Below are 125,848 nucleotides of genomic sequence, written 5' to 3' on the forward strand. Positions count from 1 at the left end.
AGCTAGTTTCAGCATCCTATCGTCAAACAGACATTATACCACTTAAACTATAGACTGAAACATTCTATCTCTGAAAAAATGGACATTTCTTTATCCTATTGATGCATCAAGTATTATAAAGGAGAATAAATAACATAACAATGTATTCACTCAGATGCATCCACACTATGGCTTTTTGACTGTGTGTGTGTCTATCAGCAAGCCAGTCACTTCTTCACCTGCCACTAACAGGGGAAACACATGAAGAACAAACTTGACAGAAAAAGAACCGGAAGTATTTTTCTCTCCTTTAAGCCCTAATAAGCATCTCTGAAGCTGCAGTTTTCCACTCTGCAGCACTCTGGAGGTGTCCTCACACTGGTTTTACACTGGGCAGGGTTTCAACTGCAGCTACAAAACACAACTGCTGTCTAAGCTATTCCACAAACCAGTATTCCACATTTAACAAGTCACTGTAAGTGCACCAGCAGCAATCCTAACCTGAATAATGCAAAACTCTAAAACAACCACCTGGGCCAATCCAAAAGCAAGGTTAGTTGAGTCATGCTCTGACTTCCCTTTAGACAAAAACATCAATAACTGAGGAGCTAGCCATTCATTTCTCCCCCTGATTTCAGTGAAAGACCTTGGTAAGAAAGCACTTTCAAAGGGTGCACTTAGTTCATAAAAGCAAGTTGCAGACAGAAGTACCTATCTACAGGACATGTCCCCTCTCCTCCTCCCCCAGACCTAACGCTATAGAATTCTCTTCATATCAGAACCACTGTGCAATTTTTATTTTATGACCATCAGAAATGTGACTGAGACCAGTGCTACATGCCAAAGCCAAAGAAATCCTCTTTAAGAGCCCTGGGAAGGCCCCGGGACTGTGACCAATAGCAGCAGCACATTACCATCGTCCTGGAGATAACGAACTCAACATTGTCCATACCTTATTGCATGCAACCGCTACGCTACAGGAGTAAGGCGGCCACCAGTTCTGCCAGCAGGATCTGCTGCTTAGCCCAGTCTCAGAGCACCTAATAGCACACTCAACAACCAGCTACTCGGATCACACCACCACCACTCCACCGTATTAATGTAATTATGCGGATGTAAAGCGTGCGCTTTTAGCGACACCTAAGTTTTACCCACTTCTACACCAAGCCACCTCAAACGAGGTTCATTACATCAGGAAAAAGGGGTTGTCTGTCAAATTTAAGGCAATGAATACGTAAGTTAGACAAGCACTGAGCCTCGAACAATATGAAAGGGCACCACGTGTTTGGGCACGGGATCACCTCCCTCAAAAGCAGACACCAGCAAAGCTGCTCAGGTGCCTGGTAAAACCTCACACAGCGGCACGTTTCACCTCCGAAGAAGCGAACCGGCCCACCTCCTGTTTGCCGCTCAGAAAGCAGCGGCGGCAGAAGCCTACCGCGAACCGACCACCAGTGCGAACGCACGCAGCTGCCCTGCACACACACGTCCGGCAGCACCTGCTCTCCCCTGTGCACAAGCTCCGACCCACGCCTCGCAGGCCCATCAGAAACCCGTTCCGCGGGGGGGAGGGGGGGGACCGGAGCCACACAGCCCCAGCCCCTGGAACGCACCCGGCCCGTTCCCGACCGGGACGCCCCCACCGCGACCACGCAGCCTCTCCCCCCGGGGCTCCCACGAAGGCGGCGGGGGGAGAGGAGAAGCAGCGCCGCAGTAGCAGCAGAAGCGCCCCGGGGCCCTTCCCTTACCCGGGAGCCCTAGGGCCGCCCTCATCGGCGACAACACCAGGGCGGGCGAGGCACGATGCCGGCAGCCACCCCTCACCAGCCCCCTCAGCGTGCCAGCCGCCGCCATGCTTACTGCGACTCCACTACCCCGGCCGCCGCACAGCGCACGCGCAGCCCGCAGGAGCGCGGAGGACACGCGCATGCGCCGAGCGGCTCTACGTGAGGGGAAGGGTCAGGGTGAGGAGTGCGCATGTGTCGCGGTGTGGTGGAGGGAAGCTGGTCCCTGCCCTCAGCATCGTTAAGGAGTATAAAATAAACGTTTTGCAAATAAAAGCACTCAATGATCATCTCCATAGTGTGTATTCTGGGGAGGGGACCCTTGTAAAGGCTGCCTTCTACCAGACAAGGCTGGTAAGACCCGGCCTGGAGACCCTCATAGTTCCAGTTGCCTGTCCACATGTGGGTATAAACTGCTATAAAGCATACACCTCGCTTTGTGCAGGAGGAGGGCTCGCGTCAGGGACTGCGGCAATAGGACAAGGGGCAATGAGCTCAAACCTAAACAGGGGAGATGCAGGGTGGGTATAGGGAAGTTTATGAGGGCGCTGAGGCCCTGGCACAGGGTGCCCAGAGGAGCTGTGGCTGCCCCATTGCTGGCAGTGTTCAAGGCCAGGTTGGAGTAACCTGTGCTAGTGGAAGGTGTCCTTGCCTGTGGCAGGGGTGCACTTTAATGTCCCTTCCAACCCCAATCCATTCTGTGATTCTAAGATAATTCGATGCCCATAATTACATAGTACTCCAGCCATCCAGAAGGGACGTTTCAAACCCTTGTGTACCTGCCCTGATCACCTATCCAGCAACATCAGGGCTTGGCCATGCCTCGGTCTGCAGGGCCTCTGAACCAGCTCACGCCTCCCCACCCATCTCTGCTCAGTCTAACTTGTATGGCCATGGTAGCCAAAACAAGGCCTTTATGCACAGTACCTTTTACAGGAACCATCTGGATCAGAAGACGAGCAGCATCTAACTTCAGAAGGAGTAGGAAAGCAGAAGTACTTTTGACAAAACCTAGCAAAACGGAAGATAACTGTGTTCCTAAAGGAACTTGTTTCATTATACTACTAAAAATCATACGCCCTGAGATAAGGGACCCTTATAGAACATCTGCTGTGAAATATACAGTCTTTAAACAGATGACAGAAGAGCCAATAATCGTAGATACAGGCACAGACTGTTACATAAACAGCAGGCACTGATTTTCACTGTTTGAAATGTATATAAGTGGATAGCTGTCAGACTGAGGGCATGCTAGCTTTGTGGAGTTACCACCTATCACCCATCTCTTGCAAACATGAAATAATCAGGTTATCTTGACCATGACTGAGGGAAGACCGCTGATTTGGGACAAGGCCAGCCCCTGTCAGCAGCTTTAGGTCAAGGGGTGCAGAAGCTAAGGTTTTAAGGCACAAGCCTGTGTGGTTTGCAATTGCCCAAGATACTTTAGGGTAAGTGGGTACTTGGCTCCCAGAGGGGTAAGCTCAGAGGGCTTGCATAAGGCCATAAAAGACGGTGCATAATGCCATGCTTTGCTTGCTCTCTCTTGATGGCCATTATTACAAACCCCACCATACTTTGTGATAGTATCATAGAATAGAACCATAGAATAGTTAGGGTTGGAAAGGACCTTAAGATCATCCAGTTCCAACCCCCCTGCCATGGGCAGGGACACCTCACACTAAACCATGGCACTCAAGGCTCTGTCCAACCTGGCCTTGAACACCGCCAGGGATGGAGCATTCACAACCTCCCTGGGCAACCCATTCCAGTGCCTCACCACCCTTACAGTAAAGAACTTCTTCCTTATATCAGTCTAAACTTCCCCTGTCTAAGTTTGAACTCACAGCTCCTTGTCCTATCACTACAGTCCCTAGCGAAGAGTTCCTCTCCAGCATCCTTGCCGGCCCCAAAGCTGATGATAGCAAACTTAGTGCAGATAAGAAGATACCATAAAACTGCATGGGCTTCTACAGTGAGCAGTTCCTGCAATTCAAGTCATGGCTGTGTCAAATACGGGGGAAAAACCTTGAACTTCAGCAATTTCTGTTTTGCTGTGGAACAAAACATATGCCTATATCCAAGGCTGGTGATCCATTTTTTATGACCCTCTTTGAAACATTTCAAGGTATTATATTATGTATGCAGTAAACAGACTACGCTCCTAATTTCACTGCCACTTGAAGGACTATTTTCCAGAGCTCTTTTGTGGAGAAACACACGGAATGGTTAGATTAAACACTACTAAGAAATACAAGATTACTGCACAACTGTGTGCAACTTTAGAACAGGCGGAAATGCCTCAAGACGAAGAATCAAGTGAATATCTAAACCAAGTGTATTTTTAAAAATGTTTATTGAAATGCCTTCATTGCATCATGCAGGATACAAAAATCATTATTAGAAAACCTTTATAACCATACTTAGGAGTAAAATCAAGATACATCAGGAAAAATAATAATTATATAAACCAAAGCAATTTCTGATAAGTGTTTTAAATCATTAGATTACAAGGCGTGATCCGCACAGATGATAACAATTATCTTGTAGTAACAGTCCCTTCATGATTCAAGGCGAAACTGATGTTCGTCATGCTACAGCAACCATTATCACCTGTGTATGCCACAAAGAAATTCAACCCGTTCATTACAGATACAAGGTTTAAAAAGTATAACAAAATATTCTGCCAGCGTACTTCTATTCTGCTTTCAGTCTTTTATTTGTTCCATCAAAAGCCATTAGGTTTTCATCAAGGAAAAAAGAAAAGGCTAATGTGCTTTCTTCTGTTACACAAACCACATAGCACATAAGTTTTGATTACTGAAACAGAACCTTTAAAGTCTTATTATAAGAGATTTGCTTGAAGTTTAGTTCAAATAATTTATGGTTTTGCACTATTACTCGAGGACTTGGAAGGGGGTTTAAAATGGGAGACCACAGCACCCTTGGTATTCTCATTGTTTTATGCATCTCAATCTCCATCACTTAAACTTTTCAGGGTTTTTAATTCATACACTGCTTAACGTCAACTCTTAAAACTTGCCTCTATCCTATTTGACAGCATTATTCTGTGCAGATATGCATTAAAAAAACAAAAATAAAACCAAAAAAACAAACACTGTCTGCAGCTGAAAATTTGGCTCCAAAGAATTTAGGTGGAGATTTTGAGGCTGGCTTCAAGGGAACCAGTGTTTGAGAGGTTTCAGTAGAGCTTTCACCTAAGACAGAGTAGGTCAGAACCACACTGTGACCTTATCAGATAAAACAAAATTGCTGTAGGGGCTAGAATGACCTCATTCTATTCAGCAGGGAAAATTAAAGAAACCCAAACAATTCCTTATGAGGAAGTTAATACATGTGTTTCCATTTCATACCCATGTGGAAAAATGCATCTTTATAAAGCTACCCTTCTCTTTTATTCTTCAGCTCCGTAGATGCACACTTCAAACATACAGTTGGTGTTACTGAGTGTCTGAACACCCAGAATATCATAACAATTTAATGATATTAAAAGTCATGAAGAGTTTTGGCACTGTCCCCTTACAGAGAGTTAGGTACAACTAACATTATGAAAACATTATGATAAGGGAATCATGTAACTCTTTGGCTCTGTTGTAATATTTAACTACTAAGGCAAGAACTGTGTGTACCTTAGGGTTGCTTTTTTATCTTTTTATAAAATACTTGACTAAAAGTTTTTAAGCCACCTCATCACCTATAAATGTCAAATGGTGCATATTAAAATATATGCTTATTACAACTTTTTGTTCCATTTCTAGAATTGCATCCTGATGAGAGCATTTGTAAACGGTTTAGTATGAATTTATGAAGATGTTCTCCTTGTAAAAGAATTTGTAGGAAATTATCATTCAATCAAGATGCTGTAATTAAAATTGCCTCGTTATCCATTTTGGAGCACTATGATTCTCTCAACAGTTTAGCTCTTTCATTCCTATAAAGATCAACTAAAAGAAGTAAACCTCCCCCCCCCCATTTCAATGCATTTGTAAACCCCTCTCATTCTGAGGTTTCAGGTGCACATCATAAGGAGGATGTTTCAGAGTATTCACTGGCTTTTCGGATTTCACTACATATGGCTAACTTCATATGTTACGTTATTGCAGTATGCCCTATTGCCCCCATTTATTATAACATGAAGTGGGTGTAGCCTTCTGCGCCTGTAACAATAACATCCATCCATATCCTCATGGCTTCTGGCGAAGGAGCGACCATATAGTATATCCGGTCATGCGTCTTAACACTGAAAGTGAGCAACGGGTTGGGACTCTAAAGTAAAACAGAAAGAAGCATATCAAAAGAAGAAAGGAATCAAATCCATTTAATGGTACCAGAAATGTAATTACTTGCAAAAAAATCTACGATAGTGTTAAGAAGAAAGTTGAAATGCAGAATGCTGCGCCACTGCATCCTGCATTGCAGCACTGGAAACAGAGACGTGTTTCAAGTGTCTGTATCCATCATAAACACTCTTTACAATGTATTTCCACTAGGCTATTAGGGAATAGTACAGGAGGCTCCAAACTGTAGTTTCACGCCCAAATAACCACCCCACTCTATACAATGGTCAAAACCACCTTGGGTTTCACAAAGCCAAATGCCAAGGATATATTAATCTTGTTCACAGCTCATTTAAATCACAGGTGAGAGGCAGGGGGTGCCATGAGCTGCCAGTTAACCACTAGTACCAGTTAACTCCCTCCCTGTGACAGACACATTCAGACATCCCTTGATTTGCCAACACCACTGATTTCAGTGGTCGCACCACTGGGCTAAGAAATTCCTTTCGACAAATCCCTTTTGGCAGGTAGACACTTGTATCTCTGCTTTCATTAGTACGTATATAAAGAAATCACAACCCTACCAATAAAAAAACAACAACAGCATTAATCAGTGATCTACCTTCATCTTCCTTTTCCTCCACTCTTCGTTTGGGGTTTTTATTTGTGTTGTTACCTATCTTTTTTCCTACTAATGTCAGCTCCCCCCTTTGACTTTACAGCAGCTACTGTACTTTGGGTTCTGCTCTATGATACTCTGTTTACCTTGTATGCATTCTTTAGATGATCGTAATAGACTTCTTCAATAGCTTGAAAATATATTACGCCTTTTAATTTAGTTTCATGTTTGTCTGAAAAAGGAAAAGAGAGAATGACTTGAGAACTGAACACTACTTTGAGAAGGAAAATCCTAACAGAATATAGAATAGTTAGGGTTGGAAAAGACCTTAAGATCATCCAGTTCCAACCCCCCTGCCATGGGCAGGGACACCTCACACTAAACCGTGGCACCCAAGGGTCTGTCCAACCTGGCCTTGAGCACTGCCAGGGATGGAGCATTCACAACCTCCCTGGGCAACCCATGCCAGTGCCTCACCACCCTAACAGGAAAGAATTTCCTCCTTATATCCAATCTAAACTTCCCCTGTTTAAGTTTGAACCCGTTACCCCTTGTCTATCACTACAGTCCCTAATGAAGAGTCCCTCCCCAGCATCCCTATAGGCCCCCTTCAGATACTGGAAGGCTGCTATGAGGTCTCCACGCAGCCTTCTCTTCTCCAGGCTGAACAGCCCCAACTTTCTCAGCCTGTCTTCATACGGGAGGTGCTCCAGTCCCCTGATCATCCTTATGGCCCTCCTCTGGACTTGTTCCAACAGTTCCATGTCCTTCTTATGCTGAGGACACCAGAACCGTACACAGTACTCCCAAGTGAGGTCTCAGACACTATATATATGTAAAATCTAGAGAGATCCACACTTGCACAAGCAGCTGCATTTTTGTGTAGCTGCCACAGAAGTCTCATGAAACTATGTTTGTTGGCTGGAGTCCCTGAGGCACTATGAGATGTTTTCTTTGGTAACTGAAATTGCATTATGACAACTATACTGCACTTAAAACTGAAACTGTTAACTACTAACATAACCACTACAAATACATTAATAAAACCAGTACCAGATGGGAACACTACTGGATCCTACAGGCCTTGCTAACCAATAAACCAGATGTTAAGAACAAGTTTGTCACATTCTTCATATTATTACTGCAGCCTTGTAAAGAAATATCCAGTGGGTATATAATGAATGAATGTAATGAATTCAAACGTGTTTTAAAAAAGATGGACTGAGCAATGGATACCCCTACCATTAAAATCAGTCCAAAATTCATTAGACCCTCAAAATATGACAAATTCAAAAGGTCTACTCCTGTGTATTTAATTTCCTGAAAGACTTTTCAGCACATCGAGCCATTTAATTTTCATGGCAAGTATAATAAATTATGTTCTTGTATGAAGGGTACGAGAAATCATTCTGTCACTGGCGAAAGTATATAATATTTAAGAATAAATCATATGGAGCCATTATTCTGTCTACTGGGGACCTGATGATCTGTAACTCTTGCCTATCCACATCTCTCCCTTTGTCTGTTCTGCTCGTTTCTGCCTTACTTGGCATTACAATTGAACCCTATAGGGATTGCACAAGTTCTAAGCATACACGTGAAACACCCAATGAAATGGAAATGTTAGTCTTATCAGCTGAGGGGCAGATGGACCCCACTAGTGATCCTGCAACCTACCTGCATAATAAGTAAAAGTTCTCTTGTTTCTGTCAAAAACAAACCATCGTTTTTTCCAGGTTTTGATTTTTCCTCCCATCTTAATCAGAAAGCCTCGGCAGGTCTTCTCTGTGAGGGAGATATGGTAACAGGTCTCTATGTTGTGACCGGCTGTTTCGATGTGACTTCGTAGGTCAAAGTCTTCTTTCCTGACGGGCAAATAGCGAGTCAAGGGACGGGCCTACAGTAAAGGGAAGAAAATGCTATTACTTTTAACAGAAGTCTTTACTCTTTCTGCTGCACAGACACAACCACAAGCTGCCCACAGATTCTAAGAATAAATGTAAGAAAAATAAAGAGCTTTTGCTGCAGCCCTGATTTTGTTCAAAAGACAAATCCTTAAAACTTGTAACTTTACAAAGTGTTGAATAGCTTCATAAAAGCATTAGAGCATAAGAGTTTCTTGAAATCATCACTTGATCAGCTGGTAAAACAGGGCCCACAGCATAGAAAGTTTGCTTTAGAATTAAAACATTAATTAATTGTAAAGGTGTGTTGCTGCATTAGATGAAGCGCAAGAACTACATCTGCATGATGTTAAGCCAACCCTTTATTTCTCTGGGCTAGATGCTCACTACACGTATCTATCTCATTAATATTTTACTGCTAGATGTATTTTCATGCGAAGTATAATACAAATCTAAGACAAGAAGATGCTATTAGAAGAACAGTTAATAACGAGTGAGTTGCAATTGCTGGTTAGTTTCACAGAGATTTCTGTGAACGAAGTGGAATTGTTTTCTTCTGAATGAATTAAACGGGGTATCTAGCACAGAGTCAGCAATTCAGCACACAGAGCTGAAGGGCACCCCTCTGCGAGAGACAGCGAAGCAGCACAGGAAGCGGTGCCTCATTCTTGACTGCAGTTCAAGGCTCTGCATCAAGCCTGGATAGCGTCTGCTGGGAGCGCCAGCAGGAGGAGGTAGTGATTTGGGAACTCGGCCAGCTCAGGGAATATGCTCGTTTTCCGTCTATACAGACTTCCCCTTCATTTTAAATATGGAAGACAAGTCTCCTGCATCACAGGGTGATTTCTCAGAAGAGAAGCAGAATTTAGGTGCTTTGAATGACCCATGTAAGGAGCATCTCCCTCTCTCTCTTCCCCCTGACTCCAGAGAAAGTCACTGACGTGGAGAATCTAATCTGCCCCTGCTCCATGCCTAAAGTTAGCCTGCTAAATCCCACTGTGAGTCACAGATCAAAGGGACTTTCCCTCACTGCATTCTCAAGAGCCTCTTGGCGCAATGGGAGCTGTGTTGCCTGCAAGAACTCTTAGCACCCTTCTAAAATCCATACCTCTGTATGATAAAAGCTGGCACCAGCTTTGGCAAGTACAAAGCTGGTGCTCTTCCCCTAGTTTACATTTCTAAGTGTCAGAAAGTGCTGGAGAAGGTAATAAAAGGGGGGCTCACTGTACAAAGGAAAGAAAAAAGTTAACAAAATACCCCAGTCATTTCTGACAGATGCGTTTTGTCTTCCTGCCGATTCAGTCTTCATCCTCTCTGCCAAGACTGCCAATTAGCAGTAAGTGATAGGGCATTCAATTACAACACATGCACGCTCCGATTTGGGATAAAGATACAAGCATTGCATCATTGGTTACACCATACTTGAGTTGTCATTAAAATTTCTTAGAAAAAAGTAAAGTACACGTGAACATTTTATATTTGGCAATTCCATTTCATAGAAAAACAAAAGAATGGATATATTTAGCCAGAAACAGCTTAAAGTTCCTTTGGGGGTTGTCCTATTGTTCTGATTTAGTGTTATCTATTTACTGTGATCTAGAAAAGCAAGTTAAGTAGGAATTTGCCTTAAAAAATATAATAACAACTCATGAAACAAAAGGTAGTAAAGGCAGAACAGATAAAAACAAAGATATTAAAATATGATATGGAATCTTCCACACGCAGATACGTGTATTAAGATGGAGACATTGTCTTGCTATACTATACCAATGATAAAATGACTACCTAGTCTATTTGCTAGATCTAGATCTTCTTAGTTGTGGTGCAATAAACAAATAGGTAAGACCTGTAAGCCTAAAGAAAGCTCAAGATACCTTTAAATTCTAACCAGAAGCAAGGAGATGTAGGACACTGTTCTAAATAAATAGTGTTTCTCATGTGGTGTAGTCCAAGTAACAGAAGAAAACCTACGTCCTTTCTACAGTAGACGTGGAACTGGAAAAGCTTCTTTATCAGTGTTTTTTTCAGTCAAATATTTGGAGGCGACAATTCAAGATATTTTATTTATTAAAAGAAAACAACCACCAATCGCTTATAAAAAATAACACACAAATTTCTCTTGTTGAGGCTAAAAAATTCTCCTCTGCCCATACTCAGTAACAAACCTCATAGGGACTACTACTTATACTTCAGATGTAAGATGCTAAATAGATATCTATTATATTCATAGAATCATAGAATAGCTAGGTTTGAAAAGGACCTTAAGATCATCCAGTTCCAACCCCCCCTGCCATGGGCAGGGACACCTCACACTAAACCATGTCAGCCAAGGCCTCATCCAACCTGGTCTTGAACACTGCCAGGGATGGAGCATTCACAACTTCCCTGGGCAACCCATTCCAGTGCCTCAGCACCCTAACAGGAAGGAATTTCCTCCTTATAACCAATCTAAACTTCCCCTGGTTAAGTTTTAACCCGTTACCCCTTGTCCTATCACTACAGTCCCTAATGATCTATCTAAGCCCAAACATACTTTAAGCAGCACAGTTACACGTCAGAAATAATAAATCCATGTATTCAACTGAAAGCAGTTCTGTTTACCATTGGCAGAAATACACTTAGTCCCTTCTGTATATCAAGGGGAACTCTTGCACGTCAACATTTCATGTCAGCGCATCTCACCTGTGCTCTTTGTTTCTCACGTATTTTGACTTCCTTTTCAATTAATTTTTGCCTCTGGCTAGTTTCTTCTTCCAGTCTTTTCTCCAGTTGCTCTCTGCGGCGCTTCTCTTCCTCCAGAGCTCGTTTTTTAGCTTCCATCTCCCGTTCCTAAATGCCACAGCACACAGAGAACTTCAATTATATGTCAAACTATAGCTGGTAATGTATTTTCTAACCTAGGACTAAATACCTTTTTGCCTCTTAAGTAGTCAGAAATATACATCCAGCCAAGTGGACCGAGAATTAGAATCAGAATTGCAAATATCACCCCTCCAGAAATGAAGGTTCTTCTTAAGCAGCAATCCTACAGGTGTGGCAGCAGTGCTGACCTAGCTGCTGATGGGATTTTGCTATCAACTCACCTATTATGGATAGCAGCTATTGCATATGGGCTCAGAGATGTACTATGAGGGTGAAACCAGACCAAACTAAGGGGAGAGAAGTAATTTTTTAGGTGTCTATTAGGTGTAAACTGTTTAGGGTCCAGTGTTGCATTTAGGAGGATATTCTCTAACAGGCCCACTCTTGGTTTTACTCACAAATTATACTTACCCTGCTCTCAAGCAGCCTAGTCTTCTCAGCGTGCGCTTGTTTCAGAAGTCGCTCCATCTCTTCTATTCTCGCAACATTTGAAGTGCTGGCGCTGCATAAAACCCCCCAAAAGCTGAGTTATTTAAAAGAATACTTGGTATTTAAAGACATATGATCCAACACAAGACAGTTTAAGAAGGGAGTTGATCCTGTTTTCATTCAGTTCAGTGCAGTAGGCACTGTAAAGTCTGATATGGCTAGAAAAGGTTCTTGAACACCATCGAGACTAATCGGAATTAATGTTGCTTAAGGGAACTTTTGTCAAGGAAAACTAACTGCTTATCTTCTATGTTTTATCAACAAAATCAGCACAGACTCTTTTCTTCCCTCACCAAAGTTTGAATCGTAAGAAACTGAACTGTTGTAATGGGTCCTTTTCTGGGTATTTTTGATTGCTTTAGGGTTTATTTTTCTTTCCAGCCATCGCTGGCTGGAAGCTGTAGAAGAGCAGAGGCAGGCAGAAGAGCAAACGACACCACTGAAATTCATCATCTGTCAGGGCTCCCCTCTCCTGGGCTGGAGATCCCACTTACAGGATGGCCCCGAGGTGGCTCAGACACATGCTATATTCCTCCAGAATGGTCAGAGAGGCAAGTCAAAGAGAGACAGATTTCAACCACCGCCATGTCAAATCGCTGCCCAGAGTTAATTCCCAGACTGTCTCCACTATCAGAAGCTTGCCCACTGTGTATCTAAAGCAAAAATCCTCCAACCCTGAGTCCTAATGCAATCCACATTGCAGTGACAAAGACTACAAGAGGAAATCAGTGGGCTGATACCCTGTTACAGGAAACAGATGCTGAATGAAACACAACATGCTAGCCAGAAAAGCCATCCTTGTGTTTCACAGGGGTTCTTAATGCCATGACAATGTTGTACTTGATTATCAGCCTCCACTTATGCTTCTGAAATGGCTGGGGGAGGACCGTGAGCAGAAATGAAAGTACTAGCATTAAAATCAGGCTGCCAGAAGAAAACTGTTTGCAAACAATTCTGAGACTCAGCTGGACTTCTTTTTTAACACAGATCATTGATGCTTCTCCTATCTGAGGCACAGTGTTGGAGCCGTCAGCCTCTGAGGATGAGAAAAGCAGCTGAGGGCCATAAGCCTTTCATTGTCATATCGTCATTATTAGTGATCCAGGAAAAAGAAAGGGCAAAAAAGACCATCGGAGGAGCCCTATGTGTTTCAGCATACGGCTCTAGTAGGTTAACATGCTGGACTTGCAGGACAAGTGCTCTTCATCACCGGCAGATGTCTTTGAGAAATTGCCTATCACAGGGAATTCCTTTCCTTTAGTGACCAGGGAAGGAAGCTCAGGTATCACCCACTTGGGAAAGAGCATTGACAGCTTCATCATTTCTGTTCAGGACTGACACTGATTTCTCTGTGGCCTTCAACATTATGTGATATTTTCATTTTCCATCTTTAAATAACCACGTGAGAGGATAGTTAAACCTGATTATGAAGGGCTCTCCAACTACTAAACATGGTGCTTGTCTAATGACCGTATATTTTCTTAACCAGGCAGCAGCATTCACATTATCATAGCATCAACTTGTACATACTCTCTTTTTTCCATTGTAACCCTATGGCCATTGGATCAGAAAGAAAGATGATTTACCTGGAAATGTTATCTGGTGAGCACGCCGATATGCTTGTTTCCATGCTGTCAGAACTGTCTAAGCTTAATGTATCAAAGGTGTGGTCCTTGTAACTGCGGTCTGGGTAATGGAAACTGTTCAAGTACACGTTTGATTCGGATGCTGTCCTGCTGTAGAATTCGGGAGACTTCTGCCTTTGGTTTTCACAGACGCGATGATGATTGTACCCTGCACAATGCAGAGGAAGTACTTTGTGTGAACGTTTTACCCAGAAATGTTGTGACACAAACGTAACACGTTAGCAGCGCAAGCATCCTGAGCATCGCCTCAGTCTTTTCAGCATTGTAACCAAGGGACTACAATATTACTGTTAATCATAACCCAAATAAAACCTTTAAGTAACTGTTTTATCTATGACGGGCACAGATACAGGCAGATTAGTATGGCTGACTTTTCAATATATATACACTCCTACGCACAGTATGGAAATCTAATTTGCATGAATATAATTGTAATTTGAAATTGAAAATTAGCCCAAATCTGGAAAGCAATGCAGCTTAATTCAGGGGTCTAGAAGAACGGACACTGATTAAAGAGAGAAAAAGTCCTGATATTCAATGTCCTTGAGCACTTGTTTGGTTGATTTTACTGAATGTGGATTATTTTTTGTCTCTTTGGGGAACTTTGCCTTCTGGTAGCTGCAAATTGGGCTTTTAGTTTCAGCTGAAATGATACAGGCTACTTGTCACATCATCATAGTGATGTGACTATTATATGTGACGTAGTGATGTTACTAGTGTAGAGGTATGTCACTGGAGCTTTACAACTGCAATTCACTGCACGTGATTGAAGCAGATCCCTATAGCTCAACGTGTGTAAAGAAAAAGCAGCTTTATGCAGCATTTAAGCTCTTTGTGCTGTTATTTGCCTACAGAGTCACCCCTTCTGAAAAGCCATCCTCCTTGAACACAGGGAGCTTTGGCTATGTCTCCCTTCAAAAACTATTCAGATTTATTTCTATCTCATGTCCCCATTGCTCTTCCTAAATAATGCAGCAGTATTTATATTGACTTGCAGAGAGGTTGTTGAGCTTGCCAGATGCAGAGGAAAGTATAATGAACAGCTGAAGTCAGTTTACAGTGCCCTTTTGAGGCCTGTTCGATCTGATTACAGATGCGACTGCGCTGCTCACCTTTTCCTTCAGTGGATGCAAGCAGTGAGACTTTCTCACAGTTCTGATACTCAGTCAGGGTTAAAATACTCTGCATATTCCTGATGCAGAATCTGAGCTGGTGGCACAATTGGAGATTAGGAAGGACTGTTAAGAGAGCGTGAAAACCTCCCATTCACACAGGACAGCCAGTGACATTTCCCATATTTAAGATACAGAAAAAATGCAGACAAATGGACAAATGCAGCAGAAACCAGATAAAAACTTTTACTAGGCACCGTTAAGACACAAACGTTAAGAAAACATGCTTAAAGCAGGAATATTTTCCTGCCTTATTCCCACTCTCTATCTGCACATACAAGGTTACTGTTCAGTATATTTTGCCATGCTGGAGTGGGGAGTATCCCAGTTCAGGGAGCCGACAATTGCAGTTATACCTTGGAAAGGCTATAATATTCTCCAAAAGGTACCTGAAAAGCATGACTGAAGCTGAATAATTAAGGCATATTCTGATGGAAATCAGGCCCTGCAAGCTTTTCCAAGGCAGATAGTTTCCTCTTTGCTCCTCGCTTTCCTCCCTACCATACAAAGATTTCTCACACACCTTAAAGCTGGTTTCTAAGGAACTAATAGGACTTTACTTGCCATTTGGAAGAACATTAAATTTCAGTCAAAGTTCAATTGCACCAATTAGTCAAAGAGACAAAAGGGACACAAATACAGCTCAGCAGTTGCAGATAATAGCCTCACACAACACAGGTGTTACTGATTCACATGTGCAGTTTGGGTTTTGCCCCCCATTATTATGGCAAATGCTGCTGTTATTGCAGAAAAGCAATTACCTTTCATACTGGAACCTTTGGAATGACTAATTGCTCCTGTGAAATGGTTATCAATTATTCATTATGGAAAGAGAAAGGGAAAACAATAAATGACTGAAAGAACTTCATTCAAATTCATGTTTTGCTGTTGAGCCCTTCGCAAAACCTCTCCTATTCGAATCTGAATCGCATACCTTATATTTCACTGAAAAATAAACCCATCTAAAAGGCACAGAGAAACATAACAGTTTTACAAACACTCTCCTAAAGGAAAGTCAACCTTACATAAAGGACCCATTTTTAAGTAAAACATCAGTTAAATCGATGTAATCACGCAAGCATAACCAACCACTGCCAGAAAAATACAGTCGTCAGGCTGCAAAACGAGATGCATTCACAAAACCAAAGCATAATTTGATGTTCTCATCTTCCCATCATGTTGTAAGCAACAAGCAGGTTAAAGCTCAGGATCAGCTACGTACTGGCACCGACAAGCCTTGCAACTGACCTGCTTCTCTTACAATCCCACCTACACATTGCACAGGCACAATGTGTTGCATAGGAAGTTTTTAACTGCTCAGGTGCCCGTTCACAGAACACACACCTAACAATATTAGGCTTCTCATCCATCACTTCACTAAAAGCATCCCACAAGCCAAGACTTGTATCAGCCAAGTCTAAGCTGATACAAGAGCGAAAACGTTTCTTGCATTCTCTGTAGTAAAGCAGTAAATGTAACACTGCAAACAGCCATACTGTTGAGCAAAATATTGAAAATATCCATAAAGCCATATCATGAATATATATGTATATATATTCCAAGAGAGTTATTGCAAAATCATAGAAAACAGATACACTACCACAAAAGTATGGTGGGCTCAGACCTATATAGTTGACCTATATAGGTCTATAGGAACCTATAGCTGAATGCTGCTATTGGAAGTGGCACTGTCAAGTATGTTATAAAACCCCCCAAATCAGTATTTCATTAAAAAAATCACAGTACATTTTCTTTTATTTCCATTCTTTCTCAAGAGATTGACATTAATATGTCAAGATACATCCTTTGTATGGAAACATGTCCAAGTAGGAAGCCCATGTCTGTCTACCCTGTCATCGTCACCCACAGATCTGCAAAGACTTCTGCGTTTTCTGCTCTACTTGGATGGCTATGAGCAAAGAAGCGAAAAATTAGGCCTGCACAAAGCTGTAGCTCTGCAGATATTAGCATTAATCACAAGTGGTGTTGTGACAGGTTATTTGACAGCAGGAAAAAAAAGGCTTTTTGACACATTATCGTTATTTAAGTTATTAAAGTTTTCCTTGATTTTGGGAACTACTTGACAGTGCTGATGCAATCATGGCAGCGACAGATACAGCCAGATGAAGGGATGTTCTCATACCTTTTCTGGCTTTTCCTGAGTTCGAGAAGAGAAAGAGGGGAAAAAAAGGGGGAAAAAATAAACAAAAAAGCAAACTGCTTCAAAAAACCCTTATAATTTGTTTGTATGTATGTACCTTGCCCTCGGTATACTGTTTTTCTATAGAACTTAGAAAGAATACAAATAACCATCATGCTGGTACCTGACTTCTCTGTCCCAGCAGTTGTGTTCCCAATGTTGTGCCTGGCCTTATTATCTTAACTCCCACCTAACCATTCCCGCTTCCCTTCTGGATCCCATCCTCAATCAATGGGACTGAACTGGATAACACTCCCTCCTTGCTCCCGCCTGTCGCTGCACAAGCTTCTGGCACCCAGCACCTGTATGATCTTCCTAGGGCCAAGTTTAAATCTGTGCAGAGGTGCCTAGATTGTACCAAACAGCCCATGGTTTGCTTACAAAGGCATGTACACAGAAGGTGATTTGATAAACACAGTCCTTCAGAAATACCTCAGGAATGACTGCTAAGACATAGCTTTTCCCACTAATGATTTATATCAAGGATGTGCCCTCTTCAACATGCCCTAAGTTGCTCTTAACTCAGGCTATGATTACTGACAGTGACTGTTTCTTTCAAGGGCAAGTCTTGAACTCACATGACTGACTACACACAGTTTTGGTAATCCTGGAATAAAGACCATTTAGTACTTACACACCTATGAAAAGACTTCCTACTGAAACCAGCCTAAGGTTTATTCCCAGACACTGCTTACTCCTGCACAAAGAAAATGAGGTCGAAATCCATGTTCAGATTCAAGTGGCTGTTACTAAATCCCTGACTTTAACTTGGAATTTTTCACCCCAGACTTTTATGTTTACCTTCTTGGACTGAAAGAGTTAAAACTGTAGAGAGCATCTTAGAGAAATCTCCTTTTAGACCATTACTAGTTCAGTGATAATCCTCAGGCAGCATCTTTAAACTGGCTGAGCTGCCACTTCCTCCAGGCACCACTGAATATACTTGTTTTCACATCTATACGCACACACCTGAACATCTGGCCTAAAAGCTTGCTCAATGCTTTTAAACCCTATAGGAACACAGTAAGCTACTAATACTGCTTCAGGAGCACATCATCCTCTTTGCACAGCGGTCTGTGGGATGCCGCGCAGTAGCCAGTGCTCCAGACTGGGTTGATGAAATAGCATTTATCTCATGATACCTTGGCTCTCCTCTGTGCCTGAGTACACCCAGCTCCAGTGCACCTGCTGCAGCTGTATGCTCAAGGTGTCAGTAACCCAACCCCCCCCCCCGTCATCAGAGGGGTCAAATATATCATGATGTATTTGCAATCATCATGTATTTGCAATACAATCATCATCCAGTATCTGAAGGGGGGCTATAGGGATGCTGGGGATGGACTATTTATTAGAGACTGTAGTGACAGGACAAGGGGTAATGGGTTAAAACTTAAACAGGGGAAGTTTAGATTGGATATAAGGAAGAAGGTCTTTACTGTGAGGGTGGTGAGGCACTGGAAGGGGTTGCCCAGGGAGGTTGTGAATGCTCCATCCCTGGCAGTGTTCAAGGCCAGGTTGGACAAAGCCTTGTGTGCCATGGTTTAGTGTGAGCCCCCTGCCATGGGCAGGGACACCTGGAACTGGATGATCCTAAGGTCCTTTCCAACCCTATGATTCTATGTATTTGCAATACATCACCTTGAACACAGAAAACTGAGGGAGTGAAAGACCTGTCAAATGGGAAAAGAAACACAAGGAGAGCAAGCAGTGTCTTAGTACACGTGACAAGTTGAGAACGCTTTTTCTCTCTTCATCACCCTTTTTAGGTGAATAACTAATTTCTGGAGAATGAAGAGAGATAAGCATTATTTATCAGCATAAGCAGTATCCATACATTTGCAGAATTCCACTGATCTGGCAGAAAATCTTACTCCTCCGAAATACTCAGCCCAAAAAGGCAAACCAGATGTACCCCAAAGATGCTCTTGTAAGAATTACAGTGTATTTATTATATCATAACCATTTATCACAGAGTGATAGAATAAAGGAGCATCACCAAGAATGTCCACTGACATGATGTTTGGCTTTGTTTTCAATGATATATTTAAGGATGCCTGCTGAAATCAATCTTAGTTACACAGACTCAAGTTGAGCTGAGTTTAGTGGAAGCCACATAAAATTCCAGACAGTCAATTCAATGTGTAGTATGATTAAATACACCAGGTTCAAAACATTTCCCAGATCTCACTGTCCCACAGAAATGCACTTCCTTTGCTCATGACTTTGAAGCTTGTTTTTCCTCCATGTAATAGGCGTAGGTATGAGGTGCCAGGAGAAACCAGAAATCACACCTAGTTGAACTCGGTCCCTTCTGTCCTTGTATCACAACATTCATTAAGGCTGTGCCTATAAGAATGAAAGGTGCCTGAAGCAGTTTCTCTAGCCCTTCTGTATAGCTGGACTGTATAACCATCCAACTTGGACACCTCTGTCCTTGCCAAGTTCTGCTCTGCACTGCAGATACAGCTCTGTAAAAACTTCTGTGGTGTGTTACTAACACCGAGGAGCTTTCCCCAGCGTAGAAACATGGTACTTCAGAGCAAGAGAAAGCAGTTACACTCTTCTAGCTCTTCCAACTGCAATACATTCAGAGAGGTCCATGTTGAACACAAAGGGAGTAAATCCTTCGCTGACTACTAGGAGAGGTAGTCAAGACACAAACAATCCTTGCATTCCTGTATCCTTTGTATTTTGACCCTGTCTCTTACTTTGCAAGTCCTGTGACAGTTCAAGTAAAGCCAGCAGCATTATTTCCCTTTGGCAAAGCTGATGAAGGGCATCTAGAACTGTCCTCTCACAGTACAAATCAGTCCCTTGAGGCTCTCTTCTTAATTCAGTATTTCCATTTAAATTATTGAATCTCTCAAAAAATAATGGTCACCGGTATGGCAGGCAGTATAGCAGATGTGGTTCCTCACGGCGTATGAGTAGTACCATGCCAAGTGCCTTAATGAATAAATCTCTTTCATTCTCCCCTGCTGCTCTTCTTTGTCAGACCATTACTTGGTTTTGGTTTGTGATACTGCACTTCTCTCTTTCTCACTCTCGGGACAAAAAAATCTGACTCTACTCTGCCAATTGACTTAACTGCATGGTGTTAAAAGATTAAGCATTAAAACGGGTTGATTTATGCTGAAAACTCTTGCCTTTGCGCTAGGTTTGGTAACACTTTATAATTAGAAGTCACACACTAACACTCTCCTGCAACCCCTTTAGAAGAGTATTTCCAATTTGAAGCACTTGATCTCTTGCCATCAAAGTTTAGCCAAAACATCCTCACTGATTTTCAAACTGAAACAAAGTGCTTTCTACACAACAGCATAACGATGAGTCTGAACGAAGCTATTCCACCCTTGCGCACACAAAACATCAAAGCAGCTTTTCAAGCTGACTATGAAGCTCCTTTTGTATCGCATCTGAAATACTTCAAGATAAGTGAGCCACGACACGGTAGGCTCGTGGAAGGCCTGCTGCGTAACTAAAGCTAAAACCAACAATCACAACTGGAACAGCTCTATAAAGTGAATGCAGTAAGTCATGATCCGTTCTCAACAAGCTTGTTCTATCCTTGCATTGAGTCATCTTGTTGCATAAGGCTGACCTCAGCCCTTCTCTTTGACCTTTAACAGCTGCTAGCTCTGGCAAGTCCCGTAACAACAGGACGGATGCTATCTCAGCTCAGGCTTAGTCAGTGCAATTCTATACAAGGACCTCTTGGTCTTGCACTTACATTGGTAACAATGACACAGATGCCAGAAACAAAACAAACTGACAGATGGCACTGAGGAGCAACTCCATTTGAAGATGGGACACTTATGACTAATACATCTCATTAAAGCAGTAATTAGACGTATCGACTCAAGTTGACAAATGACAGACACAGAATCCCCTAGCCTCCAAGATCATGTTTCAAAGATGCAACTTTCTTTTGGATTCATCATCGCTATGTCCCTCTGACAAAAGTAAAGCCATTTAGCCATGACAGAACACCTCTCTCCTTTCCTATTTTGTAGCCCAGATATTCAAGATCACTTATAACACTGCAGTTAAGAGATTCTCAGAGGTATTTCTGGGGAATTTGTCCTGGCAAAAAAACATACCTATGAAAAACAATTTGTATGATCACAACATGAAAAGGATAAAAAAACCAACCCAAACCACCCAAAAGCCAAAACCAACCCCACAAGAAAGCCACATGTAATATATTGCCTCAAAAATCACTCACAGGAATTACCTACTTAACCAATGTGTGGTTTTTTTAATATACTCTTCTTGCTTACTAGATATTTGGTGACCATAGGCTTCAAAACCAGATGTGCATCTACCTCGTAATCTTAACATCTTATTTTGGCAATATCTGAAAATCATATTTAGAACTTGCTTTTTTCCAGTAAGAAGTAAACTTCTAATTTACAGCCCTGTCGCTTATAGCAACACCAGTTTCAGGCTTATCTCCTGAAGAACTGAACACTGGCTTTAAACAGAATTAATCAAATGCAAAGGTCTTACCTTTGTGCATCCGTCTCGACTCTGACTCTTTGGTCATGGTTGCCAGGCAGTGAGGGAGGACACTCCCACAGCTGTTGCTCTGTCCTAATGGCAAATGGCCCTGCAGGAAATTGTGCAAATGCGTGCTTAAAACTACATTTCAAGATCTTTTTTTTATTCCTTTAAACTTGCTTTGTCACGGGTATCAACGTCGTGCCACATTCATCAGCCATGGGTATTTTAGTTGTGCACAGTCTCTGTTAGGCAAAGTTTTTCCCAAGTATCTTCACCTTCCTGCTGCTTGTTGATGTAGCATGCCACAAATAAAGAGTGTTTTCACTTTATACATAACCTTATCTTTACTATTTCGAGGCTTTCGGTAAGAAGGACTACAACCTGTTGTGTCTCTAGAATCAACTGAAACTAGCCTGAAAATACAATCTTTGGGACAGTGACCATGCATTTATGATGAATGTACTACAGCACTGCATTTCCAGAGGTCAGAATAAAGGCTGGAAGTATGGAAGGCTTTATGTCTATTTCCATGCATTAATAAACCTGAAGTTCTTTCAAAGGCAATTTCAGATGTGAATCGGGTTGGGAACCGCTATAAGCATTACCTCTGACATAATAAAGGGATTTTTACATAGACACTGGAAGGCTATTAGTATTATGCAGCTACGTACTTTAGATGCAATGTTTCGTCCAAGCGTAGAGCTATTGAAGTGCGGTGATACGGTTGGGGTCGTTTTCTTGCGAGGTAAAGTATCACTCATGTACATGCCTTCCCTGTGCTGCTTCTTGCGCTCTTCCAGGTTTCTGAAATGCTTCAAATGTAATTTGTTACAGTTTTGACATTACGAACTGACCTACTTGCTCAGTGATGCACTATATAGAATATACTGTTTGGTGACAGGCTGGGAGCTTCACTGGAGAGAATAAACTCTAAAATACAGAGTACCTCCTGTTTCACGATGCTTTGCAAGATTTCTACTAATGTCGCATTAAAACCATGCTGATTAAGAAAATACATGAAATCCACAGGCACATTTTGTGAATTTTAAAGTAAACTAAGAAAGAACCCCCCAAAACCCCTCAAGTCTAGTGTACAAGTGTTATCCAATTACAAAGAGAAACATTTATTCACCTCTAATAGTTTGGTGGCTTAAAAACAATATAGCTTTTGAGAGGCATTGTTCAAATGCCTATGAAAACTTAATTTAGGCCTTTCAAACACAGTCACTTGTACTTTATTGCTGCAAGTCTTCCGACAGTTACAGTGGCTCCTAAAGGTTAATATTTGCCTCTGGGTTGTTTAGATAAGGAGAAGCTTAGTTCAGTGAGATTCTATAATGCATTGTGTTGATTTTTAAGTGAGCAGTGCCTTTAAGTGCAACACTCTGCAAGCACTATCAACTTATAATCTATCATTATCACTAAAAACTTCCCATGTAAATAAACCTCACGGCCACCATAACAAACACACACAACAATCCCAAGTTATCAGCTTTGAATCTGTTACCTGTTGTTGCCTGCGGTGTTTCTTAGCTGGCAGAGGTGGAGGTGTGTCAGATAAAGGAATAGGATCTACATGAGTAGCCATGACCTCAGGCCAATGGACTGATGGAAGTTGAGCAATAGAGCGAGGAGAAAGAGAGTGAGGAAACACAAATCCAGAACAGAGAGGTGATCTTAGCTTTATAGAAAAAAGAGAAATTACACACAGAGTTTTCTTTTTGGAATTGCTCAAAAGATACGGCACATACAAGCTGCAGTTTTAGCACTGTGTTGGAGCGTTTAGCAGGGAAGGAGGTATTGTTGTATTGCAACTCTCAAGGCATATTGAGCTACCAGAAGCAGCGCAGAAATGCCAAATTCTAAACCAGTAGCTGCCTTATTGCAACACAAAGGTGGGTTTACATTCATAAGGTTATTCCACTCCTTTCAAAGGGGATTCATTTAAAGTTTGCTGTAGTCATTACATAGGCAAAAACATCACAAAGGATGGGGAAGAGAGAGAATAAGCTAGAAGACACAGACTGGACAGACTCCGTGGAATAGCTAAGTTGGAAGCTACCCATTTCCCACAGATATTCAAGATATTCTTCTACCACCTCACAGGAAAAAAAGAAAAAGGAAAATAAAGCTACAGAACATACAAAATGAACACCCATGGACTCCAGAGACCATTTACTACAGGTGCATTATATTATAGTGTTTGACAGGTAAAGATTGTCCCTTATTGCTGCTTGGGTCATAACCATTCAGGATTTCGGCCTTCAGAGTCCCGTCTACATCACCAAGGACACTTCCCAACTGGAGCAGCCCTTCACCTTTACTCTTATACTGTTATCTGACCTGGTAACTGGCAGGAGGCACTTTGCCTTAGGGTCAGTTTATTACATGTCAAATTACCAAAAAAAAAAAGAATATAAAGAAAAGAAAAAGGCAGCCATGAAAGAACAATGCAAACAAAGGGAAATGTCTCTCAAACAAACCTCTTTATTTTGTGGCTGGCTCGTCAGCACAGCCGTGGAAGGCTCAGTGGCAACTGCGTCAGCATCTGTGGGGGGCTGAGTGGAAGGGGGTATATTCGTGGAATTGCCATACAGCTCACTAATTTCACTTACACTGATATAACCCTAAAAGGAGGAATTGAGAAGTTAAAAGGAGCAAAAGCCAAAAGACGTGCAAGAGTATTAATGTATCCAGTACGATGAAAGTTAGTTTAGAGTGATACAGCCAAAATATTTGTTAACATTGAAATACTTCATCATCATAAAATTATCATCAAGCTCTTCAAATGTCGAATACTTGGGTATGGAAAACTGTTCTCCATTTAATTCCAAAAAACATGTGGAGTAAGTAACCAAAAAGCAAATGTACATGAAGTGACCAAAATGTAAATCCCTTTAGAAATGATGTATGCTGCTCTTTCTTGGGAAAGCAGACTGGGGGAAAAAGAACTAATTTCATTCACCTATCTTATTTCTTCACCTTTTTTTTGTCCATGTTTAAGTAAAATAAAACGTGTTTCTCACCTAGCTATTAAGCTAGTTTGAGTAAACCAAATAACTAACAGAACTGGGAAGAACTTGCCTAAGGACCAGCCGTTGCTATTCTATAAATTATACTGACACAGCACCTTCCATTTGTATTGTCTGGAAGTCACTTTGACCTTCTAGGTCTTACCAGGAGACAGGTAAGATGCTGTTAGAGTTAGCCCCACAGCCACTGCAAATGGACTGAGGAGCAGCACGCACAGCAATCAGAGTGTGCTTCTGCCTGCAGAGAGTATTATGCATGCAGATTTGAGACATAATGACAGAGTACAATTATTGCATTGCTTTGATGTTAACTGAACAAATGTTATCTAAAAAATAAAACATGGATTCTAATCCATGCAGTACAGGATGCCAGACTAAAATGCCCAATATCCTAACTTTTTATCCATAGAAAACAAGGCTATGCAAAAGGAAGAATAAATCACTGTTGAAGCAATGTCATTAAAATTAGAGAGAAATAAGCTCATTTTTTAAATCAAGATGGTTAAGTTGCTTTTAAATTCAGAAGGTTTCAAAGGGGCTGTGTTTCTGTTATTATACCACCACACTGACTTCCAGTAAGTATGCTTCAGTAATTCAATAAGAGAAGCCATGGACTGCTATAGTATTGCTTCTTTTAAAAAATGGATAACTTAATAATGATCACAGAAGGAAAGGTGGGAAAAAGTACTAACCCTGCTATCTATTAGCACAATTTTCAGTGTACTTTATCAGTTATTTCAAGCTTTATCAGCTGTTTCAAGCAGATAACCAATTCTGGAAAATGAGGTATCAAACTGTGAGCACAGCACTCTAAAAATAGGAGACACATCTTAACTCTGATATTATTTGATGAACTATTAAATGAGAAGGGTAAGGACACTAAAGTTGACCTCTCAAAACATGTGGCAATATTATGGCAAAATGAAGTATAAAGCTTGCTTAAGCATCTGGTATACGCATCAGTAACCAAAACTTAGCAAGTCTATGAATGCAATACTGTATTCATTTTTTACGGAGGATAAAAGCACTTTCACCATTTGATGAAAAACATTCAGTTCAGACTCACAGCCCCAGTGGGCATTCACCATGGAGTTAAAACGAAAAGGCTAACAATAAATGACAATGTTGTGCATTATCACGTGCCCCTGCCCCTGCTACATTAGATGAATAAACAGTTTCAAATCAGATTAGGCATCCAAGTAATTTTGTCAATGCTGAACTTTGAAACAGCACTGATTTTCCTCACTTTATGTAAGTACTGGGGTAACTATCCTGCCTAAAAAGGATAGTTACTCTCTATTAGAGAGTTACTCTATTAGAGGCCATTACTCTCTATTACTGCATATGCAGGCAGTAAGCTTCATGATGGGTGGAACAGAGTTAGAAATGCGTGCTCTGGTGAAGAGGGGCTTGGGATGTGTGAGCAACCCCATGGTGAAATTAACTTCTGCGTGCAGGCAGTCTGTTTAAGCTGTGTACCGTTTGGTGCCTGACTTCTAAAGGTGCCAGAACAGTTGGATTAGAATTAAACTGGACTGAAACAAATATAACACCTGGCTATTCCTTCTCCTGTTTGCCTTGGACTAAGTCCTAACTGACCTCACTGCAGTGAACAGAATGACACCGCTGAATAATCCATTTCATCCAGGCTTACTTAATGTAGGTGCATATTGAAATACCTGTGATTAAACAAACCATTACGTGGATATGAAGATAAAAATCAGAGATAGAACCCACTATCTAGTGAGAAAATAAACAGATCCATCTCAAAATGAGAAAAAAAACCACCAAAACCCAAACAAAACCACCCGAATGCTCAGACTTTCCAGATGCACTGGTCCAAGTTGAAACACAACCAAGGATACTGAAAGTCTAAGCATCTGCAATGCGGGTTGCAGTGAGGAAGGGTGCTCAGCCCCGCTGGCATGCGGAACTGCACACCAGGAACCTGAAGGCCAAACAAGCAAGATCACACTTTCCAGGTGCTGAAAGGACGTGGTCGCTTTAGACTTCAAGAGCCCGACTTCCCACAGTGACACCTACATCATTACATGTGGCAGGGCTTTCCTACAAGCAGATCTGGCAAGTCCAGTCAAACCTCTTAAGCAGAAGTTAAAGAAGCAGCCATAGAAACCTGTCAGTGTACTTTAAATGCTACATTTGCCACTATGCAACTATTCAAAACAGTTGAATAAACAGCTAAATAGGTATCTTATAACCACAATAGCTTGAAGTCTTTAATTCAATGCTTTTGATAAAGATCAAAACATACACTTGTCATGCTTTACTGCAGAGCCTTAGAATAAAGGGAAGGGAAGTAATGATAAAATCTACAGTGCAAAAATAAGACTGCACTGTATTCATATTTGAACAGAGTTATTTTTGGACCTCATTCTTCTTCACTCCAATGAGATTAAATTGTCTATTTTGAGAAAATTAGACACACATACAAAAGCGATCATTTTTCCAGAGCAAGAGATGAAGGCAATGCCAGTCACATCTGGGAAAACTTCAAGGGAAGCTATTTTTGCTCCTCCATGCATTTGGACTTCCATGAATAGCTTTACAAAGTAATTTCATCACATCTCAGAAAACTGTATTAATAGGACTCCACTAAGTACTCAAGTGCTTTCATATGAAACGCTGTTGAAAGTTAGTTATGGTAAAGTCAAAAGCAGTGAATCTCTTTACCTCTTTTAGACTATTGGGACTGACAGGAAATCCCTTTCCTCCGGAAAGTGTGCAATATTTCTTTTCCAGATTACAGAGATTCTCTTTTTCCTGTTAAGAAAAAGAGGCATTTCATGCTAAAACCAAACAGCCACGTACTGAAAATAAACATTAGCCACTTTTGTAACCATGTAAAGAAACACGCTGAAAGAGAAGGGTAGAAACGGCACCACAGAGCTTCAACTTCCTCCATTTGCTGGGTAACTGAACAACAAAGTAGAGGTACAGAAGGTCTGTTTTCAAAAGCTAGTTAAGGAATTTATGTAATAACCACAGCCAAACCAAATAGGCTCATTGTGCTTAATGAACCAAACATGGTTTCTCTTAGAATCATAGAATAGTCAGGGTTGGAAAGGACCTTAAGATCACCCAGTTCCAACCCCCCTCTGCCATGGGCAGGGACACCTCACACTAAACCATGGCACCCAAGGCCTCATCCAACCTGGCCTTGAACACTGCCAGGGATGGAGCATTCACAACCTCCCTGGGCAACCCATTCCAGTGCCTCACCACCCTCACAGGAAAGAATTTCCTCCTTATATCCAATCTAAACTTCCCCCGTTTAAGTTTTAACCTGTTACCCCTTGTCCTATCACTACAATCTCTATCACTACAAATCTCTTCCGATTTAAAGCAAAATGTAAAATGGACACAAAAGGTTAGTGCCAGCTTCTTACTAACCAGCTGTTACAAGATGTTAAGTATCTCATCTTGTCCCCTGGGATGGACTATTACATGCCAAAACTCTGAACACACTGTGCATGCTTTGAGCAGCCATACCCGGAGCACAGGCTTCTAGCTTCGGCACCTGGGTGGGTGCCTCTGGGGGACTCCATTGGAAGGAGGGCACCTCTAAAACCCTCTTGATTATCAAATGCCACTAACTTTTATCACTGTAAGTCTGCTGATAAATCACAAAAGATTTCTTTTTTTAAAGGTTAATGAATACAAACATCTATCACATTATTAGTTACTTGCTAGCTTCTGCATAAAGAAGGTTGGACAGAGCCTTGGGTGCCATGCTTTAGTGGGAGGTCTCCCTGCCCATGGCGGGGGGGGTGGAACTGGATGATCTTAAGGTCCTTTCCAACCCTGACTATTCTATGATTCTATAACTGATGCTTTTATTGTGCTTCACATTCTTTTATTCCATTGAAAGCACTTTTATTACACGCCAAAATATTTGACAGGCAACAAATACTTACTCTTTGCAGCATCATTATTAAGTTGTTTTTCTCTTTTACAAAATGATCTTGTTCTCTTTGTGCTTGTTGGACAATATGATTTGCTTGTTTCTTGAGAGCAGATATCTTTTCCTAATATAAAACGAAAACCAGCACAACTTAGGTTTCATTTTCAAAGCACAAGACAACCTGCAGCAAGGATTCTATTCATGAGTTCACTCATTCATATGAGTGAAGGAGTAGGAAAATAAGGTTTTACAAGGCAGCTCGCCGCTCCAAAGGAGATAATTAAATAAGATTTAGTAAAGAGACAATTTATTCAAGAGACAGAACAAAGGCACAGTTGCATGTATCTTTTGATAATATGGTAAATAGCATCCATATACTGAAGAGAACCGGTTTAAAAATGCAACTTCTGATCTCCGAAACACTGGTATTTAATTGGTTGAGATGGGACTTTTACAACTGATGTTAAAAATCAAGGTGTCTTCTTAATTTGCTGCTCTATTGTTAACAAAATCATTTAACATAAACACCAATCATGAGCATAAAATAACTGTGGTTTTGTCCAGACTGTATAGATCTCTTCTCATAAAGCAGAAAACCCAATGCTGTGGTACCTTCCGTAGCAAATAAAAGGGTTTAGTTTTTACATGCAAATATAAAAGCAGAGCATGGATTTCATTTACTTCCTTTCGGAGAAGTGCATGGTTTGGTCTGTGTGGCATTACCAGTCCATCACCTTAGCTCTGCTTCGAAAGCTTTTCCAAAGAAGAAACTTTTGCATCATTTCTTACAGATGGGCAGGTTAAAGATCCACTCCATCTCCTTTACGCTACACAACAAACAACGTATGAGCTGAGTGTCAGTGCTTTTACCTTTCTGCTGACAATGCTGCGCTGATACTCGGCCACTTCATGCAGGAGCTGTTGTGTCAGATTTTCTTTCTCTTCATCTAACCTGCTCTCATGTTCAAGCTGCTGAAATTCCAGATCTTCAAAGTGTTTGCTTTCTATGTCCAAAAGATCAGCATCCTGACACAAAAAGATAAAATAAAACCATGCTTTCACTGAAACCGGAGTAGAGATGCTTACAAACACAAAACCCCAGTCTGAAACAGTATTTACATACCTCAAGCAACATGCTCAAACAGGAACTGAATGCTTTTAATGATCTACTGTCACCATAAGAGAGCAAATAGGGCTAGTCGAGCTCACAAAGTGCTATATATTCTGCGTAAGATGTGCTAGGGAACAAGAATTGAGCTCCATTCTATACAGCTCTGTCCACCAGGGAAACAATAAATAAATTAAATCATAGAATCACAGAATGGTTTGGGTTGAAGGCACCTTAAAGCTCATCCAGTTCCAACCCCTCTGCCATGGGCAGGGACACCTTCCACCTTGCTGTAACCTTCACAAGTATCCTACTCAGCAGCATAAGATTTGTTGGAGAACTGTTCTTGCTGTAGGCAACGGCTTCCTGAACCAAGTAGCAAGTGTACTGCCTCCCTTTTGCTAAAACAACTGACCTCAAAATATAGTAAATAATAATCTATATACAAACAACAAACACAATGGCTCCATATGGTATTTCCAAACCATAAATTTCTCCTGCATCTCTCATACTTCAGTAAGGACACTGAAGAAAATTCGATGGGAGAGAACCTGGCCATTACTTCAAGATGTGGTGGTTGCCCCATGGGCCCACACTGCCTCTAAAAACCAGAACTTCTTCTGAAGTGCAAGATATTTCCTAGCAATGGACACTGTCTTTTCAGATCTCTGCAGGAATCCAGGCATCTATTCTCCTTCCCCATTTATATATATATCCTTATAAACCTAGGTACACGAGAACAAACAAGCTTTGGTGCCTTCATACTAAGAGTAAAGGATGAAGCATGCTAATAAGCCATCCCATTGCCTGCTGTGCACCGGCATCCCCAACCCAGACTTCAGACCCAGCACGCAGCCAATGCTACAATGAAATTGGCTGCCTGTGACCCTGAGCACAAATGACAACGTTTCTGAGGTCCCAGAGATGAAGCAAGAAGGGGATTCATCACCTTCAGATCCTTCCATGTTGGCATTAAAGTAGAAGCCATAACCTGCGGCAGGGTCAAGTATTTAACCCTGTACCAGGCTTATTTGGGGGGATGAAAGTATTTTCTGTATTTTGGATATGATACTTATGGTAATTTCATAACAGCTCCCACAGTTGGTACCCATTAGAGAGCTACTGTGCACTAATTCAGTGATAACATCTTCGATCACAGCCGCCACAGCTGATATTCACTACAGTTGGCCTGGAATAATATGCAATAGGACTAACTGGAGCTGTAACTGCACCCCACATCTCAAGTTTTGTCTCACTTTCAAATCCCAAATAGTTATTAAGCCAATTTCAAGGCAACAAAATAATTAACAACATTTAATCAAACAGACTACTAGAAGCCCCTCTCATGTTCTGCCCATGAGGAGGGGCACAAGAAGCAGGGAGGCATGAAAACATGAGAGACTGAAAAGTCCTTGGTCAGGGTAGGTGCTACTTAGCAATGACTAAAACAATGCTGTGTTATCAGCACTGTTCTCAGACTAAAGCCAAAGCACTGCACCAGCTACTAGAAAGGAGAAAAATAACTGTTAGAGCTGAAATCAGGCCAGCAGTCAATAGTGAAAAAGGATTTATTACCATCCCACAGTAACAGGACCACAACTTCTCATTCATCAATACCTTCAAGGATGTGACTACACAAGAAAGGCTTCATTTCCTTCTAATATGAATGAGATATTATAGAATACTGCCTTTGTTTCTGTAAAGGTAACTTACAGAAAAATCCCAAGTGTCTCAAACCCATCAAACTTCCCAAATACTGCAGAATTTAACACTGCTATTCCCCAAGATGGACTTTTGAAAGATCAAGTTTGTCTTTCAGATGGTACTGATGCTTGGAAAATTATTCCCTCTGCCCCCCAAAGGTAACTGTATGTGCTGTAGACCCCACTTAACCTTAATGAATACTACAATCTTTCTACAGATAGTAACTGCACCTTCACAGATTATATTGTAGCTTTTCCAGTTATAGATAAGGTAAAAATCAAGTTGCATTTGTACTTCATGCAAAGGTTCTTACACCAAGATGCAACTGTTGCAAACACAGGAAGAAATAAACCTATTTTAGTAAGTGGTATCATCTTAAAAATGAGTTTCCCAAAGCGCAGGTGAGGCTAAGCTGTAAGTTATACACTGTTCAGGCTATAAGTTATATGCTGAGAAAGAGAAATTATCCACGGCTTCACCGAGACAGCCTTTTACAGCATTGCAAAGGAGAGGTACACAACAAGATCAAACACAAAGCAGGAAAGCTTGCTAAAATGGCTGATCCCTCTCACACAACTTCAATTCCCATCCCACAGGTAAAGAGGGATGCTCCGAACCATCTAAACATCACAACAGCTTTCACACCACCCACAAGGCCTAAGGTGCTAACTACAGGCACGTAGCCCAAAGCTTTGGAAGCATTCAACACAAAAGGATTCCTAACCCACCCATTTGCACTCTGCTCATTTGCCATTGTGCACACACCATCTATCACAAGCATCCCACAAGGAAACATAACCCTCATGACTAGTAACAGGTATAAGATGCAGATACTTGAAACAGAACAAGTAACACTTTACTCTAAAAAAGAAAAGAAAAGAAACCAACAAAAAGTTAGTGCAATCTTGAAACTTGCTACTGACCCTCTTCAGCTGCTGCTGTAATTGTTCCCTCATGGACTCAGGGCAATTATCAAGCTGCGTCTTCTGCTCGGAGTAAAGCTCCTGAAGCCTCTCTAGTTTTTCCCTCTCAGCATCAAGTTTTAATTTCTCCTGAAGCATGAACCAGAAAATAAAACACAATTACCTTCAAACCCAAGATGTTGTTAGGGATGACGACGGTGCGGGGCAAAACCTGAATGAACAGTTGGAAGCATGGAGGTCAAAGACAGAAACCTCTTGTTAGTTGAAATGCAACGGTGGGATGCAAAATGATCAAAACAAAACATTAAGCAGTTTAGCGCGGTGCTTAATTCTCTCCCTCATCACTGTATGATGCTGTTAAAGCCCACTGCCCAAACGCTTGTCTCACCTAATATACACAAAACCAAACACAATAAAGGAAATGGTAGCCATGTTAGTGAGGTAATGATGAAGGAGAGAGGAAAGAGTAGATTTAGAAAGCAAAATGGTTGGGAAACGACCAGACTGGCAGTGAGGGGAAAATGGATCACTCTGGGAGAATGAATTACATGCCTATGCGCTTCTGTACAGATAAGTACATTTAGCAAGCAGTGAGAAAACACAATGAGACAGAATGTTCTAAAGCAATAAACCTGGGCCAGGAAATCCTGTTGCAGCAGAAACACCAAGTGATTTTACACGTTTGCTTCAGGGTACAGGAACGTGAACCTGTGCTAAAAGGGGACTGCTCGACCTCCCTGCCCTCACTCATCTTTCCTCTCATTCCAACTAACAGTATTTGGCATATAGCTTCTCATGTCCAAAAGCCCTAAACGTTTACATCTTTATTACAAAGTACTGCATGGTTTGCTGTGCAAAACTGCTTCAGAGACTGACTGCAGATCACTTAAAGCCACCTTGTACACTCTTCTTTATTTAGGGACTGAAGTGTGGGAACCGATAAATCAGAGCACAGAGAATGTTTTCAATGCCTTTTACTTGCACCTCCGCTGGCCAACACAGCAGATGCATTTTCTTCAGCTGAGCAATTAAGAACTGGAAAAGCCAATATACTTGATATGCCAGGTATAAATAAACCAGCTCTGAAGCCCAGCTCTCTGCTACCTTCTAGAGTCACACTGGTGTAGCTCCCTTTTCTATTTCTTGTTCCGTAGTTATGTACCTCCTCTCGGGTAACATCTAACTCTCCTTAACACTCAAAAATTAACAGTGTCAGCCCCAAAACTCCAGCTTTTCCTTGTGGATGCTCCAAGATCAGCTGAATTCTGTCACAGCATCCAGTCGTTCGTCCTCTCTCCAGTCCCCATTATCATTTAATGTTAACATCAAATGTGTGGCTCAGCAGCTGCTACATGATCAGACACTCTGCAGCACCCCATGGCATGTGCCATAGAGAAGAAACTTCTAGTATGCAGTACTTGCCATTTCAAACTGTAGAATGGTCTTTCCCAAAACCTTCTCTTTGTTGATCCTGACAAGGTTTTCAAACCCTCACGCACGGTGGAGGGACAGCATCAAACATGTATTAGCTGCCTGCTTTCTTTATGGCTTTATCTCTAAATCTGAGTGGAATCAGGATCTGGGGTTTAATTTTCCCAGTATTTAGAAACAACAACAGGAAGCATCCTCATTCAAGCCCGATGTCAACCGAATTCCCAGCTCTGTAACTTTCATTTACACCTGCAGCTTCTCAGCTCATACAATCAGATGAACCCAAATGGTTACTTGGGGGTTTCTTTAAGCTTGTAAAACTGAGCCAGCATATTCAATTACCTGGACTTCCTGTATTAGTTTCTGTCTTCCAACAGCAGCAGCAGGGCTCAGAAAAGCAGAGGATGTAGCACATGCAAGCTGCACAATGAAGGAGAAGCATGCAACTCTTGACAGGTCACCTCTAGACCTCTGTCCCCACAGAACCCCCATTTGCCGAATCATCCTTACTTCCAACACGGAAGGGCATCTATAAATAAACTGGTAGTTCCCCTCCTCACAAACCCTGATGTCCATTTAACATTCAATTGACGTCTGACGCGTTGTTTCCTGCTTTCCTTTCCTGCCCACATAACAATCTAAGGCAGCAAGGACTTCTCTGATGTTATTGTGCCTCTGACGCTATTGATAGCTCTCTAGGTATCTATGCACTGCAACCAGCACGCTCATTCACTAACCAGCAAGTCAAATCTTGAGGGTGAGAAGACATCCCCAGCAAGTATAAAACTCCCTGAGAATCCTGCCAGAGGTACCGTTACTTCCCTCAAGAAACCAGAAATGTATTCCTTTGAGACTGAAAGCGATACTCATCTGGTCTATTTATAGCATAGGAAGTGCTAACATCCCAGCAAACTGGCTCCCTTCGAAATGTGCAGTCTTGACAGGAAATATCACTTTCAGCAATGAGAGGCATTTGCAGCTGTGGGGTTCAGTTTGCTGACATCTCTGGCTGTGCATTGGTAAAGTCCATTTAATTCACAAAGAATAACTTGATAAATAAAGGGATAATCAGATTTTTTTCCGTACAGCTTCTTTTATAAATGGATCAAGGCATGTTCTTTTAGAAGGGAAAACACTAATAACTGTGCAAGCTAAGTGCAAGATGCTAAGTGCAAGATGCTAAGCGCAAGATGCTAAGTGCAAGCCTGCAGCTGACTCCATAAGCTGTGTGCTCAGGACCAGTAGCAGAGCTGTGAACTCCAGCTGCTCATCCTCATTTAACCGCATGAGCTTGTACTTGGTAAATGTTTCTCTGCATACAACTGTGTCCCAGCCCCAGCGTTGACTCCAGAGTCACAGGAACTGCAGTCTGGCTGGATCCTTAACACCCTGTTTCCAGACAAGTACAGCTCAGTAAAGTATAATATCTAGTTTTAGCCTACTGCCCAGCTTACGGTCTGCCTCTAGATACACGTTAAATGAACTTTAGGATATGGAGCAGGACTGACTTGGAGTTTGATGATGCTGGGGCACAGCTTGGATCAGTTTTGGCAGTTACATGAACATCATGAAGGATAGCAATTGAAAGAATTGAGGTGTGACACTGTCCTCCCAAGAGCCCAGACACGGGATGTCAGCAGAGCACCCATGGTATGAACACAGCCCTGAAGCGATTAATATGGTCACAAAAGGAAATCAACCTTTAGATCTCATAGAACTGATTTTAGGGACAAGAGAGAAGAGAAAAAGAAGAATGTATACATATATCCGACACATCTCATAGATGATGAGGACACAGAGACGAAAGGATAGCATTAAAGACAATCACAGCTCCTAGAAGAATGGGAACAACAGAAAAAGAGACACCAATTGCTTCCCTGCAGTCTCCTGTGGCTAAGGATGCCCTATGCCAAATCAGTGCTGATACTTAAAACCCTAGCAGGTCCCCCCACCCCTTCTGCAGAGAAGTTCTGCTTTTCAACTTGTCATTCATCACATTCTGCTACTGCAGGCAGGCAGGCTAAAACTGTAGAGCAGCATGTGTCTGCATGCATATGTGCCTTCTGAACCAGCTCTCCTGCATAAACTGGTAGGCTCTGATGAAATGAATCAGTGCGGATCAAACAAGAAAGCTGCTCAAAAATCCAGATGAAAACTAGAAAAGAATAAAGCAAGGAACCAGGTCACTATGAAATGGATTGTATGGCTGGTGCCATGGGCTCCTTTACAAGCTTCCACTCCACCCCCACAAAACAAAACCAACCAACCAAACAAAACCCCCAAGCAAACACAAAACCAAAGCATTAAAAGCCCATAGTATGTGTTATTTTCAGATAGAAACTACAAAGAAACCCATCAATAAAGGAAAAAACCCAAACAAACAAAAAACCAACCAACCAAAACCCTGAATGCCTTCCCATCCAGCAAGCTCTGACACTATAACGTTCCAGTCTAAGTATTCCAAGACCTTCCTCAGTCAAACCCACTTACACATCCTCATGTTTTAAGGTAGCCACCTCTCATTACCCACACCAAGCTTCACACATGCACACCCTGTGTCTCTCAGTACGGAATCAGCTAGTCTCACCACTCCCATAGGCTTCCCAGAAATAAAGGAGCACGAGCGCTTCTTTGTTCTGAAGTTTCTCCATCTCATCTTCCATCTCTAGACAAACTTGATTCTTTTCCACTCCTAAAGGACACCCCTCCCCTTCTCCAAAATAACCTACTGCAAAAGCTAGAAGTGGAGGAGAACTAACAGATTACAGAAATTATTCCTTTCTACTTGGAAGCGGTGGGATGCTACAGAGCTCGTCTGTTCAGTAAAACGCTTTGGAGAATGAGTGGAAGAGCAAGAAAACTTGACTTTAACAACTCACTAACAAAACTGGCTTAACTTAACTCTTGCCATGTATTTGTAAGAAAATAGTCTAGTCCCTGACAGAAAGCAGGCTAGGAAGTGTAATCAGCTCTTCGGTGGAGCAAATGATTGGGGAAAGTGTTCAACCTGAGGTCTACCAACCCTGCCAGCAAATGACAAACACTTCCTATGCTATGGCTGACACAAATCAGACCACACACAACTCTTATTAAAACAGATACTGCTGAAATGAAACAGATCCTTCTGTGCACAAACTGTACGTGCTCCTCTTCTGTATTTTTCGGACTACTCTTTCCCACATCCCTTGAGCTCTTTCAGAACAGAAGCATAGAACTTGTCACGGTTTAGTTGTCTGTCCCTAAATCCCTGTGGGTTTCATGAAAAAAAACATTAAGAGGGGAAAAAAATATTATGCTGGGCTTAATGGGAGCTTAATATGATAGGAGGTATTTCACAGTAGTTCTTATTACTATAAGAGTGGTAACTAATTTATTATTATATAAAAGACTGTATACAGTAATAGCATCTGTCCTAGTGAACAGATGTGGGAGGCAAAAGAAAACCCGTGAATCTAGAGCACTATTTCTTCATGAATGTAGGAGAGGACAAAGCAATGATCCAAGCCAGAAGAAAAGAACCAGCAGGAATTTTGAATCCAGAACAGAAAGGACTGAGAAGAGACCACTACTACATTTAACTTTGATTGCTAGCGGCTCATCAGACAGCGGCTCTTTCCTTGACTCGATTCTTGCAAGGCTTTCCAGTACTAATCCAGCAAAGAGGCCGGGCTTCAAACATTTTGGCATGTCTGGGATAGTCTGTTAATGACTGAAAAATATTTCCACAAAAGCATGTGGGCAAAATTAAATGTATTCCAAAAAAAAAAAAGAGAGGAGTTATCCGCTGCCAGCTGGTCTTGATTTCTGCTTTCGAGGAGGGACAGGAAACCCAGGTTGATAAAGGAGTTGCAGAGCACGTATTTCCATCATGACATAAGGCAAAGGTCCTCCATGAGAAAGGCAATAACCTCCCCTTCTTCAAATGCAGTCTCAACTTCTACATACTAATTGTTTGGAAACTCTCTGCCAAAACTCCCATTTAGCTCTGATTGCCTCCCACAGCACTGCTGCTGAATCCATTACTCACTTTCAGTTATCCCTGTTTATTCACGCTCACTGATTATGCTTTCCTTTCCCGGCTACGTTCTTACTTTCAGCCTCATGATTTAACTTGGAAACATGCAGGCATGGCAAATCATTAAAGCATCCTTCTCCATGTATCTGAAGGGGGCTATAGGGATGCTGAGGAGGGACTCTTCATTAGAGACTGTAATGAAAGGACAAGGGGTAACAGGTTAAAACTTAAACAGGGGAAGTTTAGATTGGATAAGGAAGAAGTTCTTTCCTGTTAGGGTGGTGAGGCACTGGAATGGGTTGCCCAGGCAGGTTGTAAATGCTCCATCCCTGGCAGTGTTCAAGGCCAGGTTGGACAGAGCCTTGGCTGACATGGTTTAGTGTGAGGTGTCCCTGCCCATGGCAGGGGAGTTGGAACTGGATGATCTAAAGGTCCTTTCCAACCCTAACCATTCTATATGCTGGACTGTGTGTTTTAAAGCTACACAGACCAAGGAAGACTACGGAAACAGTACTTTGTAAAGCTGGATACTATCCAATCAGGCAAATACCATTTTCTCCAGCTTCCTTATAGACAGACATCAATCCTGAACTAAGCCTTGGGAGCAAAGGGTCATCGGGAGGCAGTCACAATTGTAAACAGCACCGTGGACCTGAGCTGCTATTCCACTTGAAACAACAGCATCTTTATTGCACACCTACAGCATAGTAACATGAATGACTGCCACGGTAATTACAGGGAGCCAGGCCTGGACAGCAGGGAAAAGGGAGATACTGGCTCACCTGCCTGCTTCTTTCTGGGTACTGCCCTGGTTGGCTATATCCAGAGCAGGCTGTGCTCAAGGTAATTTTGTTAGTATCTGAAGCAAAGCTCTTCACTGGATTACTTCAAGCTTTATCTGTCAAATTGCATTGCTAGTGACTTATTAGGGCTGTCCCTGAAAAACTGGAACTCGTGATGAATAGCTTCAATGCTGGTATTCAGATCTATAGTTGGTCATCTTTTTTTTTTGTGGATAAAACCAAGTATGTAGCACATGGTAGTTAAAGGAAAGAAGGAATGAGATGACTTTAAGCTGGACTGTCCTCCATACACTAGCACAATTTCCAGTATAGGTGAAAGCACGGGCCATGCCAAACAGCTCTGGAAGTAGCTACCCCAGACAGGACAGCTGAGTCCTGGTAGCACTTGTATCTGGCAGAGATGCACCATAGCCAGAACTACTCTGAGTCTTGAAATGGTGCTGAAAGGCTCTGCCATCACTGCTTGTAGCTGTTATTTCCAAACCTGAAGTAGATCAACCCTAACTTCTTCATTCCTTACAGTGTGCGTGGTGGCGTGCTCACAAAAGCAAGGGAAACGCTTTCAAACTCACTGCAGGTTGTGCACCACACTGCCTTCCCTGCCAATTCATCCGTTCTTCCTCACCATGAGTCCTGCCGTGTGCTCAGGCAGGGCTGAGCACAGGACTCGACCAAAATCAGAACGTAGCTCACCATTTAACGTACAGACCCACTTACACAATCCCTCCCCGATTTACAGGTAAGGTGCTGGGACACAGAGATGTACCACAGCAAAGAGCACGTTGGCACGGCCTGAGACTGAACTCATTCTCCCACCTTCAAGTATGTTTTCCAGCTGATTCTCTTGCCTTGCAAGGGCTAAAATCTGTGGCTTTCAAACTGCACAAAGCTTGGCAAAGCTTTGTGTCCTTATCTAAGTGAATTGTGAAAGGAAATAAACCAAAGAATTGGGCAGCAAGCAGTACAAGAGCTTCCACCAGAGCCTATTTCCGTACACAACACATCATTAGGTTGTGGTTTATGATCTCTCTTTTCAAGTATTTCACAAGTTTTGCAAACAGGTGCGTGGTAAGGGTGAAACACAACCAGGGCAGGGGTTTCCTGTCAAACAGGTGCTGAGATCAGTGGCAAATTCCAGGAGCTGCTCAAGTCGCTCCCGAGACAAGTACCCTCATGGACGGCACCAACACCCCACCATCGTTTTGGGAGTGACATTAACCCTCACCTCAAGACAGCACCGCGCGGTGCATTCAGATACCACTCCCTTACCCTGACGGAAACGTAACCACTGCCTGAGCAATAGGACCTGACAGCTTCTGGCCAGGAAGCTCCATCAAAACCAAGACCACCGGTTATTATTATGGGTGAACGTATTCGGGCAACTAGAAGATCACTGCGTGGATGCTGGGCCATTTGCTCTTGCAAGAAGCTACACAAAAAATACCATCAGCACGGTGGCAGCAAGTGGTCAAAACCTGAGCTTTTCCAATTGTTTCAGCAAAAAGGACCACCTGCAGCCTCCACCCCAGCACCCCTTTTCTTGGGGGACTGATCCTGCACTGCTACAGAAGCAAGATGCTGCCTATCTAGCATCAGATCTGCAGGGCTTAGCCGTACAGACACACAAATCAAGCTTGAAAACTTGCTGTTGTTGACACAATCAGTGCCATCTGTTTTGCTGGCTGACACTACTGTCTCCAGAACCCTTCAGCTGTCACTCTCTATTTTGCCCATCCACAGAAACTCGTCTCCCACTTCTTTTTTAAACCTCCCCTTTTATAACAACGCTTTCAGGCATCTTCCAGAACAAAGCCTGCGCCCTGGCTTTGAGTTTGTATCTACAATTTCAGTCTTAACTGAGCCACGGCTTTCAGTCTAAAACACACACTCAACTGCTGGGGTTTTGCTTGTTTGTTATAGAATAAAAAGGAACACAACAGAGAAGACAACTAAAATACTGCATCTGATCTGACTAGCGGCGTGCTTCCTACCGGGGAAAACCAAGTGGTTTGAGTGAATTTGCCTTTTAAATAACAGAAGTGCTATTTCTAGGCTGCTTTCCCTGTTTCAGTCCAACTGAGAATTTAAACTAGAGCTGGAATTGTAGTTTTCTGACAGCTACTCACTCATGTTCCATCAGAAGACCGAAAGGAAGGTTTAAAACCCCACGTTTTAAAATCATTTCCATTAGTTTCATTGAACTTTTAGGCTACTGGAGAATAAATATATAAGGCAAAAGAGCTCTTGAATTCCTGGATATGTGATTTGTTACCACCTACCAATCGCAACATCCAGCAGCATCCCTTTGAAGGGTCTGTGTTTGCACCACCCGATCTTCTGTTACCAACGCTAAACTCATCTTTATACTAAAACTCATCTATGCAACACGTTCTACGGGCAACTTAAAATGTGATCACCCCGAAAGCTGAGTGATCACTGAGGAGTACACAGGCACGAGGAAAGCACGGGCAGAAAAGTCCACAAAAGCTCAAGCTTAAGCGGGATGTGTGCTATCATGCCGCAGCGTGGAGAGGTGGGAGCACCATTCTCATCAGGCACAGGCTCGATGAGTGCAGCTACAAACCAGCATTCAGGCTCATGACAGGGTAGGCAGAGGCTGAAGACAAAAAGCTGAGAGTAAGACAATGCAAGCTGTAAGAGGTGAAGTAAATGGGAACCGTGAAAGAGCTAAAAATGTGCACCTTTGTCTAAGAAAAAGCAAATAAAGCAGAAGACTTCCAGATATTTCTGGAGAGCTGACAAAATAAAAAGGGAGATACTAGCTAGAGCATTTCCACAAGTGACAGGATTAAATTATGGGATAGAGGATGAAACATTACTGGCTGAAAGCCCTGGAAAAACTTCCTGACCTTGAGGTATTATTGGCCATGGCTCATCCCCTGCGGAGAAGGCAACCGCTCGCCTGGAGAGGCCACCCGAGGGCCTGCTGGAGAGGGCCAGTGCTCCCTGGTTTGAGGGGGACAGCTTCATCTTGTAGGCCCTTTCCCTTCTGTACTTAAAGTCTTATTATAGTGCCATTCTATTTAGCAAATGCATGCTTTTACATATGTGTATTTGCTGCATATTTGAGAGCAATTATATGACTGTATAGGAGAAATGATTAATTCCCTGGACTTAATCACAGAGAGAATGTTCTACAGGACTAAAATTGCAGTCAGTCAGCAAACAAAATAAACCAACGTAATTGCTTTAAAATTACATGCTTGACAGATGTCATATATCATATATTCTATATAATAATAAAGGCATTTTCTGAAACCATAGCCTTCTTGCCTTCTGTTCCTTTGCTGAGAAAGGATTTGTTATTTCTTTTCCCATTCAAAATATAGAACTTACAACGGGAGGCAGTGGAACAGTTCAATCAGTGCTGTTCTTTTGAACAACAGATAACCCAAGTCCAAGCACTCTGTGGCTGTTTCATTAATCAAAAATATCTTTATATTAGGTCAGGTCTTTTTACTTGAGCATACTGTATTTTGCTGGTCAAACACACCTTGGGAAATCAGAGTTTTCCAGAAGGATGATGTCAAGACAACTATATTTTTCTCCCACATTTATCAAGTCAATTGACTCAGACAGTACTTCATAAAATAACCTCCATCAATATGTTAATCATATAAAGGCATATTGAGGACCGAGCGAAGAGAGCAAACATCGAGCTAAGACAACTCAATTACCTTTGCCTTTTCACCAATAACATTTCTCTCCAGCTCGGCTATTTTTCTGTTTAGGTGATCCAATATTTCCTTCTCTTTCAGCAGCTCTGTTGTTTCAGATTTCTGTTCCCCATCCAAAAGGGCACATTCCATATCCAACTAGGAACACAAAACATTTTTCAGAAGCAGTCCAGATTATGAAGACATCTCAAGACACATTATTTGCTGGGGAAAGGGGGGTGAGCAGCTGATTATTCACAACGAAGAAACCTTTACGAAAGGGGGAGGGGATGGAAGGAGGAAATAAGTTTTGCTGCCGCAAAAAAGAGATCAACAAATCTAAGACAAAGTCAAGCTGCAACATAAAATACTGCAAAATAAAGTCCAAACCAGCTTTAGTTTGAAGAGACTTTTTCTTTCCTATCTCTTCTCTGTGCTTCCTCCTGTTATGATACTGTACCGACTCTCTGTGCCCAGGCTCCATAGGAAACCCTTCTGGAACAGCTGTTTCTTTCCTGTCGCTGATAACTGGAGCAAGCACAACCCAAATGCCTGGCCAGCTTAGTCTGCAACTGTGACATTCCAGACGTCAAGTGGGTGCCAACATACCCTTGCCACTGTAAAGCCAAAGAGGTTTGAAAGGAAGTTGTCTCACTTTCTTTCTCTTTAAACAGTCACAGGAGATACCACCATAAACCTCCCAAGTGACACAAGGTATTCAGATCAACTGAGTGACCATTAAACAAGCAAGACTGTTCTAATTCCACTTGGGAGTATAATGGTTATGGCTGGGAACGCCTAATCTGAGCATCACATCCACCTCCCAGCTGGGGAAAGATAACCTTCGTAAGTCGGAGACTGCCAGGTCCATCATTCTGTGCCTAATCCTGGTGTAAAAGCACAGAATACGAAGGCTTCACACATCTGTGAATTCCCTATGTATTTGCTGAACCCACCAGACTTCTGCTATGCAGACATACCTAACAAGCACGACTTATAAACCCAAAACATATTTCATACCTCTCTCGAAGATTCATCCATCTGGTCGTTTAAATCTTTGATCTTCTGCTCCAGTTCTTCCAAGTTATTTAGTATGACTATGCGCTCCTCCTCCAGTCGACCAAGCTCCTGCCCTCTTTGCTCATCACTTGTGCATTCTGGTATCTGCAGTTGCATGTTACAAGAAGGTCATTAGAAAGAGAGCTAAACACAGCCTTGCCTTTCCTTTCCCCTTTCATACTGTGTTCATTGAAAGCAAACATAGTACTGCTGGTTTTGAACTCATTACAAATTTCAGATCTACTACATTGCTATTTCTATATTTAGAATGTGTACATGAGATACAAGCATGACAGTTTACATCCACTCACTGGAAGTAAATTCTATACGTAACAGTAAATACCATTCATTCTACAGGAATTATTAAAACCTAACCTTTGAGAATACTTTACATGCTGTGCTATTTAGGTTGCAAAAACCCAGTTGTTCCCTTATAAGAGTAACAGAGAAAGATGCTTTTTATGTGAATTTCAGCTGTCCATATAATAAAAGCCAGGAGGCAGGACAGGACATTTTTGTACCCAGCCATTAAGATGGGCAGCTTCTGTAAAATAAGGACAAAAGTTGGTTCTGTCTCCCCAGTTAGCACTGAGGAAGTAGTACCTTAATGTTGCTCTTTCCATTGCCTTACTAGATTTACTTACATTTACTTCCTAGCTGCCTGTGCCAAGAATTCAACAACATTATGAAGGAAACACCTGTGATCTTACACCAGCAAAGGCTAGATCAAAGAGTATTGAGTTTCAAACATATTCTTCATGTTCCTCTGACCCCAGGGGCTTGCGATCCAATTACCCTCATAAAGCTGCTCGCTCATTGTCCCCAGTCAGAATGAGAGGTGGGCTGTGAGCAGGGCAGTGTTAAGCCCTGGACCACACAGCCTTCATCAAAGGAGGCTCAGCTCAGCTACTGAATGGCTATTCTGAGAGCAGGCATTTTATCCTGAGCAAATCCCATCTCGATATGTTAAAACAATGAGCTGTGTTTCATGGCCACAGTTGCTTGTTATTGCTTTTCTGAGGGCTTAGCAGAGCACACTTTACAGTGAATGAATGAATGGTATTCCTCGATTAGCATTAGTAATCCTAGCAGGAAAGCTTCTTTTTGTCCGGTATCCTGTTCGGATAATGCTGACATAACATCTTTGATTTCAACTTCCTAATAAGGATTTAAAATGGGATCTTTTGACTTGCACAAGGAAAGCGACGAACGGGAAAGAAATGCAAGACCACAGTAACTTGTGCCTTACTACCTTTCAACACAGAAAGACCAAGTGAAACCATAATAGCATGTTTCTGTTCAGCATAAATTCACATTGAAAGACTCAGCAGATTTTCAGACAGATTCTCCTTTATAAGACATATTATTTGTCTATCACACCTCTCCCTTCTATACCTACAGACTTCTATAGACAATAAAGGCATAAGCAAGTTAGCAGAGGTTCAACACCATTTATATTAGGCATATAACCATGCTGAAACGCACACAGTGTGCAAATAACAACAAAAAGGAGACAAAGTATTTTGAAGGCTTGAATTTGTTAAAACAGAAACCTGGTTTTCTGGCTTTGCTTGGCCTTATTATGCTCCTGATTCTAACTCTTGAATACAGACGTTTAACACCCTGCCTGTCACCAGGATTTGCTGCACTGCTGGTCTGACACACCAGAGCCTGGGCACTGACCCAGCCCAGAGGATGCTGCTGCTGCTCTAGCTGAAGGAAACCGTTCGGAATGCTGCCACCTCATTCTTTAAAGGACAATCTCCCTTCAGTAATAGAATAGCAGCATGAAGTACACAGGAAAGGAGCTGCAGCTCATTAAACACAGGAGCTGGGTGAGGGAAGCAGGAGGCTGGCTGCCACTGTGCACCCCAGGAGAGACAACAGGTGACTACAAGGGGCTCAGATCCAGCCCTGGGACAGTAAATCTGGTTCACAGAACATTCCTTCACTTCCTGTGCAACTGTTCTGGTTTGCCATGAGGAAACATCCTCCTCTTACAGGAGACAGGAGCCTCAGGCTGGGAGAAGACAGCAGAGCTTCCCTTCCCTCCTACATCCCAGCACGATGCCAAACAGGGTTCCTGAAACCCTCCTTTATTTAGGTAGCTATGACTGTTCAAGCAAATCCTTCTCCCTCAGAACATCTCAAAACTCTTCCTGAACTGTACATACCTCCGAAATAAAACCCCAACCCTTCCAGTGCCAACAGCTTCCATAGAAAATGGACTAATCATTGCCAGACTGCTGAATTGTATGAGTTCCTAGGTCTTCTCACACCTAAGACCTCGGAAAGCTGACTCCTGGAGGAGGATAGGACAAGGGGTAACAGCTTAAAACTTAAACAGGGGAAGTTTAGATTGGATATAAGGAGGAAATTCTTTCCTGTTAGGGTGGTGAGGCACTGGAATGGGTTGCCCAGGGAGGTTGTGAATGCTCCATCCCTGGTGGTGTTCAAGATCAGGTTGGACAAGGCCTTGGGTGATATGGTTTAGCGTGAGGTGTCCCTGCCCATGGCAGGGGGGCTGGAACTGGATGATCTTAAGGTCCTTTCCAACCCTAACTGTTCTATGGTTCTATGATTTCCAGCAGTCAGACCTGGATTGTACCCTTTCCTCCTACAGAGCGTTACCTTTGGTGTGATGCTCAGGTAAGAGGATTCGGTGGCATCCTTCAGGAAGCCAGGAGCAGCGAAAGGTGGTGACTTCGCACCGTCACTGAAGTGCTCCTCAGCTCTCAACCCTCTAGAGGAGAGGAGGGCGGCAGTGCCGCGACTGTGGCTGCTCAGCTCCGAGAAGTCCGAATCACTTGCAGATGACTTCAACTGGCTCCTGAACCTCGTTTCCAGGCTCATCTGGGAGTCTTCGAACACCGAATCCTCATCGGAGAGCTGAAGTTTTTCGAGTTCTTTGTTAATCTTCTGGACATCAGCAACCGTTGTGGCCGCAGCCGGGTCGCTGTCAGATTTGGAGTATTCCGCACACAGGTTGAGGATCGTCTCCAGCCGCTGTCGTTCCTAGTTTGAGGAAGAAAGATAATGGCCCTAAGCATCACCTGTGAGCCAAAGTAAAGAAGAAGTGAGAAGAAACTTGCTGGGGGTTTGGGGTTTGTTTGCTTGGTATGGGAGTTTATTAGAGTGAAAGATTAAAGCCCTCCAGTTCCATCTAGACCTGTAGCGCTTAGAGATAACACATAAATAAATCGCAATGCAAGATGACGAATCAGAGCTCACATGGAAGAGCTTATAAAATCAAAAGAGGATTTCACAGAAATTAATTATTACTTAAAGAAGATGCTCTAACACTTATCTTGCCAATATAGAAAATTTTAATATTGTTTATAATATTGTATATAATACTGTTGCTGTAACTGTACCCCATTCATACGTACAGATGTCCACTGAGGTCACTGTATAAGTCACTAATGGGTCCACTTTACACTTACGTTATACTCCTACCAAGCTGCAAAACATCACACAGATTTTCCATGACTTCACTCATTCCTGACTTTCCTGTTTTGCTAACTCTGATTCCCTTTCCTTGAGACAGAGTTAGTCCCCATTTTGAAACACGCAGTTTTAGGAGCATTAACAGAAAAAATGAAGCATCACGTCTAAAATACAACACATACAAAACCAAAGAAATGGGGGAAATCTTTACTTACCAGTTAACTCAAATTCCCTATGGATTCATACCAACATTTCAAACTTGAGGATCTGAATACCTGTGCCAGTTTGACCTGATGTATTTCAAGATGCTAGAAACATTAATGCCCTAAGGATTTCTAGATCTATATGGTAATTATCATTAAGTACCAGAAAGCTATATTTGGTTTATATTGCTGTATGCATAGCTTGCTGTAACTTCAGTTTCAGATGGTTTTTCTTTTACGTTTTCATTTTTAAGGGGTAATTCTTTTCTTTTGCTAAAAAAGAAGAATAATATTAATAAAAAATGCTTACCATAAGCCTTATTAAAAGTTCCGCTGGAAGAAAAAAAGACCTCTGTGAGAGTTCCATGCTTGGCATTAATACCTGCCCTAATGAGCTCATTTCTGATTTCGAGGAAATCCTACTTGTATTTAGTAGCATTTAAAAGGAAAGCCAGAAAACCAAAACCCTCAGCCTCCTGCCCCGAGAACCACTGCAGACACACTCACTTTCTGAGCTCTACCTGGCATTACATTTGCATTACGGTTTGCAAGCTATCTGCGACAGTCCCAACACTCCCTATGCCCAACAGCAAGCAATAACAAGGATCAAGCAAAGCAGTTTGGTCAATGCATCGCCTGCCCCTTCCCTGCAGCAAGACACTGGAGTTTCATGACAGGTTAATACCAGTTTACAAGCACGTAGTATTTTATACAGCTACCAAGAGATTACCCGGTTGGATGCACTACCCATTCACATCACCCGCAGTTCAGAGCTGCGTTTCCTAGCTGGAGAACCCATCTGAACCCATCCATTTCCAAGCACTACCCAAGCTAGACAGCGTCACAAGACAGGAGTTTTGCCTTCAGGTAGCTTATCCCCAGGTTCCCTCCGAAGCCTCCCGTATCGGCACCGGCAGGGACGAGCCGCTGGAATAACAGAGCCTGGGGCAGCTGCGGAGCAGCAACTGCAAGCTTGTATTTTCCACAAAACGGGTCCAAGCAAATTCTGCAGACATCTTTCAACCCCAAACGATCGATATAATTATAACTCCCCAAAGCCTTGCTGCCTCAAGGCAACCACTGCCTCTTCCCTTACCCCTCCAACGCCGCTATCCTCCCTCTTACTAAGCCTTTTGGCCACGCAACCCAATTCCTAAAGCGCTGTGCAAGTGCTGGCTGGGACCGCCGGTTATTATGCAGCTCTCCCTGTTGTGACGGCATCGGGCCTGGCCCTTCCATACAGTCAGCGTAATGGCTTTATAGATGGGAAACATCTATAAACGCCAGCAGGACATCCTTTCCTGCAACAACAGGTATATCAGGTTACCCCATGCCAAGCCTCCATCCCTTCCATAATAATAGGAAATGGCCCATTTCAAAGTGCAGCTGCTGCTTATCCTAACCCAAGCACTCAGGTAAAGGGGGTCTCGCTGCAAACTGCCCTTTGCTGAGCGGTCAGGAAAAAGGGGAAAGAAAAAGGGATTATTTTTTCCACAAGTCCCAGATGCTCGGCAAAGCTTAAAAATTGCAGGAAAACCTCTGCCAGTCTCCAAAAAATTCCTGATGAACGTTCAGGCACATTACAGAAATACTGATATCTCTCGCTTCTATTTTGACATGTGCTGAGAGGCTTATGGACAGGAAGCTCTGTGGTTATTTTATACTCTCTATTCTCATCATTTCATCTCGGCCAACTCCTTCCCTCTACAGCACATCTGCATTTAACTGTTTCCAGCATAAAATTCCGAGTCAAGCAGCGAGCTAGGAAAGCACCCCTTGCAATGAAAAGTGCGAAAGAGGAGCACATGGAAAATCCAAGTCTCTGATTCCACAAGGAATACGACACAAGTTATTTGTGATGCTGAATACAGCGGAAGGGAAAAATAAAGGTATGTCACAAGAGGGAAACTGGTTTAAAACTGGCTCTGGTGGGAGGGTGTTGAATCAAGCCTTGTAAAACCTTTCGGTTTATTTCCCCATATAATGCCTTTCCTAACAGCCTAAAATGCCTGTATGTATTTTCTGTGGATTTCTTCCCTACTATGAAGGGGCACCCAGGTCTTGTGCACTTTATGCCCAAGCAGTTTCACCACCTCTGGCTTACACAAAGCCACACACCGCCTATATGTATGGATGGCTGCACATTTAGGTGCTGAAGAAGGGTGGCATAAGGGGATGATAATCCCTGTCTGTTATCGATTAACGACATCAACAGACATCCCTGCCCCACTATAAAGTATTCCAAAACAGCAGGGATAAATACCCCCCCCCTTTAGAACAGCAACCACATCAGTGACTCCTGGATTTGTTTGTCTGCTGCATGCCACGTATATGAACTTTACAAATGCATAAAGGTGATGCTGTATCTAGATATCAAGGCAAGACTTGGTTAATCAGCTATGGCAAGCAGGAAGCTTCTTCAATAAATGCTATTAACAACTGGATAACCCCAGATCTCATTAAAAACACAGGTGCACTCTAATCCTGTGTGACCAACACTAAAGAGAATTATGGCTACTCCATGCAGGCAGGGCTCCCTTTGCCTGCAGAAGAGCTGTTGCTCTTTTCAGCTACCCAGGAACAGTACTTATCCACTGTTCCTCTTTTAAAACAACCAAGCTTCATAGCAAAAGCTTGGAGCAGCAGCTAGGCACAAAGGATGGTGGGGAAAGAGGTGGAGAGACCGGGGTAGAGAGCAGCAGAAACTTCCCAAACTTACTTTATTACAAACACATTCAGTATCCCAGGGACAAGAGGCAGGAAAAAGGTTTCTCTTTCCTTCCTGCATTTCTAAGGAGCGGGTCATTTCACATGTGTCAGATAGTGAGAAGCTGATTTCAAAGGTAGGCTTTAGTTGGGTGTGAGAACAGCTCAACAACTGTCCCTCCTCTTCCCTCCAGTTTGCAGCCCTTTCTCACCCCAGCTGCATTTACTTTCCCATTTTCAGTCCTTGTTTTGCTATGGACTTTTGGCTCTGAGGTTACCACTCAGCACAGAACCCAGGAGAAGCGCCCTTATTCCACGTCCATCTCTGATGGAGGACGCACAGGAGCATGAAGTCTTTCATGACAAAGGCACCTGCATGGAGAAGAGCTCCAGAGGGACCACCTCAGCTCAAAGCAGAGGATGGGATGCAGGGCTCAGGTTAGCACAGCTCATCTTTACCTTCCCGTTACAGGCACAGAGGAAAAGGACCAGTAAAAGCAGAAGAGATCAGTCTCTAGGGAGGAACTGGGCAGACAGCTCTCTGCAGAATTAGCTCCTGTATCTGCAGGCATGTATTAGGCTCCTGAGGAAATGCCACTGGCTTCCAAAATAACAGTATTATTCAGACCAGTGCCCTTTTGCCCCGTAGTACCTCTGCAGAAGCTCCTTTTCAAATCACACCAAGGGCAAGAGCCTAAAGACTCCAGTGCAGTACTATAAGTCCTGCAAATGAGAACAGGTCTCCTGACATTTATTTCTTCCTGGCCCATATTCCACAAAAATTAGGTATATTTAATAATCCAAAGTGTGGATTACAGACCCCCCCCCAGAATGTTTTGGAACACAATTAAAACTGAATGTTCCTGAAAACCTACTAAGTTATTAGTGTTATATTAGTTATTAGTATTAGCATTCATTATATTCTGCAGAGGTTTTTTTATCCTATTACATGACACTTGTTAACTTACTAAACTAACCTGATGTTAAGTAGCTGTAATGCTACAGAGACTGCCCAATACTAGTGGTGAGAAAAATAACCTTGATCTAACCATTGTCTGCTTGGCTGGGCTTTCTATAGGAGTCAAGTCACTTATACTTTTACATGCAGCTTGGGTGCTTTGTGTTTAAAGGGTCTATAAAAAGATACAGTGCCAACGTAAATGTATAAAATATATATATGATGCTGTTCCGAGCTGTATGGGAGATTTCCACAAGCTCTAATACCCATCACTTCAAAGCAACACCACCTTGCAAATTCAAATACCCTTTCATTTCGTTTTCCCTTCTCATGAGCACGTCTTACTGAGTTGTAAATGCATCAATGCAAACCGGGCACAGAGATACTCGGTATTATTTCCTCCTTGCTGAATAAACCTCATGAAATCCAATGCTCTTTTGACCGTGAAAACATGGACTATGGAATAAGGTCCTTGAATTCTGTTATTGCTCAATGAGGCATTGCTCATGTAAACTGAAATCTCCCCCAGCACAATTCCTGGGCAGAATTTCATTAACAAGCATATGCTTATGGATCTGTACTAACAGCTGGACTATGGAAGGTGTCATGCAGCTACTGCACGTCTAATTGTTAAGTACCTACCACCATCTAGAGGAAATACACTGTACTGCCTAAAACCCAGCAGTACACAAATCCTGTTCAGTGCTATTCAAATGAGTGGGCATCAAACAAAACAGATGGCCTTAATATCTATCTGACTATGCTGGCTGTGCTGTTCCACCCCCAGCCTCCCCACGGGCTGAAGAGAAAGGCTGCCTTTCAGTTCCAGCTGCTACCACAATCGGGCTTTTATCTCAGATAGGGGGGGAAAAAGGCATGATCTCCTCTTAAACAAAAATTCAATAGCTCACTGAATCCCATTGAATATTCTTGGATCACGGTGATAATTTTCTTCCTTGTTTACAAGGCTTCTGGGCTAGCTTCAGCAAAGCTAACTGACTTCTGCTTGTCATAGTACTGTACTTAACATCTGGATAAACATCCCTACACCAAGATGCTACGTCCGGTCAGCTGGGCTGGAAGAGGAAGCAGCAGCAGACTGTGACCCACCAGCCCTATGCAAGGACCAGGGACAACGTGGTGCCCTCCCACCAGTCCCCAGCACTCAGCAGTAATGCTGGAGGGATGGCAGTGACAGGAACCCTTGTTCTAAAGACAGAGAAAACACCAAATTCTACACCAGTACATACATGTCTTCCCTGTTTGGTACAGTGGAGCAAATTAAAACTCAGATGTTTAAATCATTCTTAAAAAAAGGAAAAAAAACAAAAACCCTCCCCCCCCCCCCCCCCCCCCCCCCAAAAAAAAAAGCCCTGCAGTGTGTATCTTCACTGTTTGTACCTTCTTCCCAAAACTTTAACATGCTTGGAAAAACAGCAAACAAATTCTCTCTTTAAAGAACCAGGATTTACTAGTTAGTACTGCCTACTAAGAAAGGAGGGGAAGGGAGAGGTGGTCATTACATCCAAATAAAGATCCAGAACAACTTCTAACACCACTGAACACCAAAACAACTCTGTATCTTCCATCCCTCACAAGAAACCCACCCAATACTCAAACCACAAAATAAACCCCAACCCTGTTCTCTTTGAAATACAAATACACTCTCCTATATTGCCCTTTATGACTGATTATCTCAGGTTTTACAGCACGACTGTCTGGAAAACCCTCTGATAAGAAGCAAGCAGCACTTTGCACACACTAAACCACCAGGACTAGGGAAAAGGGAGATTTCCTATCGAAGTGGGGGAACAGCAAGGAGAAGGCATCAAGGATAAACAACCCTCCAGCATTTCTGCTGATGCTTCCCACTCCTGCGTGCACAAGCAGAACAACCTTTCCTAAACTGCCCAGTCTTTTCCATTCATATCTGGCCCTCCTTGCCCCAATGAGCCCAGCCCCTGCTCCTGAGAACCTTCACAGGGAGCCAGCAGAGGTTTTGATGGGCAAAGGGTACAAGGCAGGGCAGACACAACACTGTGCCACTCACCAAGGGGGAAAGGGCCTGTGCTTCTAAGGCTACAGCCCTGGTTCTAGGCAGGCAAAGATGAACATTTTGGCATCTTGCAAACCGACTGCATGTATCTTAGGCTGAAGTGCTGAGCCTGTTAGAGATGAAACAGCAGGCTCCTGCTAACAGAACAGGTTCTCCACCAGCTTGTGTCAAGGACATAGGTAAGATGCGAGGGAGACATCTGAACGGGTTACCATCCTTCAGCTGAACCTGCTCACAAGTGGGGCTTTAAATGGGAGCCGTGGCCCTGCACAACCAATGGACCACTGCTATTGACACCTAATGGGCATCCCGCTGCTCCTCATGGCTTTTCAGCCTGGGCGGCCTGGGAAGGGAACTCCCCTGCAGCTCTGCTGCCTGTATGCAAACTAGACAGGTTTAAGAGTATCCTACCCCCGCTTTGCTCAAACCCATATAAAGCACACATTTAAAGTGGAGGTCTCAAATCTAAGCCTCAGTAATACAAACTGGCCCATCTAACAACCTCGGTTTCCGTGTGGACAGTAAAATCAGTATAATGCGAATGCATGTTAATAGGGTCAGAGAAAACTTCTTTCACAGAAAGGATCCCTTCAGAGACAGCTTCTACAAGAAACTTTTCCAACTATCTTTGTGTGTTCTGAAGATCTTTTTGGTTTTCCTACCCAAAAGTTGTTTCAGTAACACATAAATAGCATTTTGCTCCCAAGTTTCGCCCCAAGCTGAAGCAGTATGCACTGCTTTACGTTCTGAATAGAAGCAGAGAGAAACCCTGCCCCTCTCTTCTAGTCTCCATTTTGCAATGGGGAGAAGCAAGGAGGCCTGTATTTTAATGACAGTATTCATAAAGAAAAACCACAACCGAGGAGGGAACGCTCTGATGATAGATGTTGAATCCACACCAATGCCTACCTGACAGCACAGCACACATGGCTGAGCAGCTTACAGTGGAGTCTCTTTATTTTACCCGCTCACCACAAAACAGTGTCATCATCTAAACCAAAAAGTGCTGGATCCCTGCAGTGTAATTTGTGGGGTTGATGTACAGAGGCATTTTAACAGAGCCCACAGGATGACTGATGAACCCAATTTACACGGGTTCCAACATCTTTGTAGATGCCTGAATGGTCTATCCTTATCCAAGCTGTTACAGCAGCACGCTATTTAAGCATCAGCTTCGTGGACAGCAACAACAAACAAGGCATACGAAGCAGGCATTTGGATTGCAAAGCGTGTCAGCCTATGCTTTGCTGTACTTTCCTGATGGCCAGATCTGGGATGGACATTATCCACATGCTAAATGCCACGAAAAACTAAAAGGAAGAGAAGAAATTACCAGCCGTTCCATCTCCTGCTCCCGAAGCCGCTCTTCCCTCTGCCTCCTGTGGTAGTCCATGAGGTCTTCCCTTCCCGAAATGGAGCTAATGCTGTTCTTCCGCTCTCGCATGGACGTTTGCAGCGAGCTGGGCGTCTGCCTGTAACTTTCCAGCTCTGGGTCATCAAGTTCCACAGAGCTGGTGGAGAGGTTCCTTCGGACAGAGAACGACCTGTCAAAATCCACCGGGGAGAAAGAGCTACTGGGACTCGCTCCTGAGAGTCCAAGCCTATCGAAGTCATCGGGAAGATACGGGGGAGAAGGTGCTAAAAGCATTTTCTTAGCGATTCGAGGGCTTGCAGGAACACTGAGCGTTGAGCTGGCGTAGGAATGACCCGCAGAGACCGAGTTGGCATGTGGTGAAACCCCTGAGCTGCAGGAAGAAAAGTTCAGGTAATTGTCAGCATCTAAAACGTTCTGAGGTAGATCTTTTTCTCCCAGTTTTTTCCTTTTAGTGTTACCCAAAGAGCTTCTTGGGGGCAAACTTAACGGCACCAGCTGGCTTTCTGTTGATTTATAAAGTCTGGGGAGGGAACGACTGTACATTCCCATGTGACTTAGAGATCCACCAGAGTATTTCCTAGGCCGTGAGCCCAGAGTCTCCATCATCACGTCCTTGTGCTTAACTGGCTTTATGTGAAGGGCCAGGGCGTCTTCAGTGTTCATCCTCCTGCCTTGCTTTGGGCTAGAAGGCATGCTGGCTGCCCCTGAATTGCTAGCAGGTGAAAGCATCAGCTCGTTCCCTGAGCTTCCGTTCCACATGGTCAGAAGAGAGCCCGAGATCTTCTTTGTCTCCAGCATTCCCGGGAAGTAGACATTGTCATAGGATTTGTTTTTCTGACTGTACTTGGAGTAGTGAAACTTATCCATCTGTCCAAGGGATTTTATGTTTTCTCTGCTGGCATGAATATCAAAGTCTGTCCTTCCTAAGTTGTAGCCACTGAGGGATGAAGGCATGCCCGATAGGGAACCCAAATGCTTTACAGAGATGCTTTTATCCGGAAGATAAGGGCTTTCACAGGAGAACTGCTTGCCTCCTTGAAGTTTGCTAACAGAGTGTGCATTTTTAACACTGGAGGAAGGACTGGGTTTAACTGGCATTGGTTGTGAGAGGGTTAAATATGAGCCAGCATAGTCCCCATTTGTTTTAAATTTGAGACTTGATGAATATTTCTTCTGGTTGAGGTTTTCCATAATATCCTGGAGACCATTCTCAAGGGAATTCACTGCAGAACCCTTTCCCAAAGTAGCATTTTGTAATTCCATCTGGTTTTGTGTGTGGCTATACTCTGCCATAACCTTACTGGAATCTGTAAGGAAGAGAAAATAAGGGGGAAAAGAAAAGTAAGTAGCAAGTAAGTAGCTGCCTCTTGCATGTGTATGCCTGCACGTTCATTTGAAATGAACACGTTTATAATAATTACTGTGCTTGTAATAACTGGGTCTCAGATCATAAAGCAAAGGAGGGGATGCACAACTTCCCCATCTCTCTTTTTGCAACAGATGGAGGCTAAAAAAGACGGGGTAGTTGGACAGGACCAAATCCATACTACAGATCAGCAACACAGTTGGAAAGAGGCTAGACTCTTTTCTTTGGTGACCTATCCATGGCAGGAGCCTAGCTTAGCCTTTATAATCCTGAGCCTCCTAAGATGTCCATGAAGTAAAGCAGCATTACTGTCCTGATGTCTTATACCTGAGGAACTGAAGTCTAGGGAGAAGATGCAAAGAAAGACTGCTGAGTAAAGAACTCAGTGCAGGTCTCCCAGGGCTCAGGATACAGAACATAAGATGCTGCTCTGGACCACCTCTTTTAGCCTGTGCAGCTAGTGCATCCAAGCCCAAATACATTAATGAGCTTAATCAAAGCTCAGTGGGAGCTTGTCATATTTCTGCTTACCCAATGGACTGTCATGCAAAGCTTCATGGAAGAGTACATAAGCAAGGCCCATTTTTCAAGGTGTTTTAGCTCAGTGCTCTTAAAATACAAACCTGTAACTACACCTGCAAAGAGCACTTTAGTTAAAAGATAGCCTGAAGGATGTGTAATGCTCGGCTCTACAACTTCATGCAAAAACAACACCACAAACCCTACTACTAAAAACACTGACAGGGGTTTAAGGTTCCAGGTCTTAACGCTTGTTTGGAATTATAACATGCTGCCTGGAAGAGGACACCAACCAAACAAGCCTTCGCTGTGGTGGTGGTTAGCGTTCAATGTGTCAAGCTCCAGCCTACAGTTCCCACTCTGCCAAAAGCAGAGAAGAGAATTCAGCTCCTCAAAGTGTCAGTTACTGCAGGAGATAAATGGGACCTCCACAGGCTTGCGCTCAGACCTCAAGCGATGTAGAAATGGCACCGCTAACACCTACAGCATCTCCTTGGATGTGCTAGGCTGTGCTTTGAACTAATGAAGCACTCTTCAGTGTCGGTTCCTGCAGTGCAAGCGAGTGCTGCTTGTGAAAATAAGGGTCAAATCTGGGATTTACTCTCGGCTCAGTCACATTTCACCTGTGACTTCAGCCACCTTGTGAGAAACCTCATTTCAGCTTGCCACTCGGCAGGAAAACCTAACATCCAGTTGTGAAAAGTGCTTTTGAACTCCTCAGAGGCAATACTTTAATCCTCTTCCAAGTACCACTTCAGGCAATTATACGAACCTAGACACAAAACTCCCACCAGACTGGATATGATCTGGTTGAACCGAGGACCACTAGGTTCAGGTACCTAGGGGTAGCTGGCAATGCAGTCTTTGAGCGGGTCCTTGTTTCTGGCACCTTCCTTGCTAACAAGCCAAAAATGCATGGAATTCATTACTGTCCAGGGCATCACACAATATACCTCTGTTGCACAAGCTTTCTCTGTGCTAACTGTAGTAAGTCTAAGTGAGTAACAACACCTTCTCTTCAACTCTTAAGGAACAAACCCCTAAGTTTAAGAACAAAGGTACACATCATTAACAATGGAATTGAATAGGCAGAAGATAAAAAGAATCAGCATTACAGGGGGGAACAAAACCAAATCAAACCAGAAGGAAATAACAAACACCTCCTTGAACAAAGGTGGACCCGGCCAAGCTTGTGTTAATGACAAACTGTGGAAGTGGCCAAAACCATTAACTTGCAGCTTCGTAACCAAGCCTCAGGTTTACTATTACACAGAACTTCATCTTTTTATGCTGTGATTTTATTTGCTGTAATTTTAACCCATTGTTACCATGATACAGCTATCTCAGCTGCCTTTGAACCAGTAAGCTCACAGAGCTCTCTGTCAGACCACCACTGCTGTGAGCAGTGAAACTGCAGTTTCTTACACTCTGACATCTGACTTAACATTTTTTTAGCTGTTTTCACAGTATTTGATCAACGGCAATGATGAAGATCCAAAGAAAAAAGAGGAGGAATGTGACCCATGTTCAACAGAGCTCTTGTAGGGACAAGACAAAATCAGACGGCAACGATCAAGCATTCATCTCATTAGTGGTGTTATAAGGAAGAAGAAGATGCAAAAGTTATTTAAAAGCACAGATATAAAGCACAATGTACGTGCCTTGTGTACTTCAATACTTACTTGTACCTTCCATTCTCTCCCCTTCCCTCTTCCAAATCTCTCAAAACTGAAAGCCAATCCCATATCAAAATTGTACTGCCCGCATCTTAACTTCAACACAACTGAACTTTTCTTTTCTTGCATAAACCCTACAGGCCCCCGTACAAATAAGCTGGCAGACACATTAATGGAACATTAATAATCGTTTATTGCTCCCTTGCAACACCAGCAGGGCACATTCAATCCCACAAAGACTGAACACTTATGCCAAAACACAAGTTAGCTCATGGAAACTTTCTGGCCTGTTCAGCGCAGCAATGAAGGGTTTATTGTACTTTAAATCCAAACAAGCACAGTGAGAAAAGGTCACAATACCTTCATGTAAGACAGTTGGGTTCAACAGGTCTCTCCCATGCCTTATGCCAGGCCTTCTGGGTTTTTGGTTCCAGCACCACAGTGCCCGCAATCACCCAGTTCAATTCCAACTGGACAACAGCGTATGTTTAACCGAACCATAGCTGCTTCCCACAAACCAGATCTTATTTTTGGGGTCACGTTTGGGATGAGACTTTAGGAATGCCCTAAGATGCATCACACAGCCTGGCTGACGCTGCCCTCACAGGCAGGTAAGAGGGACTGAGGCTGGTTGCTCTAGCACACAGTGTGCTCTGAACCCATCCTGCATCCAGGTCAGCCCCAGCTTTCACTGGTTAACCTCCAGTGCACAGCACAAGGCTCCTCTGTTCAGCAGGGTATTTGCTGCCTGGAGCTATAGGGAAAGAAATTCTTCCTTTCTTATTAGTCTTCTTTTTTTAACCCTCATTCCTTTTCTTCCTTTCCTGAGCTATTTAGCTGGGGGTCACTGATATCTGTTCCAGCCAGGCATTAAACTGATGAGGGAGGGCTGGCTGTCTGCAGCATATCCAGCTGCAGCCTTCTTTTGGCTGGTAAATGGAGTTAGACATGGAATAAGAATAGAGCACTGACCTTATCCACGTGCCAGGAGAATTAAATCAATAATAAACTCTAACAGATTTCAGTACATTTACAAACAAACTTTGGGTTTATTAATGGATTACCTGATCCAACATTCTGAAAGGAGGAGGAGAGGTTGCTTCTGTTTGGCATCATATTCGTCCTCTACAGGATGGTTAAAACAATGCTAGTTTGAGTGAACCCAATAAATCTTGACCTGCAAATAAAGTAACAAGAGGAAAAGATGTTGTTAAGAAGTGTACTCTGAGAGCATCTTTCAAGTGTACAATATAGACCAAAACTTCCTTTTTTTTCCTTTACCTTTCCCTATGGTAAAACTTCCAGAAGAAATACGTTAAGGTAGTTGGAAAGGGCACTCCGTGTCTAATGTAGAGACTCAGAAAGAAACCAAACCAGAAACCCACACAAACACTCTCTGCAGTTGTTTCATCAGTTAAAAAGTCCGTATCATTTCATTTGCTAATCAGCTCTTCTCTCTGATCCTGACTCTGCGCAGGCAGTTACCGGTCACAGCTCCCGAGTTTTGTCTGCGATCCTGTGGCTGCCTTAAGAAAGCATTAACAAGGTCGGACTTTTCTGCTTAACCACAGAACCATAGAACAGTTAGGGTTGGAAAGGACCTTAAGATCATCCAGTTCCAACCCCCCTGCCATGGGCAGGGACACCTCACACTAAACCATGTCAGCCAAGGCTCTGCCCAACCTGGCCTTGAACACTGCCAGGGATGGAGCATTCACAGCTTCCCTGGGCAACCCATTCCAGTGCCTCACCACCCTCACAGGAAAGAATTTCCTCCTTATATCCAATCTAAACTTCCCCTGGTTAAGTTTGAACCCGTTACCCCTTGTCCTGTCACTACAGTCCCTAATGAAGAGTCCCTCTCCAGCATCCCTATAGGCCCCCTGCAGATACTGGAAGGCTGCTATGAGGTCTCCACACAGCCTTCTCCAGGCTGAACAGCCCCAGTCTCACCCTGTCTCCATACGGGAGGTGCTCCAGTCCCTGATCATCCTCATGGCCTCCTCTGGACTTGTTCCAACAGTTCCATGTCCTTTTTATGTTGAGGACACCGGAACTGCACACAATGCTCCAAGTGAGGTCTCACGAGAAAGTTTCACATGTGAAAGCCTGTAGCCCACACAACAACACCAGCATCCCGCAATCACGGAGAAACCCATGCAAAAACAGGTATGTGATCCAAAGCACAGAAAACGTTTTGGCATGCAGTGATCCCTGAGGTTCCAAAGAAGCCAGACCTGGAATGCAAAGAGATTTTTTTTTCTTTTTTTTTTTTTTTTAAGTTTATTAGAAAAATATTTCTTAAAAAAATTGCCATAACAGAGACCTGGCTTAAAAGAAATGTCCAAATCAGATCCCAGCCACTAGAGGCTAAAATTAAACCTAAATCCACTCAGAAGACCTCTAGTGAGTTGTTCTATTGAAAGATTTATTTATTTTTTATACACACATCTGGTTTTAAAAGGTTGAGAAATAAAAGCTTTAAATAAAACCCCACGTTGAGTGACAAAAGTAATGGTGACCATCTGTAGGTCCCCTGGGCTTTAACTGCGGACAAGCAAATAGAAACGCAGCAGAAAAACAAGCGAAGGATGGAGACAGATGTCTGGGGCTGTCTAGAGACCAGGCACCTATTTAATTAACCTCAGTCGTCACAGCCCCAACGTTTCAGGTCTCTGTTGCACAGGCTTTTCGTGCCATGCCTTTTCATGTTATTCTCCTGGGAGGACAGCCCTGGGAGAAGGGAGCTGGCTGTAATCCCTGCAGCAGAAGGAGGCTCCTTTGCCATGACCTCTGGCTTCTCCCTTACCTGCTCCCCCCCCAAAGATGCTCTCTCCATGGGGGGCAGGTGCTGTCCTTCCCCTTTGCTACCCCAGGAAACCCCTGGTGCTGCCCTCGCTTCAAAGTGTTTTTTCTTTCCCTGCAAAGGTAATTTCTCAGTCCTAAAGAGAGAGTTCCCACCCCATCTCCCACCTCCCAACAGCAAGAGGTGGGCTTCCTCCAACAGCCACACAATCGACCTTGGTGCTGCTCCCCAAGGAGCCTTAGTGAGGAAGGAGACCCTCAGGGCACAGAACCCAGCCACCACATCTGCCCTCTCCAGCATCAGAGGACTGAAGCTGTCCCCAGCGGATGGTGGGAAACAGCCTGGACAGCAGATAGCTTTCCAACCCATTTCATGCTCAACAGGTCCTTCTGTTGACATGAAACATTTAGGATCCTTTTCACCCCACTGGGTCTTCCATCACACAAAGAGACTCCTTCCTTCATCCCTTCCAGCTTGCCTCACAACCTCCAAACCTGAAACCTGCGTAGCATCCCAAACCTGAAACCTGCGTAGCATCCCAAACCTGAAACCTGCGTAGCATCCCAAACCTGAAACCTGCGTAGCATCCCAAACCTGAAACTTGGGTAGCATCCCAAACCTGAAACCTGCGTAGCATCCCAAACCTGAAACCTGGGTAGCATCCTAGGTGCCTTCCTTGCCAGGAGTGGGGCTGAGGGGCAAGCCAAGGACTTCCTGGCTGGTCTGCAGTGGACAGACAAGTGACCCCAGCAAGAGTTAACAGCACTTCCTCCCACTTGTCAAACTGGCTCTTTGCCTTTTGCCTGCCTACACGATGTGAAGGACTAGGGCAGAAATCCTGCTGAAACCACCTCTACGTTGTTGCCTTGGAATATTGCGTGCGTAATCTCTATTAAAATGCTGCACTTGGAGCCCAGAGCTCCCCTGGAAAAGAGCCAATAATTTAACTTTTCTGGACATGTTCAACCTGACACAGAAAACCGTGGCTCTCAGCATCTCACACTGCTCTGTAACAAGAGTATAATTATATCATCAAACAGAGAACTAAAATAAGGACAACTTGGAAGGAAAAGACAGAAGGAGCGGTTGCTTTAAAAGGCAGGAAAGGTGTAATTGGATTTCCTGCCTCTCTAACATTGCTGCTTTGTGGTTAAAATCACTGGTAAGATCACCAAAACACCCCCAATCCTTTCCCATAAAACGATGGCTAAAACTTTATGTGACAAATATGAAGGAGAGAACAGCTGAGAGGGAAGGGTTTCTCTGTAATTGAAAATTCAATCTTCGACTGGTGAATACCCAGGTTTGCTAATAGCTAAAAGGGAAAATGTCCTTTTTAAGGTTAAATATTTATATGGTTTCAGTTTGAGGTTGAGAACTCATTACACATCTCTCTTCTTAGCGGATGAGAGATCAGAGAAGTCATCGCCTAGCAATGATTGGATCTGGGGGGGGCAGAACTTCCTAAAACTCTCTGCTGTGGGCATAACTGAGAAACAATGAATGAATGAACGAGCCAAGGAGATGAGCAGCTCAACATCTACAGTTTATCTGCTCTTATGAAAACATATTCTTTCAGATGAGGGTTATGCAGGGCCTCATCCAACAGCCAGAGAGGCTGACTCTTGTTACAGAGCACATGCTTTACTCTGCCTTGGCTGGAACAAAGCAAACTGATTTCATCTGGGTTTTATAAAGTCATCTGATGTGAATGTATACAGCATTAACAATCGTGTTTCATCTCCACAGTGCCCAGGCCAAATTCAGTTTTGTTTCACTAACAACCAGAAAAAAAACAGTGATTCATGACTCAAACAGGCAGCAAGTCAAACAAAGGATTCCAATCTTAAGATGCTTTAATGCAGGGGGACTTCTACAGTAAAAGCTCCTTTCCCTTGTGTTGTGGTTTGACCCCAGCTCAGCTCCCTCAGCCACTCGCTCCCCCCTGTGGGATGGGGGAGAGAATCAAAGGGTAAATGCGAGATCCGGACAGTTTAACAGGTAAAGCAAAAGCTGCACATGTAAGCAGAGAAAACAAGGAATCCATTCCCCACATCCCACCAGCAGGCAGGATTCAGCCATCACCAGGAAAGCAGAGCTCCATCATGTATGATGGTGACTTGGGAAGACAAATGACACCACTCTGAATGACATCCCCCCCTCCCTTCCTTATTTCTCCACCAGCTTTATATAACTGAGCATTATGCCATATGGTATGGAATATCCCTTTTGGTCAGCCGGGGGTCAGCTGTCCTGGCTGTGCACCCTCCAAACTTCTTGGTCACCTCCAGCCTCTTCACTGGCAGGGCATGAAAGCTGAAAAATCCTTGACTTAACAGAAACACTACTTAGCAACAACTAAAACCATCAGTGTGTTATCAGTGTTATCCTCACACTAAATCCAAACCGCAGTACTATATCCGCTACTGTAGAGAAAACTAACTCTATCCCAACTGAAACCAAGACACCTTGGCACAGAAGCCTAAAGCTGCAGCTCAAACAAGCTCTACCCATCATTTAGTCCATAGATTTAGGGCAACAACTGCTCAGTGTGCAGTTTCTCATCTCTTCCTTTACTTCTGCCTGGGCTGATACCTTCCTCCCTTTAGCTGCTCTGGCACCCACTTTGCTCTCACATTACCAACTAAGTGGATTGCAATGCCTCAGGCATTGCTAAAATGCTCCTCTGACTGAATATAAACGGCCAATTTCAAACCAGCTCTCAAATTTGGCCATCTCTCCTTTAAAGCCTTTCTGCTCTTGATTGCTTCTTCAGTTTCAGTTTCTCGTAAAACATTACCAGTGGTTCCCAGCAGCTCCTGTTCCCTTTCCCATCTCTGACACTTCTCTTCAGAAACTCCTACAGCAGTGTACAGCCACCCATGGAAAAGAGATGAAACCCAAAGTGATGGAGAGGGCAAGGCCAACCCCCTATCATTGCCACCGCCCTCACAACATCATTAGGGTTGCATTTGTTCTGCAACAAGAAGGTTCTCAAACGATAGTGGGTCTGTTTCAACTGTTCCAATAACACACACACACTGTTCTGGAAACAAAAAAGCCTCTTCAATCTTTACACCCTAAACACAATTCGGTGAATGAGTGCTGACAGCTTCAGTACTCAGAGGTTTAAGCGGTATAACACACCGACCAACACTGATAAAGGGACTGCTTATCAAGTTGATTTACCTTTTTCCTGCATAATCTGAAGACAATGTACTTGCTCCTGATTAAATCAAGACTGGGTTTTTCCCCTCACTTACTTCCAAATAAAAGCCCTGGCAGGCTTAACCTGATGGGAAAGTAAAACTCAACCTGATCTACAGTTTACCTCCAAAACCACTTAAGTATAAATCTCTCTTTCCCCAACCCCATAAAGCTTTTACTGTCAAACCAATATAATAACAGAAGGGCACCTGCATAATTGGGTGGAGATTCTATACCCATAAGCTAGCAAATGGACACATCCTTAAAAGAGAATGCAGTCATCTCTGCCAAAAACCGGACAGCTTGGCAAGGCTGTTATTTAAAGGTCGCCTTATACATCCTTCTTCATTTCCTCCTCTCCCACAACACAATATACTAGACTAGGAGAATTAGCTACAGCTAATTTCCTGCCAGCATAGTCCTGAAACCTACTCAGTCCTTGGTTTTTCATGATATAGGACCTACAATACCGTGGTCCCCACGGTGCAAGCGAGCACAAGCTCTTGTTATAGGCATAGGGTGCTTTAGTTCCCAAAGCTTACAGCTTGGCACCTCCACCAACGCTAGAGAAATTAAAAATGAAATATCTGTGAATCAGATTTGTCTAAGTCACTCCTCTGTAATCCTGCAGGCTTCCGATGTGGAAAAGGGAGCGGCAGAGGAAGTTGCTCTTGTGGCTTATCTCTTCCTCTGAGAGATTATCGTGTTGGATATTGGAGAAGGAGCAGAAAGAGAGCAATACAACAACAACAGAAAACACCCTTCAATGACTTCAGTCTCCTCATAAACAACATCTATTTCAGTGGAATAACTACGCCAAAAATTGCACCCAAATACACATTTCTAAGTATGCTGTCCAACTGTATAAGCACGATTCTCTCCTACTTGATAAGGATCGATGTTGTAGGCATTGTCAAACCAATTGCTCTTTCCAATAGACAGGCATAATCATTTTAATCGGGTCTTGACAACTGACAACTTTAAATGTGCATCAAAAAAGGAAACATCACCATGTAAATATAACAGCTTGGTGACTACAAACAGAGATTTACACCATTGACATAAAAGCCACAATAAAAGTTGCAGTGAAAATGCTGAAGCTTTATCACTTTTGTACCATAATAGCCGCTTTTACCTGAAACTGAGACATGTTAAAGTACACGTTCCAATAAATCTAATCTCGTTCCTGTGTGCTTGGTAGGACAAGAGATGAGACCACCTACTCCAACCACATTATTTTAGTAGACATCACTGCCTCCTCCTTGTTCTGCAGTCACAAACCCCACTGGTTCATCTGGAGTAGATAAATCCAGGCGAGGACAGTTCTTTTTTCTACCCAAACGAAAGCCATCGGTAGTTAGAAGCACATTAGGAGAGATTTCTGTTAAAACAATGAACTCTTCACGCAAACAGGGCTGGCAGAGGACGAGACAACTTCAAGTCATCTTCCTTTATTCTGTCTTGGTACCTTTCTGATAGTGAAGCTTGAGAGTCAGGTATCTGACCCCACGACTGATTCATCTCCCAGCAGCAATGAGGAGCTCCCTGCTATTATCCTGACACTACTCCATTAACTTCTACTGAAAATAGGAGGGTGCTCAAAAGGTCTGCAAAGCAAGACTCAAACATTTCACCCCGACACAGTAAACAGAAAGCTCTGGTGGACTGCGATTGCTTATATCTCACTGTGCAGATGAACAAACCCCCAGACAAACAACACACCCGGTGTAGTTATAAATGCACATAAATATTTCAGACCAACATCATTCTCACTGCAGAAGCCCAAGAAATACAGACTTTCTTCGTCTAAAATGTCAGGAAAAACAATTAGGAATGCGAATTCCAGACTGCACAGGAGCAGAAATTCCTAGTGTAGGAGAGCAGGAAGAACCTACAGAAAAGTTTCTCCTTTCACATCCTAGCTGACATGATAAACTTTGTCTCTTAAGGGTGCCCCTAACGAATCCAATGAGAGCTTGTCACACACAGCAGGTAGGTAAAGTCACAGGAAATCTAAGCAGCCAGAAAAACGAATCAGAACTGCCTCAAAGATCATCTACTCCCTTGTTGGTTTTGGCCTGCCTGAATGTCCTCAGCATTTTTACCCTGTCTACTACATTACTTTCTCTCAGGCAACCTCTGCCCACGATCTGCTTTCCTCTGTGCTGATTTCTTTCACTGCCACTTTGGGCCTGTCACTTCCTTCCATTAATACTTGCCTCCAGTGCCCACTTATTCTGACAGTTGCTGTCTCTCTTCTTCCGTTTGCCCATTTCTCCTCAATTTATCTCCTTCCTGAGATGCTTGCCCCACATTTCCAAACGTCCCCTCTAGCTCCTTAACGCTTCTTCATTCCCCAGCACTCCCAGGGCAGTGAGCATGCCTCCAGAAGAAATGCTTCTCATCACACTGGCTTGGCAAACCACATCATGACAGCGACAGCTCAAGTGGCATCCGCTCTGGCTGCTGTGCTACCCAGCCATGGGGCTGCCTACACAGATACAGGGCAGCATCTATCAGCAAGTCCCAGTACTGCATTCCCTCAAGGGAGGAATACAGGCACTAAACCTGCAGTTACACTATTTAATATAATTAAGGAAGTTAACTAACATGGTTCTCTTAAAAACTGATTCTGCCTGCATGAGATTTGAGTAAATAAAACCAAGCCTGGTTACATCTATGGAGTTCACTCCTGTATTGCAGTCTCTGGATCACCTTCTGCAGGTGATAACTCCCCTTGGATTTCCACAGCACCTTGGATGTGTCCCACCAGTCCAAAACAAAACCTAAATGAACAGCATCTGCTCTGAACACCTGAAACAAGGCATTGTCTTATAGCTGTTTCATTCAACAGGAAGCACTATTTGCCATACCAGCAGTTACTACACATCAGAATTAACTGTTTACCTGAGAGAATACACTCCAGGAGCAGTGAACACAGCACTAATTCCTTTATGGGCAACTACCAGCACTTCCCCCCACCCACTCTCATTATTTCAACTTCCCTCAGGATATTTAAGTGGAAAAGATCTTCCCATCCAAAACCCTTTAGTCCTGATCCAACTCCAGCCTCAAGGTGGACCTGCAATCTTTACCTCACCCATCCTCTGCTTCCTGTCTAAAACCAAACTATTCCAGATTTATCACGATTGACTTTGTTCCTTCCCAACAATGGTGTCTTTGCATACCTTCAAGGAACTGCCTTGATAAGCACGGCCAGTAACCAATACAGAGAAAATGACTAATCTTCCTGTCCTGCTCCCTGCCAAAATTTTCCATTCCCTCAGTAAAAACATGGACACACACAAAAGTCAATTTAGCATTTGTCAAAATAGGAAGGGAAATGCATTGCTGGTATGGAAGTGGAACTGCATAATCCAAACAAAAACCTCTGGAGATGATGGGGTGTTACTATTTGACTGCCCTAAAAGCATCTCTTTCTCTGTCACCCTCTTAGCTGAGTGTACGCCACACCCGCCCTTGACAGCAGAGGTAAGTGCTTTTCCACCTTCTTCCTTCACCTCCTTTCTCTCATGCATTGCTTCCTTCTGCTGTGGGAAAAGCAAGAGCATCCTCGGTCTTCGTGATTCCCCTTGGCACTGCTCTGCCTCACCTCCTCCCTCCCTTTCCCGTGTTAACACCTTATCTTTAGGAGCCTTATCTATGACAACATGGGGAAAGGAAAAATTGAGACGTGGACTTGCAAAACTGCCTCTCTATTCCTCCAAAAGAGAGGGAACGCACAGCACATAGGTGAGGTACCCACCACGTTCCGAGTGCCAACACATACCCCCAGCTGCCCTGGCGATGCAGACACGGAGGATGTGGGCATGAGCAGAGACAAAACATCCCGCTGACAAACTGAGCATGTGGGGGGAAACGAGCTGGTGATAAAACCCCATGTTTTTAAAAATCACACAAGCACTCAGCGGCAGGAGCAGAACGCCCATCTCTTGAGCCTTTATGTAAGCACAGCCAGTCTATTTACACTTCTGCACATGGGGAAATTCCTCAGGCAGCAGCTTTGGGAAGGAGCAGAAGGAGCGGGGGGAATGTCGGCTCCCAGCCTCGTTCCTCCTGTTGCGGGTGAGCGGCAGGTAGCTTTCCGAGAGAGCTCGGAGACCCAGGATGAATTCTCCACCGAGCTACAGGGGCCACCAAGGAGCACCGAGACCCGGGCTGCTGACCGGGCTACCACGGCTGGGTGCCTTACAGGCTCCAAGTCGGTCAGGGAAGACCAAGCCCAAACCCCTCCGATCCCCGCAAGCCACTCAGCCGTAACGCCGGGCGGCTGCTGCCGCCGAACTCCGGGGACGGCATCCACCGCCCTGGGAGGGACCCCGCTCCGCTGGGCGCAGCAGCGTTCGCACAGCCGCAGGAGGCTTTAAAAGCAGGCAGCCTAACAAAAGAAGCGCGGACAAAGAGCCCAGTCCTACGTCCTCCCTTCCACCAGGTAGATTACTGACGACGGGAAACCGAGCCGAGCCCTGCGCTTCCTCCCTTACCTCCCCTGCCCCATAAAACGTGCGGGGATGGGCGCCGCCGGCCGGAGCAGAGGCTTTGTTCCCCGCCAGCACCGGGGGGAAACACCCGGACAAAGAGGCAGAAGCGGCCGGCGCCGAGAGGGACGCGGGGTGGGAGTCCCGTCCCTTTGAGCTGCAGGGTCTCCGCCGAGCCGGGCAGTAAAGGGGGATCCCACCGCCCCTCCCTACCTGCCAGAAACGCGAGGGGAGCGACGGCAGGGGGGCTGCCACAAACTCCCTTAAAAGTAGCCAGAACCCGGGGACAGCTGTGAGCAGCTGCGCCGCCGGGGAGGGACCTTCTCCCCGTCCCCGCAAGGCTCCGACACCGGAGCCGACACCGGAGCGCAGCAGCCGCCCCACGGGACGGCGCTTCCCCTGGTCCCGCACTCACCACCATCACCGTCGCCTCCTCCTCCTCGCCCTGCTGCCTCCGCCGCTGCCCCCCGCGCATCTCGCCCGCCGCCTCCTCCCGCCTCCCTCCACCGCCACCGGGAGCCGCCCCCCGCGCCGCTCCGCCCCACGGCGGGGCTGGGGTGCGGGGCACCCCCGCGGGGGGAATGGTTCGCTCCCCTCAGCCCGGGGTCGCGGCAACGGGGCGGCCGAAGAGGAGACGGAACGGGGGGGGGCAGGCGAGGGACGGAGAGCGGACGGGCGGAAGAGGGAAACGCACACACGGATACCCGGGGGGGGGGGGGGGGGGGGGGGGGGGGGGGGGGGGGGGGGGGGGGGGGGGGGGGTCCTTGCCGGGGCCGTCCCGGGGCACAGGCAGCGGAGGGGCCTCCGGCGGCTGATTCACGATCCATAGATAGGAATCGAGCGTCAATTTCCTGCCCGCAGGATGAGCTGAGCAAACAGGGCGGCTCTGCGAGGGAGCGGGCCCCGTTTTCCGCGCCTGGGGCTGGGGATGCGTTTACCTGCGCCCTTCCTCCTCCTTCTCCTCCTCCTCCTCCTCGGGCAGACGTCCTGGAGTGGTGGCTGAGCTGCACACACGTGTGTGTGCACACCCAGCGCGCCTAAAAGACCCCAGGTGCTGAGCATCAGGGAAGGATGCACACAGCTGGCAGCACCACCCTTTCAGCATCCCAAAGTGGGGAGTGGGCGGATGAGCCCGGCTGAGCCTCACTGGTGGGGTTTCCAAACCAAAGCAAGCGTGCAAAACAACACCAGCTCAGCAAAGCACAGTGCCCAGTTAGGGGTGCCAATGCAGATCCCACCAGAGGTTCCTGCTTGGGAGGCTACTGGGTGGTAGAGGCAGCAGGGATAACCGCTGGGATGCAGCTGTTACCAAGGCAAACTGAAAGGGTGAAGAGCCTCTTGGGATGTGTCATCCCAGACGATGCTGGGAGCCCAGGGTGTATAGAGAGCCTTTGCCTAGAGAGCACACATATAGCATGGGCTTGGGAAGGAAAACTCGAGCAATGAGGGATGCGAGCCAGCCTGGAGGACTGTGCACAGGGCACTGAAGCAGAGTATCCTGCATAGCAACCTTGTTTCGTGCTGTGTGGCCTCATCACTCTGTTTCCCAGGGAGGAAATTTGGGGATCGCAGCACATACCTGCTGCACACAGGTCCTCAGGGATGAGTTGAAGCTCTTACAGCTCATACAGATGAAAACTGCTACCACAATCACAGCGTTCCCATCCACCGTGGGGGAATAGTGTTCTTTGTGGTCTGGTTTCTTCCTTGAGTATTCCAGGGGATATTTGGCTTGGCTACAACCGTTACTTTAGCACGATTTAAACTTAGTAATAGCTCATTAAAATCTGGAATCTATATAGTAACACAGTACCAGAGAGTATTAAAAGACAAAAAGAGGGCTTGTCTGCCCTGGTTTCTGCTGTAGTTTACATAGAAAAAGACAAACTTTTGAGACTAATTGCTATAGGCCAGAACCTAGATGTGCTTTTCGGTGCTGCCTCCACAAATGTCCAAATGCTTCATTTACTGCTAGTGTTGAACCTGGCTCTTCCGTTTCTTTTCACTGAACAAGCAAGGAGAGCACACAGTTAGAATAAATAGAGGCATATACATACAGCAAATGAAGATCTAAGGACATGCTCACAGCTGGAAGAGGCAAGAATGACTTTTAAACCCTGGCACAGCCAAAGCCAAAAGCAGCCAGCCTTCTCTTGGTCTCATGTGATCTTCCCTTTCCTTTTAAGTGGGAAAACTCTAAGTAATTGTGTGCAAAAGAAATCACCCTAGGGAAAATGATGTCTAATAGTGCGGAAAGGAGTAACTTTGCTCCTGTGGTTAAACTGTTACTCTGAAAGACTTTCAATGTGCTGAAAAGTGCCTTTAGTTGGTTGCTACACAGCAGGTGGGATGGCAGCAAAGCTGGGTCAGGCAGAGCATGCATTTCTCCTCATACATGTCTGCTGGGAAAATCTTATCTGAGTCAGTGTCATCTGTTTCTTGGCAGCAAAGGAGAGAAGAATAAGGAATAGGGTTTACTTCTAACATGACAAGAGGCACTCAAAAGCAGCCATAGCTGCAGCCTTAAAATAACTTGATAAGTTGGAATGTCTAACAGGCAGGAGTCTGGCAATGTAAAACAAAAGACGCTCTCTTGCACGTTTTAGGAGTAGGGAATACTTGAAAATCAGCATGCCAATGAAACTCCAAGAACTAAAGAGCTGAGAACTGTTGCTGCAATGAAAGAAACAATACTACTCTTAAAGGCAGGAAAAGGGTATGGAAACTTGCACGAGAGCGACAAGTTGTAGGTGGGTTCAGCAGTCCACCTAGCTAGCTTTAGCTGCTTTCATAGCAGTTGCATGGCTACATCAACTATACTGCATAACACAGAGGCTCTCCACCCCTGAGCATGCAAGCACGCCCAATAAAAGTTTAGTTTCCATGGCAATTCGTGTGAGTAGAAATGAAATGTTGGAATGTTTGCAAGAAAAAAAAGATGCTTTAATCTGGAGCATTGAAAATGATAATTAAAAACCTTCGGTGCCATGCTGCTGCAACAGGGAAGGAGAGAGCGCTGAGGAACTGAAGTCCCCCCTGAGCAGGCACCTGCAATCACAACCTCTGCATTGTTGTGTCCCTTACCTTCACAGATTTTATCCACATCAGGTGTGGACGTGACTGCATTGCTGTCAAATGAGCCAGAGCCCACAGCTGGGAGTTGGTTCAGGCTTTATGCTACCTGCAGGAGGACGGACAGTATCAAGCCTGCCAAAATCAGTCAAGATAAGGCTACCCATTGATGAGTGGGTGTAGTTACACACAGTCTTTGGTGGCGAAACTGGTCTGGTTTCTTCCCCTTCCTGCCCTAACTATTCATTTGGATTGCCAGTCTATAGTTTGTGACCTTCTTTGGCTTGGCTGATGCAGTTACCTGTGAAAACCAGATCAAGAAAATGATCCAGGTAAAACCTCTTCCTTCCTTCCACCTCTCCCCCATCTGAAAAAGGTCTGACGAGTTTTTGCTGTGGAGTGTTTGCTGAGAAGAGGAACACATAGATCTGAGCAGATGTGCTTGAAACCGCGCCTCTGCTTCTTGACCTGGCATCAATAGATGTTAAAATACAGGTTTTAACACCGATGGATTGTTAAAATTGCACCCTTTTTGTACAAACATGTGTCAGCAAATTAAGTTGCAACGGTTCAGTGCTTTCCAGCGTGTAACCAGAGCATTTGTAACCACTGCGTCAGTGAGGAAACCCAGCTGTTGCTTGCCACTGCAGAGTAAAAACACACATCGGTTTAGAGCTTGAAAATAATAACAGTGGTCACAAACAGAACTTCTGTTGGAACATCAAAGCAAACAGTTGTAACCTCCTCAAAGACCTTTTGGAGCCTAGATAGTGAAAGAAACTGGATTTTGAAGGCTTATTTGGAATCTGCAACATAAAAAGGCAATCTGGAATGTGCCTGCATTCACCAGTCCCACCCCGATGAAAACATCAACTCTGATAGCTACGCTGGTCATCCGAGTTAAACACCCTAAAAGCCTGTTAACGCAGCACATAGTGGAGAGGTAGATCAAACAACATAAACCAGTGTAAGCTCAGGTTCAAGCAGTGCAGTGCTCTCGTGACTTGCTCTGAACCTTCCTCAAATTGTCTCACAAGAGCTATCGAGAAGAAACTACCCAGGGAAAATAAGCTCCAGTATTTGAGTAATCAAATCTCATGCTCCAGGGCACAAATCAATTGCTGGAAGGGTCACGAAATGAATTTCCTCAGCCTCTTCCTTTGCACAGTTGTACACAATTAACTAGGTTGTAATTGCAAGGCAAGAAAGCAGTTAGGTTTTGCATTCCTCTTAATCACCGAGTGCTGCTGCTTTTGCAGCTGAATTGGGAGCTCGAGGGACAGGTCTGGGAGGTGGGTTTTGTTGCACTTCTGCGGGGCTTTGCCTAGATGTGCAGCACAGTGGTGTGGTCTGTTCTTCCTTTGATGCCGACTGCCTAGCTTAGGGTAAGGCTACCGTTAAAGTGAGGACTCGATCTAAGTGGCTTGCTTCCTGTTAATAAGAAGTTACCTTAAAAAGTCTCTATTAATAATTGCACAACTCATAATGACTCATTTAGGGAGCAGCAACGTTGTAGCCATAATGGCCTAAAGATATAAAGGTTTGTTAGGAAGGTACCTATTTTTATTAAAGCATCTCTACCATATAGCGCAATAAAAGACCATACTATTTCTTCTTTAAACAGAAGATTTTAGTAATCAAAGGGATTTTTACTGACACAGGCCAGACATTACTCTGCTTCAAATCACAGGAGCGCTACCCTGTTAGCTTGCATATGGCTGTCTTTGCAGCTAATAAATTGCTTCCCTTTGCTAGAATAGGCATGCTTCTGTGAATGGGGGTGGCTTAGGGCTTAATTATCCCACTGTGATACTGCAGCTAAACTCACTACAGCGTTACTAAAGTTTTTCTGTACACAACCACATTTTTATACATGATCTGTGAGCAAATGTGTTGAAACCCGCAAGCACCAGGTCTACAGGCAAAACCGTGGCCCATGCTCCTCACAGGTGTTAAATCAGCAGGCAAACTGTTGGCAGAAGACATGGTGCAAATGCGATAGCTACACTGGTATAGTCACAGTCATGGATTAGGGTAGCTGATCGTTTTGTACTACCAGTTGGATACAAGGGTATCTTCATCCTAGCTGCCCATTCTAGACTCATCAATGTGGCTCGTCACGTCAGTGAGATAGTACTTTCTTTAGCTGGGAATTAGAAGAAACCTAAAAGCATTTAAGCCACTTGTCCAAGGTTACACAAGACATCTTAGCAGGAGCAGGGTGTGGAACACAAGAAGCCAAGATAGTACTTTGATTTCAGTTAATCAGTGGAAAGAAATCTCTCCCTGTGTTGAAATAAATGTTCACTTGTCTTCTTTCTCCTGTGTAAAACTGTTCTCATCCTTCAGGTGAATCTCAATTAATTAACACAGTCAAAAAAGAGGTAAAGCAATGCTTTTCTACCAAAAGGAAAGATGATCGCCAAAAAACTACTTCATAACTGTTCAGAGTCACTTGGGCTGGAAACGATGTAGTGGCTTTCATAAAGGACAAAGCATCGCCTAACAAAGTTTAGATCAAATATATCCTCACAAGTCATTCTTGAGGATGCCTTTGCCGATGAATTTTCATATGTGCATTTAAAAGGTTTGTAGAGGATTTTTCTCAGCAGATGGCTCCCAAATGTGGAATTAAATCCTATTAGCAGCACAAAGGATGACACGGTATCACTACTGCTTTCCCGCACTAATAGGAGCGGAATAAGAGGCAAAGGTACGTGTTCACCTCTGCTTACTGGGATTTTTCTCCAGATACAGGATTAAAAGCAACTAAAAAAATAGAAGTTATAACAAGTTTTTTCCTACACAGTCTTTACTTAAAGCTACCTTACGTGTTTAGACAAAATAGAGAAACCTAAAAGATGAACATCCTGAAGATGCAATGATGCAAAAGCCTAAACCAAAACAGCCGTCAGGTGACAGTCCACTATCTGACCTCCCCACTGCACTTCAACCCCTTCAACTAAATCCTAAGAGTATAGTGTGGTGGAGAGGGTTGCAGAATTGAATACATTCAGCTCCTGTCAGAGTGCACAGGGCAACATGAACCAGCATTTCCCTGCAGGCTTTTAACTGATGGGTGCTATAGGAATCCGTCTCCTGAGGCCAGGACAGTGTTTGTATCAGACAGGCTGTTGGTGTGCAAGGCACCATATAGCACATACCCCTTGCATATGCCCTGTGCTAGATTAATCCATATCCTGTTCTTCCCTGTTCTCCTTATGTCAGGCCCATTTTGGGTTACCATGGGCTGTACCCAGCTGTTCTACTGGTAATGCTAGTTCCTTGTGCCCACTGTTGGATGTGCCACCTTCCTCACAGGATCTGTCCTCATGCTAGTAACGGGATGGGGTTCCTGAAGGCAGGGCAGGGAGTGAAAACATAGGGTGGCATAGGCTGCAAACAGCTGGAAGAACTTTTGGGCCCATGAGCTTAGTTTAAAGGAAGTAAAGCACTTGGGTACTTCAGATTCAAAGCCCAGCATCTCTCCACCTACACAGCCTGCAGTGGCTAAGGCCACTGCACTTGAACCAGAAATTGAAGCTTTAGAGGGTATGATGGTGAACTGAAAAGCAAGCAAACTCAGACATATGTGGAATATGAGTAGTTTGGAGATGCTATTTTACAGGAGCCAGACTGTGTAAAGCCTGCTGATTTAGGCAGGTATCCTTGTCTGCTCACCTGCGAGCATCCATCCCCATCCCGCAGTGTTGCTCCTGGCAGCCTGCTTGCAGCAAAGCCCCGGCTGTGCTCTTCAGTCTGGGCCTGCACCACTGCAGCCACAACAACGCGTGCTTCCCATGAAATTCCCACTGACTGATGTAGGATTAGGCCCACAGGAAGCAATAAAATATGCTCGCTGATCCCAGGGTATCACAGGAAATTAATATATGACAATCTTTAACACATTGTTTTCATAAATTGTAAGTTTGTACTGCAGTTTAAAGACCACCGTGACATCTGAGATAGGAAGCTGGGGGTGGTCTCTCTTCTTTGTCACAATGCCTTGTTTGCACATTGCTTTTTGGGGTTTTCCCTTGCTGTTTGCACTACCGAATCCTTCAAACAGTCAGGAAAGCAGTGTACCTAGTGTTAGTAAGCAGCGACCTTCATTTTGTTTGTAAGGTCCTCAGACCATCCTGTAAATGATAAACCCGTGCTAAACAGCAAGAGAAATGCACTAACTTGGTGCTACGCTTTGCTGACCGGACATAAATAAGGTAGCAATAGGAAACGGGGACACTAAAGTAGCCCATAGGAGCCAGGTGGTTAATGCATAAAGAGAGGAGGGAGGGCTGACGGCAGATTCTCATCAGACCTGGAACCAGTTTATCATTAGTGTGCTTTGTAAACCTCAGACGTTTAACAGGGGGAAAATATTCCTTCATGCCTCAGATCTCCTCTTCAGTTAACGGAGGCTTTAGGTTCCCCCTCCTCCCCCTTTCATTTCTGGAGAGGCTGCCAAGTTCTCCCAGGGCTAAAAGCAACAACTTTCTGTTCAACGTTACTTCATGCTTCTGGTATTAATCTAATAGGAGGCTAGATGGGAGGAGGGGGAAGCAGCTTTGAAAGCCGATTTCCTGCCATGCAGCGGGAAAGCCATAGAAAATGCAGACCTAACAGTAATTTTAACAGCTGGACGACTGCTTTGGCTTTTACTCGCCATAGGAACAGGCGACCGCATACTCTTTCTTGCTGTTAGAACAAGAAAACATACCTCAAGCAAAAGGCGAGAAGAAGGCTTGCGATTGCAAATACCCCCGGTTAAAGCATCCCGTTCGGCTATGCTAGAAATATCAACACATTCAGCAAATTGCCTCTCATTCCTGTTCACATTCCTAATCAGGATGTTTGTGGAAACAGAAAACATACAAAGACACCGTCTTGCTAATAAGCACTTGAACAAATATTGACTCGGGAAGCGCTCCAGCAACCGCTTTAAGAAGGGTCTTAGCGGGTTTGAGAAGCACGCAATTGGGACCTTGAAATGAAACTCCCTGATGGAGGTGAAAAAAGGAAATCACAGCAAGAAGAGCAGATTGCAAACGTTCAATATTTAAGCCACATCCAACAGCAGGTCACAGCCACATATAACCTACATCAGGGAACTGTTAGCAGCACCCCTCCCAAGCATGAGGCACGCTGGTGGATAACTTCTTATAGTCAGCCTCCATCCTCTGGGTAAGTTCTTAGGAAGAGCTTGACTATTATAATTGTTAATAATAGTAAATGTTGGGTGGGTGATGGCCGCAAGTGTAGTCCTGTATCTTAACTAGTAAAAAGAAAATGGGTATTTTTCCCCTCCTTCCATGCTTTTTGCTCAGCCTTTGCTCCACCTGTTTCTCACACGCCATATGGCTCAAATCACAACATATTGCAGCAGATTTTTTTTACATTGATGCATAAAAAGCTTAATAGCGTACACATGCTGAAATCAAACCCTGTTTTGTAGATAAAGCAGGGCTATCGCTTGTTTGTGCGTGCTGTGTATACCAGTAAGGATCCTCACCGCAGATTATCTTGATTATAATGCTTTACCTGCCTGCTGATGCATGCCATCATCCGAACATGGCAGCTGGTTTTTATATCACTAGCTGCAGCCAGCTGTTAGACTGAAAGCGTTAATAACCCTTTTCATAGGTCCCAGGCTTGCATTAAACAAACTGGAAGACTCACTCTCAAGGGCAGTGATGGCAGAAAAGCCCCAGAAGCTAACACCCAAAACACAAAGTAGAAGCCACGCTATGTGAGCCAGGAGACTTCTCATGGGGCAGATAAACACAGGGCTGGAACATTTGATAGCTTGAAGGACCGATGGGCAAAATAAAAGCCTTGAAAACAAGTAAGGCAATAAGAAAAGTTGCTGTGGGTATCACATTAGAAAAGCTCAAAGAGATGGAGGCGCTTGGGGATGCGGTACTGCTGGAAAGGCAGAGATGTGCATAAAGAAAACTGTTCCCAGTTTCTTTATCATTTTATTCTTTCATAAACCCCAGCCCATTAGGCACAGTTTTTAAGTCAGCAGGACCATTGCCATCGCTCCCTCTGTACTCCAGAAATTCCAGCTGGTATCAGGTTTGCCTTGTAATGGAAACAAGCTGGCAGAACTTCAAAGACTTGATAACAGCTCAGACAGAGGAAGGACAGCAATCATTAGTTAGACTTGGCTATTAAAACTGTTGTTTACACATCTTTTTTTTTAAAGAGAAGTTAGATAGACTTTGGCAAGGCTTAAAATGGTGCCACTTCTGTCTGGCCACAGCTCAGGAGGAGAATGTGAACATGGAGCCGTACTGGAATTTGTTTGGGAAAAGCTATCTAACAGCTCAACTTCCATCAAGCATGCTGCAGCCAGGGGCTAAAAGCACCCTGAAGTCACTGAGCTCACTCGGACAGCTTTGAAATGACTGGAAAACTGAAATGGAAGTTTAGAAGAGCAGGGGTGAGCACCCTGTTTATTTCTTCATTTGAAGGCACAGAAATCACCCAACCCTGATAAATATTGTCTTGAGAGCACGAGCACTCCGAAGAACCTAGGAAACAGAGTAATAAAACATTAAGTGGAAATAAGCCTTTGATTTATAATTTCAGGTATCAAACTATAAATCTGCCTTTGATGGACAAATGCACTTGAAACCATTCCCTCTCAGTGCTGCATCTTTTCGTTTTGGAGCACAGTAGGATTGCAGGTTCAGTTTCAAGACTGTCCTAACGTTCAATGCCGTGCCAAACAGCATCTGTACTATGTTAAAGTGCCGTGATCCGTGCCACTTTGCATTGGTTCAAGAGTTATGCTGGGGCTCACAGTAACCCGAGGCGGAGTATCTATACAAATAAGACTTCTTTACTCCTCTGGAAAAGAATGTTTCTCTTTAAGAGCTATTACAGTCCCTCATTTCTTTTCGTACTCCTCTCCTTCTTCCCTGATCATATGCAACCAAAGAAACAGCCTTTGTTAGCTTCTTCTGAGCTGGCAAGAAGCCCAAAGATCCAGCTGACAAAAACCTCCAGTCAGCAAATCCAATGGGAGGAATGCCCTTTTCAGAGCCCCCATTTCACAGTCTCTCTGTCACGGACCATCTCAATGGCACCACACAGAAAAGCCTCGCATGGCTTTTCCTCACAAGGTGAATCACCCTTATTCTGGTCTTTGTACTTAAGTAATTAACTCTCATTACCCACCCGCTGCTGCCCAGCATTTGGACCCCGAGTTATAAGGAAGGCTGATGCGAGAGCATCAGTGCAAAACAAAGCTCCCATCAGTGGGTTCAAGCAGCGATTGCAAGACCCAGTGGGTCGGCTCCTGTCTCTCCCACCCACTGTTATGCACGTAACATGCCATTCTATACTCTAAGTCAAGTAGCTTGAGAAGGCTGGGTTAGCCTAGACAATGTATGGGCAGCAAAAGGTCCATGGAGTTCAATACATGTGTACTGCTGTACATCCCAGCCCACTACCAGATGACTTCGCAGAACCTTCTGGTTCACAGCAGTCAGCAATAGGGAAAACAGATGCTGTGAAGAAACTGAAGGTTCTATTAAGCTGGATAAGGTGAATTTCAAGGTTGTGGGTTTTTTCTCCCCCTCCCCAAAGAAATTCAGTGCTTTTTAAGGAGGTAAAGAACACAGTAAATAAAGACTTCAGCAGGCGGCACAGCAATCTGCACTACAGCTTCACAGCACGGAAGTGGTGCATCCTGCAATCAGAGCGTTTCATATAATGTCAAAATAAGCACTCATTTCCCATGCAGTTTTCTTTCCCGAACCTTTCCTTAACCAACACAACAAGCAAACACTGCTCCTTCTGTTCCTTCTCCCCCCCCTTTCCTCAGCAGTCCTTTGGTATTTACCTCCTCTCAATTTGGATTTCCTGTCTGTTCCCTAGGGAAAGGATTTCCCTGTGAGAAACAAATGTCATGCTGCTGATCTGTTTGGATGCCAATAGACGGAGTCTTTCCTCCTTGCAAAGCAAATCTCTCATTTACCTGCTATCAGCATGGTACTGCTCTCAGATTTGATTGAAAGGATGAACTTTCTGGTCCCTAGCGGAGCTGTTAGGTCCATGTAAATTAAGATGGAGGCAACCGTTATGGGTAAATGAAGACCTAAAGTGGATTGAATCTCAAAACCAAACATTTTGAAGACATACCTCCTTTCCATAGGGTCTTGCATAGCACATCTTTTTGCTTACTGTAGCTGGCCTTTTGGTCTGAGAGGGGGAGAAAACCAAGTGAGAATACTCATGTGAAGAGAGCAGGGCACAGTGATTCTCCCAGAAGAATCTAGATAGGGTGATACTAAACATATGCAGCTGTTTCTGAGATTACCATGGTTGTTTTTCATGAGGGGAGAAATCTTCCTGGCAATTCACACTTAATTATGTGTGGAAGTGAAAGCCACCAGCAGGACATGGGAGGGAGGAAAGAAAGCTCTGCATCTGAGCAGTCAAAGTCCCAGGAGATGCATCTGCTCAGATGGCTGGGACCCAAAAGTTGCTTCACCTCAAATACAGATCAGATCTTTTCATCTTTCCTCATCAACCAAAGAGACCAGGAAACCTTTAGTCTCTGGGCTGGATCATGGCCAAGGATGCCAACTTATTGACAGGCTCTGAAGTGCTTGGGAAGGACAGCAGTACCACTTCTCTTTTCTGGCCCTGCAGAGGCCAGAAGATGCAATACAACTATGCCATAAAGACAGAAAAGTCATTTCTGGAAAATCATTGAGGAATGCATTTATATGCATATACACTCACGTACAAGGTCTGCATGCTATATGGAGCATAGGTAACACCAGCATAGTGCGAAAGCCTGGCTAAAAAATGCAGTAGGATATACCACTTAGTGCATTCTCATTTAAAGGTCTTAAGGGTGCTTGGTGCTTGGGATATTGAAAATGCCTTAGATCTCTTTGCTATCCTCTTGTGATGCATTACAAAAGATGCTAGATTGCCATGACTGCAACAGCCCAACTGTGGCAAACAACAGCCTATGGCTTTGAATCTGTTATAGAGCACTGGGGAGCATTTTGTGGCTTGTGGTACACGCAGAATGGGTGATTTGTAGACCTTTTGGGTCTAACCACTTATTACCCCTGTGCTTGTGAGGCACTGGGTTGGATGACCCTGGTGGCTTATTCCACGTACGGTGTCTCACAATGCTTACTATTTTGTGAGAAATAAATAACTGCCTTCGTTGTATTCTCACTTAGGAAGTTGACTAAAAACTTTGTTATTACATATGAAAGGATTTTTGTGTACAGAAGTCTAAAGGTTGAATGCTGGGTAGTGCATTCTGGAAAGCTCAAAAAGGCCAACGATGTCACCGGTGCATCACCAGAGAGCTGTCTGGGGTTCAGAAGGATGCAGCAGAATTACATATAGCCTCGCTTCACTTTACCTTAAGCTCATTCACTTTGCATTTCCTGCAATGTAAGCACATAGAAGAATCTAAATCTACGCTTAGTTATCATTTCTGAGACTAACCAATGTCAGATTCAGACAGTGCTTTAATAAAAGTCAGGCTCAGTTGTACGGGAAATTCAGCAAAGCCTGCAAACACTTTAAAACCAGAGGAACTACCTGCGGAAGGCACTGTTTAGGTGGTCTTTGTCTCAGTTCCAATCCAAACTCATAATGTTAGAAATCTTTTAAGGTCATGCTTATAAATAGACTGTCAAAAGTCTCTTTCAAATAACTCATAGAATGGTTAAAGTTGGAAAGGATCTTCAGGTCGTCTACTTCCAACCCCTCTGCCATGGGCAGGGACACCTCACGCTAGACCATGTCACCCAAGGCTCTGTCCAACCTGGCCTAAAGACAAGACGACACAACCTTTCTGTCATAGCCAGACAACCCATTCACATGCTAAATCGAGTAAGAAAAGCAAACATTGTGCAAAAAAGCTGGATTCTTCTAAGCCATGAAATAGGTGAGTACTGAAGTAAAGCTTATTCAAGAGAGTGTGTGTGTGGGACAGCGCAGTAATCAGAAAGATGAGTAAAGGGTAACTGTTATCAAGTACAATAAATGGAAAAAGCAAACCTTTAAACCCAAGTGCAAGTCTTACTTTGTCAAATTCAACTCTGTAGCAAGTAAACATTCCTATGTGGAAAGCGCCAGTGGAATCTACTTAAGCCAGGTGGACCTGGTTTGTGTTTTATTCTGAACTGCCCTTTCCCTTCTAACTAATGTTCCTTTATATTTTCCACACTGAAAACTGAAGTTGCATTCCCTAGAAAAGATTCACTTGTTTAACTACAACTGGAAGCAGATACCCACTTCATTGCCACTGCAGTAGTGAGGAGATCCATCACAGCGTTACCACGTTCTGAGCTGGTCAGTACTTCTGCATAGTTTCTCTTGTGACAGATAGGTATTGGAACCTAGTACTGCATTTTTCTGACACAAAGCCTTCTGAATTCAGAGCAGCTCCTTCAACACAAGTTCTGTATATACAAGCAGAGAGCAGGTAAAGCCTTGCTTGCTTGGAGCTCTGGGTGCCTGACTTCTGAAAACTCAGCTTTTATTCAGGCAGCGTTTGTTTTGCTGGGACTTTCTAACTGCCTTCTCTGCACACTGCTCTGATGTCTTTCTGCTTTCTTTTCCACATGAACAATATTCAGCCACCTGCATGTTAACTCAGCCTGTTATCAAGCCCTCCACCTACACGACACATTCTTAAACAGCTTTGCATGCACCCTTGGTTTTGGGGTAGTGGCTCCTATTGTTTCAGCTCTCTCTGCCATAAAGCTTAATTGCACTTTGCAGTTGACTTAAATGAAGGGTGGTTGTTACACCCACTACCTTCAGCAAGACTTCATGCATCACGAGATGCGCATTTTTAGTACCCAGGCAAGTCATCGCATTTGCGTCCTTCAGAACTACTCAACAGGACCCTGACCACTGACAAGTTCTCTCAGACACAGGAGTTACTTCCCATAAAACTTATGGAGCTGCAGACCACTTTCTATTTTACTAAAGGTGCCCTGAATTTAGATGCAGCAGCTCCCCTTCCCTCTGCAAAGGTAGAATGTGAGTACTACAGGAAAACAGCCTGTTCCACTCTTCCTCCTGCCCTTTAAATCACTCTCCTCTCCCCAGCCAATTCCCTTTTCCAATGGAATCTGCCAATGGGCTGTTCTCTTTGTTGCAAGAGCCGGATTTTCCCTTATTGCAGATTCCTAACTTTGTGAAACAACGCTCCACACATTTCAATATTAACCTGTATTGCCAGCTAGGCTCAATGTGGTAAGACACAGAACAGCCAAAATATAGTGTGGTGTGGAAGGGGAGAGGAATGTTTTACCTTTCAGTCATAGATCGCACTTTTGGCAACGAGTAAAAGCTGCTTTTGTACTCTGGAGAGCCCTTGACAATGGGACACCCATGTTCAAGCTCCTGCCATGTTCATCTGAGGTCTGCAGTTAAACACCTCTGCTCCGAGTTAGCCAGAACTACCACTTTAAAGTGGGGTGCATCCTTGTGTCAGGTCAGAGACCACAGAACATTCCCAAATTAAAACATCCCATTAGCATCCAAAAGCAGACATTAAACAACTGAGTTAACAAAAAAATACCCACGTAAAGAAGAGGAGCATTTCAAACAGTTCATCCCAGCACTGTTAAGGAGCAAGTATCCTACTCCAGTAGTAACACACTGCAGTCCTAGTAGCGATGGAGTGCAGGCAGAAACCTTTAGGCTTCCACTGCTCATATGGTATTTCCAGCCTTTTAGATGCTGCTTCAGATATGAGCCTCCTAGGAACTGACTTGTGCCAACTTGGCGTTCCTCAGCTTGTTCAGGTTTTTTCATTGCCTTTGCTGCCTGCGTAGGGGCCGATGAGTGGCAGAATGAAGGCTGCTGCCCCTTGCCAAGCTTCCGAAGTGCGGGCTGGTGCTCTGAGCATAGCAGCAAGCTCCCTTTCCCCACACCGTGAGCCCCTGTAGTGCAGCTGAACCCCCACCACAGTCTTGCCCTTAGCAATCATCTCCCTTAGTACAGCTTCCGAGCGCTCACATCCAGATTGGGCCAGTTCCCAGGCCAGGGAACAATCCCCGTTTACCTAACGGCACCATCCTGGGCTAGAACAGTAATGTCCTTTCTCTGACCCATTTGACACAGGAAATTTATCGGCTTTGGAGCTCTTCCACTTAAAACAGAGAGAACTGCGTGAACGCTGCTTGCCAAGACCTGCTCCATGGAGCACACAAAGGAGCACGGATATAAATGAGCCGCTTCCTTGCGCAAAGCGTTGTGGCATTCCTCAGCCTGCCGGTCATGCCCTGGCAGGAACCTCACCTGGCACCTATTTTTGTCAACCAACAGGTCATAACCCGAAGGCAAGTTGCTGTTAAGGGCACACACAAGGCGTACACAGGAACAAAGAAAACTGAACGCATGGGCAGGCTTTGGAAATCCCATGGAAGTTTTACCTGGTGAATGATGAGCAGATTGCAAAAACGTGTCGGTATTCCTGGGAAGTACCAGAACCCAGAACTGTTCCATCACAGGAAACTGCCTCATCATTAGGCAAAGCAGTTGGGCTGTCTCTTGCTTGTTTTAACCCTTTTTTGGCTTGATGAGTCTTCCTTTCCTGGCCAGATCATACCTGACATCCACAGGTGAGGTGGAGAGTGTCTCTCTGCCTATTTGTTTGTTGGATAAGCCAGTTGTCCTGGATGTGAGGTGTAAATCTGAGCTCAAGGAGGAAGCTCATGCTGAGTTGATGCCCCTCACTTCCCAGAGAAGAGGTGGGCACAGCCACAACTCAGTAAAGAACAGCAACCCCCTATATGTAAAGGGACAATGGGGCCCTGAGCCCAAGGCATGAATCCCGATTTCAGATAATCCCTTCTTTCCAAGATGTGAGCACACACCCAGCCTGAGTGGTCATAGGAATTGTTGACACATTTTTGTTCTTCCAACAGCCTTTCCTTGGCCGTTTGCTCTCTCCAGTAGGTTATGAAGCCCCTTTTTTGGGCACATGGACTGGGAACTGCACTACAAGAGCTGGGTTTTATAAGACAGGAACATGTTGCAACTCCATGATCCCATGCCTGAGCTGCTGTAGTCTGTAACTGCTTGCAGTGCCATGGAGCCCCACAAAGGATGCTCACGGGTGACTGCCAGCTGGGAATTCTCTAGCCTTAAGTGCTCAGGTTCTCTTTTACCAAGCTTTTAACACCACACCTTGATCAGTTTCGGAAAGAAATCTTTAAAAAGGCATGGAAATGGTAGCACATAGAAATGATATCACATAGAAATGCTATCACATGGAAACCTCAGAGCTCGGTACAGACCTCTGATCCCTGGGGTTAATGGTAAAACACGCTTACAAGCCAGTGTCACATCTACACTTTAAACCTTCCCTCTGAAAAGGATCAAAGAATTTGTATCATAAGTGTTTGCATTTTCCAGCCTGAGCTCAAAAGCCTTCAGCGAAACGCCCCATAAAATTAGTGTTGCCATTTATTGTATGGCGCTTGAAATTCATAACATCTTAATAAAATGGAGTTCTTAATCTGCATGTTTTAATATAGCCCTTGATGCATATGTTTGCACCTGTTTTTTCCGTGACAATACAGTGCTCCTCAAGGAACGGTCGGCAACACATGGATACTTCCTATGCTTTAAAACCGGGCAGTCTAGAGAATGAGCTTTGGCCATTCAGTCCCTCACTAGCTGGCAAAGGAGAGGAGGTAGCAAAACTGGCTGTTCCACCTAGCTGGCTCCTCAACATGTTGTCCCCATAATTAGCCATGCTCTCTGCAAGCTCTGATTAGGCCAGCTGGCCTAAGGACCATCAGCACCTCTCTCCCCAGAGCTGAAATGTAGAGCATCCCAGTCAAGGAATGGCACAAGCCTACCTTCAGAGAGACATGGCAATCCTTGGTGCGAGTGACCCGCTCCTCCAGTTGAATCCTCCCTTTCCCAAAGCCGGGGTCAGGATGCAGGACTTCATTGATGAAGACATACTAACCCCTGTCTGGCTCAGGGCACACACCCCGAAGCTGCTGGAAGGCAGAATAACCATACAGACAGAGCCAAGTGGCACTGATATTGTATGGAGTCTATTTGGAGGCTTGGCCTCTATTAGCATATAAATGAAGCGGTACACGCAGTCGCAGCTTGCCAGAAAACGAGACAGAATAATCTCCCCAATTTGGCAGCTCTCTGGAGCATTTAGTTTGTGAATGAAGAGCCAGGCGCACTTTGGAGCCAAGCTGGGGTCCGGAGCTTACAGCCAATTGACTTTACATGGCAAAACCGGGTCTTGAGAAGGCATAAAAAGCAGACCAGCGCTTTTTCTGCTCTTAAAGTACGTTTCTATTATAAGAAAGTGACTTTAAAGATACTAATGGCCATTCCAATAGCCCGATAGCATTTCACCTGTTGCATCCAGAGGCCCAGACGGGCTGTGACATGGCCCTCCTGCTGCAGGCTCCTGGCCGTTAACAGCGTTTTATTCCAAGTAAAGGAGAAGGAACTGAAAGTTCACAGGAAAACCGATACAGAGGAGATGTGACCCCATCGCTGCTGAGCTTGGACACAGACAGAGATTTTATTTATGGATCTTCATGAGGGCAAAGAATAAGGAGGCAAAAATAGAAACGAACACCTTCAAAACTGGCACGCAAGAGCATGGAGGGAATGAGTGGCTGTATTCATTTGCTTACCCTCCGCAAGCCTTTTAAGGTGGCTCAGTTAAGACAGAGGGAAGAAGGCTTGCGTTTTTGTGCCAATGCCTTTGACATTCATTAGGGTTTACTTCTCCTTCTTTAAATATTTTCAATTGTCAGGAGCTCAGCTGAGACGCAAAAGCAAGGAAAGCTAAGCACAAAGGCATGCAGATTTTCCCAAGTGCACTGCAGCCTTGCTCCTATAGCTACATGGTCTATTTTGGGCAGGATTACATTTCTAGGGGAGAAAGGAAGGTAAAACGGAAAAGGAAAATCAGTGCTAGGCAAAAAATGGTCTTTTTTCTTCAGGTATTCTAACTCTGGTTTAAATACACTGCCTTGAAGAAAATCAGTAATTCGGTCTCCATTTAGATTATCAACCACAGTCAAGCTTAGCTTGACTATACATGCAGGTCTACCTTGTTTTCCGTCCTGGGACAAAGGCTCATCTTCATTAAAGGGTTGGAGTTACAAGAGAATCTTACAGGTCTCTTCAAGTCCTTTCGTTTTTAAGCTCAATTCAGAGCTCTCCTGTGATGCTGTAGCAGCTGCGATCTGGAGATGCACACATGACTCACTCTTTGCAAATGCCCTGGCCCTCCTCCTCGGCTGGGGTGAGGTAGATGCTGCACTCCTGCCCATTTTGACTTGCAGGCATCTGAACACGTGGGTCCTGTCAAGATCCACTAAGTCACTACGTGGGTCCTGGACTTGCTTTAACAGTCAGATAGATACGATCCCATCTGCTGATCACAACTAGGAAGGCTACGATCCGAATGACTGCTTTTTCTATGATATAAAATAGTCAAAACAACATTAATGAAAAGCAGGAATGAGTCGGCTTGAGCGAGAGCCGGGAATTTTAACAACTTGGATCAAAGAAATGTGTGACATGCAGCATGATTTGGTGAAAAAAAACCCAGATTAATGACACAAGGCAAGAAACACTGAAATAAAACAGTCCTTGAAAAGCTCCCCCTTGCCCATTTCATTACCATTACCCACCCTCGGGAATCTGCTTTCCTGGTAAGCCATTTCTGGCACAGCTATCCAGTGCAAAGGGTGGTTTCTGATCTTGCGCTCTGGAAAACATCCCATTCAAGTTTCAACAAGGGAGAAGTATTTCATTGAGGAATTAGCATTTGCTTAACCCACCCTTACACAACACAGAAAAAGGAGCAAAGTGGTTCATCAAAAACCGAGTACAGCAGAATGAAATAACCCCATGACTCAGGGCTGAACCATAGCTGTGATGCAAATCTGCTAGTGACTCCAGCTTGCATCTGCTCAAATTAAAGGGCAAAACTGCTCTAATCTTGTTAGGTCTTGCATATCCTGACAACACCACCTGAACTGGAACAGCAACATCATTTTCCAGTTGTCTCCATGGTTTTCTTTCTTGTGGTCAGAACCTAAAACAAACTCTGTCAAAAAGAGGGCTGCTTCCCAAAATGTTTGCTTTGTAAATACATCTCTTATTCATGCTTCTAGGCACGTAACATCACCTCCAGGACCATGAACCTTTTATGACCATGACCTGTAGCTTGGAAATGGCAGCTTACTATGAAAGAAAGATGCTAGCTTTGTCCTGAACGCACTCACAAAAGGTCTTGCATGGATAACTTCATTAAATCTCATCTGTCTCTTTTTCCCCACCTCAAAAAAAACAAAACCAACCAACAGAAAGCAAAGCACCATAGCTCAGTAGAGCAGGAATAATGATAATTACATGGAGCTTTTGCTTGGTTTGTGTTATCTCCACACTGCAAGGCCCCAGCTCCTATTTGCAGGTAAGGAGCATTCAGGGGACCAGCTGTGTTTGGCTGAACCCTTCTTTATGCTCCACAGCAAAATGAGACGATGCAACACAAGTACCATTGAATGGGCTTAAACTACTTGTCTCAAGCAAGTTAATAAGCTGCAAAGGAAGTCTGGTGCTGAGCTTCTGATTTACTTTATGGGTTCCACCTCTAAGCACATTACTAATAACCTTCAACACACAAGACACAGCCTGGGGACAGGCGCACGTCCTTGGCATTATACCACGGGTAGGTGACACATGTGTCTCTCATCTGACACGATTCCCAGCCTCTGGCTCACCCTGATTTTAATTGCTTCCTTTGGTGTCCAAGGGCAAGGAAGCAGCAAGGGCATGCAGGCAGGACTCACACCACCGAAAGGGCAGCCGGCCACGCAATCACATTGGTCATCACCTTCATCTGCTCCCCTCCATTGCTGCCACGGCTGCATCCAAGCCCTGGCACCAGCTCCAGCCTCCGGGGCAGCTTCCAATTCGGAGAGTGTACGCGGCAAACTGTTTGCAAGCCTTCACAAAGCCCCACCTGTTTGTATGGAGCCTTTCTGTGCCTATTGCTGTAGGAATGGGCATTAAGAAATGTCAGGAACAAGGCCGGTTTGTCATTCACAAGAAACTAACGTGCAAAACACAGATCTCGGAAGCCAACGACCTTTGTGAGGTTCAGGGTAAACTCCGGAGCCCAGCTGCAAAGTAACAGTTGGATTTCAGCTATAAACAGCCTGACTTTTACGGGGGGGGGGGGTAACTTCTTTCGGTGAAGTTATTTATCCTACAGGAAAAATGCTGTTTGTAAGGGCAGGGGGATGGAAGGAGGAAAGGAAGTGCCGCTTGTGGTGTGAGAAGCTGCTTCCCCTCTAGACTGGGAAAGGGATGCTATAATAAACATTCCACAAAGCCACAAAGTTGGAGAGTCTTCAAGAAAACCATGCTGCCTTTTGGGGCTTTTTTTTAAGAGGAAAAATAAACTTCACTGCTCCTCCATCAGGATATTTAAAGCTACTTTCCTGCCTTTAAAAGCACACCCTGGTTTTTGTTTCCTGGCTGGAAGAGGGGAGGAACCCACAGAGATAACAGAAATCACAGCCAAAGGTAAAGAAGAATAGCACATGTTTTAGTATCTGTGTGAGGCAGTGAGGTAAAAGGAATGAAAACTGAATAGAAGATAAAGAGGAGGAGAAGGAGATGGACTGCCCAGGTCAAAGGCTCTCTGAAAACTCAGATTCCAAACTGTTAAGGCAGGGAAATCTACTCAAGCTGTAAATCCTGTGCAGCCTTAACACAAACTGTATATTTAATATGGATTAATCTCACACAGGAAGTTGCTGTTTAAAGGTAAAGTCCACACTGAAACAAGGGTGGCTCTAAGCAAAGGAGGCTTCTAAATGAGAAGTGGTACCCATCACCTTTACTAGATTAAAACACATGGATACTAAACCATGACATTTCTCATGCTATCCTTACTTTGTCTCTCAGAGAAGTCCAGCTTCTTCCGTAACTAAAACTGCAAAGCATCCCCATAAAAACATTCCAAGTGAAAACCAAAGGATGAGGTATTTGGGGTTTATTCTCTGATTTCTCCAAAACACAAATGATGACAAATGGGTTTGGAAACCTGAGTGACAGGCCCTAAACAGCACCAAGACAGGAACCCATTTCAGAAGCTCTCAAGTCTGTAGGACCCAAGGAAACCAGCACTTCACTGAAAGGCTTTACTCTTTCTTTCCAAAGGTGAGTTTTGGGCTCCAGGAGCCATAGGTTGTAAGAGATAAGGCTGTGCCAGCCAACAATTTGTCAGTTACTTTCCCCTCTCACCCTAAGGTATTTCACAAACATAGCCCGTTTTTCTTTTTTTATGAACTTTTAATAATATATGTAAAAATATATATTTATAGATAAATTTATATAATATATAATATAAATACAAACTCACATTCAACAGTGATGTAATAACAATGACAAAAATACATTATCCTTTGCTCAATGTGCCTCAAGAAGGTGCTGTCACCTCAGTCACTCAAAAGAGCCACATCACCTTCATAAGGCAAAATGAAGATGTGAATGAATGCACATTCCTCCTCTGAAAGTTGTGAATCACCACACTATTAACATAATACGTTGCTCCCAGGTGAAATTACATCAAAATTAAAACGATCATTACGTATCTGTTCACCCTACAAGAGATAAGTGTTCTGCTCAGCTTGCTGAAAATAGCTACCTGGACCTTAATGGGGAAGGCTAAGATGAATTCCTTCCTCATATCAAGCTTTTGCATCGTAATTATGGATTTTAATTCACAGTGTGCATAGTTATAATTTGAAGTAGCATTTTTTGGCTTTCCAGGATGACAGTCGGTGACCAGTGAAGTCCCTTCATCTTTTGCTTTAAGGTCCCAGTTTGAACAAATGGCCCATTGTTCCAGTATTTTTGCTGCAGGAAGCAAGCAGAAGAGCCTCTGCCAAAGGTGGGGATGCTTATAGCAAACCTGGCTCAAAGATCTCTGTTTTGCACATTCCCAGACTCAGCACTGCAAGAAGAGGTCAAAAGGCAAGAAGAATAATCCTTTAGCATTATCTTAAACTAATATTTAAAAACCTAATTTGTGTCCTTTTTTAGGACCATAGAATAGTTAGGGTTGGAAAGGACCATAGGATCATCTAGTTCCAACCCCTCACACTAAACCAGGTCACCCAAGGCTCCATCCAACCTGGCATTGAGCACCGCCAGGGATGGAGCATTCACAACCTCCCTGGGCAACCCATTCCAGCGCCTCAGCACCCTCACAGTAAAGAACTTCTTCCTTATATCCAATCTAAACTTCCCCTGTTTACGTTTGAACCTGTTACCCCTTGTCCTATCACTACAGTCCCTAGTGAAGAGTCACTCCCCAGCATCCTTATAGGCCCCCTCCAGATACTGGAAGGCTGCTATTAGTATCCCCATATTGGTTTCTCCAGCATCAGACTCTGATTTTGGCAGGAACCATTTGAACAAGCAGCATTGACATGTGCCATCCAAACAGCTATGCTGGTCAGAAAGGAGCAATCAGCCAAGCAGGGATTCTGCCATGAAGGACAGGCCCCAGAGATACCTTAACATCCACAGGGGACTTTCAGTGTGCATGAGCTGGCATCCCATGTGGCTTAGGTGAACTTCAAATGTTATCCTTTACCTCAGCACATAGACTGAATTCAGCCATAGCCAAGTCCATCTTCACCCTTCTCTTTAGATTTTGCTTTATTAATAAAGCATGATGGCAGATTAAGTGTCCTGCTCCAGTTGCACAGCTGTTTAAGCTTGCAAACCTAATGCCTCCAGAAAACCATCTTCAAATACTATCCAACAAAGTAGAATAATCACATACCTACGCCAAATGAGTCAGCAAACACACATAATCCTCTCCAAGCAGATGTAATGCCTTGCCAAAAAGACATACTCCATTTTGGGTAAGTTTTACTGCTTCTCACATATTATCAAAACTGATGACACTGGAAAGATTGAGGCAGTGATGTAATTACTTGTGGATACCAGTGACTCTGAGGGAGAAAAGATTACTTTTCCCCCCCAGCACTTATATTTTCTCCTTCAACCACATCATATTCCCAGATGGAAAGACCGCTACTATCTAGTATCCCTTTGCCTTATTTACCACCTGTGGCTGCAGCAGTACTCAGCAGGAGACTGCAGACTGCAGCACTTTAACCCATGTGCTCAATGCATCGTCAGGATTTGTTTGCAAGATGATCCATTAAGACAGAGCATCGCTTTACAAGATGAAGAATCACATGCTTAATTGCCTCCTCTGAACAAGCAGAGGTAATTGCGCAGTATCTTGTACTGATGACTCCTCCACACATAGGCCCAAGAGGGAAATTGAGGCTAAGATGCATTCAGTATGGGACTACAGAAAGCAGTGACTCTGCAATCAGAGCTGTTCTTCTTACATGAAAAAGAAAGATTACTCAACCAGTGCTGGCAGTTTAAGAAGCAAAAAAGAACTTCAAGGAGCAAATGAGCAATGCATTCAGCTGAATAGTGCTGCACTCCAATGGGTAAGAATGAAGATTTTACTATTAATTGCCTAATCATACAACTTGCCCTTCAAGCATAGCAAACCATTTGCACAGACCGTTCCGAGACGGAGCCATTTGCCTACAGCTGAGACGCAGCATGAGATGTGTGATGCCCGTGTCCATCAGACATATCCAACAAAAGTCATGTGTAGTTGTACCAATATCCAAAGAGGTCTCAGGTAGGGTCAAGTTTCACTTTATCACCTGGGATTACAAAACTGTGTTTTCCTCCTCACATACAAACAGCTGGAATTTCCTCCCCATGTTAGTGGTACCCAACGGCAAAATACTTTTGATTTCCAAAGGCTAAGGGACTTACACATACCCTGCTTAACTTGCATTTCAAATCATTAACCCACCATTTTACAAGCCTACAAACAAAAGGAACATCCCAAGAAGCTACACAGTTAAAATTCTTACTCAGTTCCGAGCCTTCAACTCTTTGCCACCTGTTCTACTCCAAGTCTCCTTTGGTAGTCATTAGATCCATGACTTGTATGCCAAGAAGGGATGTGCAAGACAGATGTCACTTGTTTCTTAACTTCTTTTTCAAGGGTTCAAGAGAAGCAGCAAACACTTTGAGTTCTGTGAATCTCTGCTCTGGCACTTGGAACACCTCCTCCCCTCTTTCTGCACTGACCTGGGGTCTGCAGAGCTTTTTCTCACATGCATTCCCACTCTTCTCTCCAGCTGCTGTTGCGCATCAGGATTCCCCCTTTGCCCCCTTCTTAAACAGGTTATTCCAGAGGTGCCAGCATCATAGCCGATGGGCTCAGCCCTGGGTCCAGCTACCATGGGCTCTGTCAGACATAGGTGAAGCTTCTGGCAGCTTCTCACACAATCCAGCCCTGCAGCCCCTCCACTACCAAAACCTTGGCCTTCAAACCAAATACAGCCGAGCTCATGTAATAGCAACATAAAAGACAGCAAAACAATTGTGAGCATGGCCTTGCTTATGGCAGAGGCCACGAGAGCCAATAGCTATACAGAAATGCAGCAAGAGAGCTCTGTGAACCCAAAGGCTTTTAACTTCCCATGGAAAATGATACCCTGTGACAAATACAAACCCCTGTGGCTAGCAGCAATTTCATCACATATGGAAGCATGGGAGCAGAACAGGAAGCTAAAAATAAGGCACAACTTCAACAAAATTAAACCTATAGCTTAGTTTGTGTTCGTTTCCAGAGCGGAATCTGAACTGCTTGCAATTAGTTGGAGATTGCCAGGTGTTTTTTACACCTAAACCATTGGTCAATATTAACAAGATCCTGAAATCTAGAACGCTCAAGTGCATCTTCCTTTCTTCCCTTCTCCAGCATTTCAGTCATAGCGTGGGGAAATAGAAATAGCATCATTAGGATTACTTAAGCAAGCCCAGAGTAAGAATAGCAAATAATGACAAAATATTAAGCCAGCTACATGTACCGTACAGAAATGACTCCTGCTGCATACATCTGGAGGAAATTAGAGTTGATTTGAAATAATGAACTAACCAAGCAGGGCCACCTTCATAGTGGCTCTTATTTGCGGTGGCTAGCACTAACAACAGCCAAAAGATAGGTCCGTACTTGTAAGCTCCAGTTTTTAGGTGTCACTGCAGATCTACATAATGAATTCTATCACGTCCCCCATCATCCAGACATATTGCCTAATATGTAAATATAAATTGCTGCAGTTCTTCTTATTCCTCTCCCATCCAAACCACAGGTATCTCCTATAGGCAGTATATTATTAACACTGCGACAAAGGCGAAGTTAATAACTGGTTTCTCTATAGGAAAACATTTTATGCCACGAAGGGATTTATTATCTGAAGTCAGGCAGGCTGCAAAGTTTGCTGATGAGAAACAACTCCTCAGCTGTATTCAGCTGTTTTGACAACTGCTAAACACAAGTGATGACACTTGAAATACCTAGTCTGAAACAAGATAAGATGAATACTTCATGTTAAAAGCTTTCTTGTACTAACACCTGGTTCTGCAACACCAACAGCAGAGCAGCACTTGATACAGATGAAAGTAGAATTGGGCTTGTAACCTTTAACGTGAGTCAGACGTGATTCATAGCTCAAGCTCTGTCATTCCTATTTGTTCTTGCTTATTTGATAATAAATAAGGGACCTGTGAGATACTGCCTTACTGGCAGGGGCTCTACAGCCTTGCAGGTACATGCTGGAAATTCAAGCCTAGAACAGGCTGTGAATAATAAGGCTGTGGCTGCTAAACAGGAGAGCTCACTAAAGGCACCCCAGAACCCCAGCTGAATCCGCAGTGGGCCAAACACAGGGATCACCCCGTGTCTCCTGCCTTCCAGCCTGAAGCCACTCTGTTTCCTCCATCGCCTTCATTTTTGGGCAGCAAAGCCACTGAATTGGCTCAAGGAGGAAAGTCAGAAGCTTCAGCTCACACAGGACAATCCCTGCACTCAACAGCGAGACTCAAGCAGTGTGGCAACAGCTCTCCTGCGTCCCTCCAGAACACCCTGCGCCCCTCCAGAACACCCTGCGCCCCTCCAGAATTCCTTCAAGGACACAGCAGACTGGGGAAAAAAAATCCCTGAAACATCTTAGTGCATAGACTTATGCTTGAAAACTACAAGAATAGGTCAATAATGTGATAGAAAAGGTCAATGTGCAACTAAATGGGATCTCTAGGTAGCTAAAAATGAGTTGGCTTTCACAGGAGAGTGGAAAGCCTCTGAGAAGGAATAAGAATAAAGAGTGTGAGTCTATTACAGTGCTAGTCTTTATTACTCTAACTCACTTACTGAAGAGGATTTTATAGGTGGGTGAAGAACGCTGTTCTGTCCTCAGATAGACCAACCACATATTAGCAGCCCACCAAAGTAAAGCACAGTTGTTGTGTTGGCTGTTTTAGTTGCACTGTATGGATTTCTTTAAATCTAGCTCCCAGGCTCGGCTAGCAAAATGCATTTTGTCTCCTTTGATACGGACCATCGACAGCTCATGAATATTATAACACGTCCAAGCCCAAGCAACTGCAAGCAGAGTCAAGTGCTTGCGAGCAGTCAGTTACAACAGAGCTATGAACATTGGTATTTATGGGATTTGTCTCTCCAAAGGCAATCACAGGATGCCAGTACAGTAAGACAAAACCACACTGCTAAAGTCAAAACATTCCCCACAGCAGCTTCCAGAGAAGGGCAGGAATCCTGACTCTAGAAAGCCACCATAACTGGTTAGATAAGCATGGAAATTCAGTCTGAAAAGCAAAGCAAGTGAAGACGCAACAAGAAGTTCCACTTGGTATGTCAATGACAAGCACCATTAGTTTACAGCTGCTCTTATTTACACATTCTAGCCTGACATATGTAGTTTGGCTTCTCTCTGAAGCTAACAGCTCAAATGGCTGCACAGACTCAAAGGAAAGGTTATCCAGCCCCAAAGTAAATTGTCCAGCCTCATGGTGTGACAGGACAAGGGGTAACGGGTTAAAACTTAAACAGGGGAATTTAGATTGGATATAAGGAGGAAATTCTTTCCTGTGAGGGTGCTGAGGCACTGGAATGGGTTGCCCAGGGAGGTTGTGAATGCTCCATCCCTGGCAGTGCTCAAGGCCAGGTTGGACAGAGCCTTGGGTGACATGGTTTAGTTGGAACTGGATGATCTTAAGGTCCTTTCCAACCCTGACTATTGTATGATTCTATTAGATTAACAGAAGAGCACACCAGGTTTTCTGTTAGCACTAGAAACCTTTCAGGGCAGGGTAGGGAAGGGGCTCCAAACGAGTGCATTGTAAACTGAAGCCCACTGTCAGTACTGTGTCTGTAGGCACACCTATATCCGTTTCATCCAGTCATGGTGTAAAACACTTCTTGGGACAAAACTGACACCTATTTATCAGTTCAAAGCACTAGCATAAGGCATTGCCACTTGTGTTGTACAGCAGACAGTAAGTGGTAGTCTTTCCACCTCACTGCTCTGAGATACAGCAGCATCGCAACAGTGCCAAAGCAGACAGTGTCTTGTCAACTGCTGACAAACGAAACAAAGTTTCCTGTTAACTTCTCTCCTAATATAACCAGCAGGCCCACTCAAGATGAATGAGGTTACCAGGGGAGAAAAACAATCTGCAAATGCAGGTTAATTCACAGGCAGCTGCGCTCTGACTTGTGTGCCAGCTAACAGATGTTCAGGTAAAGCTAAGCTAAGACTGTGACCACAGCTATGGCATAAGCGGTTGTGCTCTTCACAAAGCCTGGCACTAGCTTCATTTCCAAGTGCCTTGGTTTTCCTCAAGAACCAGTTTCTGATCTGTGGGGAAAGACTTAACATGTTCCTCATTTGTCCTTCGTAACAGCTGTGGTCCATAGCAAAGACACACATTAAACCCCTCCTGAGAGAATGTTAACACTTCTGTTTCATCATCCTTAAGTCTCAGTGACTAAATGGAAGACAACTGTGTTTCTGCCCTGTCTCAGACATGCAGAAGCAGCTCTTTGTGCCTGTTTTCCCCTCCCTCATGCAAACCCGAGCAATAAGCTTTTCCTTACATCCCCCTAATTCAAACACTGGACAAGGGTAATCACATTTCACACTTCATGGTTTAAACTGATCACCATATGGATTAGAAAAGAAACCGTGTCTCACCGCATATGAAACCATCACACAAGTCCATAGCTCTGTTAGTGGTTTCCTTGCTGTAGTCTCAAGAACTGGGTATTTGCCACAACTGGAGACATGTATGCTGCACACACACACACATATCTTCTCCTTGCTGCTTTATTTCACTAGCTCAGGGTCTCTGTAATTTGTCCAGAGCAGAAATGAAGAGAACAGTTCCTTTGCTCTGAGCAGAGCATGCTTTGTAGACATGTAACACATTGCACTTTCACATACTAATAATGACTTGCTAGGAAATTCCCTTGCTGGGCTAGTTAAAACGCACTGGAAGAGTGGCTTTGATCATCTTCAGAGCTCTTCTGCATTTAGTCTTTGGGGCAGATTGTTTCAGATGAAGACCTAACACAACCTCCATTAGGACCTTTAGCATTTGGGGGTTCTGGTTGCCTTTTTTTTTAGCACAAGTTTTGCTTTTTGAGAGTATTCCTGGAGAATTACAAACTTCTATGTTAAGATTTGGGTTTTGCATAGTGTCCCCACTCTGTGTCTGTCCTGACCAGCTCGGAGAGATCCACAGCTGGGGGCCTTCTCAGCAATTCCCATAGTTTTGGTGAAGGAACATAGCTGCCGTTTCCAGGGCCTGAATCCCCATTCAAGAGATGCTGTACTCTCAGCTGCTGCCAGGCTGCAGCAGTAACAGCAGCAAAGCTGTCTGGAACAAGACAGATAATATGAATAATGATGCCTGGTTTCTCCCCGCCAACCCAAAGGAAAGCGGGATTTGGCAGGAACATTCAGAGGCACAGAGCAGAGAAGGGGAAGGGTAAAAGGGCTTTTGACCCATTTCAAACAGCTGTGTATTCTTCAGTGCTTCATCTAATCAGCACTCATGCAAAAGAGTTGCCATCCCTTCGGAGGGCATGTCTGAAGGGAGGCATTGGCCTCCATACCCTGCATCTTTAGCACCCGTATCCCCCTCCCCAGCAATTACTGCTCATGTCATCTCACTTCAAATAGTCCAAAGAACCCCCCCCCCCAGCTTTGTCACTCCTTTTCCCCCACAAACAGGCCCCTTCAGTCCTCTTTCCCATGGCTAGGGTTTGTGCTCCCTTCAGGAAGGCTGCACATCCATTTCACACAATAGGCACCATCTCCATGGCACTGCACAAGGAAGGACTTCAAGTTTGCTACATAAATCCTACCATGCAATCGATTTTCATGCCAACATTTCTGGGTCACAGCAAGCACTCATGCTCTGGGGAGCCTTTCATAAGCAAATGACTTCAGATGGCTCTGCTCTGAATAATCTGCTCTGACAATGGTTATTGTTTATGCTGGAAGCTCCAGTCAAAACTGGAGCCCCGCTGATGCCAGATAAATAGGCAGGTAAACACGTTCCCTACCTGAAAGGACTTGCTGCATCTTCTATGTCAACCAGCAGGCAGCACAAAGGAATCCGACCTCAGGAGCTCGACGCAGGGGGTTGAACGGAGACAGAATGAAACTGGCCAAAATGTTGGAGCCCCACAGATCAAGGGTTCCCTCTGCACCTCACCTCCCACCCCAGTTTGATCAGAGAAGCATCAGACGAGGGGGGATCTCATGAATTCACGCTACATAGCCATGCCCCCAGGCAGGGTCAGCTGCAGGCACGCCGCTCCGGACAGATGTGATCTACATGGTTTGAACAGAGGGTCTGCAAGCTGAATACCTCAACTACTGTTCACAGCAGAAAAATCATCTTGCTGCCTGTTGTGAGCACTGCGAGACACTTTTGTCTTTGCAAACAGCTCATCTGGAACCTTTTCCTAGAACCATAGAATAGTCAGGGTTGGAAAGGACCTTAAGATCATCCAGTTCCAACCCCCCTGCCATAGGCAGGGACACCTCACACTAAACCATGGCACCCAAGGCTCTGTCCAACCTGGACTTGAACACTGCCAGGGATGGAGCATTCACAACTTCCCTGGGCAACCCATTCCAGTGCCTCACCACCCTTACAGTAGAGAACTTCTTCCTTATATCCAATCTAAACTTCCCCTGTTTAAGTTTGAACCCGTTACCCCTTGTCCTGCCACTACAGTCCCTAATGAAGAGTCCCTCCCCAGCATCCCTATAGTCCCCCTTCAGATACTGGAAGCTGCTATGAGGTCTCCATGCAGCCTTCTCTTCTCCAGGCTGAACAGCCCCAACTTCCTCAGCCTGTCTTCATACGGGAGGTGCTCCAGACCCTGATCATCCTCGTGGCCTCCTCTGGACTTGTTCCAACAGTTCCATGTCCTTTTCATGCTAAGGACACCAGAACTGCACACAATACTCCAAGTGAGGTCTCATGAGAGCAGAGTAGAGGGGCAGGATCACCTCCTTCGAGGATCCTCCTTTTCTTTCTTCCAGCCTTACCTTCCCTAAATTACAGAACCCCATGTCTTCATGGAGCAGGGTCCTGGTCTTTTTTCCTATTACTTTCAAGCCCTATCAGCTGGGCTTGCAAAGGAGTTACCAGTGTTATCCCCACATGCTGTAGGGTCAACTTTGCATGTCCTGTCACCTCTGTCTAACCTTGGGGAGCAACTGAATCCTTCACCATATTGTCTCAGTCTCTTGTCATTTTCACATCTCTTTCTGCAGAACCGAAACCTGTTCACTTGTTTCCCACCTTGCAACCAACTGACCCATTGTCATTTGTTACAACCAAGGCAGGAATCCACATTCATCTTTCATGGATTACAATCCATTTCCAAATAGCTTTTCCCAGTTTCTCAGTTATTTTGAATAGGGAGCTTGTTGCCTAAAGCTCCTGAGCCGCACCCCCATCCCAAACTTTCCATTATCAAATACATGTAATCATGAATCACTGTTCTATTGTCCAAGCCACCAGGGAAAATACAGACTGACTTCAGGCCTCACTGATGCATACCTTCGTTTGAATGACGATCTCCTGGCAACTACTCAAGGAACACTTTTCTGATCCACTGTTTGATTATATCATGACTTATTAAGCAAGACAATGCCAACACTTAGCTAGAAGGTTTGATTAATAAAGGACACATTCACACTGGTTTTATCATCTTTTACAAGCTGGTGTAAACTACATTGGTGTTGAAAAGGGATGGTCACAATGCTTCCCACAGCAGAGGGCTGACTGAAGAAAGGCAGATTAAAACATCCTCAGCAAGCATGGGTTTACCAAGCTGAAAAGGGAGAATGACAAGTGTCTGAAAATGCAGCCATATTTGCCCACTCCTCCACAAACTAATCTCCCAATATCTGTCCCTGAGCCCTCAGAAGCCAATTGGATTAGCCATTGCCCAGCTATTTCCACCACCCCCTTGAATGGGCCCTAAGATGCTCCTATAGAATCACAAAACGGTATGGGTTGGAAGGACCTTAAAGCTCATCCAGTTCCAAACCCCTGCCACAGGCAGGGACACCTTCCACTAGAACAGGTTGCTCCAAGCCCCATCCAACCTGGCCTTGAACACTGCTAGGGATGGGGCATCCACAGCTTCTTGGGCCTATCTGTTCCTGTGTCTCATCACTCTTCAAAAGGACCAGAGACACTGGATTTGCTGCTGCATCAAAAACACCTTGGTTTTCCTTTCACTAGCTCAAGGGATTTTGGCTGACAGCAAAGCCCATGCTAACTGCAGACCAAGGCCATGTCCACAGTGCTCACCAGGAGCCAACCATCCTCACAGGCAGCCACTGCTCCTTTGCATGTCAGATCCTGCTCCCCTTTGCACATGCACAGCCAGGCTATGGCTGGTGTTAGTGCTGGGTTGGGAAACAGCATACTGATGCTTGCTGCACCCTGCAGAACGCAGAGTGAAGGAAGAATTGCACCGTAAGTGTAAAGACTTTGGGTTCAACCACTTTCAACAAAGCCAGGATGTGAAAGGAACATAGGAACAGAGGAGTAACAGTGTCAAAATACTGCTGATACTCTGCAGCTTGATTTGAACATCAGCTGATAGTGCTAACGATCAACATCATCTGCACATGCTTAATTTTACTTCCCTTAGCTTCCAAGCAGCATACAATAGCATGATGAAACCGGAGATCTAAAAGACCTGGATCTAAACTTACTGACACACACCAAAAAATATTCCATCACCTGAGTGCGAGATACTCAAAATCTGGCTTTCCAAAACTGCTAAAATAAACCTTTTTTTTGCTAAATTCTGTTTATTGCTTACAGTTGCACTATTCTCTTTTATAGTCGAGCATAGAGTTAGAGAAACTACTCCTTGTTGACTAATAGCACCATTCTCATTAGCACTGGTCAGCGGATCTTTCACACTGAAGACTCAAGTGAGCATAGCCATTTGGTTTGCATGAAAAACAATTATCTTGGCCTTCAAAAGGCATTTCAAGCTAAAAATGAAGAGATGCACATTGTCATAATGAAAACTTTTGGCACATTATGGTTTCAATGAGATGTAAAAACTACCTGCTGCAATTCCCTGTGATTTTTTTCCTGCAATTATCAACTCCAGCATCTCGTAAAACTTAAATCTTTGGCTTTAGCAAAACAGTGACAATTACATATTACTCTATAAAATAATATAGGCAAGCACATCACTTCCACAGTACAGGAAACAAGCCGTAAAGTAGTAACTTGGACTTTATGAGAACCTTTTAAGAGAGCACAGCTTTTCCATAGCAAAACTGCCATTTACATCACCCTGCTGCTTTAGCAGGATTTATTACCACAGCAAAACATTCCTATTTTGGTTATTATCAGGAACATGCAAACTCAGCTCGCTAAAGAACAAGCTTTAGGCCACTCCATAACTCAGCCATCAAGAGGTGGGATACCGAGTTCACTCTTGTTGAGCATTGTCCCACCCTCACGTAGGCTACGGGACACTTGGTGGCAGGTTTCTTCCCTGTAATCACAAAGATGAACCTAGGAAGCCTAAGCACCAGCACCCAGCTCACCACCCAACACTGATGCTCCATGCGAACCATCTCAAGCTGGCAGCAGTTCTTTCCACTCCTCCCAAAGAGTTGCCCTCTCCCACTGCAAATCTGCAGTCACACATCACCTGAAAGGCACCACAGCCAATCCCTGTGGCAGGAAGAAATGAGTGCTCTGAAGCAGAGCACTGCAAGGAGATGCTCGAGAGTCAAGATGCGCGTGACCTCTAAACTACACCGCTCCTTAACAGGCCCAGTGAGCAGCCCCACCATCTAGTACTGGGAAGGCAGCACTAGACAGAATGCAGAAACACATTGCAGTTTGCATATGTGAATTGCAGCCTTGTAAGAGATCTTCTCTTTTCCCCTTCCTCTCCATTGTTTACACATTAAAATGGAGAAGACGGAGGTACCCTTTAATCTATCCTCTTCCCCATAAGATGGGCATTAAGTTATTATTAATAATGTTAACCTTCTTTTTGCTGTTAATTTAATCTTTCAAATTTTGGTGTTATTTGACCCTTCCAATAAGCCTTTCCTATTTCTAGGTGCAATGTGAGAATCAATGCTCGATTCACATCGCTTTGCAACGCCAAAACGTGTTTAAAAAAACACCCCATGCACCAAAACAATTTCTTTTACACAAAAGCTTATAAACCATCCATCCCAATTTAAAATCAAACCTAGATATCAGATCTAAGCAGTTCGAAGCCACATTTACAGAAAGCGGGTGTATAAAACTATGCAACATTGGCTGCAACTGGCTACAGACTGGTGCCAGTTTGGAATATTTGTGCAAGACAAGAATAGACAGAGGGAAACAGCTTCCAAACCCCACTGAAGAGCGTGCCCTTTCCCAGGCCCTGTGTTTTGCTTCATGTTCAGTCCATAATCTCTTTTCCAGTCGTCTGGAGGCCACTGGCACTGCTGCCAGGGAGGAGGCCTCCTATGACTCCTTCCAAAGCGAGTTATGCTGGTCAGGGATTTCTCATTTCCACTCCTGCTCCATGTCTCACACTTCATTTCCCCCATCAAAACCATACTTTGAATCATTTAATCTCATTGTTTATTCCCATCCAACCATGGTATCCTCCCAGACCACTGCAGCACAACAGATGACCAGCACCCTTCTTATCCTTCCTACGTTTCTGAAGACAATGAGCGTATCAAGCAGACAAAGAGGGATCCACAAACGTGGTCCTTTTAAAGCATGTTCCCTTATGTTGCAGGAAGCTGCTAAGGAGAGTTCTGTTCACACTTCCCGCTCTTCCCCTGCAGATGCTTGCATTGCTCCCCTGAGGTTCAGCCTGGAAAAGGCTCTGCTCTCCATTAAGGTTGCTGCCACCTCTGCATTCAGCAGCAAGCTCTGGCCAAAGCCCGATAGAACAGCTTCACCCAGCACCAGTTGCACCATGCGGTCTGCAGGCAGGTCCCCTGCAATAACAGTAATGTAACTATCAACCCGTTCCAAAGGCCATTTGTCATCCAAGAGCAGAGAAGGCAAGTCATAAACCTGTAGGGTCTGCCGCAGGTGGGATTTCAGTGTTTACAGCCACCTCCTTCCCTCCTCCCTGCTTTTGTGCCTGCCACACCAATCAGCCATCAGAGATGTGGCAGAGCGGATGGACCCAGCAGCTCGCAATGGCAGATGAAGGGCCCAGGACACGTTAGCACAGTCACACTGACTAAAAGCTACCCCTGCTCACCCCTCTGCAATCGCTAACACAGACAGGGGGCTTGATCCTGCATGGCTTTCCAGTGCTGCACCTTATCTATCCTCTTTCTTCCTGGAGCCTAAACCAAGTCAATGTGCTGGTGGAGTCGGGTTGGTTGTGCCTCCTCTGCGTGTTTCTTCTTCCCACATGGGGAAGATAAGCTCTTGGCAAAACACTGGGATTGGAGAGGAAAACGCTATTTAAAGGTTAGCGGCCTAAATGGAATTAAAGACAAGTGCCCTGAGGCTTTTTAGCCATTAGGTAGATATTAGAATTAAACACTTGATATAGATAAGCCAGTCAAGACTCAGCTTCTGTCTTTGAAAGCATCACAATGTTTAATAGTTCAGTCTTAACAAGAATCAAAGCCTGAAAAAGCCCCAAATTCTAAGTCAAGACCAATAAATATCTCTTTTAGATGTGAATTTCTAATCTCAGTCAAAGGAAACATTGTCCCAGCCATGACTTCTTCACTCATAAATGCATCTTAAAATGTCAAATACAGTTTGGGCTGAGTATACTCTTCAGTAAACCAAATGAAACATACCACTTTCCTACAACATGATTGGATAGGTATACACATCTCATTTCAAAATGAGATGGTCTGATTCAGCTGATGACAAACAGAGCAAATTAATCACCTTCAATTTTTGCTAGATAACCCCCCCATCCTACACAGTGTCAGAGGTAGTGCTTTAATGTCCATAACACTGCATTCCCCAACAGAAAACCCTTCCATCAAAACTTCCCCATGGATATTGAGCTGTAATGCTGGAGAAGCCTTCCACCTCCTTCATGGTAATGGGTGATGCCTCCCAGTGTGGATACCAGTGTTTGCTGGGAGCACTGCAATTTCATCCTTAAGCTGTCTGCATGCTCTTGGCAGGCAGCTACTGTGTCTGCATCAATACAGCTGCTATCTGATTAATCAAATCCCTCATTATTGTTTCCAAAGGAAAAGCATGCTTCCCTTCTTTCATTTCCTGGAAAAAAAAACTGAACTATTCCCTGATTCCCAAACCTAGCATGGAGTTGTTTCTAAGTAACTATTCTATTTGGAGTTCTGATTCTGCTTTAGTACAGAATAAGGGGCGTTTTGGGATGCTGGAGATCTCCATCTCCTTCGCTAAGGCTACATCCCGCATGACCGCTTGTTTCCCCCATCCTACTCTCATTTAGGACTATCTGAAGAGCAAGTGTTGGGTCCCATCTCAGATATTCCCCTCTCAAGAGTCACACTTGGGCTGGTGTGGCCAACCATCATCAGCTGCATCACATTCCCTCGGGGAGATGGAGCCATGCCAGTCCTTCCAAGAGGAAGACGGAAGGTTAGATGAGGATATTAACAATGACTACCTTGTAATTAGCTGCAGCACCATTACACATACAAAATACTGGGTTTGAGGGGGCTGCACAGCTGCCTCACAGGAAGCCTTGTACCAGAGGAGCTTACATGCCCAGCTCCAATGCACTGTGCTTTGAAATACTTTAAAACAGAGGATAAGGAAGCCTCAGTGTTATAAAGGAGCACTGATAACACATCATTCCAACAACTTCTGACTTCACACAGACACTTCATACCGTTCACCCACAAGACAACATGTTGAAGGCAGCTTCTCAGCACAGGTCATATGCTGAATGGGAGGCACATTCCATCCCATAAACATTTAAGCTACCAGGAATTAACTTATCAGAGGCCATGAGGGCCCTTTGGTCTGCCAGTGCCTCCTCCAAACAGACAGGCAGTGGGAGTGGGTTTGTTGGTATGCACCAAGCATTTCAGGCATGAATCCCAGCCTTGTCCCAACGTACCTCAGTACGTGGGCACAGCCATCCAGCATGGAGAAAACCTCACAAACCATCTCCATGCTCCCGGAACGTGGGCAGTGCTTGGATTCAAAACAGAGGCAGCACCACCAGCGATAACATTAGTATGACAAATCTGATCACTGCACTACTGAAACTTGCTAAAAAGCCCATGAGGGCTGGAGGAATGGTTTCATTTCTGTGGCATGCTTTTCACAAGCTAAATTGGTTCCTACACAGGTCTTTCACCTGTGAAAGTCCATAAGCCTGCTGCATCCCTGCCTTTGCACAGATATATAGTTGTGTGACAGTCTGAATGCATGAGAAGATGAGCTTATCAAAATCCTATAGCTTGTCATAGGTACAGTGCAGAATCAGAATCATGGAATGATTCTGGGTTGGAAGGGACCTTAAAGCTCACCCAGTCCCAATCCCCTGCCACGGGCAGGGACACTTTCCACTAGAGCAGCTTGCTCCAAGCCCCTGTGTCCAACCTGGCCTTGAACACTGCCAGGGATGGGGCAGCCACAGCTTCTCTGTGCACCCTGTGCCAGCGCCTTGGGTACTGGCCACAGGGTGCCAAACAAGCCACCATTTAAGAGGACTTCTATTATATTCAGCTCTCAGTCCTTCACTCACTCCATCTCCAGCCACTGGAGGACATTGGTCCAGAGCAGGCTCCTGAGCAGGTCCCACATTTCGAAGTTGTACCAGCCATACAGCCAAGTGAAATCAGTCCTTAGCGGTCCCCATCTCCTAACATCAGCTCACCTTCAGGCAACAGAAGTAAAAATAGCACCAACCGTGACAGAAAGCTGTGGCAAAACTTCCAGGATCAAGTCCCTAATCCTGGTGTGGAGCCTGAGGGGCTTTGAGCATAACTTGGGATAGCCCTGAACCCCCTGCAACTCCAACCTAAGTCTTTCAGTCCTACAACTACTCAGGTACAAACATTAGCACTGAAGAAGAGAATACATCAGTGGCCAGTAAAGTTGTGTTGCCCTTGGACATGCAAATGCATTAGAGCAGGAATGCCAGCCCTTGGTGTTTTTTGGAGTTCTTTGCCTTTCACAGCCACTTATAAAGACCAAGAATGTCATTCACATCAAAACTAACAGAGGTTTTGAAACACTTCACATGGTCCAAGGTCTGCCAAGTCTTTAATCAACACAACACTTATGGGAACCAATATTCTCCTCCATCCCATCACAAAGCACAAATACTCACAGGAAGTCTAAAGGCAAGACTTGACTTTAAAATCCTTCTCTTTTCATGGAAAAGATTTGACACAGAGCCAAGAAACCTCAAAAGGATCTGTCCAGGAAGAGTTTTCCTTTTTTTCCCTGTGAAAAAACAAACAAACTGATTTTTCAGTAAAAGTCCTTTTCTGCAAGACTCTTGAAGAAAACTCCCACCAGCTCTACTCAAAATATGGTAATACGTAGACACAAGACTGGCAAGTTTCAAGAACACGTATCAAGACAGTGTTGTAGCCATGGTGCAACTGATCCCCCATCTGCATGACCCCCCATCTGTTCATGATGCAGCTGCACCGACATGCACCATGTCATCGTGGGCCTGCAAGCTCTTCAGGCCATCTTGCTTTCAACATCTCCAACAAGCACTGGTGATGATTCATGTTTTCATCACCTGCACAGTAAGCTCAAGAAGCAACTGAGCTCGAGATGCAATGCGTTCCCAAACAAGTCACTTTGGGACCTACCCTCTCAGCCTTTCTTCCATGTTTCACCTCAAGTCCCATTTAATAGCAAAGTGAGACTTGGTTGGCTTTTTCTAAGCCTTTTTGAGAGCAGAAAATCCCCTAATAAGGATTTTGGCCTGCAATTATTTGAGAAGCTAAATGTCTTTGTTAAGGGGTATAAGGATTTCCCTGCCTGTGACAGGAGGGTTGGAACTACGTGATCTTAAGGTCCTTTCTGACCCTAACAATGCCATGGTCTAGCTCATCTTATCCCATCAGCAGTGCCCAAGTAAGCAATAGGAGTTGTTTCATTACCTACACCTATTTCCTAACATCTACTCTGCGCTTGATAGCTTCCTGGATGCCTCTGGCCATACCCTCCCCTTGCTCTTAAGGGAATTCCAACCTAGTTGTTAGGTCTTAAGGAGTGGTTATATAGTTAATGCTTTATGCAGCACACACTTCAATACATCTATGCTTCTCCATTACTATCTCCCTTATGCTCTTCACCTCAGCCCAAGTGTCGACAGATTTCATACCTAACTAAGCACAGAGGGGCAATATCTGAGTCAGAACACTTGTGAATAGACAAATAATGCATGAAGCCAGCAGAGGCTTTTTAATCTGATACGGCTCCTGTCCCAAGAGCACACCTCAACTGTACCACTTGACCAGTATCAGCTCCTAAGCCAATATTTATTCCCTGAAACTATGCATACTATTTGACCATCTTATGTTCGGTCTGCTCGCATTTTTCAGATGGAGAATAGTTGTTCACAGCAAAAAGACTACTTAAAGCAAAAATATAGCAAAAAAAAGAAAGAGAAACGGTGACATACAGTCTCTGCTCACAAAAATGACAACTCCCATTGTCAGCCCTGCTTGGGTTCATTTCAAGTTGTTGTTTTAGACAGCTCCAGCTATCTTGTGCCCAAACGAAATCAGAACAATCACTGCCAACGTTAGCGCATCCCTCCGCTCCCCCCCCACCTTCCAATACAGTCGCTGGCAAAGCCAAAGCTTGATGCTTAAGGGCTGCAGCGTGCTTGCCTTTTTAACTTGATGGACGTCAGGAAGCTGTAACCTTGCCAGAACGCAGATTCATTCGTTATTAACACAGCCCATATTTAGCCATGTGTGTGTCTGAAGCGAAAAGCACATACTTTCGTCTTAACAAAGCCTCATCTCTGCCCAGCCGACTCCCCCGGGACCGCTGGATCCCATTCTGCTTGGCCAAATAAGGTAAAGCAAGAATCTGAACCATGCAAACCTGGCCTGAAATCGCCCACAGCTTTGAGGAGCTATTCTGGGACTTGTTAACTTGGTGTTAAACATCAGAGGGTGCTGCGGGGCCTTCTTTTGATTACTTTTCCCTGGATACTGGACTTCCAATAAGACATCTCAGAACACAAGAGAGGATTAAGAAGCGTCTCTCCAATAGGACCAACTGTCAGGCACTTAAAGGAGAAAGGATGGGATGCATATTATGTGCCTACATGTGAAACATCTTTGCAAAGGCTTCCTAACGAAGAACTCAGACTCAATTTTCCTCGCCCACAAATACATTACACCTTTTGTCCCCCAGCACTCTATGCCTCATGACTTGCCACATCTGAGAAGCAAGCAGATGGTTCATGGGAACTCAGAGATCCCCATTATTAATGTCCAAGCATCTAGGACACGGAAAAAGCAAGCAGCTTCCCAGCATTCCAGCTGCAGTATGTGTACACTGGAGTCATTTAGCTTTACATACAGCAAGTTCAAGTAAACCACCATGAAGACAATGAATACGTGGACCAAATCTTCGTTCAATGGCAAGAGGAAAGCACAGATTCTTTCAAGGAGCTGGAAGTAAAAGCAAAACCTCAGAAAATAAATCAAGTTTTTGCTATTTGTTGTAACTCAACGAGGAGTTACGAGCAGTGATTAGGTACTGCGGGACTGAGAAACAAGTCTTGGCTTTCCCTTAGATGGGAAGGTATTGTCATACCATGAAGGATTTTCTTTTCTTGATCATCATCAGTGTAGTTTTCCATAAAGTGATTTTAATGCTGACTCAAAACCTCAGCTGCCTATTGATTTTTGTGGACGCACTGCACCAGTGGAGCTAATGCAGCACCCTACTTCCTACTGTCATGCAGATACTGGGGAAACACCCTTGTAGCCATGCAGAACAAGGAGAGAGAAGGAGCAATTATTCACTTCCAAAACCCCATGTTCTACAGGAGATTAGTACTTGAAACTGTTCACGTGCTAACTAATCCCTTATCACAGTAGCAGCACTCAGCCTACTTGCCCAAAGTAAAGGTGAAAGAGCAGCTTTAAAGGTTCTCTTTCCCAAGAAATGATTCAAAAGGAAATTCAACAAAGTGGAAAACCAACAAGTGACAAAGACATACCTTTTGCCACATAGCAAACAAGATAGCAGGGACAATAGGTCAGGCTTAGCCTCAGTCTTTGAGTTCAGACTCCCAGACTGCAGACCTCATCATACTGGTCTGCATTTGAAGCCAAGACTGTGGCCTACAGCAAAGAACCAAACAGCTACACTGATGCAGAAGGGCCATCCAGGTTTCCATCAAAAGACTCAAGAGAAAGCTCTAATCCAGATACATGCATGTGTGTCACATTGATGAATCTGGATATATTAACATGAGGGGAATTTGGAAGCTCTTCCACTATGGGCAAATGACATTGCGGACCGTGTGGGCTCACTTGCAGGAGTTCCATTAGCCACACCAGCATGACAGCTTTGGAGTAGGTAAAAACAACTGGATTTTAAGTATTTTTCTTTGTTTTATTGTCAAAATTGTGACAACAGAGAAAGGCCTCGATCTGAACACTGCCTGATTTTGGGGTCTTCCTCAGCCAAAACACAGCTCCCAGTTTGAAGACTGTAATGCTTTCAAGGTGAAAGCTACTATAATAACTTTAATAAAGCTACAAGCCTGAAGAGTTGGAGGGCTCAGAGTTAACTTGGAGCAGATTCCAGCACTATTCCACTCAGTGCAGAATTAGGAAACAGACACAGGAATGCCCCCCATCTAGTCCTGCACGATGCAGATATCCCCTTCCTTCCAAGCTGGTGCTGGGTATGAAGCACCAGGTCCCCAGAACAAGAGAGGCAGGTTCCTTTCAGGCCCTCTCCCTGATTGTAAGAGCTTTGGGTCTTGGCCTGCTGCTCTCTTACCCAGCAGGACCACAGCATGCCAAATTGGCCAGGACCCAACTCTCCTGCCCATGGCCAGACGCCATGGCTGGGCTGACCTGCAAAGAGCAGGGCTCCATAGGGAGTCCTGAAAGCTACACCTCTGCCAGCTGGATGATGGCCAAGGCAGCTCCCTCCCCAAGCCAAAGCAAGGCTCTGACTGCAGCTTGAAACTAAATGCAGAGCTATAGAAGCTTCCTCTTGCTTTTCCCACAAGGTGTTAAACCCAAACAAGGTCCTGTAAAGCTCTTCAGATCACAGCTGGGGGTAAAATCTGTATCTTTGCCTCTAACATAATGGAGCTCATGGGCAGAAATAAGGTTGAGCTCATAATTTTGTTCAGGTTTCAACTCACAGCAAACCAAAGCCAGGAGAACTGAGGTGCTGGAAAGCTTTAGGCACACTCATCTCTTATTCTGGAAGCTTTTCTTGTGCTTGGGTTTGCTTTTTGGATTCATCTATTTTTGTAAACCGAGTCAAGCTGAAGAAGACAACGATGCCATAAATGAGGTCATACAACAACCAGTAATTGTTTCCCTGTTTAGTCTAACTCAGAATTAAGGAAATAAAAGATTAGGCCATGTGGAAACACAGACTCTATAAACAGACTTGGGAGACAGGGAGAGAGAAAGTGGATTGGATTTACCTGGTTATCACATCAGGTTCCAGGTACAGGACACAGCTGACCAAGGTTACCAGCAGAACTGGGCTTTACACCAAGCATAACCATGAGCTGCTGTTCTGGAAACAGGCTTGAAGGGGGAGCAGGGAGGGTGCCCTGGGTTCAGCAGTAGCAGTCATTTTTCTCCTCCTTAGTAGCTGGTGCAGTGCTGTGGTTTTGACTTTCAGCCTGGGAACAGCACTGATAACACCGATGGTTTTAGTTGCTGCTCAGTCATGTTTACTCTGACCAAGGACTTTGTGAGCCTCATGCTCTGCCAGGGAGGAGGGGAAGCCGGGAGGAAGCAGAGACAGGACACCTGACCCAAACTGACCAAAGAGGTATTCCATACCACAGCACGTCATGCCCACTGTATAAACTGGGGGCAGTTACCTGGAAGGGTTAAATCACTGCTCTGTCAGGCTGGGTATCAGTCGGTGGGTGTTGAGCAGTTGTATTCTCTTCCCTTGTTATTTCCCTTATTATAATTGTTGGTGTTAGCAGCAGTGGTTTGTGTTATACCTTAGTTACTGTTATTATCTCAACCTGTGGGAGTTGCATTCTTCCGATTCTCCTCCCCATCCCTCCAGGAGCAGGAGGGGAAAGGGCAGGAGTGAGCAAGGGCTGCGTGGTTCTGAGTTACAGCTGGGCTTAAACCACAACAGAGGGGGAAAGCATTCGGGCAAGGGGCAACAAAAATACCTCCCTACAGCTGGTCCCATCTGGACCCTCACCAGGTACGTGCCCACAGGATGTCCACAGAAAACTGCCAAGCCCGGTTATTTGACTTCCATTTCTCATGCTACATAATCACATGCAAAAACCCACATGAAAACAGAACCAAACTGAAATGCGCACCAAACCCCCCAAAACAACCAAACCAAACAATGCTAGTCCTGCTAGCTGGAGCCAGTGGAATTAAATAGGTCTTTGTGTACATTTCCTATCTGTGTACTTCAATATGGTGCAGAACAAAAGGCAGCTTTGTGCTTAATATCTCCTATAAATCCTGTTCTCTTCATCAGGATGAAGAACTGGAACGAGGACACATTTCTCAAGTGCTGTACTGGAACCAGAGCTCCACACACACTTAGAAGTTCAGGATGTGCTTATATGAGAGGCTTGGGATGTAGATTAACAAACCCAACGATTTCTATACTTGCCATATTCAGGCAGGCTCATGCTCTGTGTGCTTGGCCAGCCCTTGGACCACAGCGTCCAAGTGCAAGTCTTAAGTTACCCAGTCAAAATAAACAGACTTAGGGTTTGGCTTCATGCACTGTCCAGGCTGAACTTCAGCTGGCTTTGCTCGAAGCCCACTTCCATTCCTTACTGCTCTCCAGGCTCAGCCCTCACTCACAGGGCTTGTGCTCCTCTCCCTTCACACAATCAGCCTCCTTCGCTCATGCACTGGGAGTTTTCAGTGAGTGGCCTGGGGAACTTCCCCATTTCCCATCTTCCCAAGCAGCCCATCACAGCAGCAAAGCATCTGAAAGAACACTATCCCTCCATAGTTTCCTATCCATCCTTCACAAAGCAGCAACATGGAGAAAGGAATCAATCCAGAGAAAGTAACACTTAACCAAGAGGTATCAACAACAGCAAAGAAAGAAAAGCAGAGAAACAGGACAAAATAAACCTTGACACACCACACCCCCCCCCCCAAACCCATATCTAAAAGACTGCTTTGTTTCATTTATGAAAGCATGTTTCTGGAAAAGAGATTTCCAGCTTTGCCCCTGGAGTACATAATGGCCAAGCCTCTCTGTTTGGACCCAAGTGTACTCTGGCTCAGGGGTTCTCCCAGCTGGGGAATAAAGAGCTGGCAGGCTGGAGACTACACTGCTGTTGAGGTTGGGAATTCGAAGCTCTATGACAAGGGACAACACAGAAGAGCTGAGGACTGAAGAGGTTTGCTGGTCCTTGAAGTTTGGGAAGCAGTACTGCAGCCTGCAGCCGTGCTCCTTCTAGGCAGCACACAAGCATGCTTTGGTTAGTGGAGCTTCCCAGATGAACTGCAGTCACATACATGCTGGTTTATAGGCAGAGGAAATCCTCCTTTCATGGTTTCCATCCTCCCACTCCCTAGAAGTCTTCATCTTCCCAGTTGACCCAAGCATCAAATAACTTCATTGTGTGGTTACATTCCCAAAGAGAAGCAGGCAGGGGTGGGGAGTCCATGGTGGTCACCTTTTCTTTTCCCTGCCACTCAGTTGCAAGCTATTCCAACAAGACAAATTACTTGGAATTCACAGCAATATTTACAAGGAAAAGCTGTTAAAAAAACAAAATAAGTACTTTCACATTCGACTGCAAAAGATTAAGGAATGTGGCTCTTTGCTGGTCACCTGAATCTGTTTTACAAAGACATCTGAAAGGCATTTTATCAGCTGCAGAGCAGTATTTACTTATGCAACTGTTCTAATGGCTTTGGAATGTGCACCATGGTTGCTGGAACAGCTTGCTCCTGAGTGAAGTAATACAGGCCCATAGGACATGTCACTTTTAGACAGCATTTATTCTTCGTTCTCAAGGTGAACAGCGTGAAATAAAACCAAATAACTGAATGAAGACCTCAAGTGATGACTTTTGCAGAGTTGCCCTTCATGATTACAGGAGCATCAACTCATCAGCAAACTAAGTCAGTGCCACAACTGAAATACTCAAAGATCAGTTATTTGGGTACTAAACTTTCAGCTCAAGATTGCATGGGTGAAAACTTATTCCTGGTGCCCACTAAATCAGTGTTGGAGTCAGTATCTAGGATGGAAGGAGCATGCCCTAGCCGCATTTAAGCCTTACCATGAGTTTGCAGCCTTGCACTCCCTCAGTAGTTCAGCAGTGGAGTTATGGGTAGATCAAGGATTGCCTTCATCTTCTCAATCAGAAGCATAACTCTGGTTTGTGTTGCACATGCCCAGGCTCAGCTACTCAGCCTACTAAAGGATAAGAAACCCAAAGAAGAAACAAACACAAACCCAACATTAGTAACAGCTCTATCTGCCTTTAGGACAACACAATCCCAAACACCGAGTCACAGCCTGGAAGGTGCAGTGGTTTGAATGGCACTTTGTATAACAAAATCCTAGATAATAATTGTTATTTTACATGGTGATGTATAAAACGTGGAAAATAAAGAAGTGAAGCCCTATGGATCCTCTTGGCACATATGCCAAAATAGCCCAGCCAGTCCCATTGACCTAGGGCAAGTGTTATTAAACTGACTTATAAACATCAAATGCTTTAAGCTGGTTTTACAGGAGGTGGGAGTCAAGCCCCCTGTGCTAAGCCTGAGTTCACAGAATCCTTGGGAAAAGCAGCTTCTGCCAAAGCCAGGCCACGCTTGAGGATGAACAGCACTTGTGGCTGTTCAGAGCCCATGGGCCTGGCCATGATGGCCCTTCTGCAGTACTTAGCTGTCCAACACAAAGTGCTTTAGCTGGTGTGGTAGCAACCTTGAGGTATCTTCAGCAGGAAGCATCACACATGCATCAAAGCCTGTACTTCCTGCAGGCACAAGGGCTGTGGCTTTTTAAGAGCATGGTATTTGCTAAAAGGGCAGGTAGGCTGCGTATGCATTCAGGAGAAAGCAGATCTTGGAGAAGAGAGAGGCAGGGCTAGAGGCTCACCTCATTTCTGACTCATCCAACAAGAAAGCTTCTCGAGTTTTCTACGTGACATCCCACTCGGGTCTCTACTCTGTGAGGACAGGGCTCTGTCTGCAGTTCCCTCTGTACCTCCTCTCCAGATTGAGCAACACAGGCAGCCCTCAGCATCCTCAGGCAGCTGCTGCACCTTTCCCCTCCTGCTGTCAATCACAGCCTGCCGCTCCAAGCCACAGCAGCAGCTACACACTCCGCTCCTGCTCTCCTATCACCAGGACAAGGGTAGAAGCCTCCCGATTTTCTGCTTTCCCCTGCCTTACCTCAACCATCCCACAGTAAACATCTCCTTTTGTCTTTCTCCTTTACAAGGGCTGGTTTGTTTTCTCATTGGAAAGCTGGTTTTGGCCCTTAAGGCAGCCTGGACCTCTCTCCCTCTTTTCTCCTGCTGTGAAGAGACCTGACCTGGAGGAGAGTGCTTTGAGGCTGCAGAAGAGATCTCCCCACATGACCTTTTTAATCCTTGGCCTCCATTGCTTCAGTCAACACCACAAGTGCCTTCTAGTATGATAATCACCATTTGTTGCTTAGGAATTAAACATTGACTAAACACATCATTCTGCATAGGCCATTGAACTGGAAGAATGTTTAGTGAGCTCAGCAGCTAAAGCTTTATTAACCATCTCTTGGTGACCTTCTCCTTGAGCATGGCAAAGGTAAGGCTTGGGCTCAATCTCAAACCCTTTCCAAGTGCTCCTTTTCGATCTTTAAAAGCATTGTGGGTTACAACACCCCCACAAAGAAAAGCCTGCCAGCACAGAGATGCTAACTTATTCATGCCGCCGCGGTGTAAAGTTCGCAGTTCTACACTTCATGCCATGCCCATTCCCTCCAAGTGAGTTTAGCACCAGCCACAGCGTTGATCTACTACTGCTCCTTCTGCCACAGCAGTGAGTTTAAGTGCTGTGCTCAAGGTTAAAGAGAGATTATTTCCCTTCCTTCAGCATGCCTGCAATGTTTAACAGGGCTCTAGAGCACAGGTCAACTAGGTGTGTTGAAACGACAGCTAGCAGGCAGTACAGCAAATTGAGTTTGACAAACAGCAGCAAACCCAGCAGGGTAACAGGAGTCCTAAATATCCCTGGGGAAAGAAAGATGCCTCCTCTCTAAGCATCAAAACCAGGGTAAAATGCATCACAATTACGTTCTGAATAGAAATCCACAGGGAAGTCTGCTAAGGTACCAGCTTCTCCCTCTTAGGCAGTGAAAACAAGCAGGGAGAAAACTGACAGAAGGATTCCTTGCATTCTCTGAATTCTCTTCTTCTTTTGATGCACACAGAAGAGAAAAGCACAGGAGACAAGAGCCCACTTTCCCCTCAGACTCAGTGCTAACGTATCCTGCTCCCATCAGATCAGGAGGGGAAACTTTGATGGGTGTTAGGTGGCCTTTTGTGGTTATTATCCAAGAGAAAACACTAAGAACAGCTCCACCACATCACTGGAACTGGATTCCACCCCATTTGGTGGCATCTTGCCAATGCTAATAATTTAGGAGGGTGGTTAAGTGCTTTTGAAACTAAAAGGCAGCTTTCAACACTGGTCCTAGACCAGCCAGCTCTGGGGAAAGCAGTCAGTCTGAGCCCTGTCTCAGCCTGGAGCCAGAAAGCCATACCTGATGTAGTGAAGCTCTCTTGGGGTACACAACTACATGCCAGCTGCTTGTGAGCTAGGGAAATGCCACCACCAGCATTAAGGATGAGACTCACTGGGCAAAGCACATGTGTGCTGAGCAATGGGAAACCAGCAAGACAGATGAGAGAGGTCTGAGCATGGGCTTGAGACTGCTCACAGAGGACACAGCCTGCTTGCCTTCCTTCTCCTGTCCCACCACATACTGGAATCCTCAAGAGGAGGAGGTGTGGTGCCCTGCAATGTTAGAGATGGGATCTCAAAGCACACAGCCGAGCCTAACTCTGACCCTGAGGTTCCACATTCCCCAGGGAGGTGCGTAACGTTCCTGCCTGCAGGAAGAACCAGGTTGGAGATGCACCCCAGCACTTTGCAGAGGGCATTCTTCAGTCCCTACGTGGGAGGTGGGTTTCGGTCTGCTTAGCCTAGAGCCCATGTCAGCCTACATACTGGAGTCCTCAGTGCTGTAGCTGGAGCATTCCTCAGGCTTTAAGGAATGCAGTGCAACACAACTGTGATCCAGGCAGGCATGATCATCACCAGTGTCATTTTCAGCATAGTAGAAGGCAGTCACAGTGTTCTTCTACACAAACATAACAATAACACAGGGGTTTTCAGCTTGATATTGTCAAAGCCTTTTTGGCAAAGCTTAAGGCCCACAAGGAAAACCTCACCTCTTGGTTCCACAGGCACAAAGGAGGCGTGAAGACCACTGAAGCCATCCAGGCCCAAGCAAAGCAAGATGCCTGGACAGGGCAGCTGCATGCACATCTCTAACAGTAACAACACATGGTAGACATCTGGATCACTACAGTGGTGAACCTCTGGATCTACCAGCCTGTGCCCCTTGAGAGGCAGGGCGAACAGCAGTACCTACACGTTAAATATTACATTTCAGTGGGCATAAGGACAGTAAAAAGGGTTTTCCTCAGTTTTTCCAAAGCCACCCTAACCAACAACTTTCAGTCAGTGGAGCAGGAAGAGAAGGATTTCAAGCTGACTGCTCATTAGCCATGTACAGAAGCACAGGCATCTAGTGGGAGCTCCAGCATCCTCCAGAGGCTTGATTTTCATCTCGTTTACCCCACTCTCTACTCAAAGCCCTGCTGTAACAGCTTCTACAGCCTCTGCTGCTCCAGGAGTCACAGCAGAGTAACAAAGCAGAGAACAAATTCACTGGCCAACTATTTCACTTTGGGGTAAACTGAGTTTTACTCTAAGCATGATCTTGAGAAGCTACTTCCCTGGCGCATGTTGCTAACAGTGCCTGCGTTATCCTTTAGCCTTGGAGGGGGAACAAACCTAGCCCCAAGACAGGAGGAAGGAACTAAATGCAGAAAGGAAATTAAGCTACTTAAATGTTCTTGTTCTTGGCAGTAAATGCATGAAGGAAAGATGGTAATCATTGAGTTCATTGCCATAAACAAGCCATGTTTTAGTAGTCTCGCTTTCAGTAATTATTTCCAGGAGATAGAAAGTAGCCATCTGAAACTGCAATCCCCCCTTGTGCACAAAATCCAGGTGGCACAAAGATGGCACTGCCAAATCCCCTTCCAAATGCAGTATTATGAAAATGAACAATTACCTGGTAGGACTTACTAGGATCCCCCAAATTACCCATTTGCTAGTGTAAACTATCCTTGTTTTTCCTGTGTGGACCTATTTCAGGAAGCAAAAAACCCCAGTTGTGGATTCATTCTGAATCTTAAAGCCTAGAAGGATACACCTGGTTTCAAGTGTTATTGTCAGCATTGTGCATGGCCCCGCAATGCACACATCCAGCATGCAAGGGTTAAACAGTCTTGAGAAATACCCGCTCATGGCTCTATCACCATGTTTGTGATGTGCAAAGGAGACAACCTCGTCATACAGCTTGTGTCCTTCATCCTCAGACAATCCTGTCACTAAGGCTAGTCTTCAAGACAGATCGATGGAGGGCCAGGAGGGGATTATCTTTGTGATACACTTTAGGCAATGGCTAAAGCACATTTTTCCAGCAACAACAGCTATCGCAGGGAATGAACTGACTGCTTCTAATGCTTCCAATCATTCCCCCAAAACAAAAAAGGCAAAATCAGATAAAAATGGTCATCATTTCAGGCTGAAATAGGAGTGATTGTTACTTTCCCAGAAGAAATGCCTGGCACATTGCATTTTATTTGCTGCCAGTGTCATCTTTCAAAGGACGCAATCAAGTCCAATTCAGCCCTTCTGTAAACATGGAACTGCACTGAACAGATCAGATAAACTTTGTACTGGACGCGATTCAAAGAGCAAACTTGGTGTAATAATTTGTTCTGCCTTAAAAAAAAGAGCCCCAAACCAAAAGAGCTTTATTTTCTGTTCCAAAGGGCAAGTTGCAGCACCATCTCTACTGCATACCTTCCCTCCTCCCTTTGCACTGCTCCAGCCCCTCTTTGAAGAGGGTTTGTGTTTCTTTCTTGCACTAGTGATTTTAGGTTTTGCAGTTCCCAGTTAGGAGAAAACCAGGAATACCAAAACCCAACCCTGTGCTCAGGTGGTATCAACAAGAGAAGTGAACACTGAGTTAGAGAAAGCTAAAGAAGAGTATTTTTACCATCTTTAATTCTCCTTTACGCAGACCTCAAACAACCTGTGTTTTCCTCCACCCAGTCTGCCAGATGATGACTTTGATGCAGGCATGAACATCCCCTCAGGCAGTCTTTTATTCCCCTTTTCTTATGGTGTATATGCAAGAAGCAACACGATAGAACACAACTCGGCTCGCAGTTTCTTCTGTACATTGCGTTCCCAAGTTTCCAACTTAAGAGGAATTGGTCTTGGGAGTTACAAAAATACCTGAAGTGCCAAGGGGCTGTTTGCAGTACAAAGTGAAGTGCTGGAGGATGTGGCTGCGCCTCTGCTGAGCAACCAAAACACCATCAAAGCTTCCTCATGATAAGAGAGATGAAACACCAAAGGCATCTACAACTCTGATCAAACACAGAAACCAAAGCATGGAATACCATATAGGCTTTGCACGCACCAAGGTTTTAAGCCATGCAAGTGAAACCTGCAAGTCTTCATGTGAAGACCACTCATTGCTGTGCAGCTCCTGAGTCACCAGAACTCTTCCAAAGGTTCACCCAGCAGCTAAGGAGTCTGCCTTCATTACAAAGGGACAGTCTGTGCTGATGTTGTATGCAGCTACCAGCTAGCTGCCTTAACACACTAGTGCCTAAGGTGCTGCCAGCCACCTTCTTTCTTCCACCAAGCAGCTGCTCACTACAGCTACCGCAGCACAAAAGCATCCCTGTATCAATTCTGCTTCCCAATTAGAAGCCAAGCTAAGCAACTGCACCTTGCAAGCAAGGTTGTTGTATTTTTAACTACTGAAAACACAATGATCAAAAGCAGACAGGAGCAGCATTCACCTCTTTGAAGTACTACCTAATTCACAACTGTACGCAAGTTCAGCCCATACGTAACTATGCTGAAAGCCTTTTAATTCACAAATTTGGCCATTTAAACAGCTCTACCAGAGGCATGTGCTCACTGGTTCCTGAAAGGAACGGTACCTACTCACAGGCCAGATTTTTGCTGGACCTGCAGACATAACCCTTTAAGATCTGACAGCAGCTTCTTCCTCAAGCAGACCCTGCATCATCCCGCAGTTCTTCCCCCAAGGTATAGTTATTTCTATTGCAGATAAGAGATATGAGAAAGGACGCAAAACCAACTGTTTTCTACTCTAAGCAACCTTTGCTTCTAATTTAAAGCAGACCTCTAAACTGAGGGAAAGTTGATTTTAAGCGTGATTATTTGAACAGCTTACCTGTGCAGCAAGTTACCTGTTAATGATCCTGGTCATTCTTTGGGTCTTGTCCAGAAGATTCCACTTAGTCTCCAGTTCAGGCGGTGGCACTGCTATCAGCCGAGCAGAGCAGAAGCAAGCATCAAACTCTGGATCCCTGAGTAGAACAGCTGGACTCACTAACTAGCAGCAGTTAAAATCCACTTGGTTTCTTCTTCCAGCATTTGCTCACCTGAGAACTTGACAAACTGACCCCATTTACTGGGATTTATATTGGAGACAGGCTTTTTGTTCAAATAGTTTTCTAGTCTAATACAAGCAACTGCTGTGTCACATCAGAAGAAACGGTGACATTACCATTACTCAGCTCCAGAGCCTGCCGGTTTTCTGCTCACCTTCCAGATACACATAGAACGAGAGCAGTTGGCAGCATACACCAGGTTTCAAACTGGTTTTCCTTCAGAGAGCAGAGAAAAGGTTATCCTCCACAGCTAAAAACCCGCACACAGGTTCAGCAGTATCTCCTAAGAGGCAAACACCAAGCCCCATGCAATTCAGGAATGATTCTGTTTGAACAGCTAATCACAGGTTTGTGGCAACAGCGAAACTCAGTATAAAGGGCATGCATAAATTTGTTGCAATACATGTGTCTAGTTATGGCAGTCTCATACACTTCATACAAGTTATCTACTTTGTGCATATATATGCACATTCATACACATGTGCCCTTGTCCAGCATTGCTAAAGGGCAGAGAGGCTGAAAAGAACATGTATTAAATCACCCCCTAGAGAAGCAGCATGATGAAATTATGCTCGCTCTTGCACCCACGTCCCCTCTAAGGGGATATGATTCCTGGTCTGGGGAAACACTCTCTGGGGCAGGGAAGGGAGAGAAAGTACCACTGCTACTGCAAACAATTTAACCATGAACATTTTCACACACTGGCCAGCTTATGCTGTTCACATTTCACTTATGCTACACAGATATATATTCTGTAGAAGTTAGTGGCAGACTCCCTGTCCACAGCACATTTCAGACCCATTACTATAACCATTGGCTAGCTATTTATGTGAGTCACTGTTAGTCTAGTCTGGCTTGTAAACACTTCCCCCAAGGTCTGAGACAACATGTAGGCACAACAGTGATTACACTCTGAACTGCCAACCCTACCTTTAGAGGTTCCAAAAAGTAAAGTAAAAGCCACAGTAAACCAAAATCTATCAGTTACCAGTGTCTGCAAACACCCAGTACTTCCACATTCTCCAGACAGGCAAGCTGAAAGTAACCAAAAAGGAAGGTCTCCATTATCTGATCAGGTTACAAGCATCCAACATTAGCCCACCCTCTGGGAATCATGATCAATATCTTATTTCCTGATCAGGTGTTACCATTGAGCTTCATCACCTATATTAAAGCAGTAGAAGCTGCACAAAAATTGGACTTGGGTTTCAAGACACAGCTAGATCGCTGCACTGGCACGCTTCTATCCCAGCGTGCTCGGGCTGAGATGCAACTGTGCATGCATGAGAACACTATCAGTTTCCTGACTTTGCACTACTACTTCCACAGAAGTTCTCAGCACATCCTTAAAATAGACATGTTGTCCACGAGTGCATCAAGATGTGGAACCTCAAAAAACAACCTTCACTGACACCATTATGCATCAGGAAAGTAACTGAGCTCCACTGATGTTAATTGACTCACAATGTGATCATCACGTATCAAAACAGTCAGCAGTACAGAACATGCAGAAAAGATGATTCAGTCAAGTTGTACTTTTATTTTCAGGATTAAAAACCCCAATGATATGAGGCAGAGTAAAGCAGAAAGAAACAGATGTCAACCCCAAAGTTTATCTGCAGTTCAGATGCGGCATCCTCATTGCACAAAACTGAATTGGACAGATGGGTGAAGCACAAAACCACCACAACAAATTGAGAACTGGTAGCTCTCCTCCAACTGGCTCCCTCTGCCCCCTTACACAGTATAAATAACACAAATAAAATCCAGCTGCAAAATACATGACATGGGAAAAAGTCCAAGAACCATCAATTAATTTTATATAGGATGAGATTAAGAATATGCTGCAGTTCAGGTTAAGTGCGATACAGAAGTTATCACAGTTCTAACAAAGGTAAGGGAAGTACTGTTTCAGTGAACAAAACATCATACATATTCAGGAATATAAAATATAATCAGATTCAAGCAAACGCTTCTGAAGCTGACATTCCAGTCCCTACAATTCAAAGTTAAAGCTTGTTTACATGATAAGACTTGTAGAGAAATAAATACACTTACAGAAGTACACGCACTTCAAGACAGACATACTGAATTCGCAGGGCTGATTCTGATCTTTTTAATACTGATTTTACAACGTAAACCAAACAGCTAATAGGGTTCTCATTGAAAGGTATGACTAAGTAAATCACTAGACTCTCACTACAGCCAGCCCAACGTACATGTCCTTAGCATAAAATGTATTTGCTCTTCAGCATACGCTCTGGCTCTTCTACCCATCTGTTGAGTCAAAAAACAAGCCTGGAATAAGAATTTGTCAGACAAAAGGAAAAAAAGCCTCCTTTTCACTGCTTGTAAGGACTACATCTTGACTGATCTCATTTTGAATGGCGTATAGGGTCACTTCCGTTCCTCACATTACACAGTTTCTCTGTGCTTAAGCAACGACTGAAAGCCTACCTGAAGTTTTGCCCCTAAACAGTGGTCCTTCTAACCAAAGAATTTATATATTAGGGATTGGTAATGATACGCTCAACTCTACATGAAAGTTTTACTAAAACTGCATGGGGACTTGGTATCAAGTAGTATATATTCAAGTAAATCTCACATGCTCTGTCAGACTTCTAAGGGTAGCCCAACTTGAAATCAAAATGGCAACAATCCTCTACCTACAGAAGTCCTAAACCCTGTCTGCTAGCTGATACAGCAATGAATTCTGACACTGAGACAGGTACACAAAGAAAACATTTCCAAAGGCTAAGTCAGATGAGAACAACAGATAAGCATCTTGGCAGATGCACTGCATCTGTCTGAGCCAAACTCCCTGCTCAGAAGTGCTTCTCCAGCTTTACAGCACAGGTGCTTTCTGAACTCCAACGTATTAACTCAGTACCAACATGGAAAACAGCACTTGTTAGGAGCAAAGATACCATTTTCCCATTATTCCTTTCTTCTCCAAAGAAGCCTGTTGAGGAGAATAAGGGCCTTTTTGCACTCAGCAATGCTGCTCTGAAGATTCCAAGCCTGATACCTCTCACTGACCTGGAAACTTGCCTTGCCAGCGTTGTCTTCAGCGGGATCCTCACTACTACAGCACACATGTTGGCTTCCCTTCAGTTCCTGAGATAAAACTAGACAGCAGGAAACTGTCCTTTGTTCTCAGAATACCAGCTCCACAGTTGTTAAATACGTTAGGACAGCAGTTCCCAAGTAAGGAGCTGAGAGATTGTGAGTCTGCAACAATCTAGTACTAATTCCTCTTGGTTTTCCCCTACAAGCACACAATAAGATACTAAAAACTCACACATGCTTTCCAACAGTCTTCTCTGCACTGCTTCCCATCATGGATATAATACAGAGGTCTACTGCACCTCAAGTATGCCCTTGAACTGTACATGGCAGGAATTAGCACCAGAACAAGCATACCACCAACGGATGCTGAATATAAATCCATATTCAGCAATTGCACATTAGAGAGAAACAACAGTCAAACAATGCATAAGTAACCTGAATTCTGTAATAATAAACTATACAAGTAATTATTCAAGAACAAGCAATTCAAGTAAGAACTTAGTCTCAAGTAGCTACTAGTTTCCTAGCTTTTCTTCTCACAGCACCTGCGGACTGATCAAGTCCTCAGAACAATTCTTCTGGGCCATTTTTCCACCTAGAGTGTTTAACATTAAACTGTACTGCTTTAGGAATATACAAGCAAGACTAAAACACCATATTCAATAGATGCAGGTCTACATCAACAACAAGGAACCTCCAGCCTCCTCCTGCATTCATGCCAATCTTAATTTTCCTCAAGTTCACACACGCATGGCATTGCGGGTTGTTAGTTGCTTTATGCTTGACTCTGTTACAGCCCACTCTGAGGCCAGACTCCAAGGCAGTATCTCCGTGCAAGCTGCAGCCACTTCCACTCACCTGCCAGACCTGCTCCAATCTGCTGCCCAAAACCTAGCTAAACACTGCCACACCTTCAATGTGGGCACTGGATGCAAACTAATGCCCTGCTTCCTTGATCCTCCCTTCCTGCCCAGCTCACCTTTTATGTTTATAATAGCAGAAAACAGAGTCCACAGCCCAAAGTCCAATTCTAGACGAGCTCCATTGTGCTAAGTGTGAGCACCACAAATATCCAGATTCCCTATGTCACAGATAAGCTTATTATACAGGTAGCTTTGTTACAGGCTATAAAGCGTAACAGAAGAAAGGTAGTTCATACTGCTTAGGATGGTTTAGGACTACCCTAAAACCTATTATAAACAAGAACATTAATGTTGCCCAGAGTTGTGCCAGGATATAGCGTGCGGATGGCAATTGTGCTTGCCAATTGCTCAAGTCACTGCTGAGGCTGTCAGGTTGCTCACAGACCTAACACCATAACTGCTCTGAAATGACACACAAGCTTCTTCAGAGAGGACAAGCTTACTGAAATGTGTTGGGCTTGGAATTCTTTTCTCCTCACTTAATACTAAGGCTATTTACCATTTCTTGTCCTTCTGCTAACCCTCTAACACCTAGCATGCCTTGGGCCTAATACAAGAGGCAAGAACTAACAGCAAACACATGAGAAACTTCTGAGTTTGCACTTAAAAATATCTAGCCAAAGCCCTGAGTTACAACCATCACGTCTCTATTCAGATAAATACAACAGAAGATCTAACACCACTGTCATCACTGTGCACGCACAATATAAATATCGGTTAAGCCTGATAAATCTCTTTTGAGGTAGATATATACAGTACAAAATAAGTTAAAGGTTGAATACAAACATCATACTCACTTCACCTCCTTGCCTTGTCCTCCAGCTCTGCAGGAAACCTTGCAAACACATTATTTCTGCCTTATCAGCATTCAAGCCACGTTTTCCCAAGTTCTAAGGGCTAAGACAACTTGCAGCTAAAAGACCACTGAAACCAAACCCATACATTTAACACCATCACAGAGTTTCAGTTAGGACCATGAGAAAAACAGGTGAACACTAAATTCATCTAAGGAAAATCCAGCTATTTTAAATAATTTTGCAAGCAAACCAGTGCTGTTCAAAACAGGTTCCAACACTTTGATCCATGAGAGAAAAGCAACAAACCCAAACCTTCTGCTGGGGTTTTCAAAGGCAGTTTTAAACTGGAAGTTTGAGCTTCAGTTCCCAAAACCTCATTTTCATTACTTGCCCCCTGTCACTGAAACAGAAGACAGGAGAAAGACTGCTTGAGAGACAGACACTCCCTCCCAACTCCTTTAGTAAAAGGATTCAGTTTAAAGAATTCATGGAACTCTAATGAAAACCATGCAACAAACAGATAAATCAGATTACAGTCTGCTCAGAACTCATGGTTCACATGGGAGGTTGGAGAACTTGTAGACAATCTTATCCTGAGATCAGGGTTTGTGACAAGCAGGGAGGTACTGGGTTTTTTCTGTGTTGTCAGACCATGATGGCAGATACAACAGCAAAATAAATCTGGAGATACACTCTTCCTTTGAAGCAAACACCTATAAAGACAATCCATCCCATTGCAGATTAATACAAATTCATAATCACTCAGTAATTAATGCACCAACAACTGCTTTAGGAAGGTGACTGAGCAGAGAAGCATCTGCTCATCAGTCACTTGTGTGTTTGTTGTTTTCTTTTAAACCCAAGATAAATCAGACGGTAGGACTGCTATTAGCTAGTCAATTAAACGCTGATAAGTACAACACATGACCACACAGGCTCAAGCACACAGTCATGTTTCGTTGTGACTCATCACAAAACGATTATGACTACAAAAGAAGCAGCACTGATGCCTGCCTGTGCTTGCGTGACTATTACTTTGTCACAAGTGGCTACAGGTTGGGAAGATTTCTCCCCCATGGCTGTAGCTCTAATGACAAGCACAACTTTTGGGATCCCTTTCAGAATTCACTGTCCCATTGCAAGTCACAGAGATAAATACTAGGAGTTTTGAGCAGTCCCTGTCAGCACCAATTCTGTGCATACCAAGCGAACTCCCACTTAGCCCATCTCCTTCTAGAGGAAGGTTGTCTGGGCAAGAGACTTCCCCCAGTGAAAACTCGATGGATAGCAGAATACAAATCAAATGACCAGCAAGCAAACGAGAAAGGTTGAGCTGTAGTTCCTCAAATGTTTCAACAGGAATTCAGACTTGACAGTTATAATCCTCAAAAAGTGAGGACTGAAATGTTCTTCACAATAATGCCAAAATAAACACACTTAAACATAGTTGCAATAAATACCATTAAAGTATTGGAAAAAAATGAAGAGGTCCAGAAGGATTTAGATCCTGTAGAGGCAGAGCATGCCAAAGCCTTTGCCTCTCAGGCCCAACAGACAGGGTATTCACACAGTA

The 125,848-nt window shown here is 44.2% G+C and overlaps 2 protein-coding genes across 6 annotated transcripts in view; both read right to left on the reverse strand.

The window, feature by feature from the left end:
* Positions 1–1,833, reverse strand: part of ABHD10 (abhydrolase domain containing 10, depalmitoylase) — a 7,471-nt gene extending 5,638 nt beyond the window's left edge. Inside the window, exon 1 of the mRNA XM_057407398.1 lies at positions 1,728–1,833. Within this exon, the coding sequence (XP_057263381.1) occupies positions 1,728–1,833 (106 nt within the window). The remainder of the gene's footprint in view (positions 1–1,727) is intronic.
* Positions 1,834–4,097: 2,264 nt separating this feature from the next.
* PHLDB2 (pleckstrin homology like domain family B member 2) lies at positions 4,098–119,786 on the reverse strand. 5 transcript variants are annotated; one of them, XM_057407402.1, is made up of 20 exons: positions 119,641–119,786; positions 58,498–58,610; positions 53,831–55,179; positions 45,759–46,142; positions 43,089–43,232; positions 42,090–42,227; positions 32,143–32,271; positions 29,278–29,433; positions 28,421–28,531; positions 27,177–27,266; positions 23,937–24,080; positions 22,961–23,134; positions 22,125–22,265; positions 21,460–21,559; positions 13,519–13,726; positions 11,855–11,945; positions 11,264–11,410; positions 8,355–8,574; positions 6,824–6,909; positions 4,098–6,047 (listed from the first exon to the last, which is right to left on the reverse strand). In XM_057407402.1, exons 2-20 carry the CDS (start codon positions 58,547–58,549, stop codon positions 5,907–5,909), a joined length of 4,005 nt encoding a protein of 1,334 aa, XP_057263385.1. In that variant the 5' UTR covers positions 58,550–58,610; positions 119,641–119,786; the 3' UTR covers positions 4,098–5,906. The 5 variants fall into 5 exon arrangements, with proteins under 5 accessions (XP_057263385.1, XP_057263386.1, XP_057263387.1 ...); XM_057407403.1 differs by lacking the exon at positions 119,641–119,786 and adding an exon at positions 68,364–68,413; XM_057407404.1 differs by lacking the exon at positions 22,961–23,134.
* Positions 119,787–125,848: the final 6,062 nt, after the last annotated feature.

Source organism: Pezoporus wallicus, unplaced genomic scaffold, assembly GCF_028554395.1.
Source record: "Pezoporus wallicus isolate ANWC-B61680 ecotype Strahan unplaced genomic scaffold, APGP_CSIRO_Pwel_v1 contig_13817, whole genome shotgun sequence".
NCBI lineage: Eukaryota > Metazoa > Chordata > Aves > Psittaciformes > Psittacidae > Pezoporus > Pezoporus wallicus.

What these genes read in the sequence shown, in the direction of transcription:
- PHLDB2 (XM_057407402.1), bottom strand. Translation starts at nt 58,549, where the DNA reads ATGATGCCAAACAGAAGCAACCTCTCCTCCTCCTTTCAGAATGTTGGA. An exon ending in GACGAAACATTGCATCTAAA is followed by an intron (nt 21,560 to 22,124) that starts GTACGTAGCTGC and finishes AATTTCCTGCAG; the next exon opens with GGCCATTTGCCATTAGGACA. An exon ending in AACTTTTACTTATTATGCAG is followed by an intron (nt 6,910 to 8,354) that starts GTAGGTTGCAGG and finishes TTCCTTTTTCAG; the next exon opens with ACAAACATGAAACTAAATTA.